At 50.3% G+C, this 127,361-nt stretch overlaps 2 protein-coding genes across 6 annotated transcripts; one reads left to right on the top strand and one right to left on the bottom strand.

The window, feature by feature from the left end:
• Positions 1–12,077: 12,077 nt before the first annotated feature.
• Positions 12,078–64,939, top strand: ATP6V1C2 (ATPase H+ transporting V1 subunit C2). 5 transcript variants are annotated; one of them, XM_044262072.1, is made up of 15 exons: positions 12,078–12,141; positions 13,365–13,519; positions 15,770–15,837; positions 39,670–39,755; positions 40,650–40,679; positions 46,511–46,605; positions 50,981–51,072; positions 53,352–53,450; positions 54,011–54,079; positions 56,254–56,346; positions 56,459–56,552; positions 58,854–58,991; positions 59,797–59,894; positions 64,288–64,420; positions 64,682–64,939. In XM_044262072.1, the coding sequence occupies exons 2-15, from the start codon at positions 13,391–13,393 to the stop codon at positions 64,769–64,771; spliced, it is 1,314 nt and encodes a 437-aa protein (XP_044118007.1). In that variant the 5' UTR covers positions 12,078–12,141; positions 13,365–13,390; the 3' UTR covers positions 64,772–64,939. The 5 variants fall into 5 exon arrangements, with proteins under 5 accessions (XP_044118007.1, XP_044118008.1, XP_044118009.1 ...); XM_044262073.1 differs by lacking the exon at positions 40,650–40,679; XM_044262074.1 differs by lacking the exon at positions 58,854–58,991.
• PDIA6 (protein disulfide isomerase family A member 6) lies at positions 64,880–84,896 on the bottom strand. The gene is made up of 13 exons (XM_044262077.1): positions 84,812–84,896; positions 79,140–79,281; positions 75,360–75,417; positions 74,789–74,915; positions 73,209–73,315; positions 71,415–71,545; positions 70,923–71,037; positions 70,092–70,232; positions 69,224–69,308; positions 69,023–69,095; positions 67,914–68,072; positions 66,466–66,562; positions 64,880–65,865 (listed from the first exon to the last, which is right to left on the bottom strand). The coding sequence occupies exons 1-13, from the start codon at positions 84,828–84,830 to the stop codon at positions 65,797–65,799; spliced, it is 1,323 nt and encodes a 440-aa protein (XP_044118012.1). The 5' UTR covers positions 84,831–84,896; the 3' UTR covers positions 64,880–65,796.
• Positions 84,897–127,361: the final 42,465 nt, after the last annotated feature.

Raw genomic sequence — 127,361 nt, 5'->3', positions numbered from 1 at the left:
GCGGGCACGTGTGTGCGTGTGCTGTGTGCCCTGCAGAGGGAGTTAGGCAGCGGCAGGGAGGACAGCAGGCTGTGCTCGGGGGCTGGGGACAGCTGAGCTCTCAGAGGTGCAGCGGTTTCAGGTGATGACGAGGCGCGGGGAGTGGCCACAGGAGCGGAGCCGCAACGCAAGACGGGAAGCTTCTCGGAGTAGAGGACCTGGGGACCGTAGAGGCAGGCGCTGGACGTTGTCCATGCGGACACTCAAGCCATGCCGTCTTCGGCTGGAGAGATATTTTCACTGAGGAAGGACCAGATGGTGATATTTGCATCACTCATCACATTTCATTCATTCATTCATCCATCCATTCATTCATTCATTCAGGAAGTACTGCTGATTAGTTTTCCCTGCAGCCAAGCAGCCAGCCACAGGTCTTTTCCTGGTGGGTCTTGTAGTGTCTGGGGACCTACCATCATGGACACATGTCCCTCCTTTCTCTCCTCCGTTCCTAGGAAGGGCTGAAGGTGGCGGACAGCTGGATGTCAGGAGCCTCGAGGGGGAGGGGCTTCTCCCCAGTCACCCTCTTGGAGGCATCTGGGGCAGCAGCACGAGTCTCCCCAAAGGTGTCCTTATGGGAGGGTCCCGGTGGGAGGCAGAGGAAGGCTGACATGCAACTGGGCAGCTTGCCCTGGAAGATGGTTCCCAGGCTCCCCGAGGCTTCAGGACAAGAGGGAGGACACAGAGTCCTCTGGAAAGAACAGAGAGAGGAGAACGGGGGTTGGGGGGGGGAGTTGGGATGACCAGGAAGTTTGCAGGGTAGGACGGGCTAGTCATAGAAAAATGAGGGTCCCCAAGGGCCTCTTCAAACCCATGGACATAGGACATAAGGCTCAGGCTCGTACCCAGCTGGACCGCAAGGACTCTGCCTAGAGATCTCACCCCTGGTTTTACTAACACCTCGAAAGCCCCGCTTTGAAAGTCGGTGTGAACTACTTCACTTAGTGCACAGGTTCAGCCGACTGCCATAGAGAGGGGACCAGGGGCACGGAGATGGTTCAGACAAAGAGGACATGGGTCATCCCCAGAGCTGACCACAGCAGGGTTCCGGGCAAGGCTTGCCACTCCAGCCACCTACACAGTGGCTTGCTCCCCAAAAATGCTGGCTGTGCAGGGTTGAGGTCAAGGTGGAGGTCAAGTGTTAAGAGACTGGCATTCCTGACCTCTGAAGTTACTGGGAGCAGCAAGGGGCTTACGCTCACGGCTTCGGCAAGGTTTATCCACAGTTTATGAATCAAGGATACGTTATTCACAGCAATGAACAGTATATGTTTCTTGAATAATCAAATACCTGATTGGTATCCTTATTAAATGTAATATTTTTCAAGATAATTATGAGAAGCCACTTATTAAACCAACATTTCCCGGCAACCGGCTTTGTTCCAGGCGCTGTGCGGGGTGTCGGCAACACAGGGAAGAGTGAGGTGGGATTCGTGGCCTCCGCTGGTTCACAGCCCAGTCGTGTGGACACCTTGTTGGGTCACCAAGACCAAGGACCACAGCCTCACACACTGCATGCCGTGCAGAGAGGAATGGGAGACATCCGGTGTAGAAATCCAGTCAAGGACCTGGAAGGGTGTCACAGGCGGGTCATGCTTGAGCGGACTTGCTTGTTTTTAGGCGACCTTTTTTGTTTTTAGGCGACCTTTTTTAAGTACATGGTCTTTGCAGGTGCTTTCCTTTTTTAAGAACTTTATTGAAATGTAATTCACATTCCATATGCTTTTCAGTATGTTCATAGATTGTGTTGTCATCACCTCAACTGGTTTACCTTTTTGCGACCCCAGAAAGAAACTCCACATCCATGAAGAGTCACATTCCATTTTTCCCGCAACCCTTCCCTCTCCTTCCCTTCCCTCCCCTCCCCCAACTCTAGGCAACTACTCATCTACTTTCTGCCTCAGTGACTGGACTATTCTAGATATTTTATATAGAGGAATCTTATAATAACACGGTCTTTTGTGACGAGCCCGTCACCTAGCCCCTTCACCTAGCACCATGTTTGCAAGGATCGTCCACGGCAAAGCCTGCGTCAACACCCCATTCCTTGTCATTGCCCAGTAATAGTCCCCCATATGGACATATCACGGGTTCTTTACCTCTTCGCTGGCTGATGAACATTTGGGTGGTTTCCAGTCTTTGGCTATTGTGAGTAATACTGTTATTAACACATGAGCGCAGGTTTTCATGTGGACATTGTTTTCATTTCTTTGGTGTGTACCTAGGAGTAGAATTGCTGAGCCATCTGGTCACTGGATAACATTTAAGGAATTGCCAAATTGTTTTCCAAAGTGGCTGCACCATTTTGTATTCCTGCCAGCCGTGTATGAGGGTTCCAACACACCCATGTCTTTGTCAACACTTGCCTTGCCTTCCCTTGCCTTCCCTTCCCTTCTGTCCCCTTCCCCTTCCTTCTTTTTTTTTTTTTTAATAATAGCCATCTTAGTATGTATGAAGTGGTGTCTCATAGTGTTTTTTTAAATTTCCTTAAAGATGGATGATATTGAGTACATTTTCATATGCTTACTGGCCTTCTATATATCATCTTTGGAGACTGTCTATTCAGATCCATTGTCCATTTTTAACTGAGATGTCTATCTATTATTCAGTTCATCAGAGTTCTTTATAAATTCTAGATACATGTTCCTCATTGGGCATACGATTTGCAAATATCTTCTGCCCTTCTGTGGTTTGTCTTTCCATTTTCTAACGCAGTCTTTTTGAAGCACAGAAGTTATTTATTTATTTATTTGTTTGTTTATTTTTGAAGACTTTATTTATTTATTTGACAGACAGAGATCACAGGTAAGCAGAGAAGCAGGCAGAGAGAGGAGGAAACAGGCTCCCTGTGAAGCAGAGAGCCCGATGCAGGGCTCGATCCCAGTACCTTGGAATCATGACCTGAGCCGAAGGCAGAGGCTTAACCCACTGAGCCACCCAGGCGCCCCAGAAGTCATTTATTTTTTATTTTTGTTTTTATTTATTCAATTTTGTTTTCTTTTGCTATTTGTGATCTTGGTGTCACACCTAAGAAAGTTTTTCTCAGCCCAAGATCGCAAAGACTGCTCTGCTTTCTTCTAAGGACTTTATAGCTTCCACTTGTTCACTGAGGTCTGTGATCCATTATGACTTAATCTTTGTAGATGGTGTTGGGCGTCTCTTTTGATTGTTTTCCTTTTCTCAGAGAATTACCGAAGTTCTCTGCCGAGGACAGAGCTGGGAGAAGAGAAATTGAACATACGAGGGGAGAGGAGAGTTTGGAAATACTTGTCCGGAAGAGTGGGAGGTAAAATGGAACAGGGAAACAGAGGACATCACTGGACTGTATCAAAGGCGCGATGTAGGGTCCCAGTCATGAGTGCCAAGGGAAACTGGAGGGGAGTGTAAAGTCAAGAAATCTGTACAAACAAGCCTACTTATACTAGCCTTTATCTTCCTAGTTACTTCTTCTCTACCTCCTACACCTAGTCCAAACCTCTCTGTCTGATCAATTCACAAATTGATTATTCTATGCCTAAGAGAATAAAAGCTTCCTGCTCTGCTCTGGTCTTCTGGTCTTTGTTGTCTTGTGAAGGCTCCCATGTAAACATTTAATAAAATTTCTGTGCTTTTCTCCCATTAATCTGTTTTATGCCCTTCTGATTATTGGGTCCAGCTGGAGATTGAACCAGGCTGGAGGAGAATTTTCCTTCCTACACTTTCACTTGACGGGATTCACCAGCTGCGCATCTCAGCCTGACACATTCTCTGTTTCCTTCAAGACCATCAGTGTGGTCCTGTGTTTCCTCCGACTACACACAACTGCGTGACACAGGCACATCACAGGCCGACAGGTGGGTTTTCCCAGGACTGGGTTTTTCTGGCCATCAAGGAAAGCAAAACAAATAAGGGTCAAGAGAGCTGAAAGGGCGGGCAAAGCGGTAGAAACAGTATGGATCGTAAAGTTTACGGAGGGAAATGAGGGCATGGCAGGGTGATGGACAATGATGAGACGATGGATGTTGGTCCCAGGGGATGCACAGGGAGGGTACTAGGAAAATAAGGGGGTGTTGTTGGGGGGAAAAGAATCCATCCCTGGTTACTGAGGTAGCCATCTGTGTTGGCTAACTGCCTTTATCTAAAGAAAAAAAGAAAACTTGGGCACCTGGGTGGCTCAGTGGGTTAAGCCTCTGCCTTTGGCTCAGGTCATGATCTCAGGGTCCTGGGATCGAGTCCCACATCAGGCTCTCTGCTCAGCAAGGAGCCTGCTTCCCTATCTCTCTCTCTCTGCCTGCCTCTCTCTGTCAAATTAATAAATAAAATCTTAAAAAAAAAAGTAAAAAAGAAAGCTTTTCGTATTTCTATGACAAGCAGTAACAGGAAGGTTTGGTCCTTGATGTTTACATTTCAAAGGGGTGGTTCCTGGAGCCTTAAGGAAGACCTCTCTGGGTTGTAATATCAGCCAGAGGCTTCTGTGGTTTTAAAAAAGATTTATAGACATGTCAAAAGCATACAGGTAGGATTTACAAACATTCTTTTCTCCAGCAAATGTTCTACTAAAAGGAAAGGGAGGCAGGGAAGATCTCGTTCTTTTTGGGCAATAGGAGAAGATCAGTCCCTTTATTTATGGATGTGGCAGTAGTCAGAGAGCAGACTCCGGGTACCGAGACCAGTGAGGGGTCCCAGTCAGTGGTAATATTGAAGGCTAAGACCGTAGGAGTAAAAGACAGCTGGACACCATCACTGAAGGAGAACAGTTCAAAGAAGTAAGGGACCAGGGTATGGCTGGAATCATTTCAGTATATGGTGCCATCACCAAGTGTTAAGAGAAAGTATGTGTGGGGAACTAAACTCTTTGAGCTTTGGAGGTCTGTGGAGCACCATACGAAGCGGAAGCAGATGGTATGCCTAAGCTGTGCTGTCCAATATGGTGGCCACCCTCCGTGTGTGACTAGTCAAATTTAAATTAATACAAATTAAATAAAATGTAAAATTCCACTCCTTAGGGTCACTAGCCATAAGTGCCCAATAGACACAAGGCCAGTGTCTGCCACATAGGGAAGACAGCACAGTTAGAACATGTTTCCTTTCCACTGGATGCAGCGGAGTTCCACTGGACGAGACAGCAGAGATTTAAATCTGGGGAGAGGTGTTAGGGGGTTGGAGGAAGAAGAACCTGGAAGCGGCAAGAAGGAGCAAGGAGGGTATTTCCCATTGGAGCCCCAGTGCTAGTAGGTGTGGGGTTGAAAAGCAGCCTCCACTTGAGAGAGAGCTGGGAGCAAAGTGGCGGCCTCAGGGAAAGCCAGGTTGAGGTCAGCGCAAAAAGGTGAGGGAGAGTGAAAGAAGTTGGAACGCCAGGCATTTGCTGTTGAGGGTTGTGAGTTGCAGAGGGCACAGGTACAGGGGTTGAGGGCTTGAGGAGGGATAGGAAGATGGACAGAAGAAGGAGTGAGGTGGGACCGGTGACCTGGGGACTGCTATGGTTTCCCGGGGTGACCGAGTGAACAGGGATAGAATTATATCGGCCTCGAGGCCCAGAGTGGGGCCAGGCTGTGAGCGGAGGTGGGGAATAGGACCTCTCTCTTCACTGCCACTTCTGGCAGGCCTGTGAAGGGAGATTGTCTTTTTATTTAAATATAATTTAAAAATGACAGAAAAGTAACGAGAATAGCACAAGGAATTTCCATAGAGACAGACAGATGGTGAGACCGTATGTAAAAAGTGAGAAATACATAGATCTATAAATGTAATATACACGTTATTATTATTATTTTGAACAGTTCAAGAGTAATTTGAAGACATTATATCTCTTTACCCGACCCCCAATTCCAGCTCTGGAACTACCTATTTCTCCCATTTCTCCGTCTCCCCTTGACTATTTGAGATTAAGAGTTGGGCAGAGCAGGACGAGTGGAAGATGATTTCAGAGCTTGGAATGGGAGGTGGAATGTGTAGCGCATTATCGCATTTTAGTGGCTGCCACCTGGTGGTCTAGATGGCTGTGGATTTTACTAGCGCTCAGTACTTTTCTTGAGTTTAAGAATTAATTATTATAGGGGCACCCGGGGGGCTCAGTCACTTAGGCAACTGATTCTTGATTTTGGCTCAGGTCCTGATCTCAGGGTCGTGACATCCAGCCCGGCGTCGGGCCCCGTGATCAGCAGAGAATCTGCTTGAGATTCCCTCTTCCCCTCCCCACACGTGTGTGTGCACACGTGCTGTCTCTCTGTCTCTCTCTAAATAAATAAATACAATCTTTTAAAAAATGACTTGTTTCTTATTTAAAAAGTTGAAAACAAAAAGATCAAACAAAGGAAAAGACACACCTATCATGCCACTTTCCAGCAATAACCTCTTTTTTTTTTTTCAAAGATTTTATTTATTTATTTGACAGACAGAGATCACAAGCAGGCAGATAGGCAGGCAGAGAGAGGGAGAGGAGGAAGCAGGCTCCCTGCAGAGCAGAGAGCCCGATGCGGGACTCGATCCCAGGACCCTGAGATCATGACCTGAGCCGAAGGCAGCGGCTTAACCCACTGAGCCACCCAGGCACCCCAGCAATAACCTCTTCTAACATCTTAATTTATATCCTTTTAAGAGGGATATAGACGCATGTATTGTATTGTTACATTTACATATTATTTCTTACACAGTTGGAATCCTAACAATGTCACTTAATATTCCTCTAAAACTTTTTCTTTCTTTTTTTTTTTTTTAAAGATTTTATTTATTTGTCAGAGAGAGAGAGAGAGCACAGGCAGACAGAATGGCAGGCAGAGGCAGAGGGAGAAGCAGGCTCCCCTCTGAGCAAGGAGCCCCCACGTGGGACTTGATCCCAGGATCCTGGAATCATGCCCTGAGCTGAAAGCAGCTGCTTAAATAACTGAGCCACCCAGGCATCCCTCCTCTAAAACATTTTCAGTGGCAGTATGATTATACCATTATTAGTTTGCCCAACTCCCCTTTGTTGCTCATGTATGGTATCTCTAATTTTCAGTCTCATAAATATAATTAAATGACTGTGGATGTCACCAATGTTTAACATACAAAGCCGCTATTCACACACAGAGGTCTATCTTCATGACCTTGTCAAGCCATGTAAAATTTCTAAAACAGAGTCGATTTAAGAAGAGCAAAAAAATTCTCACTTAGCTTCTCCTGATTCTCCAAGAAGTCTCGGCATTTAAGCTCCTTGCTTTAGGTGATCCAAAAATATTCCCTGAGCAGGAACTCAACACCAAGAACGTGACAGTGAGTAGGGCAGAAACCTCTGATCTAGAGTAAAAACACAAGCACACTGGGGTTGAGCACATTGGAATATTTGCACACATCCTCTCTTTCCATTTTTTTTAAAGATTTTATTTATTTGAGAGAGAGAGAGAGAGACAGAAAGAGAGCATGAGCTGGGGGAAGAAGCAGATGGGGAGGGAGAAGCAGACTCCCAGCTAAGCAGGGAGCCCAATGTGGGGCTCAATCCCAGGACCCTGGATCACAACCTGAGCTGAAGGCAGATGCCCAACTGACTGAGCCACCGAGGTGCCCCTCCCCTCTCTTTCCATTTTTATTGTAATTCTCTAAGTAGACCTCAACGTCCCCATTTTCCAGGCGAGGAAAGTGGAGTCCAAGGAGTTTGGGTACGTGGCAAGTCAATAAACGCCAGAAATGGGACGGGAGGTCAAGTTAATAAACGCCAGAAACGGATAGGAGGTCAGATCCTCTTCGTTCCAAAGCCAGAACCCAAAACCCCGTGTGGCTCTTCTCTACAGCTTCTCCCCGAGGCACTTGCTGTGCTCTCCTTTGTCCAGGGCTAAGTACATCAAAGACGCGTTTGAAGTGACTGAATGCGTGAGTGACAAATGAGCCCCAGCCCCGTGTTAACAACAGGGCGGAATCAGAGTCTTCCAAAAGAACCCTCTGAGGAGAAAAAGGCACCTGGAACAGAGAGACAAAGGGAGGAAAAGAAGCAAAGAGTATCCAAGGAAGCTCATTCTCAGAGCACACCTGGACCAGGTACTTAATAGGGGCGGGTCACTGTGCCGTATCAAGGAATCCCCAGAAAAATCGTAGAAGACAGGTACATTTTACATTCTCTTTTAGAGCCCCCCAAAAGTCAGGTCACTTGTTCAGTTTCACTCGGTGAATGAATATAAGAGCCAGGAAGGGAGTCACGGATGGAGGGCTAGTAACTCGTTCTTTGGACAGGGCAGTGGAGAGGAGCTTAGATCTGGTTGAGCAATACGCACACGGAGGTAGAAGAATGAAGTTCCAGTTCCAGGTCTACCATTAACGGCGCTCCCGATTCGATCACTTAATCTCCTCGGGCTGCTTCTTCATCTGTGAAACAAGGACCAGGGCATTCTTGATCATTTACACCTCATTTTATGCATCTCCTATCCTGCTCCCGGGTCTGTGTTCATACCTTAGTGAGCTAGGACACCTTAAAATTCTGTTGACCACACTCGCTTTCCTCTATCACTAGATTGAAAATGGATTTATTTTTGCGTCCCCTCCCCCACCACCCCCACTGCCTTGCAGATACTGAAAAAAAAACAAAACAAAACCAACAACCACTCCTTAAATGAGCCTTCTCCTTAACTTGATCAAAAAAATCATGAGACTTTACGGCCTTGGTTTGTCCAACCAGAGGAGGAGCCATCATGATGGTTGTCCTTAAATCACAAGGGTATTGGCTGAAGGGGAAAACGTAGATCAAAGGACCTCAGGCCCATGGAGAAAGATGCTGGCATCAGGGTGGCATTATCACAATGGCGCACGGTTGGGGTATAAAACTTTTCTACGGAGCATCCAAGAGAAGGAAGTGAAGGGAACGCTGACAAGCTCGCCGCAGCTTCCAAGTACTGTCTTGGATGCCTCCAACGCTATTCTCTCTCACCTGCAAGACAAGCCTAAAAGATGGGCTTGATTGTCCCCCGTTTTCAGATGGGAACCCCCGGCTCAGCAAGGCAAAGTAGCTCAGCCAATCGCCCGATACCAAAGCCTACTCTGTTTCTCCAACACCCTGCTGACTCAGCGGACAACGCCGCTTACACTGATCTCCCCCGGAGAGCTGTCCTTATAGAGAAACTTCCCTGGGTTCTTCTCAGAAAAGCCTTGAAAAATGCACTTGAGCCGCTGACAGGTGGAATTCTGTGTCTGTGCTAAGTGTAAGGTGCATCCTCTGACGGTTCTTTCCACGAAGTAACAAAGAGATTCAAAGGGCACTATCTGGGAGAGGCTGGAGAACAGCAGACCAAGTAGGCCAGCCTGGTCCTTCTGGTTCCCAAACTTGATGGGACTGTTCGGTCTTGCACAGACTCCAGCTGGCTCCATACATAACCAGTGCCAACTGCAGAAACATTTCTGGACTCTGCAGTCAAAGCCAAATTCATAGTAAGCTGGAGATGATTCCAGGCCGATAGCATTTCCTCCCTCACCTTCAGTCCCAGGAAGAGATCGTATTCTCTATAACCCGGGTTGTGTCTATGAAGCACTTTCCATAACCTGCGGGTATTTTCAAAGCAGTGGTCAGGGCACGTAAACTTTTGGTCATCTAGGTGTAGATTTCAGACTTTCGCAGGATGGGAACAGTTGGAGGAACTGAACCTGGATTGTTAAATGCTGCTTCGGGCTGGTATATGAAAAGGAACCACTTCCCCTACAGGGTGGGAATGATGTTTTGTATTCTCCAGATCTACCAATGGATGAGGCTCCATGACGTTTGGTGGATTTCTCATTTCTCTGTGTTAAAGGCTGATTGATTATAGGGAAAGTTGAAAGAATAACACAAGCCCGTTCCAAACTGATGAGTACAGATGTTGCCTTTGAACGCTGCAAATCGAAAGACCCTCGGGGCAAGACAGTGCTGTTTTCATCTTCCTCTCTCTCCCTGGGTGTATTTTTTTTTTCCTTTTCTTTAAGATGTAAGTTGTCCAACAAGATCTCTTTATTTGCCTTTGAAATCAAATGTATCTGATTCTGGTTCTGAGCTGCAGGAAATTGCTGATGACTTTGGATTATCCTTCACTTATAAGATAGGCTTGATAATTTTTTGATCTTGAAAAAACAGGCAACAGAAGGATGCCAAACCTTATGAATAGTTTCTAATCTCAGGCCTGCCCCAAAGCCTAAGTCTGTGTATGTATATATGAATATGCATTAAAAAGTAACAAAGAGAGTTATTAATTGTGGTTATTTTCAGATTGTGGAAATACAGGTGATTTTTTGACTTGCTCCTTTACACTTTTCTGTGTTTTCCAAATTCTCTATAGGCAGCATAGAACTACATTTATAAGCAGAAAAATGTTAGTTGGAAACAGCCAAGTTACCTCTACAGCAGTAGCCATCAACGATCACACATTCCAACAGGTAACAAGAAGCTCACGATGTACAATAATCAGAAAGATTTTAGATTCGGAGTGGGAAGATTTTAAGTAAGACAAGGAACAGTGTAGGTCCTCAATAACTTCTAAATCGGATAGCCAGATGTTATTTTCTGTCGAACTCTTATTTCATGAAACAAGTTTGTTAGAGGAAGCCATATTTATGGAAAGAACGGGGCCATAAGCAAAGTTGGGGACACTTCTAAATGTGTTGCCCAACATCTGAGAAGCCAGGGTGATGGCTCAGAATATTGAAGGAAAATGTTGTCTGAAATGGAAAGCACCCATTCTCCCGCAGGCTGGCTGAGAGCAGGACAAAGGACCCTTGGATCCCACGTCATTCCCCAGAGAGACATGACACCCAGCAATTTGTGTAACTTCTGGGGGCATCCCTACCCTCGTTTGTAATTGAGTTTGTGCCCAGCTCTACAGTTCCGTTTTGCCTAGCTGGAAAGAAATGTCATTATTGGGTCAAGTACAAGATTGGACACCCTGGGTTGAAGGTCCAAGACGGCCACTCCTTCTCTGGAATTACCATTTTTACCTCCCTGTACACACCAAGTTTCCTCATCCCTTGGTTTCAGGTGTCCTCCCTCAGGAAGATGTTGCAAGGACTGACTAATGCACACGAGTGTCCCAATACCGATGAGGCACCGTGCAGGTGCTGGGAGTTCCAAACTGCTAATTCCGAACCCACAACAGGATTGTGGTGTGACATGTGACCTTTACAAGCCTCCCGTCTGCTCTGCGTCTGAGCCTTCTCATCCCAGCATCTAGAGTGCCGCCTTACCTTTCCTTCCAAAGATCTGAAAGCATTCTGGGCAGTAGGTTGATAGTCTCACTAGTTTTATCTAGTAAGGGGGAATCTCATTTCTCAAGGAATTCTTCAACACCCTCCACCAAAGATAATCCTGAGATTTTTATCTTTCCTAGAAACCACTGAAAACATTGTCCACAGGGAAGGATACGCTCGCGCTTCCTCCTCTTACTCCAGAGAAAATGAATTCTTAGAGCTTTTGGTTGTTTTTTTTTTTTTTTTTTTAACATTCCCAGGTTAATTTCTGGGGGTTCGTCCTCTTTTTTCAAACAGGACGGATCGCACACAGCGGTAGTGAGACCCTGCCTTTTAAATCCCTCCTACATCCAGGGCCGTTTCGCAGGGGGGTAAGGTGAGGTGGGCGCGTGGGACCAGGAGAGTTTCCTTGGCGACCCGGGCACGCTCACGCCCACACGGACAGGAAGGCTTGGTCCTCTGCCCAGGTGCATTCCAAAAACATAGGTGGACCTGTTGCGCTTCTTCCCACAGATCAGTGCTCTCGCCCAAAGATTCCCGAGCCCCCGTGCCGGGTCACCGCCGGGTGGGGGTGGAGAGCGAGGCGGTGGCCGCGGGGGGCCGGGCGTCCCCGGCCCGAGGACTTCGCCTCGCCCGCCCCTCTCGGTCGTGCCGGCCCCGTGCACTCTGCAACGTTGTGGGCTGGAGACTCACCCCGACCCCAGCCCCGCCCGATGGTCCTCAGAATCCCGCCGGGACCCACCTCCCCACCCCGCCGCCGGTGCACCCGGGGCTGGCGCGGCGGCCACAGCCCGGCCCCGTATGCAAATACCCGAGGGGCGGGCGGGGGCCGCCTCCCCGCTGCGGATAAAAGCCCGGGGCGGGGCGCCGCGCCGAAGCCGCTGCCTCCCGGGAGCCGGCCGAGCGTTCCGTCCCCGCGCCTGCCTGCTGCACGCCCGCGGCCGCCGGCGCCCGGTAAGGACGCGCGGCGGGGTCGGGGACGCGGGGCCACCGGAGCCGCCCCGCAGGCCCGGCTCCCCGGCTCGCCTCTGCCTACCTGCGCTGTCCCCGGCCGCGTTTTCTCCGTGGGGACCAGGGAACCCGCGCCTCCGCGGCGCCCTCCCGGGGCCGGGCAGGTGGCATCCCCGCAGCTTCTGCGCGTGGGGCCGGTTTGTCGCGAGGCCATCAGCAGGCGAGACCCAGAGGAGCTGCGCTGGCAGTGCGCGGGGTCAGGAGGGACTAAGGGGGTCTCGGCGTGGAGGGAGGTGGGAGGCAACCAGAGAGCTTCCAGAACGGGTCTCTGACCTGTTTTTGCCTGTTTTCCCCGTAGCCCTCGGTGGCGCCTTGCGAGGCGCTGGGACGGGAGGAGCGGGCCGAGGGGAGAGCGGTGCGGGCGTGTGCACGTTTGAATGAGCAGAATCAATCGCCTTTGGAAGCTGCACATACTGGACAGAAACTGCCAGGCCCCGCACCTAACGCACCTCTGCAGAGTGGACGCCTGTTCTTAGGGAAAAGCGCCTTCAGTAGTTCCCCCACCACCTCCCCCCCCCTTCTTATTTGGGAAAAAGAGGAGTATTTCTGAAGTGTTTTTAAAGCTAGCACCATTCTCAAGGTTGGTCAGTTAAGATCTGGGGTTTGTCCGAGCTGTTGTGAAATTCCCTCCTTGTCTCATTCCCGCCTTTACCCCATCCTTCTCTGCGTCCCGGAAAGTACAACGTGGAGAGGAGGAAAGTATTTTAGAGGGCCCCACGCAGGGGCTCGCTGTGCGGGCCCTCCCCCCTTTGCATTCTGGTGTGAGAAGAGGGGGAAACCAAGGAAGGGGTAGCCACCTTTCCCCATCTCTTCTCCCCATCCCCGTCCCCCAACCCTTAAAAACCAGTCAGAACCACCCTAGGGATGGAGCCCTGAGGGCTTTCAGAGTTGTGATAAGAAACTGCATGTTGCTTTGTGCCTTTGGTGTCCTTGGAACTGGAGAATCTAATTTGGAAGGTCGAAGGTGCCTCGTTAGCGCAGTAGGTAGCGCGTCAGTCTCATAATTTGGAAGGTCGAAGGGGCAAAGTATGGGAAAGAATGGGAAACTGGTAAACGCAGCACATCCTGGAGAGGATGAATTCTGATGGAAGGAAGTGGTGAAGGACTAGAGATAGTTGACGCTTGTCTCCTCCTGTTTCTGTGTGTGTTGCTGTGGTTCTGGTCAGTAACTGGATAAAAGAAGGCCCGAAGCATGTCGGAGTTTTGGTTAATTTCTGCCCCTGGCGACCAGGAAAATTTACAAGCTCTGGAGAGGATGAACACCGTAACCGCCAAGTCCAACCTGTCTTATAACACCAAATTCTCGATTCCTGACTTCAAGGTAAAATTCCTGGAGCGGAGGAAGGAGGTGATGGGTTGGGGTGGGTGGCTTCTGGGAAGCCGAGGAGACATCACAGGGTAAAGACAATGACGCTGATTCTCAACCTGGGGCTGAAGAGGAACCGGGCACGTCAGTGGTCTGGATAGGACTTCGTGCCACAGTCCGAAGTTGGTTGTGGCTCCTGTGGACTTCCGGACCCAGGACGCAAGGAGCAGGGAGAGGTGGGTGTGGTGGGGAGGAGCGCCAGTACCGTTTAAACGTGCAGGCTTGGAGAGCTTCCGCCTTGGTAGTGCTCCCGACCTGGAGCAGGGTGGGAAGCTTCAGGATCCTTCTGGTTCTGGTGGGGAGGCAGGAAGGGGATTTAATGATCGGTGGGCAGACGGCAGAGAGGTGTGACAGCACAGAGGTGGGAGGCAGGAGACTCTCAGGGCTCTTGCAGTGGGGAACAAAGTTACAATGAAACAAACAGGCAAGAGGAGCAAGAGGAGCACAGTCCTTTGGCTTCAGAAGACTGGAATTGTTGCCGTGCCTCCCAAGACTGTTAAGTTTCCAAAAGGAAGGTGCTTGAGGCATTTCTCGATGACACCTGTGCACATGTGCTGTGGCTGCTGGAGGGATGGCCCCAGCTGACCAGGGGCAGCTCTTCTCGAAAACTGCCATATAATCTTTCAGACCGCAGTCTGCCCTCTGCGCTGGGAGCTGCACCGTCAGCACCGTAGACATTGGGGATGCAGCTGTATTTGCTGGTGTTCACTGAGCACTATGGTTGGGGCCCAGCCACTTGAAACGCATCGTCTGGAATCTTCCAGTCCCAGGGATAGATCAGGAAGGGCGGAGAAAGGAGACCAGGGCTGCAGATCTGGTAATTGGCAGCACCTGTTTCTGAACCCATGTATCGCTGCCTGTGTCAAACCTGCCCTGTTTGTCCCGTGACCCCTGCTGTGAAGGTTAGGGAATCAGCAAACGCTCAGCACTTTGTGTAAGGCAGCGTGTCAGACGGGAGGGAGCAAAGAGAAGAGACAGGACCCTCCCCAAAGATGCTTAACGTCAGGTTGCTTGAAAAGAAGCAGCTTCATTTACGAGAGATGTCCGGGCCTTCTTATTTCCTAATTACCTTTCTTAAAGTATTTTTTTGTAAAAATATTCTTTTATGAAAGGATAGCTCCCACACAGCGTTAATCCTGATTGCTTTTTAATGTCTGACTGGTGGTTGAAGACATGAAAACAAAGCCTTTCCTTCTGGTTCTGTGGACTAGATCTTTAAATACAGTTTTGGACTCTAATAATTGTCACTTTAAGAAGCGGAGTGTTAGGGGCGCCTGGGTGGCTCAGTGGGTTAAGCCGCTGCCTTCGGCTCAGGTCATGATCCCGGGGTCCTGGGATCAAGCCCCGGGGCTCTCTGCTCAGCAGGGAGCCTGCTTCCTCCTTCCGCTCTCTCTGCCTGCCTCTCTGCCTACTTGTGATCTCTATCTGTCAGATAAAATAAATAAAATCTTTAAAAAAAAAAAAAGAAGCGGAGTGTTATGAGTAACGGGAAAAGAAAAGGACTTGCATGAATGAGGAGGTGGAGGGGGAGTTGGTTTTCTGCGCCCCCAAGATCTTCGTTAGTAATAGCAGAGAGGAACAGAGACGGGGGTTGGTTGGACATCTTGAAGAAGAAAGGCTTTAGAAACAGCAATTTCTTTCTTTTTTTTTTAAGAGTTTTATTTAGTTGAGAGAGAAAGAACATGCTGGGGTCGGAGGGCAGAGGAAAAGGGAGGCTTTTTGGCTTCTTACTGAGCAGGGAACCCGTGCAGGGCTCATCCCAGGACTGTAGAATCATGACCTGAGCCAAAGGCAGATACTTAACTGACTGAGCCCCCCAGGCGCCCCAGAAATGGCGGCAGCTTTAACTTGCTTTCTGGTCCATCTCCTCAACTATGGGGATGAATCCCATGACTAGCAGACGGCCATTCTAAGAAGGAAATGAGCTGGGGTCTCACAGTGACCTAGTGGTCACTCCTTCCTCTGGCAGAAATAGGATAGTTTATCCTATTGGCAGAAATAATAATAACAACAACAGTAATAATAATTTAAAAATTCCCCAATTCATTGCTTCTCTTAACAGCCCTTCCCAGTTTCCAGTTCGGCCACTGACCAAGAATAACTAAGGGGAGATGGAGGTTAGAGAACTCTTTGCTGTTGCTGAAAGTGACCTAACTCTCCCCTGCCTTAAAGCGTGAGCCTCTAACTTCTTTATGATCTTTTTAGGTGGGGACCTTGGATTCCCTTGTTGGCCTCTCCGACGAGCTGGGGAAACTCGATACCTTTGCTGAAAGGTAAACTATTTCTTATTTACTGCATACAAGTGAGAATTGGACAGTGTTGTCAAGGGACACAGTGCTCTTGCTTTGGCCGAGCCAATCTTGTCCACACCCGGTCCTAAAAGTCACATAAGGGCATCGGGTCAACAGCAGCACTTGGGGGCCCTTGAGTAGTTTTGTTTTTTGTGGTTTTTTTTTGGCTGGAGGCAGTGTTTTTTCGGGGGCCACCTTCAGAATGAAGAATACTGTGTGGCATAAGGTTCTGAAACTTTTAGAAAAATAATTGAGCCATTTCCCTCCAGACATTTGTATTTTAAGGTTCTTGGTTTGGTTTTGTGTTTGTAGTCATATAAGCACATCGCAAAAGATTCGAAGGACAGACGGAAGGCTATGGAATGACAAGAAGTTTCCCTCTCTTCTGGTTTCCTCTCTCCTGTTCCCCCACTTCCCCTCTTTGGTGGCAACATTGTTATCAACTTGGGGGGCACCTTCTGGAGACAGCCTGTACATGTACCACCAATATGAGTATATTCTGGAAAGCAGGTTGAGAACAAATGATAGCGTCTGTCCCCCACCTTGCTTTTCTCTCCTAATCACGTATCTTAGACATAGTCTGGTGTCAGTCCATAACTGGATTTTTCTGTTGGGCTGTATAAGCTGGACTGGAGGTGCCCTGATTTACTAGTATTTCCCTGTTGATGGACATTTAAGTTTTTGTCTTCTGCTGTTCCAAACAATGCTGCAGTGATGGTCCTTTTTTCTATTTCTTGGTACATGCCCTGGAGTGGGATAATTAGACACTGAAATGCTGGGTCAAAGAGTATTTGGATGCGAACTTGTGCAGATATGCCCGCATCACCTCTCCAAGGAATTACTCCCATTCCCAGTCCCACAAAAAGTGTGCGTATGAGGATCGTTTAAAGTCTTAAAATCATTTTTTTAAAATTGTTACCAATCTGGTGCATAATCAGTGGAAAATACAGATGGATCTTAGAAAATCATGAGAAAGAAAATACAAAACCCCAGTAATTATACCATTTAGAGAATGCTACTGCAAGCGATGTTGTGTTGTATTTGCAGTAGATAAATCAAATTTTTTCTACAGATATGCTTACGTACATTAATAATGGTGACACCATGTTATACATATTTTATAACTTGCTTTCTCTTCATATCTTTTTTTTTAAGAATACGTATTTATTTGAGAGAGAGCGAGAACGCTCACATGAGCAGGGTAGGGGGAAAGGGGGAGAGAGAATCCTAAGCAAGGTCCATGCTCAGGAAAAGCTGTAGTAGAGGAGGTCCCAAGAAATCTTCAAACACACAAAGATAGAAACAGCACTTACTTCACACTGAAAATGCACATGTTCGGGTCCCACTCAGCTGGAAGGGAAGCCCAGGAATCTATTTTTTTTTAATGGGGGAGAGAGGCAGAGAGAGAACGTTAAGCAGGCTCCATGCCCAGTGTAGAGCCCAACATGGGGCTTGATCTCACGACCCTGAGATCATGACCTGAGCTGAAATCAAGAATTGGATGCTCTCTCAGTCATCTGAGCCACTCAGGTGCCCCCTCTCTTCACATCTTTGGATCTCACCATTGACTGTTCCACTAGTGTTATACCACAGGGATTTGCCATCATTTGTTTATTTGGGTGTTTAAAAAAAAATAATAATAACTCGTAGTTTTGATGGATCCAGAAATGCGGTGTTTAACCAATGTTCCCATTTGATTGAAACAGAATGCAGAGTGGGGGGTAGATGAGGAAAACAGTCCAAGCAGGCCAGGTCATGACCAGGACACAGACCCCGGGCCGACGGATTGATCTCGCTACCTCTGTAGAAGGTTTCAGATTCGCGGGGCCTGTGGACGATCAGGGCAGTGGTGATGTGATGGGTCAATTGCCTTTTTCACGCATTTCCTGGGAGCCCTCGAGGTCACAGTGGGAGGACCCTTCATCTGCAGATTGGGGCTGTGAGCTAGAAATGTATTTTGTGTTCTATTGCTGTTCACCTGCCCCCTTCCCTGGGCATGAAAGGAATGCTTTGTTAGTGACATTTTGCTACCTGTGGGAAGTTTGCTCTGACCACATTAAGGCAGTCCTGGTCACCAGGTCCTGGGCAGCACACCGTCTTTGAAAAAGAAAACTAACCTTTGGCTTTCTTATCTGTAAAATGGGATAATAGTGAACATCTCTGTGCTTTCCCAGAAGAATGAAGGGGAGTAAAATCGTGTTACCTCAAGTGTTACCAAATCTGAGGCCACATTCTATGAAAAATTAACGTCCAAGAAAAAGTGGCCTGATCCCTGAATGTCAGCTCCTTTCTTAGGCTGATCTGCTCCATGGGGAATTGGGTCTGACAGCTGCTCTGGAGGCTAGCCCCGCTGCCCTCGGCAGGAGACTGCTTTCCCGGCCTGTTGCAGAAAGGACAGCTAGTCAGCATTTTCTCTTCCTAGACTTTTCTAGACCCTTCTAGATCTTTCTTTGCTACCGATTGTCTGCCCTAATGCAGGTCCGAGAGCCTGTTTCTTATTCCCCAAACACTCCTCTAGCTCTAAAATTCTGTGATCCTGCATTATTATTTCCACCTTTATTTTTTCCTTTGTGTTTCATTTTGCCTTGTTTTGATGCGTGTCCTGTTCCTTCCCTAGCGGTTGCACAGTTTGCTTGCACTGGTGGCATGGCATGTGTTTAAGGAGTAATATAAAAATGTGTGCGCTGGCCAGGTTTAGGCTATCATTGTGAAACAGACAGAACCCATAGGAATGGAGAATGGAGGTGTTTTCCAAAAGCCGGGCTAGGTGTGGTGAGAATGGCTGTTGCTGTGCATTGTTTTATTTTTCCTTGTGGGCAGATAGTCTCAAGAACCTTCCACGGTGGGGGGTGGGGAGGAAAATGGTGTGATCTGAGCTCCCCTTATTTCTAGCATTTCTTTACTTCCAGGGGCCAGGGTACTTTGTCTTAGAGTTAATGCTGGGGCTTGGAGTGAGGTAATGAGATACACTAACCCAGGGGCTTCATGCCTTTGAAATGCCCTACGTGATTCTTTAAAGGGGACTCCAGTGTTGTTAGATAAATAAATGCTGGCCGGTTCTGTAGCCCAGGCAGCACAAACCTGTCAGCACTGCCTCTGGCCAGGAGAACAGAGGAGGGACAAGAGTTTTCAAGGTGTATTGTTTCCATATCCTTTTATTATTTATTTACTGGGGCACTGGAGTGTTTTTCCATGTAGCTGGAAGGCAGGTTTTGCTTACTGCCTTTTTTTTTTTTTAATTCCCCCATGCTCCCTTTGTTAATTTACTTTGTATTTACCCTGTAATTCATGAACATGGGAGAAAACAAATGATTTTATCTTGGGAAAAAGCACCCCCCCACACACCATTATCAGTGTTTGAGTTCTTCTCAGTATCTTCGATTCTTTTGCCATACAGGTTGAAATACTACATTTCAACTACATTTCACTCAGATACACCCCACGGGTTCCTGGGGTACACTGGTGACTGTCGCTTGCCCCCAGCTTGTGGAACAGCGGGTGGCTTTTCTTTATCCTGTGGTTCCATGAATTTGACTGAGGGTTAGCTCAAAGATGTGGATCACAGATTATGTATCTGAGTGTGGATGCCTGATTAATGGTGGGTTCTTCCAAGGGCATTCCGAAAAGATGCAAAATACGATTTAACAACTTCCCCTAGCTACGTGACATTTCTCCAGTTCATTAGACAGGTATTTGTTGAATGCCTCTTAATGCTGTGTGCCTTTCTAGACTCCTCAAAGCTTCTGGGAGGTCCTGCTGTAGGTGTTTGCTGTTTTCCTGCTCTCCACGGTGTTTCCAACCTCCCCCTCCCTGTCAGGCCCCATTAACACCTGCTCATGCTTCTCCGCTCCACCAGACTCTTCTCCTAACCCTCCCGCCTTCAGACCTGTTCATCTCCCCCGTCCTGGTTTGTTTCTCCTTCATTGCACTTTCCACAGTGCCCTTGTGCATTTCCTTGCCGGATCATCTGCTTAAATACCAGCCTGTCACCTAGACTGTCAGTTCCCTGAGGTTAGCCACTGGCACACTTTGATCCCTTGCACCTGTACTATTGTAGGCCCTCCAAAACCAGCTGAACGAATGAATGGAAGAAAGAATCCTGAAATAGTAGGGCTGCACAGACCCTTAGAGATCAAATCTAACCCCTTCGTGTTCTAGATGAGAAAGCAAACATGCCCGGAGAGACCCTCCCAGAGGGAGATAGATGGGCTCAGGGCAGCAGAGGAAGAATAGAGCCTTGACCCAGATCCACCAATCAATCATTATTGTTTTCTTTCTTTCTTTCTTTCTTTTTTTTTTTTAAATACAGACGTTTTAATATGTTTTAATCCTGTCTTATTCATTGCTCAGATAATTAACATTGGCATTTTACAAAGTATTTGTAAATATTTAAAGATTTAAATGGTATAACAATCAAATGGTATGCAGCGGTAAAAAAAAGAAATAGTTCCAGTTGATTCCAGAAGCTCTCCCCATAGGCAGTCCTTAGGAGGGTTTTGTATATCTCTTTCCTTGGTAAAACAAAACAAAAATACACGTACATTCCTGCTCTGATATTTACAAACCTGGAAAGACCTTCTTGTGAAGTATCTAAAAGCACAGATTTTTTTTTTTTAATTTAGATATATCCCAAACACTTAGGACAGAACCTATCACATGGTTGGTGCAAAGATCCTATTGATAATTCATCGGAGATTACAGTGAAGTTAGGGGGGATTAAATCCTTATCGTTTTGAGTATTGCCGTGAGCACGGTGACTCTTCCAATTGGCTTATTTATTTTTCTTGTTCCTCTGGAAAGAGCGCTTTCATGTTTCAGTCAGCAAAGGTCTAGCACGGTATCTCATTGACTCTTTCCCCCCAAATTTTATTTTTTATGTAGTTGCTATTAGAAATGAGATCTTTTCTTGAAATGTTTACTATTTATAAATGGGGATTTCCATGTCTTAATTCCGTGACCCACAAACTTAACTGAGTTTCCTTATTGAAGTTAAGGTGAAAGGTCAGGGAGTCTGATTCCAGCGTCTAGAATTAGGGTTAGGGTCAGGATTAAGGGTTAAGGTTAAGATTAGAGAGAGTCTGGCTCCAGAGTCCTCTTTTTTTTTTTTTTTTAAGAATTTATTTATTTATTTGACAGAGACGCAGCGAAAGAGGGAACACAAGCAGGGGAATGGGAGAGGGAGAGGCAGGCTTCCCACCGAGCAGAGAGCCCTATGCAGGGCTCGATCCCAGGACTCTGGGATCATGACCTGAGCTGAAAGCAGATGCTTAACTGAGCCACCCACATGCCCCCAGAGTCCTCATTTTTTTTTTTTTTTAAGATTATTTATTTATTTGACAGACAGAGATCACAAGTAGGTGGAGAGGCAGGTAGAGAGAGTGGAGGAAGCAGGCTCCCTGCTGAGCAGAGGGGGGGGGGGATCCCAGGACCCTGAGATCACGACCTCAGCCGAAGGCAGTGTCCTTAATCCACTGAGCCACCCAGGTGCCCCCAGAGTCCTCATTTTTAACCACAATATTAAGTCGGGTCAGTTGTGTGACAGCACAAAATTAGAAAGACATACTAGTTTAAGAATGACAGCTTTGTAAGAAGAATTTGGAAGTTTCACTCTGTTCTCCGTCTTCTCCACATTGTTCACACGGCGTCCACTGGCCACCTGGGGCTTGAGCACTTGATTGGTGGCTCGTTTGAAGTGAGCTGGTAATGTAGGAAACCTCGAAAACTTAGTACCCAAAAAAAAAAAAAAAAAAACTACAAAAAACAAAAATAAAGGGAAATCCTAATAGCTGTTGAAACAGTAATGCTTTTGATATTGAGTTACATAAAATATATTATTGAAATTAATTTACTGTTATTTTTTCTATTGTGGCTACTAGAAATTTTTAAGTGACATGTGGCTCGGTTACATTAATGTTAGCGCTGGGCTGGAGCTCTAGACAGTGCTTCTCAAACACAGATGAATGGCCTGGGGATCTCGGCAAAATGCGGGTTCTGACTCAGTGGGTCTGGGCTGAGCCTGGGACTCTGCGTTTCTTACAAGCTCCACGCTTATCCTGTGCTGCGGGTCCACAGACCACACTTGGCATTCTACGTTCAGCCTACTTAAATCAGTGGCTCTTAACCCGCACTGTGCCCCAGAATCATCTGGAAGACTTGTTAAGAAATAGATGACGGGTGGGGCGCCTGGGTGGCTCAATCAGTTAATCGCCTGACACTTTTTTTTTTTTTTTAAGAGTTTACTTATTTATTTGACAGAGAGATCACAAGTCGGCAGAGAGGCAGGCAGAGAGAGGAGGAAGCAGGCTCCCCGCCGAGCAGAGAGCCCGATGCAGGGCTCGATTCCAGGACCCTGAGATCATGACCTGAGCCGAAGGCAGAAGCTTAACCCACTGAGCCTGGACCCAGGTGCCCCAAGGGCCTGACTCTTGATTTCAGCTTAGGTCATGATCTCAGGATCGTGAGATTGAGCCCCGCATGGGGCTCCTCGCTGGGCACAGAGCCTGTTTAACATTTTCTCTCTGCCTCTCTCCCCCCATTAAAAATAAAATAGATTCCTGGGCTTCCCCTCCAGCTGAGTGGGGGCCTGAACATGTGCATTTTCAGTGTGAAGTAAGTGCTGTTTCTGTCTTTGGGTGTTTGAAGATTTCTTGGGACCTCCTCTACTGCGGCTTTTCCTGAGGGTCCCATGGGGGCCTCCGATGAGTGTTTTCTCCTGTTCCCGTTGTCTAGAGCTGGTAGGTGTCTGTAGGAACCACAGTTATAATGATTTTCGTATCTGCTCTACCCATGCTTTCGTACGTGATGGTATTTTCCACTCTGGCTGGAGGCACAAAGGCGATGACAGTTGTCCCTCTGTGGGGGATTGTCACTTGATGGTGTGTGTGCCTGTTTGTCTCGTTTTCTGTCCAGAGTGCCACACTGGCGACGGCCTTTCACCCATTCCTCGTTGTGTGCCAGGCACTGTATTAGGTGCTTCTCATTTCTCTGTTTTCTCACAAAATCTCTGCCACCATCCTGTGAACCGTGTGAGTATCTGCTCTTTACAGATGAGAATATCGCTGTTCCCCGAGAGAAGCTGCTTTGGCAAAGTCGTGTAGATGATGCGTGTGTCAGGCCTTAACCTGGTCCGCCTGCTTCTCTCCCTGCCTCAGCCAGAGGCCGGGGGCAGATGGCAGTTGGCTTCCCCCTCTGCCGACCCTGCTGTGACACTCTTTGCTTTGCCTGATGTGACACAGGCCCTGACAGTCCCCCTTCCCCCCACCGCCCAGCTCTGGCAACTAGAAGTTGGGCCAGGAGGGAAGGAATGTGGGCCGGCTGCTTTATATGCATCAGGCCTGGGTCAGGGGCAGCCGGAGGCAACATTGTGAAATCCAGGAAATAATCTTTTGGAGGCCAAATTTAGGAGAAGGCACTGACTTCCATCCGAGATCTTGAGCAGCTCCTGGGACCCATGGCTCTACTCGCGTCCGGACCTCAGCCCGACCACGGCCACTCGGCCCTCGCTGACTCTTCACACCTCAGCTGGACGGCAGCCCCTTCGACTTTTCTCGTTCTCAAGAGCTTAAGGGGCAGCTTTAAATGGCTCTTTTTTAGAATTGGCTTCATGTCCTAAGTGAATGTCATTCTCAGTAGACCGAGTACATATATGGAGTCTCTATGGGGCCCTTCGATGGCTCGTGGGCCCACAGACCCGCTGCCCAGGCATTCTGGTGTCCCTCCAGGTCCACGGTCCACTTGCCACTCCAGTAGGGACAGAGTCCTGTGGGTGCCACCTTCCAAACTTGGCCCGTGTCCATCAGTTCTTGGCATGTCCCGTGCCACATCTGCATGCAAGCCACCTTCTGCCCTTGCTTGTGTTCCTGCAACACACTCTTCCCGTCTCGCACCTCCCCCGGCCCTGCTCCCCGCTCCACGCCACTCTCCCCATGGCAGCCAGAGTGGTCTTTTTCAAAATGCCCTGTCACATGACTTTGGTGCTTAAAACCTTTCTGTGGCTTTCCAGTACCTTCAGTATAGAATCCATGCTCTTGACTGTGGCTTCCAGAACCCTAATGAGTCAGGCCTTCCTTTATGCGCCCCCCTCCCAACCACCACCCTGGCTCCATCCTGCTCTGGGTCACGCTCGACCTTCCCTTGACCTGGAAGGCCCCCCACCCTCGCAGGGCGGGTTCCTCCTTGTCATCCCCATCTCAGGTTAAATGTCACCTCCTTCAGAGGCCTTCTCCGGCCCAGCTGTCAGCCTCGTCCTGCCCGGTCGCCCTGTTCTGATACCTGCATTCCATATGCCACTATTTAATACTTTTCTTGTTTGTCTTTGTCTGTTTCCTGTAGAATATAAGCCCCAAGAAAGCAGGTTCTGGAACCGTGCCTGACTCATAGTGGGAGTTGAATAAATACATACTGAACACATGGGCCTCATCTGCCCCGTCAGGAGGTCATGGACTGCCTCCTTCAGCCCATATGATCCCCTGGGAACTAGGAAAAAAATACAGAATCCCCGGGGACTCTGACTGGGTACATCTAGGGTGGGGTCCCAGAACCTGCATTTTATTTTGTTGTATTTTATTTTATTTATTTTATTTTTTTCCTAAAGATTTTATTTATTTATTTATTTATTTATTTATTTCAGAGGGAGAGCGAGTGAGAGAGTGAGCACGGGGAGGGGGCAGAGGGGGAGAGAAACTTACGCAGACTCTGTGCTGAACGTGGAGCCTGATGTGGGGCTCCATCCCATGACCCCGAGATCATGACCTTTAGCTGAAATCAAGAGTCAGAAGCTTAACCAACTGACCCACCGAGGCACCCCTCAGAACCTGCATTTTGGGGGGCTCAGGGTGATTCTGGGAAGGCAGGCTGGAGATGCTGAGGAATCTGGCTACTGTTACCAGCCATGACCCCATTTAATCTTGACGCGCTTCAGGGCACTTGATCTTCAGGCCGGGGTCTCTAAATGTATATTAAAAAGTTGATAATAGGGGCGCCTGGGTGGCTCAATGGGTTAAAGCCTCTACCTTTGGCTCGGGTCATGGTTCCGGGGTCCTGGGATCGAGCCCCACATCGGACTCTCTGCTCAGCAGGGAGCCTGCTTCCCTTCCTCTCTCTGTGCCTGCCTCTCTGCCTACTTGTGATCTCTCTCTCTGTCAAATAAATAAATAAAATCTTTTTAAAAAAGTAGATAATAATTTTTTTCCCAAACAGGTAATACATTCACATGCATCCCAGATAAAAACAATTAGAAATCTCCCTTACATCGTCCATGCCGCCCCCCTCCCCTGCCTTGCCTGACCTCTTCCTTGCTTCTCTGGTCCCAGTTTAAGAAAACCAGGTTTACAAATTGCTTGGATACATTTTTGGTGCTTCCTGATGCCAACACAAGGCAATTTCAGCATCTACTTTTCTCTCCCCTTTCTAAACACAAAGTGGTCATCTACACATGCTGTTACGGATCTTGCTTATCCCTCACTTAGCAATATGTCCTGGGAGATTTCTCCTGTTGGTTCATCCAGAGCTGTCTCTCTTTCTGGGCTCCCTCGCATTTTACTTGGGGGACGTACCCTAGTTTATGAAGCGGCCCCAGAGGTGGACCCTGGCTTCTCGGCGTTTACAGGGCAGGGAGCTGTTACCAACTGTGTCGTGTATATAATCTTGATGCCTGTATAATTTTTTCGCGTGGAAGGGTGTCAGGTGTGCCTGTGGGGCGAATTTTCAGAAGCAGACTGCGGAGCTGAGGGTCATAGGCTTTTGTAATTTTGACGGACGTTGCCAGATTTCTGTGCATTGGCCATTTCGCATTTCCACCCTCAATGAAGAAGAGTTTGCATTTCCCTACACCTTTCTCATAAAATGTGTTGTCAAATATTGGGTTTTTATGAACTTGACAGTTCAGAAATGCTCCTAGAATATAGTAGCTTTTTTTGTTTGTTTTTCTTAATGGCTCTGTTGAGACATGAATGACAAGCAGTGGAGAGCAAGTTTTCAAAGTGTGCAGTTTGCTGAGTTTTGAAATAGACACATCAGTGAAACTATTGCCACAGTCAAGATGATGAACATATCTCTTCCCCCCAAAAGGTTCTTTGTGCCCTTTTGTAATCAATTTCTTTCTTACAGCTCCGCCAACGCTTGTAAGCTTTCTGTCACTATAAGCCTGTTTGCGTCTTTTGGAACATTGATACAAATTGAATGATACAGGAGATACCCCTTTCTTTGGTCTGAGTTTTCCATTCCACATCATCATGTGATTGTGTCTATTAACAGTCATTTCTTTTTTGTTTTGTTTTGTTTTGAAGATTTTATTTACTTATATGACAGAGATCTGCCAGAGAGGCAGGCAGAGAGAGAGAGGGGGAAGCAGGCTCCCCGCTGAGCAGAGAGCCCGAAGTGGGGCTTGATCCCAGGACCCTGGGATCATGACCTGAGCCGAAGGCAGAGGCTTAACCCACTGAGCCACCCAGGCGCCCCTTAGCAGTCATTTCTTACTGCTGAGTTGTGTTCTGTTTTAGGGGTGAGCCCCTATTTATTTATTTATCTATCCAGCTGTTGGGGGACATATAGACACCTTCCAGTTTGGGACAGTTATTTATTTATTTATTTATTAGAGAGAGGGCGAGTGTGTGCGCACGCATGCGGGTGGGGGTGGGCAGAGGGCAAAGGCGAGAGAGAATCTCAAGCAGACCCCGTGGAACCTGTTGTGGGGCTCATTTGCATGACACTGGGAGTGTGACTTGCGCCACAACCAAGGGTCACACGCTCAACCAGCTGTGACAGCCGGACACCCCAGTTTTGGACTATTAAAAAGAAGGGTATTGTGAACATCCATATGTACGGTCTTAGTATTGACATATATTTTAATTTTTCTTAGGTAAGCATCTACCCATTGAGGCAGCTAGAGTCAGGGACACATGAAGTGCGGGTACACACATACCCTTTGACCCTCAAATCTTTGGATTGCTTCCTGACCCCATGGGATGGACATGGCTTGGAGGAAGGCCACACTGGAACCTTCTAAAGCATGGGGTCCCATGTGGTCCCAGAACCTGGCCCCCTTCTCACGGACTAGGCCTGCTGTTTAATTGCAGTGAGTACTTAGTGTTTTCTAGACATAGGGAATACTGAGTTGTCGTCGTCGTCGTCCTTATTTTTAAGGAAATGGCCGTTCTTTGGAAAGTTCACGTTCTGGGAGATGCAGCAGATGAGTGAAGAGATCATTTCCATCCCATGTGACGCGTCAACAAAACAAAAATGGTGGACCGTGTTGGCTCTGAGGAGCCCTGGTCTAACACCCACTTCACGTTGTCAGCACAAGTCCCCCCAGGCAGCATTTGCCGGGCATCTGTGTATTTGCCAGGAACCACTGTATTTTTGCTGGAGCTGGTGGTAGTACAATTAATAATTTTTCAGAGATCTGTTTGTTTTGATGGAGTTCCCAGATGAGGAAACCAGCACTACAATAGTATAGTAAGTGATGTGGTGGAGGGAAGTTTCTAGTAAGCCCTACGAGGGAAGTGATTATGGTTTGTTCACGACTATCTCCCAGTGATTCTGCCTGGTACGTCATGGACACAATATGTTTTTTATTGCATGCAAGAAGCAACATGTGTTGGGTGCAGTGTTACCCAACTCTGTGTTTGTTAGGGTGACTTGGCTCAAGGAGGGGTGCTTGGCCTGTTCCAATGGTGAGCGGCACCAGGTGGGTCTGGAAAGCTGATGCGGGAAGGGCTGTGGCAGGCGGGTAGACAAGAAGGCTGGACAGGCAGATGTGCTCCTTGTAGACTCTGCCAAGGAGCCTGACCGTCAATATTTGAACTTCTTGGGAAACCGCTGACCTGGTTTAAACACAACGACTTGCTAAGCTGTGTAGTGTCGGAGATTTGCCTGGATGCTGTGGGCGGGATGGAGAGGAGGGGGCCAGATTAAGAGAGGCAAGACAAGCAGAGAGGAGGCTATTGAAGGAAACGTGGAGAAAGATGGTACGGCCTGGCTGGGACCGTGACCCAGGGCAGGGCTCGGACAGATTTGCGGTAACTAGAAAATAAGGCGGAGATGGAAAAAAAGGGAGTGGATCCAGGGAACTTTGGAGAAGGTGATGACATCCAGTGGGAAGGGCCATATCCGTCCTTGGCATTCTCCTCTAGGCTGGGTCTTCATCTTCAAAGCTGGGTCTTCACCTTCAAAGCCAGGAGAAAGGCAGGGGCATGTTTTTAAAAATTAAGATAGAATTCACACACTGGAATAGTCACCCTTTGGTGTGCACTGTTCATCGGTCTCCATTACATTTACATCACTACCACCTGGTTCCAGAACAAGGCCGTCATCTCAGAAGGAAACGCCGTGCCTATCAGTCACTACTCACTCCTTCCTCCAGCCCCCCACCACTCGACCCCTCCACTCCCCCTGCCTCTGGTCATTGGCCACTCAAGTCTGTAGATTCACCTGTTGTCGGCCTTTCATGCAAATAGAAAGCTTGGATATTTTCAGATAAACCAAGAGAGGAAACTCCCCTTCCCTGCAGATTTGCCCTGAAATGTGTGTATTGACGGGGGCCCCTAGAGGGTGGGTGACTACGTGTCCTGTAGGGTCTGTTGCTTTCTTCTTCTTGTTCTTCTTCTTCTCCCCCTCCTCCTCCCCCTCTCCCCCTCCCCTTCCCCCTTCTCCCCCTCCTCGTCCTCCTCTTCCTCCTTCTCCTCCTTCTCCTCCTCCTCCTCCATTTGAGAGAGAGAGTGAATGAGAGAGAGGGCTCAAGCCAGGAGGGGGAAAGGCAGAGGGAGAAACACACTCTCCATTCTGTGGGGAGTCTGACATGGGGCTCGATCCCAGGACTCTGGGATCATGACCTGAACTAAAGGCAGATGCCTAACCCACTGAGCCACCCAGGTGCTCCTAGCTTTCTTCTTATTTAAAAAAAAGATCTCTTAGTACAAACAGACAAGGGATTTAAATGAGAGGTTTTAAAAAAAAAGTTTTAAAATTCAATTTATTACTCTAAAGTTGAGGTCTTGTTTTGGCCCTGGTCTGCTGCCTAAGGGCTGTGTGACCTCCTGTCCTTCCCCCCCTTTCCTGGGTCTCTAAAGGCCCTTCCCACCCGTGATCCTGGGTAAGTGGCTTATATTCTAGTCACCCTTCCCAGGCATGACTCTAATGTCAAGGACTTTCCACGCGAGAGGGCTTCTTTCATTTGATTTCTCATAGTAATGAAACTCTCACTCCATTCTCTTATAGAAATACCTTCACTGAAATCTTTAGCTGGTTTAAGTTGGCCATGTCCTACAGCGGCATTTCCCAAAGTGGAACGGCCGGTTCGGAGGATGCGGGCACATTTCAACTGTTTGTACATATCGCTAAGTTGTTTTCCAACGAGGTTGGGAGGCCGCGCTGTTTCATCATCCCCTTGTCAGTGTGGTGCCCTTAGAAACTCCTGCGGGCTTACCTGGCTGAATGCAAATGACGTGTGCTGTTTTAATGTGGATTTCCTGGTTCAGCAGCAAGAGGAAGCATGTTTTCAGGGGCTCACCAGCCATTTGTCGTTCTGTTTCTGTGGTCTGCCTGCTCTGGCCTTTGCCTGTCCATCCTCTGGTTTGGGGGTGGGGGCGGGCTGCAGGTTGACAACTCTGGGGGGCGCTCTTCACTTGGATGCCCTGGGCCCTGCTCGGTGCCAGTGGGGCCCCTGCTGTGGGGCCCGGTGCCCAGGCTGCTTGGTGGATTGACTTTTCTGGAAAACGCTCTAGAACTTAAATTCCAGTCTCCCTTCTAAATCAGATGCTCAGAGGACTGCCCCGTTACCCAGAAAAGCCTGCAGGACCCCAGCGCATGTCAGTAACACTTAAGAACCAGGGGCCTTCCTTGTCCCTAGCCTTTCCAGGGGCAAATTTTCCCTGAGGATAGATGGGCTTTTGATGAGGACCAAGGATGACCCTCCGAGGTATGGGTAGGTCGAGCTACAGGAGGCCAACTTGGCCAAAGTGAATTCTGTTTTGAGTGACAGACGATTTTACTAAATGGCTTTGCACACAGTATGCAGGGGCTTTCCCCTGAAGACGGAAGTATCAGTCCATTCCTGCCACTTCCAAAGCTTCTAAGTCAAGGCCAGAATTCCAAGCATGACATCTCTGAGGCCAGAGTTCCCCAGTCATCCCAGGCTGTTCCAGAACCCTCCAGAGCCTTCCAGAGAAGGCAACCTTCTCAGAGGCCTCACGGGATCTTTATTTATTTATTTATTTTTAAATATTTTTATTTATTTGACAGAGAGAAATCCCAACTAGGCAGAGAGGCAGGCAGAGAAAGAGGAGGAAGCAGGCTCCCTGCGGAGCAGAGAGCCCTACATGGGGCTCCATCCCAGGACCCCGGGACCATGACCTGAGCCGAAGGCAGAGGCTTTAACCCACTGAGCCACCCAGGCACCCCGGGACCTTTATTTTTATTAAAAGAAAGTCACAGAGTCACAGTCCAGTCCCATGTTCCTGCCGGTTGCTGCAAGGCATGTTGATTCCTTTTTCCTTTGGCTGAAGAGGAAGCAGGGACCATGGAGCTGGGTGAGGTGCCCAGGGGCTCGGTGAGTCAGGTGGAGGCTGCTGGGCCTCGCTCCTCTGGGCTCCTGTGTGGCCGCAGAGGAAGACAGGGCGGTCAGAGCCCCTCCATCTGTGGGGTATGCTTGGGGTTTGGTTAGGCAGAGAGAGACACACTGGTCACTGGAGTGCTGAGAACGGTTGGCGCGGTGGACAGAAGCTTGCACCGGGGCGAGGCATGGGGATGGTACTAATTAATGTCAAGGTCACCAGCAAAGGGATCTCAGGCAAGGGTCTTGGTCTCTCTGAACCTCAGTTTCCTGAGCTCACTGTGGCCTCGCCTTGTTTATCATTCATTTATAGACACGTATGTACACAAGGTGCCCAAGGTCTGGTGACAACGCACTAGATAAAAGCTGTTGCTACTCTTGCTTCCAGACGCTACAGAAGCCCTCTGCCCCCCACCCCCCGCCTCCTGTGGGTCCTCTCCTCCCCAGCTTGGAGTCATCTCTGGAAACCAGACCAACATTCGTCTGCTTTGGTCTGAATCATCCAAAAAACCAGGGGAAGGCGGGAGCCCCGTGTTTCCCTTCCTGGGGATGCCCTTGGGGCCTGGGAACCTGACAGCCACGCTCCCTTCATGGAGAACTGGGTGTGTGAGACTCAGTCCTTCTTCGCCCAAAGCAAGGGGTCGGGCAGGTGGGGTACCCTGAGGAAAGCTGGGTCCACAGGGGTGCTCTGGAGGGAGGAGACATGAAGCTTCACTGTGCGTGGTTGCAGTGGGGCCGCCCTTCAGGAAGAACTGTCTGTGCTTGGGGCCCTGGGACAGGGGCGCTGCCATGAGATGGGCCCATGGAGGTGAGCCCTCTGCCGTGTACCCGTCGTCCATCCGGGCTGGGCCTAGAAGAGCCCCGGGGCCCTGCACGACAGGTGGCCTGCTGAGTGTGGGATTGCGGGAGGACAAGAGGGACACAGAGATCTCAGGCGTCCCTGTCCCACTAGGCTCTCAACTCTTGAGCCATCCTATGTCCCAAGGGCCCCAGGGAATGGCCCCCGTGGAGCGCAGGGTCCGAAAACCAGCAGTGCTGAGAGGTACCCCGTGGGGCTCTCAGGAAGAACGAACAGCATTGTCATTGCACACCTGGCCAGAGGCAGCCCTTCTTCCCTGACCCCTTTCCCGCAGGTTCCTAGCATCTGGATTCAGCCTGCCCAGCTCCTGAAGGCCTGCCCTGCCCTCCGATCAGTTCCCTACCTGCCCTGCCTCACACCTAGGTGGGGCCTCCATCTTTCTCCTTTTCTCCCCCTGACTCCCCGTTTGACGGGCAAAGTTAATTTGAAAGAAAGCCTAAGCAGCTGAGCCCAGGTAGCATGCTCTTGACTTTATTTACTTATAGCTCTCTTTTATGTGTAATGCCATTCTTCTTCTTTTTTTTTTATGAATACATGCTGTTAATTTTAAAATCCAGATTCTCCCTCTGCAAATCTACTGCCCAAAGAAATCCATTTCAGCACCATGGTGCCAATCTTTCTAGACTTTTCCATGCATAATGCATGTATTTTTATGTCTTCTGTTTTTACAAAAATGTGACCATAACTGCAGATACTACTTACAATTTTCTTTTCCCCCTTTACTCCAAGAGGTACGGCCTCTCGTGGCCATCCGTAAGAGACACATCTTTGCGTAGGAGTTTTGTGCACGGGAGCAAGGATTATCAGAAGAACCAGTTCCTGAAAGTGAAATTGTGGGTGGAAATACCTTACATGTTAAAAACTTTGGATAGTTGTTCTGAAAATACTCTCTAGTAACGAGGCTATACCAGTAGACACGGCATCAACAGGGCACTGGTGTTTCAATTTTCCAGGGTGCTTGCCAGTGCTGAAGTCATAAAGCTTTGTAAGATGCCAATCTGATAAGTGAAATATTTCATAGCGAGTGAGTTTGAGCTTTTATCCTAAGTGTTTATGAGCCATTTGTTGTTTCCCTTCCAAGCATTTTTACCAGTCTCCCTCTCCCCCCCATTAGTGCTAAAAAGTGATTTTTGAGCATTTCTTCAGGTGGTTGTTGGTCTTTTGTTTATTTTCTTTGGAGAAATGTCTGTTTGAGCCCTATGCCCACTTTTGAGTGGAGTTGTTTGGTTTTGTGTCATTGAATTTTAGGAGTTCTCTGTATACACTGGATGTTAATCCCTTATCAGGTATGTAACAAACATTCGCTCCCATTCTGTGCACCTTTGTATATTCTGCTGATATTTTTGATGCACAGAATTTTAAAACTTCCGTCAGGTCCAGTTTCTTTTCTTCCTTGCCCGTGTTCTTGGTGTCATATCCAAGAAATCATTGCCTAATCCAGGGGCGGAAGTTTTGACCCTATGTTTTATTCTATAGTTTTATACTTTTAGGTCTTTCATTTAGGTCTTTGATCCATTGTGAGTTCATTTTTATATATGGCGTGAGGTGGGGGGCCAGCTTCATTCTTTCATGTGTGGATATCCAGCTTTTCCAGCACCATGGGTTGAAGGAGCCGTCCTTTCCCCCACTGAACCGCGTTGGCACCTTTGTCAAAAATCACTTGATGTATATGAGTATTTATTTTTGGGATCTCTATTCTGTTCCATTGGTCCATATGTCTATCTTTATGCCAGTACCATGCTATTTTCATTATTCTAGTTTTATATTAAGTTTTGAAATCAGGAAATATGAGTCCTTTTTGGCTTTTGGTTTGTTTTTATCTTTTCACAAATATTCTCCTGTCCCTTTCTTTTCTTTTGGGACTCCCACAATGCATATATTGGTGCATTTTCTGTGTCCCATGGGTCCTTTAGGCTCTGTTCACTTTTTTTCAGTTTTTTCTCTTTCTGTTCCTCAGACTTGATCGTTTCCAAGGCCTGATTTCAAGTTTGCTGGGTCTTTCTGCTCAAATCTGCATTGGAAACCCTTTAGTGAATTTTTCATTTCAGTTATTATACTTCTCAGAATTTTGAGGGGAGGGATATTTTTTCAAGGCTTTCTCTTTATAGATATTTTCATTTTGTTCATAGTTTATTTTCACAACTTTCTCTTCATTTTCTTAGTTCTTTGAGCACCTTTAAAACAGTCATTTTAGGGGCGCCTGGGTGGCTCAGTGGTTTAAGCCTCTGCCTTCGGCTCGGGTCATGATCTCGGGATCCTGGGATCGAGCCCTACATCGGGCTCTCTGCTCAGAGGGGAGCCTGCTTCCTTCTCTCTCTCTCTGCCTGCCTCTCTGCCTACTTGTGATCTCTCTCTCTGTCAAATAAATACATTAAAAAAAAACAATCATTTTAAAGTCTTTGGGAGTTCTGCCATTATCTCTTTTTCAGGGACAGTTTATATTCCTTTATTTCTTTCCTCTGAATGGGCCATACTCTCTTGTTTTCTTGTATGCCTTGTGAGTTTTTTGTTGAACATTGGACTTTGAATCTAATAATGTGTTAATTCTGGAAATCCTATCCTCCTCCTTCTCTGGGTTTGCTGGGTTTTGGTTATTAGTGTTGCTTATTATTATTATTTTGAATTGTTGTAGGCAGTCTCTGTGCCAAGGATCAGCCTGAGGTATAAAGTTACAGTCTCCTCAGGTCTTTTCCTAGCCCTTCCCTGGATCTGAACGCTCACTTTCTTTTTTTTTTTTTTTTCCCAATTTATTTATTTTCAGAAAAACAGTATTCATTATTTTTTCACCACACCCAGTGCTCCATGCAAGCTGTGCCCTCTATAATACCCACCACCTGGTACCCCAACCTCCCACCCCCCCGCCACTTCAAACCCCTCAGATTGTTTTTCAGAGTCCATAGTCTCTCATGGTTCATCTCCCCTTCCAATTTACCCAAAAGCACATACCCTCCCCAATGTCCATAACCCTACCCCCCTTCTCCCAACCCCCCTCCCCCCAGCAACCCACAGTTTGTTTCGTGAGATTAAGAGTCACTTATGGTTTCTCTCCCTCCCTATCCCATCTTGTTTCATGGATTCTTCTCCTACCCACTTAAGCCCCCATGTTGCATCACCACTCCCTCATATCAGGGAGATCATATGATAGTTGTCTTTCTCCGCTTGACTTATTTCGCTAAGCATGATACGCTCTAGTTCCATCCATGTTGTCGCAAATGGCAAGATTTCGTTTCTTTTGATGGCTGCATAGTATTCCATTGTGTATATATACCACATCTTCTTGATCCATTCATCTGTTGATGGACAAACTATGGAAAGAACCTAGATGTCCATCAACAGATGAACGCTCACTTTCTGACGTGTCCCCGTATGTGCAGTTGTTTTGGAATATTAATCTTCATGTCTGGCTCCCGAAGTGGAAAAAGAAAAATGAAGGGGGGAGAAAGACACAGGCTCTTTAAATGCCTTGGAGGTCAGCATAGCTAAGGGGGTGGGGGGAGGCATAACAACACTGACCACCCGGCTCTGTACCCCCGTGTTCAGAAGCAGCCGTTGGAACACAGATTCCCCGTGTCTCGAGGGCAGCATCCTTTAGACCCACCTCGGCTCCTGCAGATCGTGTCCAGGAGCACACAGCTGCCATCATGCGTCTGAGGGTTGTGAAAGGGGTCGCTGCTACCATGCTGAGAACTGAAATTGGCCCAGATTAACCCCAGTGAATGGTTCGAGCCTTCCGCTGGCATTTGCAAGCCTTCAGCAGGTTCCAGGGTTCCTCTCCTTACATCAGCGAGACAGGCACCGATGGACCCAAGGCCTCGATCAAAATACATGGTGTTTGCGGTTTGCTTTTTTAACTCAAAATACGATCTGTACATTCTCCCTTATGGATCAGTATACATCTTCACTGAGTACTTCAGAGGAAGGGGCCGCGTGTCATTTAAACCAGCACTGAGGAGTGTGGACTTTGGAGTCATGTAGATTTGGATCAGTCTCTGCTTTGACACTTGTCCCCCTGCACAGGGTGACTTTCAGCAACGTAACTCTTCATGTTTTCACCTTTCAAATGGGGATATGAGCCAGCTCAAAGCACCATCTCAAGAGTTGTGTTCCTGAGATCCTTAAAAGCCCTTACAAGTCAATAATTTTTTTTAAAAAAAGGAACAATACCAGCAGAAAAACCAGCAGGGAAGGGCATGAGCATGCTATTTGCAGAGGAAGAAAACAGACCATTTATGGAGTCAATGAGCCTGTGAAAGATGTCCAGCCTTTGTGAGGATCAAAGAGATGCAAATCAGAGCAGCGGTGCGGTGGCGTTTTTCAGCTCTCAGATCGGCAGAGATGAAACATTCGTGGCACCTGATGCTGGCGACGTTTTCGGGAAGCAGGCCCTCTTGCCCAGTGCCGGTGGGGCTGTACGCCGGCTCTGTGTGTTTGGAGAGTTGCTTGGCCTGTTTGTTAAAAGTCATCAGCGTTTGTTCCCTTTATTCCACTGGTTATCCTTTAACAGCTGACCCTGCCTGCGTAAGTGGGCCAAACACATGCACCGTTGCAACATCCCATCATGGGGGAAACAACCCACATGTCCATGAGTAGGGCAACAGAGCCCAGGAACCAGGAAGCTCCGTTCACGGAAGTGTGTTCCCAGTGAACTGTGGAGTCACGTGGTCCCTGAGGTTCCTTCCGGTGAGGAGAATATCCTGACTTGGTAAGACCACAGTTGGCCTATGACTGTCGTTGGTCATCACAGCTACGTCGGGCCCCTTTTGTTATGTGAAGTAAGTGAGCTTTCCAGTGGTTAAACTTCATCAGACCGTGTTATGTTACTCTGCGCTGTTCCACGGTGGTGGACACGCCTGAGGCCGGATGCGCGGCCATCTTATTGGGGCTAAAAGCTCCATATGGGCTGGAATCGGGAGCAGCAGAGAGTCGTTCACAAGACGATGAGTACGTTCTGCTTGGCAGTGGACAAGGAAGCAAGCATGGGTGGCATTTAGGTGCTGGGGAGTGCCGGGATTCGTGTATTCACTCAACAAACATTTCCTGAGCTGTGCATCAGGCACTGGGGTGGGGGTGAGAGTCACTGCTACCTCCAGGTAAACAGGTAATTTTCTCAGAGCAAGCACCACAGAGGATATGGAGGTGCACCACTGGACCAGGGATAAAGAGGAGTTGCCGACGGTGTCGGAATAGAAGTTTCCCGAGAGCCGGGACTTTGTTTAGTTCACAACACTGTGAACCGTGCTGGGTACCCAGTTGCTTAACATAGAGAATTTTGGTGACTGAATGAGCAAACAAATGAATAAATAAAGTTAGTGAGTCAGGGTCTTAACAACTAACAGAAGACCTATTCAGACGAGGAGAATCTGTTTATAAAGGGACAGACAGTTGTGTGTGAGCGGTAGGTGACCCACAGTAGGGATGGTGTGCAAACCCAGGCAGATGCAGAAGCGTCGTCACACCTGCAGGTTGGAGGGGAAGAGCGGAGAAAGCTTCTGGGAACTGAGAAGGAACCAGAGTCAGGGTCCCCCACCCTCCCTGGTCTCCCATTAAGTCTCCCCATGAGCGAGGCGAGCACTGGATGCGATCCACCGGGATGCCTGGAGCACATCAGAGGCGTGCCTAGAACTCCGTGCCTGGAACCGCAGGCGCATGGCATCAGACTCCACCGAGAACCCCAGGAGACGAGCAGGACCGTCTCCGTTTGAGAGTGGAGGAAACAGAATGAGATCAGTTGGGTCACTAATTAGGATAATTATAACTCATTATAATTAGTGTGATGCAGAGCTACTGTTCCAAGAGATGACAGGACATTTGTCGAGATTTAAGTCCAGGCTGGGTCTTAGCGACTGTAGACAGCAGCGTGGCCTTGGAATCCTCAGACGGACCGGGTGGATGGGGTCCAGTTCCCTCACTGGGCCTCATCCGTCAAATGGGCGAATACTTGTTTTTAAGTTGTCTGTGAGGATTCCGTGGGGTAATGTTTACAGATGTTGTACCTGGTAGACTCCGCTAAAGTGGTAGGTGTTACCAAAAGAAAACTCACATAAGCTATGGACGTGTTAAGGCTTTGCAAATATTCCAGAATGCAAAGTGTGTGTTCTTTTGGGCAGAGGAGTATGGTTTTCATTTTTGGGTATTTTTAAAATTTTGATCATGAATGCATTTTACTCTGATGGGAAAACTGATTCTTCCCTCTCTCCCTCCCTCCTCCTTTCTTCCTCTGCTCATCATTCTCTGCCTTCCTCTGTCCTATTCTCCCTCTCTTTCTTTAATCTGGGACCTTTCAGTACCCTTCTGCCTCAGTTTCCTGTGTTGGTCCCCAGCCCTCTGGCCTCATGCTCTGAGTGGCCAGTATGGCTGGTCCCTACAACAGCAGAAGACCATGTTCCCATCTGGAATTCGGTGACCTGATTCAGGCTTCCTGCAAACACTGCCTCCTTCCTGGGGGCCGGGGTTAGGTCGAGAGAGGGCCTAAGGCAAAGATTTGGATCTTGAGAGCTTTCCGACTTTGGTCCTGGTTTGACGTGTTTTCCAGCCGGACTTCTCAGTGCTCACCCTCCAGGAGCGGACAGTCTGCTGCTAGGCCCTTGGAGTCTGATCAGTTACATATATATTTTTTAAATGATTTTATTTATTTATTTGACAGAGAGAGACACAGTGAGAGAGGGAACATTAGCAGGGGGAGCGGGAGAGGGAGAGGCCGGCTTCCCGCTGAGCAGGGAGCCTGATACAGGGCTTGATCCCAGGACCCTGGGATCATGACCTGAGCTGAAGACAGATGCTTAACTGACCGAGCCACCCAGGTACCCTGATCAGTTCTATTAATATTTATAATAATCCTGCAGAACGGACATAATCTGTGCCTTACAGATAAAAGAACTGAGGCACAAAGAGGTTTAATGGATTTGACGGAAATCATACATTTGGGGGCGCCTAGCTGGCTCAGTGGGAAGAGTCTGGCTCTTGATCTCGGGATTATCAGTATGAGCCCCACCTTGGGTGTGAGATTACTTTAAAAAAAAAAGGAAAAGGGCGGGACACCTGGGTGCCTCATTTGGTCAAGCATCTGCCTTTGGCTCAGGTTAGGACTCCAGGGTCCTGGGATCAAGTCATGCATGAGACTCCCTGCTTCTCCTCCTCCCTCTGCCCCTGCCCCTGCCCCTGCCCGCGCTGTGCTCTTTTCCTCTCTCTCTCTTTCTGACAAATAAATAAATAAATAAAATCTTAAAAAAGAAAAAGAAAAGAAAATGCTGCAATGGTGCCTGGTTGGCTCTGTTGGTAGAACTTGCCACTCTTGATCTTAGGGTGGTGAGTTCAAGCCCTGGGTTGGGTGTGGAGCCCACTTAAAAATTAAAAGCAAAATAAACAAAAATGATACATTTGGTAATTGGCGGAGCTGTGTGAATTTGAGTCCTTCTACCTTGAAATCCTACCCTTCCCGTTCTTTTCTCATACTTCATTTTTTGGGGGGGAGGATCTTCTGGTTTATTTGTTTTATTCTTTTTTGGATCTTCCAATGTCACATCAGTCTCAGGTGTACAACATCGTGATTTGACGGCTCTGTATGCTCGTCAGCTCACTGTTCTTTCTCATACTTTCTGAAGCCCTCAGGATCCTTTCTGGAGACTTAAATGTTTGATTTTCTGATAATAAAAACAATACTGAATTATTATATTCCATATTAATTCAATACTGAATCATCATTATGGATTTAAAAAAATATTTTATTTACTTATTTGACAGAGAGAGATCACAAGTAGTCAGAGAGGCAGGCAGAGAGAGAGGGGGAAGCAGGCTCCCTGCTGAGCAGAGAGCCCGATGTGGGGCTCGATCCCAGGACCCTGAGATCATGACCTGAGCTGAAGGCAGAGGCTTAGCCCACTGAGCCACCCAGGCGCCCCATCATTATGGATTATAATCGAAAAAACAAAGAGTGGGAAGAACCTTTCCCTATAGTTATAGCCGTGCTCTCTCTGTAAATCTGTATCTTGGGTTTTTTCCATGGAACACGATAATACATGCCTTGTTCCACAGTATCAGGAATTCTTTGGAGACCTTCCTTCCAGGGGCGTGTGCAGCAGTTCCTCAGTCGGATATCCCATTTGCTTCCAACAATCCCCTATTGTTGAACCTTTCCATGGATTCCAGTGTGTTGCTCTCAGCAAGAGTGCTACGAAGAACATCTTTTGATTCAGAGAGGTTTTCGTGTCCACCCTATTTCCTTAAGACAGTTTCCCAGAAGTGGAAATACTGGTTTGAAGGGTCTGCACATTTGAAGTCTGTGCCTCCACATTGCCAGAGTCCCCAAAGGGCAGTGCCCATCTCTCCCCACCCCCACCCCGGATGAAATGTCACAGATGATTTGGAGGGCACATTCCCAGTCTGACTGCCTTGTGTTCTTTTCCCAAAGCCTCATAAAGAAGATGGCCCAGAGTGTGGTAGAAGTCATGGAAGATGCCAAGGGGAAGGTTCCGGAGAACCTCCTAGCCAATGGAGGTAGGTCACTGGCGTGTTCTTACCCAGGCCTCTCTCAGCCGGTTCTAGCCCATTGCTCGCCCGGTCAAGGCTGCAGGCACAGGCCCCATAGAGCGTCTGGATGGGCACATTGGGCAGAGCTATACCCCCCATTTTGAGCTCAGTAGGACCTCTAGTTTGAAGACCTGCCCCTTGGCCTGTGGAGGGTCCTGCTGTGGCATTTCTAGAGCTGACGTTTTTACCCTATAGAAACCTGCAGGGAGAATGGGGTCAGTGGGGTCTCGGGGTTGTTGGATCTGCCCGCCTTCCCCATGAGCTTCTGCTCTGTCCTGCTTGGAAAATTCCACCTGTTCCCCTCCCCCATCCCCACCCCACCCAGCCCCATTCATTCCTTTCTCTCTCCCAGAAGAAGATGGAAAATGCCTTCAGGGGCTGAGAAAAGCTTCAGACTTACGTCTCAAGTTGTGCCCAGTCAATCCAGAGAGACCAAAAATGCTCTCTGTGTTGTGTGTTCGCATTTAGAATTTGTCTCTCCTGGGCGGTAGGGGAGACCCCAGATTCCAGAGACATTCAGGCCCCTTAACTGCAGACATAGAATCTGAGTGTGCTGGAAATGTGCAAGGTGCAAACTTGGAGACTTGGGAAACTTCACATCAGGTGTTTGAACCCCGCAAAAATCGCAGAACGTGTGACCGTCCGCATGTACACAAGACCAAAAATGAGAATGTAAATTCTGTATCTGACATTTCTGTCGCTCGTTACGTGTCAGTTCATAGTTTTTCCCTCTTGGGAACCACAGAAGGTTTTTTTTTATTAGCTTGTTTAAATGGAAAAAGGGTATTGCTCATGCTCCCAGATCTGAACTTGGCTTTGTGGGTTCGTGCAATGGAATAACTCTTCCTTATTATATTGCAGGTTTGAAGGAAAAAATGAAATATTTAAAGAGTAGGTTGTATGTTGTTTGCCGTGAGTGTGCTTGGCGTGATGCCTGCGTGTCCCTGGGAAGGGGGACTCTCAGTCTGGTCATTGGGGTGTGGTGATTGGGTCCTGGTGGATTTCTCGAGGAACAGCCTGGGACCTGGGTCACTGTAGCCATATGACCTATCACCTGTTGTATTCCTTTCCCCTCTTTCCCATGTCTGCCCTGCTTCCCGCCCCACCTCCCCGCTCCCAGCACTGCATGCCTCCGGAAGTGGGGTGATCCTCTGGTTCTGGAGTTCAAGGTGGACTTTCTGTACCTTTTGGCTGTGGTCTGCTCCTTGCTCTTTGATGTTTGTCCTCAGTGCCCACTCTCCTGCCTGCACTGGGAGTCTGGCTCTTGTGGACCCTGGTAGCTTGCGTATCAGGCTTAGCATCGCGTGGCTCTGCTGGGGTCCACTCACACAAGGGCTCTTCTCGCAGGAGCCTCGGGGAGGAGGGGGCATCCCTGGGCCTCAACAGGCTGTTGCTGGCTCAGAGGAACCATTTGCTTTGGTTTTCTCCAACCTGCTCAAACTGGTGGAATTTAGGCCAGCCGATCCTTCTAGGACAAACAGTTAAGCCCAGCAAATCCTTTCAGGAGGAACATGGGTCTTTACAGATTGGAACTTAACCAAAATTCCTTTCCAAAAGCAGTCTGTTAGTGGCACTGACATTTCTTGCTGTGCTAGTAAAAAAATTATTTTGTTAAATTGATCAACTGATCTTCCTTTCCAGCAGGTAATTAGTAAGGGCCCTAGACGGAAGGGTTGGCTTAAGGTAGAGAGCTACTTTGCCATATTAAAAACCTGGTCCTTAAGGCTCGAGGATTCGAGCTCATGTTAAAATAGCGAACAGGATTGCTTGCTTTTACTCAAAATTCCCATTACTTAAAGCTAGACTTATCTTATCATCCCATGGTCTCTATCCATAGAGCAGATGGCTGCTGTTCTGAAGCCTGGCTTCCTCTTGGGAGGAGGAGATTCAGCTGTATTTATCTATGTAATATGCTTCATGACATCCAGGTCCCCTGTGAATCGGGTCCCCATGACTTTGGCGAGACTAGAGCTTCAAAGGCTTGTTCTGTAACCAGCTTTGTGCACACAGAGGTCAAGGGCTGTGGCCACTGACTCCTGACATTCACAATGCATGTTAGCATAATAAAGGCTCTGAAAAGTACTGCAGTCCAGAGATCTGGTCAGACTGACTTTGGCTGGGGCTTCCCTGGTAGGATTGGGCTTGGGAAATCTTTTTCTTTTTCTTCTGCAGAGCATCCATGGAACTAGTGAGCTAGCAATGGGCAGAATGAACTGGAGGGCTCCGGGTTGGCCTCAGTAGGCGGGATTTAATCCATCTCCCCCAGGGCCATGTCATGGGGACAGCCAGTGGTGGCAACTGCCTTAGAGAGGTCAGACCTGATCCGGGACCTTGGCGGGTCACCTCTCTTGGTCCTGGTTTTCTCCCCTGTCTGTGGACTTCATTTCTCCCCTGTCCATGGACTTCATTCTTTTTAGGCTCCTTGCCTTGCTGAGGCATCTCTTGTTTTGGCTTGTTCTTTGCCCCCAGCTGAGCTTTGAGTCTAGAAGGAAGGCTGTGGATGCTTTGGATTGTAGCAGAAACCCGGCAGACATACCGCTGTTTGGAGTGGGCCCTAGATCGTGTACAGAAGTCATAAACACCTGGAGATCCGTTCAGTGGAGCGGGAGATGGGCCGTGGCCCATGTGTGTTTGCAGGTCCCTTGTCCTGCTCCCATATAAGGCCAGGAAGGCCTTGTTGTGGTTCTCAGACAAGGTTCCTGTTACTCCAGGGCAGCTGCCTGTTCATTGCATGTTTTGATTCTGAGTGAGCCTGCCTGGGTCATGGTCTGACCTCCCGGGCCAGGTGTCCAAGGCTCCTCTGACTTCAGCCGGGGGAGGGGAGGGGAGGCCTGTCCTTTCCGGGGCAGGCAGAGAGAAGGCGGCAGGGCTGGAAGGACAGGCAGGCCCAAGGGAATGGCTTGCTGCTTTCTAAGATGGAGAACTGTCCTCAGGCCATGTTGTCACCAAAGGTGATGGGCGCGGGCAGGGCCATGCTGCCCTTGGATGTGTGCTGAGGGTGAGCGTCGGGGTCAGGAGCTGGGGTGGGAGGGTCACTCAGCAGAGGCCTCAGGAAGCTTCTGTGCTGGGTGCTGAACACGCAGAGGGGCTGCTCTCCAAGAGCTCCTGGCCAGGGGGACAGCCCTGCAGTCCCGCACGTGCCGTGATGCCAGAGGAGCCTGGGGAGTCTCCCCAAGGAGATGAGCAGAGTCTGCCAGGAAAGACAGGAGCCCTTCTAGAGGAAAGGGCCAGCTCATTCTCTCTGATCTAAGTGCCACAGAGACCCTAGCATCTGTGACAATGCCTGGGGACGAGCTCAGTGTACAGCGTATCTCTCTTCTAAGCGACCCATGTCCTGCGAGTTATTTCAGTCCCCGGAGTTATAGGGACGTTCTTATATGGGACCCTTGCTCTGTCCTGGGCACTGTGACAGGCTCTGGGGACACAGAAAGAGACATCTGCCCTCTGGGAGCCTGAAAGTGCCAAGAGAATGGGGGAGGGGTGATCAGGCAGCATTGGAAGAGCAGGGAACAGGGGAACATCCAAGACCGTGGGACGGGCAGTCAGTTGGCAGGCTTTTAGGTGGTGGCTCCTCTCCTGATGCTGAAGGACAACAGCAGCAGGAGAGTAAGGGGTGGGAGGCAGCAGGCTTGGAAGTGGCAGGGTGGGGAGGAGGAGGAGGGGCTTCTGGCCAGCATCTCCTGCCTGGGGCCAGGCAGCAGGGGTGAGGGGGTGGGGGGGAGATGGGGGGCTCCCATGAGTGGGATCAGTTACCATAGGAGGGCTCCTTCTCCGCCTTCTGGATCTGCCTCTGGCTCTACCCCCACCCACACCCCCATTATCCGCACATTCCTTCTGTTCCTCCCTGGTCTGCAGTCTCCCCCTGCAGGGGTGGCCATACAAAAACCCATCGTAACCCCAGATTTATACCTAAGTCTGTATTGGCTCGAGGTGCCTTAACGAAACACCAGCCTGGGGGGCCGACGTAAGAGACACAGATCTCCCACAGTTCTGGACGCTGGATGCCCGCAGGCTGGTTCCTACGTTGGGTCCTCAAAGGGGCTTTCCTTGGAGGGAGCACGCGGGGAGGGGGAGAGCGAGCTCCGTGGTGTCTCCCCTTACAAGGACGCTTATCCTAACGGGTCAGCTCCCTTCCCTTGCGACTCTTGTCAATTGCAGCCCCACTGGAACCCGAGGGACCTCTTCTAAGGGCAGGTGAGCCAGACGTGTCAGCACGTGGTTCTTGGGCAGAGACGGGCCACCATGCACACCGTAGCCATGACCGTCCATGGGCGGACAGGGAAGGGGCGTGGCAATCCGTATACCCCACCACTGCGTGCCGGTCCCACCTCTAAAATGGAGATGATGATAGCACTTAGTAGGGTTGAAATGCAATAATTCCCGGGTCCTGGCCAAGGGGAACAGTCAGTGTCACCTGCCTGATCGGTTGTGAGGCCCTTCCCGCTTGTTGCACGCCCGCCTCTCTAGCAGGCTGCTTTCCTCCTCTGAGCCCCATTTCATCTCCATCTGCGTCCTGGGGACTCGGCTGCCCTCCTGTCGGGCTCCAGCTTGCCCTGAGCTGAGCTCATCTCCTCTCCCCTCTGCCCCCTCCTGCTGCCGTCGCAGCTGCCCAGCTTAGTGCGTGTCCCCTCCCTCTACCCTCTCACCCCACCTGGGAATCCAGGTGTGCCTTGGGCCGCCTCCGTGGGCAGTCGTGTGGGCCTGCCCTCCCCCTTCTGTTTCCAGAGCTTGGGCCCCTCTCTGCTGCTCCTTCTCTCCCACACTCCCCTGCCAGCTTCTTTCCTGCAAAGCCCCCGTTGGCACCCAAGAAATCTCCGTGCATGAATGTCCTTGACTGACCACACAGCCCCCAGAGGCTTGGTATCCTAACCCGCTTGGTGACCTTCCCAGCCCTGCTGTTGGAGTTGGAGCGATGTATGGCCACTTACTGGCAGATAATGGGGGGCGGGGTTCCATATGTGCGCCTAGTGTCTTTATCACCCCAGGAGAAAGTGTAGACACGGCCTTCCACGACCCTGCCACAGCCCTCCTGTTCCATCGGCTTGTCCCAGAGACTCCTGGGCCCCCCGCACACCTCCTCTGAGTGTCCTCAGCTCACACCCACTGCCCTCCCCCTCCAGCCATGTGGCAGACTCCTGTTCCCTCCAGCCCCTGCCGGGAGCCCTCCCGCCTTCCCTGGGAGTCAGGCACCGGCTCTTCCAGCCCTCGCGCCAGGCCATGCTTCTGTGGCTGCTCGCCGGGGTGTGAGGTTTGCCGGGTTGTCTCCCTAGGCGACTGAGCACCTTGAAATCCAGGCGCTGTGGTCTCCGCTCCCCTCATGGTGGCAAGCTGGGGTTCAGTGGACGTGCCTGACTGTTGAGTGAGCAGCCACCAGTGCCCTTTCCGTGCACAAGGACATGCTGGGAAGGGCAGGCGTGCACGTGTTGTGGCGTGAGAACCCAGTGGAGGAGGGCTGGTCTGGCTCGGGTTCACGGCGGGGGCCACCCCAGCATCGCGTGCACAGACCTGACTTAGTACAGGGAGCGAGGGGCAGGGTGTAAGAAGCAGCGGGCTCCAGGGGGCATGGAAGAGGGGGCACTCCGACGTGTGTGGCCTGCTTTCCCACCCATTTCTCAGGTAAGGAGACTGAGGTGCGGAGGGGCCAGTTACTAACATGCTGGAGACCCAAGGTCCTGAATCGGCCCCAGTTCAGTCGTGTGGCACGTTTGCCTTCACTCCAGGGCTTCTTCCTCGGCAGGCAGCCAACAGGGAACCAGAAACAACTCAAGGGGAGCGGGTTTTGGTTTGTATTTGGAGAAAGCAAGGAGAAAAGGGAAATTCTGTTGAGAAAACTCTGGTTTGGTCTACTCATTATAGACTTCCATATAAAGGACTGAAAAATGCATCTCCTCGCCACGTGCCAAAAACCACAGTCGCAGAGTCTAGTATTTTGCCAAGATTTAAAATGCCGCCACTGTCCTCGTCGTTGTCGTCGTCGTCGTCTTCTTCTTCTTTTAAGATTTATTTCTTTGAGAGAGAGTAGGGGGAGGAGCCGAGGAGAGGGAGAGAAAGACTCTTTGTAGAGCATAGAGCCCAGTGGGGAGCCCGATCCGAGGCCCCCGAGATCACGACCCACGCAGAAATCAAGAGGCGCCCACTCAACGGCCTGAGCCACCCCGGCGCCCCTAAAATGCCTTTTTGAAATCGCCCCCGCCCACTGCTTGGGTGAGGACGGTAGAAAGACAGCTCAGCTCCTCTTGCGAGCAGGTGGCACCCGTACCTGGCTCTGTGGTCTTTGGGGTTGGCTTGAGGCCATCGGGTATGTCTCTGAGATCCCTTAGAACAGAACAATAACCCAACAGGGGAGTGCGGTCAACACAACCAGAAAAGGTGGGGAAAGAGCCTGGCTCTCGGAATCTCTCCCAGTCCTGCTTCTGCCTCATGGGGAAGTAGGATCTCCCCAAGGCAGACCTTGGGGGCAGCCGTCTGAGCACATTCGGGGCACAGGTGTGGCCACTGGTGGGTTCTTCCGAGGGGCTTTGGGTGCTGCTGGCGGTCCTGGCCGAGTGCTCCGCCGGGGGTGGGGGGCAGCATGTGCTTTCCCGGAGCCCCAACTCTGTCCCCCTGTTTCTCTGATTGCTTCCTTGGGTTCAGTGGGGCTGCTTGGCTCGGGGTTTGGCAACCTTGTTGGTCTCCTGAGGCGGGGAGAACCCCACTCACTTGCTGAAATGTGTTCCTTCCAGTTGACTTACCATCCTTTGTGACCCACTTTGAGTGGGACATGGCGAAGTACCCCGCGAAGCAGCCGCTGGTGAGCGTGGTGGACACTCTGGCAAAGGTGAGAAGACGGCCTTCTCTCGGGGGACAGTTAACCTCGGCGCCCGGGCGCTGCTGACCACCAGGGTGTTGGGGGCCCACGCGGGGGTGCCAAGAGGGACTTTCTGGAAGGCCAGAGTCGGGAGGCTGGGTGGGGTTCCAGCTCTGCCGAGTGACCCTGGGCGGAGTCCGCTTCCCCTCTGCTTCCTGCCAGCCCTGACCAGGCCTGGTGCCTTTCTCAGGTGTGGCCTTCTGTGCCCTGGGCAAGGCCAGGGACTTTGGGGTTTCGAGGCGGGCACCTGCCCTCCCTCCACCTCTTCCGGCCCTGTCCCCCGCCAGGCGGTGCCTCCACAGGACGCTCCCCGGTGCTCCTTCCGTGGGTTCCCTCCAGCTCATTACTTTCTGGAAGGTGCTAATGGAGCAGCTCAGCCCCATCCTGACCTCCTCACGAGAGCCGCAAGCCCCCACACATCCCTCAGGGATTGGTTGCTTGACAAGAACGATCTGCTTCCACGGAGAGTCCGGCTTAGGAGCCCTGACTCCTGGGAGGCGTTTACGGAAGGTATCACAGCGGGTCCTGTGCCTGCTTTGAGGCGCCTGTGACGATAGTGAGGCCAGGAAGGGGCAGCTGGGTGGCACGGTCGGTTAAGCCTCTGGCTTGGTTTTGACTCAGGTCGTGTGTGATCTCAGGGTCCTGGGATCGAGCCCCGCATCAGGCTCTGCGCTACCATCTCGGTAAGCGACGGCCTCCAGCTTTTACTTCATAAGTAACAGGACTGTGGCCCAAGTCTCTGGGGACATTGTGGGGTCTTGTGGCCTTGTTGACTCCTGTTTGTTTCACTGAGGGTGAGCGCCCGTGGCCTAGGACTGCCCCCCTCTCTCCACCATCTACTGAGCCCCTCACAGGCTGTGTCTCCTCCTGGCCAGGGTGGCTGGGGAGAGTCTCAGCCAGGCCAGGAACAAAGCCTTCCTGTTGTCTCCTCAGACCACAGAGCCACCCAGGTGTGTCTGGGCGGGTCAGGGGCAGGAGATGGGCCCCTGGGACCCGTCCGAGTGCAGCCCTGTGTGCTCGCCATGGCGGGCTGGTGCCCGGCCCGTGTCTGTGGAAACTCGGGTGGGGCCAGAAGGCTCCGGAATCTGGGTGCGGCTCCTCCGGCACTGCTTACGCCACAGAGGTCCCGGCCCCTCCTGGGACAATTGGGCAGTGATTCCGGAAAGCCCTCTGAGGAGGGGCTGCCCAGCACACCTGGGCCAGGTGTGGCTTCCTGGAGGTCCCGTGTGCCTCTGCCACCCACCCGGGGTCGCGCCGTCGCTGCTGGGGCCGTTCGCACCCCGCGGGGCTCTCTGAGGCCAGGCCGAGCCGGGCAGGCGGTCAGGCTGTGATCTGCGTCCTCTCAGGACGGGGCTCACTGGCGTGGCTGTCCCGGGGGCGTCGGCTAGCAGGGAGGACTCCGGGACGCGACAGGATGTCAACGGAGAGGGGAGCAGAGCAGTTGTAGAGGACAGAAGTTGGCTTCTCTCTAGTTCAGAGACCCAGAGAGTGACTTAGGCAGGCAAGCAGGGACGGGGAGGAGGGCACCGGGGTTGACCGCATTCCGTGTGTGCCCAGAACCACACTGGGCTCTTGTTTCCCGTGTCACCCCCGCGGGGTAGGGTCCCCTTCCCGAGTCACCCCCGTGAGGTGGAACCCCTTCCTCTGGTCTCAGAGGAGGAGGCTGGCGGAGAGGTTCAGCGGCTGGCTCCGGGACCTGGGATGGGAATGCAGGTCTTGGTTGTGCTGTGTGCGTGTGTGTGTGTGTGTGTGTGTGTGTGTGTGTGAGAGAGAGAGAGAGAGAGAGAGAGGGAGAGATTGGGGGGTGGGGCACAGAGAGAGAGACAGGGCTTCCCAAGGAGGCCCCGGGCCAGCTCCGCTGCAGGGAACCAGCTCTTTGAGGCTCTGAGTATTGGCCCTGGAGGCTGACCTGCATGAGGGCCCCGTGTGTGACGCCCCCAGCCCTGGTTCAGATCTGTTCCTCCAACGGGAGGTCCTTCATGGGGAGAGCCTTGGGGACACAAAGGTCGCTGTGTCGAGTTGTATTTGCCAGGTGTCCGGGGAGGTCTTCCAGCCTGGAGGAGCCCTGTGCTGAGGTGGTCAGGGCCGGGCCCCCAGACCCTCCCGACTGCTGGGAACTGAGCCCAACGTGTCCCTTAAAGAAGATGCTCAAGGGTGAGGAGGGCTTTGCCCCCTCCCCGCCCTGCATGTGGCAGCACGTGTGGTCACCTGGTGCCAGCCCACCGTGGTGTCCGTCTCCACGGGCCGGGTGATGCTGCAGGTTCAGAAGAGCCCCCAGACCTCACTGGAGTGACCGGCATAAGGTTTTCTCCTGAGCACGCACACGTGCTGCTGAGGGTGGGGGGCCCATGCCGACCCCCTCGGGGCACTGGCGGCTGATGTCTCCACCACCGGAAGCATCTCCGGGTGCTGCGGGAGGGTCCACGAGGCTTTTGGGGCTTCGGCCAGCTGGCCCCCCTCGGAGCCCAACTGAACACATGCCCTCAGCACGGCCAGTGCCAGCTTCCCTTTCAGGGGTCACAGACACTGGGCGGGGCACCCGGCTCCCTGGAAGAGCTCTGGCTGGGGCAGGTGGACCTCACCTTGCTGAACGGGGACTTTTTTGTGTGATTTTTTAAAAATATATTATCTATCTATCTATCTATCTATATATGATTTTAAAAGTTAAGACTGTGGATTGTACCTGAGTTAGTTTCTTGGTTATGATTGCACACTGTTGTTATGTAAGATGGGTATATGGGATCTCTGTCCAATTTTTAAAAGTATTTTATTTACTCATTTTTTAAAATTTTATTTATTTGTGTGAGAGAGAGAGAGCACACAAGCAGGGGGAGCAGCAGGCAGAGGGAGAAGCAGGCTCCCCACTGAGCAGGGAGCCCGATGCGGGACTCAATCCCAGGACCCTGAGATCATGACCCAAGCCGAAGGCAGACACTCAACTGACTGAACCACCCAGGCGTCTCTATTTATTCATTTTTTAAAGTAATCTCTGCACCAGACATGGGACTTGAACCCACGAACCTGGGGTCAAGAACCGTACACTGTACCAACAGCCATCAGGGTGTCCCCCGTGTCATCTTTTTGTAATTTCCCATGAAATCTGTCATCATTTTAAAGGAAAATATTTTTTTTAATGGTAAAAAAAATTACATATCTTATTTTAAAAATCAGACGTATCAAGGTATAACGATAAAAACGGGAAAAGCTTCCCATGACTAGACCACTCTCTTTCCTCTTCCCCCAAAAGGTGAGCGACGTGTTAACCTTGAGAAGTCGATCCTTCTGTGTCTATATGTGTCTATACGTATAGTGGACCGTGTCTATACGAACGAAATCTGTAAATTTCAGCTCGGGGTTGTTCGGGCCCTCAGGCGGCCTCCGTGCTGTCGCGTGCCGACGCAGGGGTATCCGTGTCAGCAGCGTTTGTTGGCATGGAGCGGGGGTCCCACGGGGTGCGACTGCGAACCCCCGGGGAGCTGGCTCAGGACGTGAGGCTCTGAGTTGGGAGGAGGGGTGCAGTCCCTCAGGAGCCGGGGGGTCGGCCTTCGTGTGCAGGAGTCTCCCGCGACCTTCTGGAAGGCCGCGCCGTGTCCCGTAACGTGGGGCGCCCACCTTTGTTGAAGCAGTTCTGTGATGATGGGACTCGGCTGTCCACGCATGAGTTTGGACAAGCCCTCTGTGTTTTGAGGGCTTCCTGGTGAGCCTTTGCCTTTCCTGTTTCCAGCCATTGGGAGGACATCATCCCTCTGGCCGAGCAGGTGGGCCTCTGAGGTCAGGCAGCCAGAAAGCAGGAGAGCTAGGCCGTGGGTCTTGGGCTCTGCCTGTATTCCCTCCTCCCATGACGTGTCCGCCTGGGCCTGCTGCGGGTGGGGGTCTGGGACGCCCTCCCTGAAATTGGACAACGGGATCTCCTGCGTGCCAGACCCGTGACCTGCACGCAAGCTGGAAGGAGCCTTCCTGCCGACCTAGCCCTTCCCGTGGGAGGGGGCCACGGGTCAGCGGGGCTAAGCCATCGCGGGCCCCCCAGAAGCCAGGATGGGGTCAGCCTGGGCTGGCCTGGCAGGGTGAGGAGGGCTTGCAATCAGAAGAGTCACCTCACTGAGGGGTTCTGGAACAGCCGTGCCCGTGTGGGGTCTTGCAGAGTGGGGACGTGAATCTGTCCCCTGCTCCCCACGGGCTACACAGGGCCAAATGCTGGCATGTGTGCGGGAGCGGTGGGGAGGGAAACGCGAGCGTTCCGGACAAGCGGGCGGCATTGATTACTTACTGCTTACTCCGAAGTGTGCTGTGCTCACTTTATGGCCATTTTGAGAAGTTGGGCCCTGACTTTTGCTTTTCTGAATAGCAATTGGCCCAAATCGAGACTGATCTGAAATCCCGAACAGCCGCCTACAATACTCTGAAGACAAACCTGGAGAACCTGGAGAAGAAATCCATGTGAGTCTGAGTTTCTGCACTGAGGGGCAGGGCGGGGGCAGGGGCCAGGCTGGGCGGGGGCCGGGCGGGCCAGGAGTGTGCCTTTCAGGTCTCTGGGTAAACCAGGGTCTATGCTGTGTCAGAGAGGGGGGGGGGGCACTAGTCAGACAGACAGGCAGACGCCGCAGCCCTCCTGCCTCTCTGGGAGCTGCAGACTGGGAGGGGGGCCTTGGTGCACGTGGTGAGAAGGCCCAAGCCAGGGTGATGGCCCCCTGCCTGAGCCCAGAGAGGAACACCATGCTGCCCCTCACCCCCTTCCCTCCCTCTCCCAACCTCCCCAGGTTACGGAGAACACCTGGGGGGCCCTAAGACCTTTCCCCTGGAGGAAACTTAACAGAGGACCCTCTCTGCAAAGGCGGTGGGGGTGCCTGACTAGCCGAGCCTGGCCCTTTGGGAGGGCCCCCAGGGTAGCGGGGGCTGAAGCCCAGAGCAGACCATCCGCAGGGACTCTGGAGCCTTCTGCACTCAAGTGACGGACCCCCCACAAGAGAAAGAGAGCAGACGGTGTGGCCTGCGGACCGCGGTCACCAGTCACCCAGATGGTGGGAGGTTTCTGGAGAAAAGCAGAAACCCAGTGTCATGCCGGCTGCAACTCTCTGGTAAGGGAGTAAGTGCCTTGTCGTGGGAGGCATGTCAGGAAAGGCCAGATGAGCTCCTGCCGCGGAGTCTGGAAAAAGGTGCTCCTGAGTCGGGCTGAGCTGGCATGCAGGACCCTCCCAGGCTCCCCATCTGATCCCGTTGGCAGTCGTCTGAAGAGCCTCCAAAGAAGGGCAGTGCCCAGGGGAGGTCAGAACCAGCCGCTCCTCTGAGCAGCTCACCGTCCCATTCCTACCTCTCCCTCTGGATGGTCCCCGGGCCGGGTGTCCTCTTGTGAAAGAAGCATATGGTACGTTAGCGGAGAATTTAAAACCAAAAAGGGAGAGATGCACTTCAACTAGAAATGGTCACCGTTGGTTGCGTGACTTTGCATCAGAATTAAATGGGCATCCCCTGAGTTTCGCCTCGTTCTTGGCCCTGCGAAGGCGTGAGATGGGAGAAGGGCAGCGCGCCGATGGCAGAGAGCGCCCTAAATGGTGACCTTGGCTTAGAGCCGTCACGGCATTGACCATTTGCCTGCTGGGCCATCTACTCTTCGCATCATGGGTTTGTGGACTCCTTGAGAATCATTTGGGACTTGAGCAGACATCTGGGCCAGCCTTGTCATTCAGCTGATTCACCGCCGCGCTGATCTGTTGAGAGCACTTGGAGGGGGAGGGGGTAAAGCTGTTCTGCCGCCTTCGCCCATTCTTCTTCCAACAAATGTGCAGTAAGCACCTGCTATCCTCTCAGGCTTTATGCCAGCCCCTAAAGATAACAAAGCAGAAGAAAATTGGATTTCTGCCCTCGGGGAGCTCCCAGCGACTCGCCCAACAAGTGTCTGCGGAAAATCAGCTCTGTGCTCGGAGCGCAGGCATCGATGAGCCAGAGCAGACCTGATAGCAGAATGGGGCTGTGGTAGGGGGCACGTGCCCTGTGCCTCTGGAGAGGGTCCTAAGGGACTTAGCAGTGAAGGCGCAGGTGGGAGAGGTGAGGCTGGAGGTGGCATGTTACCTAAGAACTTGGCCTTGGTGGAGTGCTTGACACCCACTGGCCAGGGAAGTAATACATTAGCTAATATATTAGCTGACATGGCCAGGGTGCCCAGGCTACAGTCTCTGTAGCCGTCCTTGGCCTACTTGCTGCTACAATACCCTTGAACCATGTGCTAAAAATACCATGATCTCGATGGAGCCCGGGTTCTGCTGGGCATGAAGCAAGCAATGGCAGGTGATGTTCCCTGGCAGCTGGACCTGGGAGGTGTGAAAAGTGACCCGGGCCTCTCTCTGGACCCGTCTCAGCTCGGGACAGCCCAAGTGTTAACACCGGTGTAACTCAAGCTGCCTGACACCCACGGTCCCCTCCCGGCAGCCCCAGGGGCAGCGCAGGTGATGGTGGTGTTGGGTTCTGCTGCCCCTCGGGGGACTGGTGAGGGGGCCTCTGGCCCCGGCAGCCCCAGCAGCTCTGGCCACCCTCAGCTGGTGGACCAAGGGGCACACTCAGCCCAGGGACCTCTGAGCTTTCATGTTTCCTGCCTGCCCTCCTGACCCAGGGCCTGTGTGTTGAGGGTGTGCGGGGGTCCATGCGTCCCAGAAGCCCGGGGCCCACGCGACCTCCCTCTGCCTTTCTGCTAATCCCGCCCCCTTTGTCCCACCCGGATTCAGGGGAAACCTCTTAACCCGGACATTGAGCGATATCGTGAGCAAAGAAGACTTCGTGTTGGGTTCTGAGTATCTCGTCACACTTCTGGTCATTGTCCCCAAGTAAGTGGCCTGGGAAGGGGGGTACTGGGGGCCTCAGCCCATGTTGGTGATCCTAGAAGGAAACCGGCCCTGCCCAATGGAGAGAAAGGGGGGCCCTCCATGGCCAGGGCCCCAGCGGCAGGAATGGGAGCAGGGTGGGTGTCCACAGGTAAAGCAGTGAGCAGCTTCCGTGTGCCACGAGCCTTAGACAGGAGCCCATTTTGCTCACAATAAACCGGGGAGGGGAGCGGGGGCACCTGTGACCCCCTTGTCCAGAAGCCAGAGAGGTCAGTTGGCTTCTCCGAGGCTACACAGGGTCAGGACTGGAAAGCTTCCCCACATATCTAGCTGAACTCTTCACCTGAACCGTCCGTGGCATCTGGCGCCCTTGGGAGGCTGGGTCCAGGACCAGGCTGGGGAGGGGGTCCCCAGTGCCCATGGCAGGACCTTGGGGTGCTTGGGGCTCTCTGGCCCAGGCCTGCTGATCTCAGTCCCTTGGGAAAAGTGGTGTACAGTGTCCTAAACACTTGAACACCCCCAGCCTTTCTGCAGAAATCACTGAATGATTCGTATTCTTGCAGACCAAGCTACGCACAATGGCAAAAAACCTATGAATCCCTCTCGGACATGGTGGTCCCTCGGTCGACTAAGTGAGTGAAACCCCACCTTGGCACCTAGGCACCAAGTATGCTGTGAGGGTACAGGGACCCTCAGCCCTCCCCGCTTGAGCTTATCAGAGTCCCTCAGCCTGGAGTTCTTTGCAGCCGCTCCCCCAGCCACGCGCCAAGCTCCCTGTATCCTTCAGAATGCCGCTTCCCTGCCCCCTCTTCCAGGAAGCCCCCTCTGGCTGTATGCCGGTAAAGATCCCCCTCACTGCGCTCTGATCCGTGATGGCCACAGGGGTGGGGTGGGGTGGGGACAGTTGGAGCAGCGTCTGGCCTGCTGGAGTCCGAGCAGGAGTGGCCGGTGAGAGCTGGGAAAGTGGCAGGTGAAGAGATACAGGAATATATTCAAACCGTGATGACCACCACACCGGTGTTAGCCCAGCAGGGGGCTGCCCGCAGCAGCAGGCGTGGGTCTCACCGTCCTGGGTGGAGCAGGACAGGCCAGTGGCTGAGAAGCACACCCAGCGTGAAGCCAGTTACTCAAGGCCTGGAAATGGACGGAACGAAACCATACGTGATCTGGGCACGGGCAGGTGCACAGGAGAATTGAGGGGGTGTTCGGGGGATTGGAAACGCCAGGCTCAGCGCAGTAGTGACCTCAGAGAAGAGAGTGACATGTGGCTAGAGTGTGGCCTGGGGCTTCTGCCACGTGAGAGTTGTGTTAAGTGGGGCCTGCCTTTATGTAGTATTTGTTATTCTTTATGCCTTTCTTTTAAAAAAAGATTTTACTTACTCATTTGAGACAGAGAGACAGAGAGAGCGCGTGCATGAGCAGGGGGAGAGGCAGAGAGGGAGAAGCAGACTCCCGCTGAGCCGGGCGCTGGATGTGGGGCTCCATCCCAGGACCCGGAGATCATGACCTGAGCCCACAGCAGACCAACAGCCACCCAGGGCCCGTCTCTATTCCTTTTCGTATGTCTGAAGTAGTTTGTAATTTAAAAAGATTTGGCGGTGGGTCTCGGCCAGCCACACCAACTCACCTGCTTCTGGGCGCACAGCGTAGGGTGAGGACAGCTCTGCCCGTGCTCCTCTCCGCTCTGAGGCCCCCTCCGGTCGGGGTGGCTCTCCCGGGGTCACAGCTCACAGGAGACGGTGATCAGGAGCTACACTGAGGGGTGCAGGGAACAGGACAGCCGTAGCCTGAGGTCACGAGGGGCAGCCAGAGGAGGAAGCCAGGGCCGTCCACAGGGAGGGGAGGGCAGACAGCCGGATGGAGGGGCTGGTCCTTGAGGCCCGCCAGCTTGGCAGAGGCCGCCAGTGCTCTGCGACTCTGGCTTTCCGTGGCCACGAGCTGGGGGACCCCTCCGGCTACCTCGGTAGGTGATTTGGCTGCTCAGACCGGAACCCCCAGCCCTGCATTGTCAGGAGCCACTGGAGGGTCTGCAGAGGTGATTCTGGAAGTTTCTGGAGCCTGGGGTGGCCCAGAGACAGGAAAGGTGACCTGGCCAGCATGCCTGTGAGTCCTGCCCGGGCTTGGCAGAGGGCTTCCCTGAGGTCTGGTGGCCACCAGGGCCGGCTCAAAGGAGCTGACCGCTGGCTGCTGTGACCCCTGTGTTTGGGACGGTGCCCACTGTGGCCCTGTGTTGAGGCGTGCCTCAGAGGCTGGCCGATTGGAACATGGGGACACTGAATGTGAGGTGGACACGGTGGGACAGACACCGACTGGAGTCTGTCTGTCCTACTTCGTTCTGAGCGGAGCACGTCCGAGCCTGGGCGCGTCCCCCCCAACACGCGCACACAGGTGACTGAGACCCGGGAAGAGCTCCATGGCTCAGCACATCACACACTGGAGCCAAACTGGGGGTCTCTGCAGCTAGTCCCCTGCCCCTCCCTCCCCTCAAGGGTCTGCGTTTAGATCATCCAGAGGCCCCAGAGGCTTCAGCCCGGTGTGGGGGTGGAAGGAGCAGGCGTGGGCGGGTGTCTCTCTAGCAGGTGGTGGAGCCCCGCACCCCCCCGGCCGGGAGTCAGGAAGTCATAAGGGGTGTCTGGTTCCCTGCCCTCAGCTGGTGGGGGTGGGGTGGGGGGCCCTGCCTGCCCACAAGCCAGCCGCCCCTTGGCAGGAACCCACCTCCCCTGGGAGAGGGAACAGGCTGCTCCTAGCCCAGCTCCGACCTCAGCTGTGGTGAGGCGTCCAGTGACCAGATGCTTCTCTCCACCAGACTGATTGCTGAGGACAACGAGGGCGGCCTCTTCACGGTGACCCTGTTTCGAAAAGTGATCGAGGATTTCAAAACCAAAGCCAAAGAGAACAAGTAAGGGCTGGCCTCAATGGGCTTCTCTGGGTTTGGGCTGTTTCCACTGGACGGGTCTCTCTGCTCCGTCCGGAAGCTTCCTGGTGAAAGCCTCTCATTTGCTTGTTTTAAGGTTCACTGTCCGTGAATTTTACTATGATGAGAAAGAAATTAAAAGGGAAAGGGAAGAGATGAGCAGGTTGCTGTCTGATAAGAAGCAACAGTATGTGAGTAGACTACATGGGCAGGCGGGCGTCTTTCTGGAGCGTCCCCCTCCCTTGGGGGCACGTGGCCTGGGACATGTGTCCCCTGAGACTGCCAGGGCGGGGCACCCAGGGGACACCTGAGCTGTGAGCTAGGGCGCTGGGCGCCGTCCCTAGGAGAGCTCCTGAGTCCTGCCCCTGCCCCTCCGGGAAGGGACTCTGAGCTCCAATGTGCCCCTAAGAAACTGAGGCTCTGGGAGGTCACAGAGCGTTTCCCCCAAGAGGAGAACCCCCTCTCACCTTCCTGTGCTCCAGATCCGGGCAGGGCAGGCGGGGATCCAGGCAGGGGTCCTTGTGCCAAGCACAGGCAGGCCTGTCCCCTTAGTCTCCTTGTTGGCCTCCTCAGTGTGGTTCTTATGCGTGATGAGACACCCCTGTCGTCAGCCCCTGGGTTTGTTACCCCGATGCTTTCAGCGAAGAGTAGGGGCTTCTCCTTGAGGTTTCTGATGACAGCCTGGCAGAAACCTTCCCCGTGCAAGCACCGCTGAGCTGGTTGGGGAGCAAACCAGGCTTGGAGTTTGGGAATGTGACAGTGTCGCCTTGGGAAGGTCACTCAGCTGCTCTGTGTGAGGGGCTCATTCCACACGTGGCATCCTCCTGCTGTGGAGACACCTAAGCTGGGTGGCTTTGGGGGTCCCCCTGGCGGAATGTCTTCAGGGCCCCTCTCCCCGCCATCCCCACTGGGTGCTGTTCTCAGAAACTTCCAGTTTGGCCTCTGGTGTAGGGAGGAGGGAAGAAGGAGGAGAATGTACTTCAGGTTCTGGAAGAAAGCTGTTAAAGAGCAGGAAGTCCCTCCCTTGAGGCCCCGTGTTGACCCTGGGCCTTCTCTGACTTCGGGCTGGCGGAATCGGCACGTCTGGTTTGACGTCTCTGGTCAGTGGCCTTTTCACAGCGACTCCAGACAAGCCGCCCCCTCGGGAGTGAGCAGCAGCATGGGGGTCCACAAACTGGGCTTCTCAAAGCCTCACTGGACGGGCCCATCCCCTTTGAGGACGAGGCAGGAGCTCGTCCTATAGTGGTGCCTGTGGGGGGGCTTTAGCCCGCCCCCAAGCAGACGCGCATGTGAACGGACGTGCGTGTGCACACCAAGTGAACGCACGCGTCACAGATCCCAGATCTGCCGGGCTTTGGGTTAGGGCTGTTCCCGTGAGGAGGTGCTGGGCCCCGAGGCCCCAGACCCCACACACCCAGGTGGGGACTTTTGCTCCTTGGCCTTAGCTCGCCCCAAACCCTGATCGCCCAGGAGCTCCCGGTGGTCTCTCTCTAGCGTCATCCCTGCTGGCTTGGGTCCTAGCCCTGGGTCCCCTACCCAGTGTCTCTGGGGTGGGGGGGGCGAGACAGTGGCAGATTTGACCAACGTCCAGGCAGGAGGCCCTGCCCACAGGACAGGTGGTCACATCGTGCCTTTGGCACCAGCCTCGGTGCTGGCACAGACCCCCTGAGGAGCAAGGTGACACACCGGAGCTTGTCGCCTGCCGTCTGGGGCTCAGGTTGCCAGCTGGCGCTTCCTCGCAGGTGTAAGGCAGCAAGTGGAGGCCTTTGCACACCCAGGCTGCCCCGGGAGCCCTGCCAGGGTCTCGGAGGAGGGGAAATGGAGCTCCAGAGGAGACACGCGAACTCGGAAACATTTAGCTCCATGCGAGGCTCCGGCTGTGGGCCGCTGAGCAGGGGGCAGCCAGGGGCAGCCCTGCCCTGGCTTCTGAGGCACCTCTTTCCCCTTTAGCTTGTCGGGAGGTGGGTCTCACCAGCATCCCGCGCTGTCTTTGGTACTTGTCAGCCAGAGGGGACAGGCTAGGTCCCGGGGTTCCGGCTCCCTTGGAGAGCACACGGTGGGATTTTCCAGGGCTTTCTCCTTGTCTGCAGAGAAAAGAGGATAAAGGATGGTAGGTCCCAACAGCGTGCCTGGCTCATTTTCTGCATGTAGCCTCCATGAGTGCCATGGAGCCGCCGTGGCTGGACAGGGCGGAGGGGCGCTCCGTGGTCCCCTGTCCTGGCTGCCCGTGGAGGGGTGGTCCCGGCCAAGGCCAGGCAGGGGTGAGGATGTGGGAGCTCGCCCCGCTGCTGGCACTGTGGCTCTGTCCCTGCGGTAGGGGCCCCGAAGATTTGAGCCCCCCTCCCCCGCCGCCCCGCCCCATCTCCAGTCCCTGGGGCTGCGAGTCTGGAGGGCGGGCCGGCGTTCCCATGCGCTTTCCCGGCGATGCGGATTTTGTGTTTGTCGTGATGCGTGTTTGCTGAAAGATTAATAAATGATTTCTGTGCCTTTAGCAAACTTCCTGTGTTGCTCTTAAAAAGGGATCCTCCACCTTCCCGGACCACAAGGTTAAGGTAACCCCGCTAGGTAACCCCGCTAGGCCCGCGGCGGGGCAGACGGACAGAGAGAGAGAGAGTGAGGGCGAGGGCGAGGTAAGCCGCACCCCTGCAGCCCTGGGGGTCCCCCGCTCGCATGTCCCCGCCGGTGCAGGCTTCTTCAGAGGAAACGGCGCCTTGCGTTTTCTGTTCCCCAGTGTGGCTTGGGAGGGCTTCCATCAAGGAGCCCAGAACGCTGCCTGCCTCCTCGTGTGGAGGGCGTCTTCGGAGCTGCCCCCAGCCCCCCGGCTTGGTGGCCAGGGGTCCTCTGCCCTGCCTGGAGGTGGCGGCCGCTGGTGACGGGGGCAGGCCCTGCTGGCTGGTGGGGGTCAGGCCCCTCAGCTCTCCTCCCCTGGCTGCGCTGGCTGGACCCACCCTTGACCTTTGTGAGCAGTGGAGGCATCAGTGGGGGCTTGGAGCCCAGGCGCTCGGGCTCCCCTGGAGGACCGGCCACGCCAGCCTCGGTGACTGGGATTGTGGCCTTGGAGGTGGGCTCTGCGGAGCCCCCGGAAGCGGCAGCTGGTAGCTGATGCCAGGACGGGGCTGGGGGCGGGGAGATGCGATGCGTTCCTCAGAGGTGGGCTCCCTGGTGGCCCGGTGTCCAGGGAAGCCCGTCCGCTGCTGCCCGGCCCCCCGCAGCCCGGTCTCTGGTGGCCCCACGCATGTGCCAGGTGGCGGCCCGCTGAGCTTACCGGGCACCCGGCGCCCCGGGAACGTGGGCCGGGGCTGGCTGACTCGCTGCTTCTGCTGGTCGCCAGGCGTCTCTCCACGCGAGGCTTCGCTCTGCCGGGACCTGTGTCGCCCTTGGCCTGGTGTCTGGTGCCGCTGCCCGCGGGCATCACAGGCTGTCCTGTCTTCGCAGGGCCCGCTGCTGCGCTGGCTCAAAGTGAACTTCAGCGAAGCCTTCATTGCCTGGATCCACATCAAGGCGCTGAGGGTGTTTGTGGAGTCCGTGCTCAGGTGCGTGGAGGGGGCGCCCAGCCCGGGCTGTCCTGCTGGGGGCGGGGGGAGCAGCCAGCTCGGGGGGCCGCTGGGGCTGCCGCCTCTCCCATCCAGCACCACCGCCACCCCCTGCCCTCTCCCTGTGCTGCTCCTGGCTCTTGGCGACATGCGTAGGATTTCCCAAGTCCCTGGGGTCCTGTGCTCCGCGTCCGTTTCCTGCCGGCCCCGGGGCGGGGGTCGTGCCCCCTCTCCAGCAGGTTCTGTGCTGGTCTGCGCACCTGCCGGGGCCTGGCCACTCCTGGAAGAGACGCTACACCGCCTCCGTCCTTGACTCTGAGGCCCAAGGCAACCCAAAAACTAAAACCTAAAGCAGAGCGAATTAACGACGACAAAAATTTTGTCTTGTTTTTAACAAAAGCGAAGTGGGTTCGCTGTGGAGAATGAGGCAACCATAGAGAAGCGCAGTGAGCGAGAGTGACCTCTGCCTCTGACCCCGAGAGCGCGCGCTGCTGGCTCCGGTGCGGGCGTGAACCGCTTTAGGAGTTTTTGTCCTTGTTTTGCTCTTTTTTCCCCTAGTTTACAGATCCATTTTTTACTTAATTTTTACAAAAATGGAATTATATAGGAAATATTTTTGGAGAGCTGGTTTGGAGGTTCTAGAAGCGGAGCACAGCTGCTCGTATACCCTTGACCGAAGGGTGGTCCTCCCCTACCGAGACGGTCGTCCCCTTGGACGGAGGGTGCGGCTTTGGGAGGGACACACGTGGAGCCGTGAGGGGGGACGAGGACACCCGCCTAGCCAGCCACATCAACCAAATCAACCCTGGTGATCCGTGGGGTGACAGATGTCGCAGCTGGATTGCGCTCACATCCAGGAAATTTTCCGAAGCCTGCTTTTCTCCTGTGTTTTGAAGATGCTCCATGTCATCAGCTCGGGGGCCAGATCTTGGCAGCGCCACACACGGCTGGCTGGACACTCTTTTTCCAGAAGCTCCCGCCCCTGCTGCTTGGCCTCCCCTGGCCTTCCGAGCCTCTGGAGAGCTGTCCCCAGCCCCTTCACCTGCCTGCCGGGCAGCCACCCACCCGGAGGCCTGTTCCCTGCTTCTCCTTTCCCTGCCTGTGCTTTCTTGCGTCTCCTGGTCTTGCTGCTCAACGGACACCAGCTTCTCTGCACATCTGGCTCCTCTTCCCTTCCAACCCCTTCCTCTGGCTGCCCTGTCAATGCCAGTGGCCTCACATCCTCCCTGTCCCCAGGCCCCAAACCTGAGGGCTCAGCTCCCTTCCCCCACTCCCAGGGCCCCCCAGCGCCCTTAACAGTTCATCCTCCTGCCTCTGCTTTCTCTTCCCTCTGCCTCTGGCCTCCCCGGCCCAGCTGTTGCCACGGGCTCACACTTGGTTCTCTGCCTCTGGTTCATGCTCCACACGGCTGCCAGTGTGGTTTCGTTCAAACAAACTGGTGGCTGCCAGGCACGGGTTTGCCCAAACACAATAGGGTGGCTTCCAGGTGTGGTTTTGTCCAAATACAGATAGGTCCTCGCCCGCCTGTCTCCGAAACCTGGAATGGCCTGGATGGTGGCGCTGGGTCGCAGGGTGTACGCAGGCTAACCCGCAGTGTTCCAGCCGTCTGGGGCCCCACACTGACCTACCTGCCTCCAAAGTCAGTGGTTCTCAGGCCCCATAGTGCAGATGCCCGTTTGCTCGAGCAGAGGTAGAGGTCTTCAGTATCTTAAGCTGGATCAAATGGTTTCCCCTAAAAGTATATGTAGAAATAATCCTTTTAAAAAAAAAGATTTTATGGGACGCCTGGGTGGCTCAGTTGGTTAAGCAGCTGCCTTTGGCTCAGGTCATGATCCTGGGATCGAGTCCCACATCGGGCTCCTTGCTCGGCAGGGAGCCTGCTTCTCCCTCTGCCTCTAGCCTGCCACTCTGTTTGCCTGTGCTTACTCTCTCTCTCTCTCTCTAACAAATAAATAAAATCTTTAAAAAAAGATAAAAAAAATATTTTATTTATTTGGCAGACAGCACAAGGAGTGGGGAGTGGCAGTCAGAGGCCGAGGGAGAAGCAGGCTCCTTACTGAGCAGGGAGCCCAACACGGGGCTCAGTCCCTGTGTCCTGAGATCATGACCTGAATCAAAGGCAGACACTTAACACTTCACACTTAGCTGTAGGAATGATTCTTTACGAGACTATCAGCGTAGAACTTTTTCTTACTGTATCTGTATTTTTCCTGAATACAGTTGTAATACATGAACGCTGTTAAAAAAAAATTCAAGTTTAGAAATCTATACTGTGGAGAAAGTTCCTCACAGTCCCCCGGCCCAGAGATAATCACGGCTCGTGGTTTCAAGACTCTTCTCAGCCCCCAGATGGGGTCATCCGCCCTCACTGTGCTGCAGCTACTTTGACCTGCTTCCAGTTCTTACCCGTGTGTGTGGTGCTGCTTGATCCTTTTAAATGGCTTTTCCATATTCTATTCTGTGGAGAGATCATAGTCCAAGAAAACAGATGTTGGAACCAAGTTTGTTAGAGCAAAGACGGTGGGACTCCCCTGCTGGCCTGTTCCTTCGACTCCCCACTTGGCACGTGGTGCTGTCTTCCTCCTCGCCCTCCACCTCTGTCACTCAGCCCAGAGCTGGACAAGGACTAGATGCTGACTGTTCGTGGACTCAGTAAAACCAAAGTGAAGTGGACCCAGCCCTCACCGAGGAAGTGCTAGCTCCCCCTCAGGGTGGAGGGGACCGGGGCCCGCAGTCATCCGGGATGAAAGCGGAGATGGGCCAGCGGGCGGGAGGAGCCGGCCAGGGAGCTCGCCGGTCAGTCTGGCTCCTGGGAGGGGTGCTGGTGGGGAATGTTAGGGAACCCTAATGGTGGCTATGCGGGTGCATTCATTTAGGGAGAGTTGTATAGAGGGAACATGAAAGGGCACGTTGGGGGAACCCCACCATTTAAGGGGTGGAGGCAGAAAAGCCCATGAGGAAGTCAGAGGCAGGAGGAGGGAGAGGAAGCATAAGGATCTACGTGTCCCTGCAAAGGCTATGTGAGGCCATTGGTGGGACCAGCTAGAGTGGTGGCCGAAGGATGATTGGGTGACACAGGACACTGGATACTCTCTGGTTTGGAATGAGAGCCGTAGGGAGCCGAGGAAGTTTATTTTACGCAGGGCAAGGTGGTGACGTTACAGGGAAGGGGGCAGCAGGTGAGAAAGGCCGACGCCCCTTGCAGCCAGGTGAGGGGGTGTGGGGTGGCTACAGTGGTCTTGGTATGGAGGGTACCGGTGAGGGCTCCCCACCAAGTGGCCTCAGTGATCAGGGAGGAGGGTCGTCTACTGAGCGATCCAGGAGGGAGCAGTGTGGGGGGCGGCCCTGAGCAGGAGCAGAGCAGACCCAGCTGTTCCTGGAAGGCACATTCCGAGAACAGAAGGCGTTCCTTTAAACTGATCCACCACGGGGTTCGCAGGGAAAGGACTGGAAGGGTCTGGCAAGAATGTGAAAAGCCCTGAAGTTAAGAGTGGGCTGAGAAAGGGGCCAAGGTCTCGGAGGCTTGGTGAGGGGAGCAAAGAGCATTCCGCCAGCATCCACGAAGCACTGGAGGGCCTGTTGCTCTCCAGGACCGGGGACAGAATGGACCCGTGCCTCTGCCCTGCAGCAGCTCCCAGGCTGGGAAAGGCAGGAGAGCTCTCAGCACCGCGGTCCTCGTGAGGGAGGATGAACCATCTCCCAGAGCAGCGGGGCAGTGACTGTGTAGTCCGACGGGGGCGGCAGTGACGGCCAGCGCGGGGAGAGGACGGTCTCAGTGAAGTCCGGGGCGTGGAGCAGGTTTCTGAAGCACACTGGCCGTTGGGGTAGGGAGTGTGAAGGGCAAATGCTCATTCAGGTAAGAAGGCGGCAGCCCCTCTGCTCATTTTCCCCGAAATGCCAGAGCTTTGGAGGGAAGAGGGAGCAGAGGAGGGACAAGGCCATCGGCTGGGCCAGCCAGCTTCCCCGGCACTTGCCTCCTGGAAAGACCTCGGCGGGCCTCTGAAACCGGGGTTCAGCTCGCCCAGAGTCCATCGAAGGCACAGGACTCAGTAGGTCGTAGGCCTGACTTATAGTGAAAGCAGCGCACGCGTGGTTACACGCAGCCTCCTTCACGGGTCCTCCTGCGGGTCCAGGTGACCTCGCTGTCAGCAGACACCACGCCGTGAACAGGCAGAAATGGCTGGGGAGCGTGTTCTACTAGCGACGTTCCTATCCAGAAAAACCCAAGTAGTGTCACCTCTGACCCTAGATGTTTCATTCAGCTGAGATTTATTTTCTTAAGCTATGTTGACTGAGGCCTTTTTCTTAGTAGAACTTCCTGTTTCTTGTCGGGAGTATTTGACCCACACTTGCTTCTGAGGTAACTTAACGCATGTCTTGTCTGTCTGGGAAGGTACGGACTTCCGGTGAATTTCCAGGCGGTGCTCCTCCAGCCTCACAAGAAGTCCTCCACCAAACGTTTACGGGAGGTGCTGAACTCCGTCTTCAGACATCTGGATCAAGTAGCAGCCGCAAGCATACTGGATGTAGGTAGAGAATCCAGAAAGCGCCGGCTTTCTGCACAGACGTCCATCTCTCCACGTGGGAGGCACTTTGCAAAGATGGAAATTACCCTTTTGCTAAGATCTACGTTTCACAAGTGTGCAAGTCTAACAGGGAAGAGGCCGTGTGTGTGTGTGTGTGTGTGTGTGTCAGAGCTCGAGAGCCGCCTCGAAACGGGCAGACGAGGCGGGACAGCAGAGTGCTGTCTGCATCTAGATAGAGCGCCAACGTGCCGTCTTTTGCAGGCGTCCGTGGAGATCCCAGGGCTGCAGCTCAGCACCCAGGACTACTTTCCCTACGTCTACTTCCACATCGACCTCAGTCTCCTCGACTAGAGCCGCGCGGCCCCAGCACGCTTTCCTGTCTCCAGACGCCTGCAGACACCTTTCCCTTCGCCGGAGGACCCTACGGAATTCACCTTTTAGAGAAATTGCTCACAAAAGTTAGTTACAGTTGTATTTATTTTTTTTAAGTTACAATAAAGAAATGCTCAGTCCTTTGAATGGTCTCTTATCTTCTAACATTACTGGAACTGCACTTTACAGAAACGGGCCCGCCTCGGTCGGTCAGCGGCTGCCGTGTTGGGCCTTCACGGCCACCTCGTGCGGCTGGAGGAAGGAAGCACGTCCGATCCCGAGCTGTGTCCTCGGCCGTATTTCCTAATGGTCACTGGGGACGGGCTGAAGACAAAATCCTGGGCACGAAGGGCAGTTCTCAACTGACCGCCCACTGCTTTTCACCCTTCTTTCTACAAACTCGCTGTACAGCTCACAATTCGCAGCTGGAACTTGGCCTCGCAGGACATGTAAGAAATCTGTGTTGCGGCTGGCCTCCAGATGGTGTCCTCTGGGTCACAGGTTTATAGGGAGGTAAGACATCAGGGTCTTCCCTTTGTTATGTTAATTTACTGGCTAAACATCGGACTCTGATTTTATGATGTGGACACTAATTTCATACATTTATTGGCATTGTCCAAAATATTATTTTATTTTTTAATGGAAAAAAGCCATTAATATTCAAACGAAAGAATCACATTAAAAAAACTTAATATGTAAGAAACAGCCTCCAAGAACATTCAAGCAGCAGTCAGAGGGAGGGAAAATATGTCAACAGCCCATCAGTTTTCCTCAAAGTATTACTGGACAGAATACAACCCAATTCACTGGCTACAACAATTCATAGAATTTTTCACTGTTCTCTTGAGATGCAAAGTTCACTGGTGCAGTGTTTTCACATGACCAATCAAGTGCTACTTCTTGGTTAAAAAGGCCACTGGTAGACTCATCTGATCGTGAAGAACGTTCCTTCACTGCTGGGGAACTCTCCCAAGGAAAGCGAACTGAAGTCTGTGCCAAGCCTCTCACAGCTCATCTCTTTCCAAATCATCCAGCTCCACGTCACTGAGGTCGATGTCGTCTTCCACGGGAAGCTGGAAAACAAAGCCAACGTGAGGCCCTGCAGGGACTTGGCGGGGGAGGGGCGGCAGAGGGAGGGGCTCCGAGCGCCTGGGCTCACCATGGAGCGGTCATTTCTAGGGATGCCCCAGATCGGAGAGCCCGCTCCTCCCTCACCCAGCTCCTGCGTGAACACTGCCCATTATGTCAGCTGGAAAAGCTGAGAACTTAGGTGGAGCATGAATTTAACAAATTCCCACCTCCTTAACACCGACAGCCATTTAGCTGGTCCTTCGGAGGAGGAAGGGGCAGAAGTGAACTAGGATAAACACTCATCCCGAAGCTGTAACTGTTTCTCAGACACCGAGTAAATGAATTCCAGGCTAAATGCTCAGTTTTGGGGTGATACGCAGGAAGGAAACCTCGATCTTTGTCAAGAATATCCAGTGCCATGCGGCCCTGAAAGGCTGCGGAAGGCAGGACGTCTGTGACCCCATGCCAAGGCTTCCTCCCGGTGGAAAGGACTCGGCTGACAAACAGCAGAGAGGCACACGGACAGGGAGAGTTAGAAGCGGCTGGACAAGCAGCCCAACGACAAGTCCCGCGGGCACATGGCCCCCTGGCAGGGGACTCACCTCGCCATCCTTGCCGTCCCAAGGCTCTCTGGCGCTGATGGGGGGGAAGGCCCCGCCTCCGACAGGTGCGGTCGAGCCCCGCCCGAAGGAGAGCTCCCTGCCGGGGAAGGACCAAAGCGAGTGCATGTGCATGAACAACGCTTTCAGTATCTGTGGCTTTCAGTATCTGTGCTGCCGAAGCAAGCACATCAATGCTTTTAAAACGGCTACTTGCCTACCAGGTGCCTGCGGAGGCATTTCTCACCTCTCGCTCCTGAATATGGTGTTATCTTTGCAAGCAAGGACAGCAATGCGACCAGGCGTGAAATTGCTCAGGTCTTGGCATCAGGTAAAACCAGTTATCACCAGTAATTAAGAAAAACTTATTTTGCTTAAATACAAATTAAGTACACAAAAGCTATCCCAGGTGGTGTAGAACGTGGGCGCAATCCTGACAGTTCCAGACTAGTTACCTCCTCTGTACTCAACAAACAACAACAAACCAGAAAAGAAAAACTAGTTGAAAAGAAGTACGAATAAAGTCAAAGCTGGGGTTAGAACCGGTCATTGCCAGTCAGTGAGTCCGAGGGCTCAATCTTGTTATTTATTGCCCTCATGCATTTCCTAAGGTTCTTGACCCTGGAATCCGCTGCTGAAAATGGATGACATTTTTCTAAGTAGCTGATCTCGGAACAATACGGGCTAAACTATGCGAGTCCATTTACACAGATTTCTCACACTACAGTAACAAACCATTTTCTCTGATTTTCTTAATTGTTTCTTCTTCTGGGGTTTACTTCAGTGTAAGAATACGGTACACAATACATAAAGCCTACAAGATACGTGTTCATCAGCTCTTTACCCGGAGCTTAGTACCAGCTCTGCACGAGTGGAGAGAGACAAGGTCCGGGCTGACGAGGTTCACCGTTGTGAAAGGCACAGTTATAAGGAGAAGCATTCACCCAAACAGTGCAGCGCCGCTGCCTTCTATTTGCTGGAAGGCGATGAAGTCAACTTTGGGATGAGCTGAGGAGCAGGGCCGACAGAGAGCTCCAAACTGTCTGAAGTCACTGCAGAAGTAAGCTCGTTTCCACAGAATGACCTTCTAGAGCTAATGGCCAGAAATGGAAGCCATCCTACCTGAGGTCAGGGGCACAGAGCATGCTAGGGTGGGAATGGGTGAGAAAGGGCTCCTTCCAGCCCATGTGAGACTTTTATGAGGATCAGGAAGAGTTCAATGCCAGCGGCACAAAACGGCAAGGTGGCCATCGCTCTGTAGAATCCTTCCACGGGAAGGAGAACACAGCTCTTACAGGAAGATGACTTAGCACGCAAACATGTAATTCGACGGAATGCCAGATGCCAAACAATTCCAGCTACTGGCTGGTCTGTGCAAACCCAGTTGTGAACCCACACCACCACAGAATGAAGCCACGAAATAAAAACAACTCGAGAGAGCAAGAAATTACCTGAGAAACTCATTAATGCCTTGCTCGCTGAAAGACCCTTTTAGAAGAGCAAATTTCATCTTGCGTGCATTGATGGCTGCCATGGCAGGGTACCCAAACCCTCCGATCCCCAACGCATTTTCAAGTTCCGACTGGGCTCCAGCTTCAGTCCACAGCCACCTAGAAAGACAGGCGGGTTTCAGGGTAAAGATCCCTTTCAAATTAGTTGAAATATAATTAGCAGGTATTGAAAAAATGATTACACTCCAACTATTTTATGGAATGAAAGGGATGTAGAAATAAAAAAGTTTACCAAAATAATGTATTCTAGACACGCTCTTAACTCCAGTCCCCTCTTAGAAGCCCTACCCTGTACCTCCAGAAGTCCCTCAAATCTACAAAATATTCCTCCCAGCCTCTGAAATATCCACTAAACCTGGTAAATTTTCTGTCTGTGTTACCTGAACTCCTACTGATCACTGGGAGGATTACACATGCTCTCCAGGAGTGTGACTTTGTAAAATTTACTGACATGTCATTATTCCAGACCTATGAACATGCTCGACTGCGTTTCTTTACTCAACTGCTACAGCAGTGAAGACTAAGGGGCACCGGAAGTGCTTTTCTGTAGGGCCACAATCCTGGGAACTTGGCACCTGAGCGGGGCAGCAGGGGCAGGAGGCAGGGGGGACGGCAAGAGGTATTGAGGACGAGAAGCAAAAATGTTCAACAGGAGGCAGACATACTGTACCTTGAAATCTGCCTGTATCTGCCCCCTCACCTGGAAAAGGGTAAGAAAACAACCTTCTACTTCTGCCTTATCTAGCCCTCAAAGCTGTACCAGAGTGCAGTTAGGGGACTCGGTTTTTGCTTGCAAGCTGGGACCCCAACCACCATTTAAAATGACTGCTCTGAGCAAGAGTACACCGTGGCACAGATGAGTGTCTTTTATACAAAGAAGAGTCCTGATTGCTTTTCCTTCTAGAGGATAATTGTTATTTACCTATTTAAAAAAAAAAAAAAAGCCAGAGAGAAAGAGGACACATCTGACAGAGAACACAGTGGAAACCCAAAATTCCGGAGCAATGAAGGTCTTCCAGCCAAATCCTACTGAGATAATGACAACTTACCCCCACATTTTCTTTTTGTATTTGTCTGCCAACTTTAGAAGAACTTCTAAGTACGAGTTTCTTCCAGCAGCTCCTGATTGAAACAGACAGAATTTTTTCAGGGGAAAGAGAAAGGAGTCCGTCACATTCATCAACCGAGCACGCGTTCTCGGAGCCGGGAGCGCAGAGCGGAGACGGCGAGGGAGCCTCTGCTCATCGTACCGGTATCCAGAATGTGGGGCAGCACGGCCACGACACAGAGCTGATGCTCCTCACACGTCTTCTTGGCGATGTCCTCACTGATGATCTGTGGGCCCAGAAGACAAGGGCTAGTTGGAAGGCCGCTGACACGAAACCCAGAGGTCAGTGTGACAACAAAGACTTGTCACATCCCCTGTCACATTCACTGAAGAGCAAAGCAGTTCACGGGACCGAGTGGCTCCTCCTGAATATGACAGCCTCGTTAAGTACTGTGGCACCAGCGACCGTTCTGCTCTGTGACGGGCTCCTGTGATCTGTCCCTTAGCCCGCCCTCTGCGGTGCCAGCGGACATCACGCACACACAGTCTCTGGAGTGACAACGCCTGGCTGCAGCCGGGCTCCGACAACCACTAGCCAGACAGACAGACAGATACGTGTATTATATATGCACAAGCCCTTGAGGCTCTCTGTGCCTCTGTTTAAAAATGTAAAATGGAGGTAAAAGCATATTTACCTCTAAGCATTCGTGTGGGAACTGAGAGGAACAGACGTACACGTACCCGCACGATGCCCGCTCCATGCTTAGCTGCACAGAACAGCTATTACTTGAAGAACAGGGACAGCGGGACTGGAGGCGTTCTGTGTATGAGCAGCCTGGGACATCTAGCGCTGCAGTGTAACTATTTTAGTGCTAAAAGTTATGAAAACGCAACAATTTATCAGACAGATCTTCGCCACTTGGAAGTACAGTATCACTTCCAAGAGAGCGCTTTAGGAGAGAAGGGAAAGAGCTCATCTGAAAAGACAAAATGAGAGTCATCACTGAGGCAGAGCCCCCGCCATCAGACTGGACAAGTGCTTCCTGTCTCGAGTGAAGGAAGTGGTTTACCTCAAGCAGCTCAGGAGGTGGCGCATTCTCAGAAAACAAATCCAGAGCCCGGGAGACGATGTCGGATCGCGTTCGCCCTCCATCATAATCCACAGGAGACTCTCCCTTCTGAAATATCTTGATTGTAGGAAATCCCCTAATCTATGAAAAAGACAAGACAAGACAATCAAATTGACATTTAGTAAGAAATAAAATAATCTCTATGGATTCTAAACTTACCTTCTAGGTCATTTAACAAAACAATGTCCCAGCCTACATCAGTGATCGGGGATGAGACACAAAGGTCTGTTAACCAGGTGGTTTTAACAGTCTGCCCACCAGGCTTAGCCAAGGCTCATTCAAAACTCACCTATATACTTCATACAACACATCTGTTCTAGAACAAATGGACCGACTTTGAAAGCAATGTTAGTGACTTGTAAAAGCCTGGGCAAGCTGAATATTTGCACTAAGCACACAGCAGAAATAGTGAGATACTGGATTAAAAAAAATGATAGTCTTTGGACTCTGAAAAACAGTCTGAGGGGTTTGAAGGGGCGGGGGGGGGGGTGGGAGGTCGGGGTACCAGGTGGTGGGTATTATAGAGGGCACGGACTGCATGGAGCACTGGGTGTGGTGAAAAAATAATGAATACTGTTATGCTGAAAATAAATTAATTAATTAAAAAAATGATAGTCTTGAGTTGAAGATTTAATAGTTTTAACAATCAAGTCATTTAGTTTCATTACAAATGCCCTCCTACCACACAGGGAGGCTTGGAACGCTGGCTGAAGTAAGAGTTGAAAACACGGGTGTATTTCTGAGAGAAACGAGCCTTACAGACACACTCACCCCGTATCGGCTGGCGAGGAACTGGTTCGCGGTGGCATCCACAGCGGCGAGCTTCACTTTTCCCTGTGTTTGCTCTTTGACCTCCGTAGCAGCAGCAGCCCACTCTGGCTCAAGGCTACAGAAAAATATTTGCACCTTAAAGCGTTTTAACTCTTGGCACAGATACTTTAGCTGAGGTGTGCATGTCTGTCCAGGCCTGTGAAAGCACACCTGGACACACCTGTGCGCGTGTGTGGCACGAAGCAACACCGCCCTTCCACGTTTCCCTCCCGGGCCTTTTGTCACTGCCCTCCCCAAATCGGGACGTTGGCTCCCTGCTCATCTCTGAAAACACAAGAGAAGATTCTAATGCCAACGTGTAACCATCACTTAGAGTCCAGAGTTTTTCTGGAGATCCTGGGGATTACCTAGGTCTGGGCCCGCTTCCTCGAAGCAATCGAGGTGACCGTACTGAAAGCACCCGACGCACAGAACTCGGTAGAGAGCGCTTACTTTTTGCAGTGTCCACACCAAGGAGCATAGAATTCAACCATCCAAACATCATCACTATCAAGGACGTTCTTATCGAAGCTGTCGTCCGTCAGCTCAATCACATCCTTCTTGCCTGAACTTTCACTCCTACCCTGTCACAGGGGACACTGAACATTAAACTAGGCGTGGCCAGAAAGCACATTATTCCTGTTCCAAACAGATTTAACAGTCTCACCCACATCTTAATGAGGTTTGGAGCTTTTCTTTCAAGTGAAAACTTACTCAGTTTGGGGGCATTCCTTAACAGTATTTTCGCGTGTTAAGAGGTGTTTACTGTCAATTACCAGCACCTACAGTGTAAGCTATCGCACGCACCTGAGTTTCGTCCTTGCTGTTTTGTTAAGGGAAACCCCACACTGCTCACAGACGCGCCCCATAACACTACTCTAATTCAGACCGGGCACAGCTGCTCCTTCATCCCAGGATGTTAAATGCACCACAGTTGCCACCTTTCCATAGATAGAATCCCTATCCCTCAAGAAAGCTTAATATAACATTTAATCCCTTTTGTCGAAGAATTTTCTTTTTTTAAAGTTTTACTTATTTAAGTCCTCTCTACACCCAATGTGGGGCTCAAACTCACAACCCCGAGATCAAGAGTTACCCGCTCCTCCAACTGAACCAGCCAGGTGCCTCCGAAGAACTTTCTTGAGTACCAAGGCTCAGAAGTAGTCAGTTCTGTTTACTGCTTACTGGTGCTTGGGCCAAAAGCCATGGAAGTAGGGAGACAACTATGCCCATTAAATGTTGGGAGTTTGACTTTAAAAAAAAAAAAAAAAAAAAAAAGGGACGCCTGGGTGGCTCAGTTGGTTGGACGACTGCCTTCGGCTCAGGGCGTGATCCTGGAGTCCCAGGATCGAGTCCCACATCAGGCTCCCAGCTCCATGGGGAGTCTGCTTCGCTCTCTGACCTTCTCCTCACTCATGCTCTCTCTCACTGTCTCTCTCTCTCAAATAAATAAAATCTTTAAAAAAAAAAAATGTTGGGAGTTTGAAATAAAGGATAAGAGCTTGGAATCTCTGGGTAACTTCTTCATCTGTGTAAGGAGCTAGTTTTACTGGTCTCTTTAGGAGTCAAGGGCCATTTTATCTCTATTTGTAAGAATTATGTCTTCGCGAAAACATAAGTACATCATGGTTAAACACCCCATCTCCTACACGGACATCTAAAATACCAATCCACGGAACAAGAACTCCTTTGTCTTCTTCCTGTCCATTCATATGAGTTTTCTAGGATTTCACGCTGATTGCCAGATACAGGCCAAGAGTGGGGGTAGAGCTCAGTGGTAGAGCATTTGACTGCAGATACAGGCCAAGAGATCATTCAAATTTCACCCCTCTTTGCCCAAAGTCCATCTGGTCTCTTTTCTTTCCACTTTAGAACTACAAAGGCCACAGGATCCCAGAGCCTGGCTCCCCTGGCCTGGAGCTCTTTCTCTGTCTACAGCTCAAACTCTTCCATTTTAGCACGGGGACACAGAAGCCCATCTGTGGCCTGGTTCTTGGCCTACAGTTGTGGCAAGCGGCCCTGGGACTGCCTCTGAGGAGGTCAAACGAACAGGATGGTTGGTTGACTCCCTCTGGCATTAGCTGATCTAACCTGTTTTTAACCGAAAGTTCTACTATCTACAACAGTAGTAGTGACTTAAAAAAAGTAAAACAACAACAAAAAAACCTAACCTATCCTCTACAAGGAATCCATACTCTGGCATCAGAATCATTACACACATCAAAAACTAACACTATACAGCCTTACTTGCTTTCCAGAACTGTATCCGCCGCCCCTTCCCCCAAGGCGATCCTTGACGAGCTGGCGGAGAGCACCCAGAGCAGCATCTACGATGGCTTCACCAGTTCTGCCACCTACAGGAAGACACAGGACAATCAGACAGACAGGTGGCAGTGAGCTGTGTGACTGGAGGACACTACCTCAATCTGTCAGCTTTATCCGATGTTTGAACACACCCAACAGTATGAACGTGTATTTAACACAGGGCCAAGTTCTCCCTCTAATGCCTTTTGCACTAGACTTTTCACTGGGAAAACCAAATCCCCTTCTTCAGCTTTAGATTACTAGTGTGAATAAGAACACCTTCCTGTTCACCTATCAATATCATCTACAAAGGAAAGTAACTCACAAATGTTTACATAATGTGCAACATGGACACAGATGAGTAAGAAACTTATTATCTAGTTGCGACAGCAGAGAGCAAATTACCAATTGAGAAAAATAGAAAAAACTAGTTCTATGATAACAGAGAGAAAAAAAAATGTGGACAAAGTAGGATATGAAATATGTGAAGCCAAGAAACTAGAAAGCAGTCCAGGCCTCTTTGTTCTACCCTGCATATGACAGTTATCTTGGGCCTTTTTTTAGGTTCTCTAGCTGAATTTAATCCTAATCTAAGAAGTATTAAACCCTGTAACTGAAACTCAATAATGACAACAGCCCTTAGAAATTTCATCAAAAACTATATTACTCAGGGCGCCTGGGTGGCTCAGTGGGTTAAGCCTCTGCCTTCAGCTCAGGTCATGATCCCAGAGTCCTGGGATAGAGCCCCGCATCGGGGTCTCTGCTCATTGGGGAGCCTGCTTCCTCCTCTCTCTGCCTGCCTCTCTGCCTACTTGTGATCTCTATCAAATAAATAAATAAAATCTTTAAAAAGATAACAAAAAACTAACAAACAAGAAACTACATTACTCAAGAAAAAGTCAGGGGGCTCGTAATGGACTCGGAAGTGCGTGGTTGATATAGGCCGTGAGGTTATCTTCACAGTTTAAAGGCAAAACTCTAACAAAATCTCCGGAAATTTTCATTTTTTTAAAAAAATAGTTTCTTATCAAACTCCCAAGGAAGAGAGAAAAACATCTAAGAACACGTTCCAAGTGTGTCCTTCCATGGCCCTGGCTGACAGGTCCTCACACCGAAGGGCAAGCTGTGAACAGACCACAGCCTTCTGTTCCCTCTCTATCTCCAGAGGCCTCCACCCTCTGAACCAGCACCCCTTCCTCCAATCTACCTGGGAATATACCAAATTAAGAAAGGTACTACCAACAAAGAGAGGGTTTTCTCATTCTAGACCAAGAGCTGGTGAACTCTTCGTGAAGGGCCAAACAAGAACTTATTTTCAGCTGGGCAGGCCTCCCTGTCAGCAGCAGCTACTGGATGCCGCCATCTGAGCGTGAAAGCAACTATAGACAATACGTTAACAAGTGTGACTGTGTTTTAAAATACTTTATTTACAAAAACAAATGTGCCCTTGCTCCTAATTTTGACCTACCTGTTCAAATTAGAATTCCAACCAGGGGAATGGAGTCGTTAGGAAAAGTCCTTACCCTGATAATCTTCTGGTCTGTTTTTGTTGGAGCCAAAAATCTTAATGGTAGGAAAGCCCTGAACGCCGTACTGGCCTCCGAGAGACTGATGCTTATCCGCGTCAACTGCGCCAACTTTTACAACATCCTGTGAAAACAGAAAAGCGTTAGCTACTTTTCTTTCAACTGGAGCAGATTCCACAACACCCACCATTCGATTCTTGTAGACTCAGGGACAAGATGGTAAAGGGCAGGGTTAGGCTGACAAACAGAATTAATGAGGGCTTTAGCCTGGACAATCCTTTCTGCATGGAATGATGGGTGAGACAGAAGCCAGCCCTGGAGGGAACTCGGCAGCTCCCAGAATCACTATGATGAAGAATCATCATGTCACTCATCTGGAAGACTGAGTTAACAAAAATAGACAACATAAAAATTAAATGTATGCTATCCCTTTGCTCCCTACATGATTCTGGCACCAGAACAAAGGCTCTGAGCTTCAATATGCAAATGACCTTCCAATCCTACATCAAGCCCAGCTGCATACTGATTTACACATTCACAGGGGAACGTGGATGTCTCAGAAACTTACTTTTAATGCAGTTGCTGCTTTCTTCCATTCCGGTGTCAACCTCTGGCAGTGGCCACACCTTTTAGGAGATGAAAACACACGGCAACAATTAATGTCTTTAATCCCCAATTCAAAAATACTCCACCAGGGCATCTGGGTGGCTCAGTCCATTGAGTGTCTATCTGCCTTCGGCTCAGGTCATGATCTCAGTGTCCTGGGATCAAGTGCTGCATCAGGCTCCCTCCTCAGCGGGGGCCTGCTTCTCGCTTTCCCTCTGCCAGCCATTCCCCCTGCTTGTGCTTGTTGTCAAATAAATAAATAAAATCTTAAAAAAAAAACAAAACTCCACCAGCAGTCTACTGAGTGGCTTGCACGGGGCGGGTGCTTGCCGGGAGTACATGTACTAATAAAACCTGACCAGTGACGAGAAGGAACTAGCCATTTTAAGTGGCTTTACAATAATCCTTTTTTATATATTAACTTAAAAAGTTTTCAAATTACTAAAAAAAAAAAAAAAAAGTTTTCAAATTACTGTTTAATCAAATTATATTTAAAGAGTTTAAACTGTTCCCTGTAACTCTATCCCTGGGTAGGAACTTTAGCATTTTTCTGGTTAAGTGTACCTCAGTGTGTGGTCTGAGTTCTGTAAGGCCAGGCGAAATGCAGATTCTTAGGCACCATAAAATTAGAATGCCTACAGAAGGGGTTCAGGAACCCACATTTCAGTAAGCTAAGCTAGTGATCCTTAAGCCCACTGGGTTTGATATTCCCTGATCTAATCCAACCTCTTCATTTTATAGATGAGGCCATCAATATTAGAGCCTAAATCTCAATGCTCTTTGGCTCCCACAGCAGCATGTGGAGCTAAAAATGTACATGTAATCCCAAATTTATAAGCCTCGCAAGCTGAAAAGTCCTCGATATCACAAGGTGGGGTTAAAAGGGCAAGAGAGAGCAAGAGAGAGGCAGACGAGAACACAAGAAAAAACAACTTTAATCTTGTAGGGAACAATATCTGAAATAAATTATTGTAAAACATAACACATACAGATGAGTGCTTTTAAAAAGTTATACATATACAAACCTGTTATGTTTATACCCTTTATCGAACCTGCAGACATTATATTGTTTTTACGGCTGAGTAACATCCATTGTATGAAGATACCATAACCAGTTTACGCATAGGTGATTATTTTTTGTTTTCTTTTTGAAAAAACAAAGTCAAGTCTCCTATCTAGGTTTCTAAAGACCAAATGAGCAAATACAATGTGCCAGCACCATGAGGAGCCCTTCACACAGAACTTCATTTCATCGGCATGACACTGAAGATAGGCCTTGTTATCTTCATCTTCCAGATGAGGAGACAGAGATGGAGAAATTAACAAACCTGTCCACTATCACACAGTGGACCGGTGACAGACCTGCTGGATAGGTCTCTGACTCCAGGTCCCACGTTCTTAATCACTATGTACTATCAGCTTCCACAGGGGCTAAGCTTAATCCAATATTTTAGAAGTCAGGACCTTGGGGCACCTGCATGGCTTGGTCATTAAGCATCTGTCTTTGGCCTCAGGTCATGATCCAGGGGTCCTGGGATCCAGCCCCATGTCAGGCCTCCTGCTCAGCAGGAAGCCTGCTTCTCCCTCCCCTGCTTCCCTGGCTTGTGTTCCCTCTCTGTCTGTCAAATAAATAAATAAAATCTATAAATAAATAAATAAATAAATGTCAGGATCTTCTGGGAAATGTCCTGGAATGCTGCTTCTACATACTTCTATCTAATATCCTGCTGTCCACGTGCTCCTGCTTAGAAGTCCAGGAGTCAAAGTTTTATAGGACTTTGCGCCTCTTTAATTTCAGCTTATACTATGAAAGGACTCAAATCAGAGTCTGTCAAGAGCATATGTTACCTTCAGTTTTGCTATGAAGCACAGTAAATTCAGATCAAAATGCCACATAAATCGAAACAGAGCGTATCTCTAACACAAGGGTTCCTCGCTTGTGGTCCACAGACCCTGGAGGTGTTGGTAGACAAAAATGCAGGGGCTTCAAGAACTTCTGATGGGGGGGGAGACACCTCTATTTTGCTAACTTGTAATGGAAATGAAGGCTTCCCTTCAACGATGGACATTACACACGCCTACTCTTAGATCCCTGCCACAGCACTACATTTCTCTTCCAGCCTTGCCTATGCTCATCACTACTTCAGAATGATGGTGTCTAGGCGTTAGAGCTGCTGCCAGATCTTGGTATTTACTGTCCCAGTGAACGAGTACCACATAACCACATCAAGATTTATTTTAATATTTTGATGTTATTTAGATATTTTAGGTTCCCTACACAGTCCTATATGCTTTATTTTACACGCAAAAGAGGAAAATCTTTATTCTGGAAGGAATTCAAAGCCTTCACCAACCTGCCAAGTTCGAATACAAGAAGAGGGGAAAAAATACCTGCTCTAATGAGACCTCCTGTTCCCCAGAACATTAGGAAGCAAAACTGCCACTAACAGTTAACCATTAACTACAAGGTCCAGATCCGGCTTTCTCAATGATGCTCTTTGGTTTAGTTTTGGAATGAGGTATATTATCTTTATATAGTACCTCCCCAAAACAATGTCAGTTACTCATGCCATAAATGATAGAAGAAAAAAAAATCTAACATAAAAACTGCATACAAAAGCATTCAACAACAGAACAGTTTGTACAATTACTATCTGTACATTTACTAATACAAATGAATTAACCCATACAGAATGCTCATTTGGATTTAATAAAAAAAGAGAGGCTTTAAAAAAAAATAATAAAGGCACTCAGATAAGTAGTATTCACAATGTGGCAACATAAAAGTAGAGGGTTTTACCTTAATTTGCTACACTGGACATTAACTGAAATAGTCCATGAGGACTGGTAATGAGTTTCCAAAAGTCAGTTTCATGGTCTTGCAAAGGAAAAAATTACAGCAATAAAGGAAAACCTTCCATCAGGTATTCCTCAAATGTACCCTCTCAAGCAAGTAAGAAGAATCTGTAAGAATTTCACTGACTACATCTATGTGAGCATAGGGGGCGCAGCTCACATCTAAAAGGACTTCCTGAGATCATCTGCAGGACACAGCTGGCTGGGACCCAGGTCTCCTAAGGGTACTCACGGTCTGCTAGATTACAGAAGTAACAACCTTGAGCACATTTTGCAGTTTCCATTCATTTGTCTCTACACTTGTCTATTTGTTGGGTTTCTGTTTTGTTTGCATTATAGACTGAACTACATAAATAATTGTGCAATACTGCATTTTGACTACGTATAATCATGCACCATTAATTTCAACAATAACTGCATCTTTACCCCACAAGGGTCCTCGTCGCCAGCAATGCATGTAAGGAAAAAGAAGAATTTTAAAATTAAACCAGTTTTTAATGACCTATTTCTGGAAGCAACACTCTTCAAGAAACAGAATGTAATCAATCTTCCCTTTCCTGTGCCCAGTATTTTTCAGCATAAACGCGTTTCCCTTCCATCAAGATCCCATTTGCCTCATCATTGAAATATACCTTCTTAAAATCAGAAGAAGGATTTTATTTCTTCTTTTTTGCAACAGTTAGCTGCTTCAACCGTATTTTTTCAGTGGACTCAATCTCCACGGCCTTTAACTCACACCACTCTAGGGAGTCTCCCACTTCCCTACTTCTTTTAAACAAGCAGTAAGCTAGATAAACTAGATGACTGAATAAAACCACACTTTCAAATAATATTTTCTCTAACTTTATGAAGTACCCTATATAACCCACAACAGCTTTCTACTTACCAGGGAGCATAGAATTCTACAAGCCACAAGCTATCACTCTGAATAACTTCTCGGTTGAAATTTGATGGAGTCAGCTCGATCACATCGTCGCTGGAGGAATAGAGACCATTCGCTGCCAGGAAGAAGGTGCAGCTCATCAGACCTGCGGCGACACAAAGCAAACATTGAGTGAAAGGGTTCGTGCTCTGGCAGCAAACTCAGCAACGGGAGTCAATAGCCCAAGGTGCTCCTGGGGCAGGGCCCTTCTGACCCCCAGCCCCGCCCCCTGCTTGCTGCCCTTGCAGCCCCTGGGATCTCCCTCTCCCTGGCGCAGGACACAACAAGGACACAGAGGCCACACTTTCACCTCTCAAGCTGCAACTGACAAAACGTTTCTTACTTCATGATTATACATGAACATCTTCATTCTTCACAATCACCCTGGGAGGTAATACTACTACGGCCATTTCATGGGCGAGGACACTGAGAAGTTGGGAGGCCACCCTGTGAGCCTGGGCAGTGCACATAGCACTTATTTCTTGTGACACACAGCTGCGATATTAGCACGCTACCTTTACTACTTTCGGAGGAAAAATCACTTGCTTCCTCCACTAAACTGGGACTCATCAAGGGCAATAACCGCTTTTATAAACAGTTTTACTTCTGCTAACACTATCATGGCAATCTGTAGGCACTTAAAATGTTGTTGGATGCGCTTACAAAGAATTTTCTCGTCCATGTTATAAAGCGAGCATGGAGTCCTGCATTATTAACAGCACAGTTTAGCCAAATTGTGGACCTTGTGCATTTTGCTAGCTACTCTAGGACTTGAAATGTAATTTTTAACAATTATATAGGAAAACAAGTTCTGAACTGACTTACAAATATCTTAAGAACTCAAAAGTTCTGAATTGGTAGTACTACCCAGTTCCACCTCCTCCTTTTAAATATATATAGGACTTCCTTGTTTTCCAACTGCTTTGCATCTAATACAATATGCTTAATAATGAACTATTCTTTTTTTTTTTTTAAAGATTTTATTTGTTTATTTGACAGACAGAGATCACCAGTAGACAGAGAGGCAGGCAGAGAGAGAGAGGGAAGCAGGCTCCCTGCTGAGCAGAGAGCCGGATGCGGGACTTGAGCCCAGGACGCTGAGATCATGACCTGAGCCGAAGGCAGCGGCTTAACCCACTGAGCCACCCAGGCGCCCGATAATGAACTATTCTTGACTTTAATATTTTCTCATTTGCTGGCTTTGGGTTGAAAAATAAACTTGATGATATTAGAGAAATTCCTGTTACCTTTTCTTAGGATCTATGAAGATGATCATATAATTTCTTTCTTTTAATCTACTGATGTACCAAACTGTGAAACTGACCTGTCCTCCGAGGCAGCGTGGGCGCGCACCATCTTAGTCACATTTTCCTAAGCCTTGTGGACAGAATTTGGAAGACTTCAAACGGAGCTTTGCTGAATAACCCAACGGAGAGTTTCTCCAGGAAGGCGTGTACACCAGTGCTAACTGCTCCGCTGCTAAATCTTCCATCTTCTACTTACACAGCACTTTGAATCTTCAAATCACTCTCAAACACAGTAGGTCACTGGGTTTTTCACAGCATCACTAACTAAAGAGCAGGAATCGTCCCTCTTTGATAAATACGGAAACAAAGGCACATCCAGTGGCCCATCTGTGGCCTCTGACTTCTTTTTCCAAGTTCTTCCCATTAAACCACTGTTGTCTTTTTACTGCTCAGGTGAAAATGGTTCACTAGGTCGTGGGCATGAAGGAACAATGTAATCATACTGTTCAAGAAGACTGCGTCCCAGGGGTGCCTGGCTGCCTCAGTCAGCAGAGCAAAGCATGCCGCTCTCAATGCCAGGGATGGGAGTTCAAGCCCCACATGACCTGGAGACTACTTTAGTTATTTATTTATTAAGATTTTATTTATTTATTTGACACAGAGAGAGAGAGAGCGCAAGCACATGCGTACACAAGCAGGGAGGAGTGGCAAGTGGGGGAGAAGCAGGCTTCCTGCTCAGCAAGGAGCCTGATGTGGGACTCGATCCCAGGGCTCTGGGATCACGACCTGAGCCAAAGGCAGACCCTTAACTGACTGAGCCACCCAGGTGCCCCTGGAGACTACTTAAAAAAAAAAAAAAAAAAAAGAATATTGCAACCGTGTACTTTACTACGTGACATAAAAGGTTATCATGCAGAGGGGTATGACCAGATTTGTTTTCTAGAGAGTTTTCTGGCTGCAATGTGGGAGAGTGGTATCACCCAAACCCAGGGAAAGTTGAAATGAACAACAGTAAGACACGCTAGTGGGAGGTCAAGTAGGAGACTGAAAACTAACTGCGGGACTTGTCCTCCGCCGCAGGACAGCTATGGCGGAGTAGTGAAAATACGCAGCAGCCAATCTGCAGAAGACTGGAGCGTAGGAAGGAACAAGTTGATGGAAACAACAGGTAAGTCTTTAAAACAAGACTTATTATGAAGAGCACAAGAAGGCAAGCAAATGTGGGGTGGAAGGAAGGTTTCTCTTTTAAGAGGAGTGATCTGAGCGTGAAGGGAAAAAATATGGGGAGTGAGAGAGACTAAGAAAAAGTGGAGGAATCATGAAACAAAATGCCTGGAATCAGGAAGGGAGGGAACCAGAGCCAGTGATGGGGGTAGCCTGGGACAGGATGACCTCCTTTCCCACTTCCCAAGATGGGAAAGGGTGCATGTGGATGGAGATCAGGCCATCCAAAGTGGGGTTCTCTTGGTAACTGCTGCTGCCCAATACAGCAGCCACCCGCCACATGTGGCTGCCCCAACAGGCACTGATGGTATAAAAAACCCACTAAATTTTGAAGACTGGGTAGGGGGAAAAAAGCATCTTCTTAGTATTTTTGATATAACATGCTAAAATGATATTTTATATACACTGGGGAAATATATATTAAAATTAATTTCACCTGTTTCCTCTTACCTTTTTAAATGAGGCTATTAGAGTAGTTAAAATCAGATATAAAGTTTGCATTATTATCTCTACTGGACTGCATTGCTCACTAATCTTTCTGTTGCTGCAGGAAAGGTTAAGAGGAGTTTGACGTATTTAACAAAGCAAGTAAATTAAGAACCTAAGCAGAGAGAATCTTAATTCTGAACAAGCTTAGAACTTAAGACTGGTCCTGGAAAATCTTCCACTACTTTCTAAAGTTTATCATTTTTTGTAAAATCAACACGAACTGACACTTGTTCATTACGTTGAGCTCACTGAGGAATTTTCAAAAATGCAAAAGAAACCCATCAACAGTTCCACTAGGATGAGCGATATTTTGGTGACTATTTTTACCGACATCTCCATGTAATTTAGAGGTCTAAAACTTTTATTTATATGCATGTGATCTTACTACACATTCTTTTCCATAATTTTTTTTCACTCAAAATAAGTTAAAGACATTTCCTATGTAGTTACAGATCACCTTCACCCCCTACATAGCCATTCTTAATGGCTCTATCATGCTGCCAGTCTACCCCCACAGAATTTATTTCCAACTTGTCACAATTAACACACTAATGCTGAAAATTCTTATACTTGCCTTCTCCCCCAAATAAATATAAATATTTCCTTAAGAGAGAATCTTACAGGAGGGATGGGGGAATAGCTAATATTTTGATGTATGTATCTGTCCAACTACTCTCCAGACACTGACATGTTAACTATGAATAATGCTTAAATGACATTACACACCAGAACTGTCTAAACAACTAAGATATATTAACTCACTTTGAGAAATCTATGTGGTATGTATCATCATGCCCATTTTTAGACCAGAAAACGGAGCCACAGAAAGGATAACCTGCCTAAGGCCACCTCATTAGAAAGATGGTTACGCAATCCAGATTTTTAACCAAAGGACTGGAGACTGCATTCGTATAATCCCAGGGAGGGTCATTAGGTAGATTGTGGCAGGAGAATTGGTTTCTTTCCCTTCTCCATCAATCAGGGACAGCAGGCTGGAGTCACCTAAGGGATGGGCCACGATTTTTACCTCAGGAATGTGCTTCCTTTCCATACAAAAATGGTCATGACATCAGTATAACACGGACTTGGGCTTTTTTTTTTCTTCTAAACATGTTGTTGGAGTTTTTATTTTCTTTAAATTTTGCCTGATTCTCACAAGGGACTCCCCTTTCTTTTAAATGGCTCTCCAGTGGAAATGTCTGGATAACAGAGATTTGAAACCCAAATTCCTTAAAAGGCAGTATAACCTAGTAGGGTTAGAAAGAAATGAAATACTCAGAAAAACAAAAACAAAAACAGTTCAAAAGATGCATAAATTCCAACAGCAGAAAGAAGGGAGTCACGATCCCCTATGAAAACCCTCAAGAAAACCAACAAAAAACCCCAGACCACTTAAGATGATAAAGTAGGTCAACCTCCACTCATGAACGTTCTGTTTCTGAAATTCGCATCGCATTTCCACTCACTGATAATGAGCACCAGTGGGAAACTGGCATATCCGAGTGTCTAGAATCTATGTGAGCAGATGGTTCTGCCATCTGTGGCTCCCCATTATTCCTCCACAGTAGTTAAGGATGTTACAAACCCACATCAGCAACATCTCTGCCCTACACCTGCTAGCAAGAGTACACGATCCCAAAGCGGTCATCTAGAAACCAGCAGGGCTCCCCAAAAGGTTGACTAGCATTATTCGAATCATGAGGTAACTGCCAGAATCACAGACTCTTCGGGAGCGGACTCTGAACTCACCCGAGAGCAACTAAACAGAGACTGGGATCCTCCCCCCTCCTCTATGTTCTCTCCGCAGCCCTACGGCAAATATTTATATCTCGCTTACCCTCCAGAGACCTGAGCGAACTCATTCATCCTGACAACGGCCCAGAGTGGCAGCACCGGCCCAGAGTGGCCAAGCGGCCCGCTCGCGGTCACAGCCAGCACAAGCGGGGGCGGGCGGGGGTCTGGTCTGCGCCCAGGGCGTCCCGGTAACGCCGCTGAGAGCGCCTGGGCTGGGCTGGGACCAAGGGGCGCCAGGAAAGGGACGGGATCATCCTCAACCTCCCTCGCCGTCGTTTCTAAAACGGACATTTACAGAATTCGTGGAAGTCCGCGTTCCACCGAGTTTCTGAAAGTTCCACCGCACTTAAAGGGCTTCTGGAAGGCTCCGTTCCCTCTCGCAGGCAACTCTTCGGTCTGATCCCAGGGCTGGGTTTTGATATTTCGATCCTCATCAGTGGGAATTCCACAGAACAGGTGGTGACCCCGCGGCCGAGCCGCACGCAGGCCGGCGTGAGGACAGCCGGCCCGGATCGAGGGAGCCCTGACCCTGACCCTCTCAGGTCGCCCCCGGCCGGAACCTCCGCCAGGGATCAAGGTGCTCCGCGCCGCTCCCACGCAGCTCTCGGCCTCGGCTCCCGCCCGGCCCGCCGCCGCCCCTCCGCCCCGGGTTCGCGCCCAGCCCCGGGGCTCCGCGTCCCCGCCGCGCCACGCTCCCCTGGGTGGGCTTCGGGAGCCCCCGCCGACGTGCCTCCCCTCCGCACGCGCCGCGAGTCCGGCAGGGCCCCGCACCCTCGCGCCGGCCGGGCCCGCCATCCCCCACCCCTGCTCCGGCTGAGACCGCACGCCCGCCCCGCCGGGACCTCCCAGGCGGCCTCCCGACACCAGGAAGCCGGCGCCTACCCAGCACCAGGCGAGCCATGCCGAGCGCCCCGGCCGTCGTGTAGTCCCGCCGTCGCCTGAGCTCCGCGCGCCGCGCCCCCGCCGCCCCACGTCCCGCCCTCGGCCGGTGAGGCAGGCGCCGGGCGGCACGGCGGGGACGGGCCGGAAGGCGTTCGCCAAGCCGTGGCCACGGCTCATTGGTCCTCGCGGGCTTCGCTCATTCGCATAGCCAATGGGAGGCGGCCGGGTAGAGGTTCCCGGTTTGATTTTTTTATTGGGGGCGGAGCGAGCGGCGGAAGGAGGGACTTGCTGGGGGCGGGGCGGATCAGCCTCTCTTTTCTCCGTGGCCCCCTGGTCCTCCGCACCCCGAATTGGGTTTTCAGGGCTTCCTGTCCCTCCTGTAGAGTCTGGGGTTTGGTCCTTGTTATCTTAAGGGTCTTTATTCTCCCTTTCCCTCCCTGGCCTCTAGCGACCCTCTTTTCCACCCGTCACTCATCCCTTGCCCCTCACTCCCCACCCCTTGTTCTCTTTGTCTGGGGGTGGGGAGTAACTTTTTTTTTAGCCCTCAGTACATCTGGGAGCCAATTAAATAACATGTTAATTATATTTTTCTAATCTTTCTCGTCTACCGGACGAGTATTCAGTCAAACGCTTGCAAAGCACGTACTGTATACACCACAAGTGAACATGTACTTATTTTGTGGAATTACTTTAGAAGTTCCCATCTCGGGGACACCTGAGTACAAAACCTTGTCGCTGATAGAACAGGTTCTCTGTGGAAGCCCGCGGGCCTTCAGTCTCAGAGCTCCGCAGTACGGGGTGGGGGGGGGGGTGGTTCCTTCCTTGCCCTGTGGCCTTAGCAATGCCATCAGTTGCAAAATTTGCAAAAGTTAAGTATTTTAAGCGTAGCAGGCTAAGATGCTGTATCTTTCCCCTCTGATTTCTCGTCCTGTGTTTGGAGTGGACTTGAGCATTTCGGTTTTGTATTAGTAATGGTTTGTTTCTCTGTAGTGCTGAGTGCCTAAGGTAGCTCTGATTCTGGCCAAAGGATTTAGCATTAAGTGGAGTCCAGGAGTGGTGAGGGCCTGTAGGGCTTCCTGGAGGAAGTGGAGCTACAGCTGAGTCTGAAAGATTTCCCAGGCGAAGAGAAAGTCATCCAGGCATAGGAAGCTAAGGGAGTGAAGAAGGCCCAGCAGGGGGAACTGACACCAAGGGAAATACAATGTCAGCCACAACCATAGACGAAATTTAAACATTTCTAACAGCCAGGATGCCTGGGTGGCTCAGTGGGTCCTGGGATCGAGTCTCACGGCAGGCTCTCTGCTCAGCCTCTGCCTGCCTGCTCCCCCTGCTTGTGCTCTCTCTCTCTGATAAATTAGAAAGATCTTTAAAAAAAACTCTCTAGTAGCTGCATGGGAAAAGTAAAAAGAACAGCTGAAACCAATACAACACTATATGTTAACCACACTGGAATTAAAAATTAGAAAAAAGAAAAACAGATTAAATTTAATAATAGAGTTTAACCCCCAATGGCCCCAATGTTATCATTTCAACATATGATCATATAAAAATGATGAATGAGCTATTTTACTTGTTTTTTCATGCCAAGTCTTTGAAACCCAGAGTACATTTGATACTTAGAGCACGTCTCAGGTTAGACTGGCCACATTTCAAGTGGTCAATAACAACCGCTAGCTAATGGCTACTGTATTGGACAGCACAGTTCTAGAACCTCCTTCGAGTGCTTGACTGGTTCTTCTCCAGTTGAGTAACTGAAGAGCAAAACGGGAAAAAGCTAGCTAGGCACCGAAGGCCTCGTGTATCCTGGAGGCTATGGGGAGAACAGAAGAATTTAGAGAACACAGATTCAGCCGTCAAAAGGTGGATTTATCTAGAACATTCTGTCTCTTTTTTTTTTAAAGATTTTATTTATTTATTTGACAGAGAGAGATCACAAGTAGGCAGAGAGGCAGGCAGAGAGAGAGAGAGGAGGAAGCAGGCTCCCCGCTGAGCAGAGAGCCCGATGTGGGACTCGATCCCAGGACCCTGAGATCATGACCTGAGCCGAAGGCAATGGCTTAACCCACCAAGCCACCCAGGCGCCCCCATTCTGTCTCTTCTTAAACAAAGGCTTAGATCTGTTCACTGTTCACTCACTCATTCACTAATCCTGTCCCTCACTCATTCCACTCATTCACTTGACGAGTATTTCCTGAATGTCCATTTATTGCATGGTCCCTGGTTCTGGGGGTTACTCCAGTGATTAACAGATGTTCCTGGCGGTGTAGACACTCACAGTCCAATGAAGGAAGCAGGTCAGTAAAAAGCTACAGTGAAGGAATATCCAGAAAGTTCCATGGGATCACATAGTAAGCAAGCAGTTTGTTCTCTTTGAGGGAGTCTGATGTGGAAGAGATTTCCTGCCATGGCAGGAAGGCCGGAGGGGGTGATCCAGGCAAGGGCGGGCTCGTGAACAAAGGCACAGAAGTAGAAGAGTACCGAGTGTGCAGTCAGTCGCGGGCAGCGGTCCGTAGCGGGGCTGTTGAGACTAGTCTCAAAAGCTATACTAAGCCACAGAGACAGTGAACACAGCAGGTCAGTTTTGGGTTCTTTTTTTTTTTTTTTAGCAACACTGGGTTTTAAGAACAAAAATGTCAGAAACATTTTACATGATTAGCTTTCTTGAATTCTAGAACTTTGGGTGCATATTCAGCATTGTTCTTTAGGTGCTCAGTCAATAAGAACGGAGTGTTCCAGAGTTGGGTGACCAAGATTTGAGGCAGTTGCAGAAAGTCCCATTGGCCTTGGTCGGAAGCTGAGCCTGTCAAGCCCCAGCTCCGGGCTATGGTTCCCGAAAAGACTCATGGGACAACCATAATATTTTCTGAAGGCTCCTCTGCAATGTCTTGATCACCAACCAGAAGTGAAGAAACCAGAGGATTTAAGGAGGAGGAAAGGACAGTCCAGGACCTTGACTTTTGTCCCCTCCAAGGGCAATGAACAGAATTAGTAACTCAGATTTCCACTACCTTTCATATAATTAATAATAATAATAATAAATAACATATGATAGCTTTGCACGTCCTTCCCCAGATTTTTTAAAGCAGGGTCGGGAGTGGAGATGTTGGTGAATAAAGTGGAAATTCTATTTCCCTATCATTTCTGCTCTCCACCAGCTGGGTTACTGTGGCTGCTGCCTGTCTCCCCTTGTCCCTCACCCTGACTTCCAAAAACACCCCTTCCACCCAGAAAGGAGAGGAGACAAAGGCAGATGGGGCTGGGTTAGAATGAACATGTTGGGGGCACTGTCATGATCGTTATATGTGCTCAGAAGTGAATGCAATGAAATGAAAGCCCGAAGGAAAGAACTGGATTATCAGCCGACCCCGCCTCCCCTGACAGTCAGGGAAGGAGAAGTCCGTACTGCACCTCTGGCCCCCCCAGTTTTCTATTGCACGCCCCTGGATTTTCCCCTTCTCAGCAATTGTGTTACTTTCCCATGGCCATTGTGACAAGTTAGCTCTAGCTTAGTGGCTTCAGTGATGCAAATTTATTATCTCGTGGTTCTGTAGGTCAGAAGTGCAGCCCGGATCTGTCCGGGCTGCCCTCAGGGGTTCGTCTGGGCTGGGCTCCTTCCTGGAGGCCAGGAGAGAGCACCTGTTTCCTTAGCTTCCTACATCCCTTGCTTCTTGACCCCCGCTCCATCTGCAAAGCCACGGATTATGTCCGGCTGAGTCTTCTTCATGTCCCATCTCTCTGTTTTCTCTCTCCTGCTTCCCTCCCCCACTTTTAAGGACCCCTGGGACTACACGGACCCATCCAAATAATTCAGGATAATCTCCCTATTTTAAGATCACTTGATCAGCAACCCTTCCTTCTGTCTGCAAACAGGATTCCCCTTGGATATGTAATGTAGCGTGTTCACCAGTTCTAGGGGTTGGGACATGAACGAATTCTGGGGCCCGTTATCCAGTGGTGACTTCCCCAGGGCACTCGGTGAGTACCGTCCAGTGAAGGAATGAAGGCTCCTCCACGGCAGGCATTCCAGGACTCTTCTCTGTGGCAGACAGGCCTCAGAGAGGTGAACCAACTCACCCAAGCTCACAGAGCCTCGGCTCTTGGAATTTGTGATCATCAGAATGGACGAGTCTATCCTGTAGTAACACACGACCCCTCATCTGAGCGGCTCACAACAATAAAGGAATGAAGGAAAATACCGGAGACCGGGTCACTTAAACCACAGAAATTTCTTGTCCCCCAGTTCTGGAGGCTGGAACTTCCAGATCACCGGGCTAGCGGGGTTGCTTTCTCCTGAGGCCTCTCTCAGATCCGTAGGCGGCCATCTTCTCACAGGTTCTTACTTGGCCTTTGGTCTGTGTGAGCCTCACTGCTGTCTCTCCCTTTCCTTGTGAGGACAATAGTTGTATTGGATTAGGGCCCCACCTTATGACCTTGTTTGACCTTAATTATCTCCAAAAAGGCCCTCTATCTAAATTCAGTCACACTGGAGGTCAGGGCTTTACCGAGTGACTTTTGAGGGAATACTAGTTGGTAATATCGACGTGTCCCTTCCTCTTGTGGAAGAATATCTTGGGGATGGGAAGTGGAGCATTTTGCAGAAATATATATACTCGCCCCCTCCCCTGATTCTAACCCAGCCTCTCCACACCAGAGTCCCAACAAGAAGCCCTTCCTCAGGGCTCTCCTGCAACAGATCACGTGCTCACTGAGGAGAGAGTCTCGCCTCCTTCCTCTTGGAACCTTCCATGCTGCCTGCTTGGTGGCCTACACCTTGTCACACTCAGCGTCTTCCTCAGATGTGTGTACGTTATTATTTCATTAGCACCCCTTGCCCATCATGGCCGCCACCCAGGGAACGTCAGCCTCAGGTCGGAGGCTGTGAGGAGAGCTCACCTGGATCATTCTAGTGAAGCCTGGCAGCAGTCTTGTGCTGAAGAGCGGCGGGGTCCCAGTTCTCAGTCATAGGACCGAATCCGGAAGGTTGAGTGACTTGCCTTGAGGACACACAGGTGAGAAGCAGAGTAGAGATTTCCCCGCAGTCCTGTCTGCCTCCAGGCCACACTCCATGCTACCCTGCCTCTCCCCCAGGCCACCTGCTGGTCTAGGAGAGTCTGGTCCCCTGGACACCGCCTCCATGGCCCACCCCGTCTGGCCTCATCCCTGGCTCCCCGACTCTTCCACTCTCCTTGGCATTCCAGAACTCTCACACCTTCCTGACATTGTAGGTACGGCTGGCTCTGCTGGGGCTTCCTTCTCCTCCTGTTGCTTGGCCATTCTATGCCTTCCTCCAGACTAGCTCAGCTCAGAAATTATTCTTCACTGCAGACCCATTAGGATGGCAACAATTTAAAGAATGGAAAATACCCGGAGTTGGCAAGGATGGGGAGAAACTGGAATCCTCGTGCTCTGCAGGTGGGAGCAGTGGGAGGTTCCAAAGACCGTCTACACATATACCACATGACCCGGCAATGCTCTTCCTAAGTAGACACCCTGAAGAACTGAAAACTGGGGAGGAGTGTGCCGGGGTGGCTCAGTCAGGGAAGTGTCTGACTCTTGATTGGGGCTCAGCTCATGATCTCAGGGTCGTGAGATCGAGCCCCATGCCAGGAGCCAGGCTGGGCATGGAGACTGCTTGAGAGTCTCTCCCTGTCCCTCTGCCCCTTCTCTGCACTCACTCTCTCTCTCTCAAAAAAAAAAAAAAAAAAAAAAAAGTTGGAAGCTGGGACTTACACAGATACGTTGATGTTCATTGCAACATTATTCTCGGGACTCAAAAGGTGGGAACTCCCCAGGTGTCCATGGGTGGATGAATGGTTACAGCAGATGTGGTATATCTGTACATGGGAGTAATTTTCAGCCTTACAAAGGGACGAATTCCTGACACATGCTATAATATGGCTGAATCTCAGAAGCATATATGCTAACATATATACGGCATATGTATTAAATACACCAGACACAAAAGGACAAATATTATATGCTTCCACTTCTATGAAACACCTAGATTAGTCAAATCTATAAAGACAAGAAGTAGAATAGAAGTTTCCAGAGGCTGGGGGAGGGAGCGATGGGGAACTGACGTTTAATGGGGACAGACTTTTTTTTGGGGGGAAGATGAGAAAGTTCTGGACGTGGCTGGTGGTTATGGCGGCACAACAGTGTGAATGTGCTTAATGCCACTGACTTGAACACGTGAAAATCGTTCGAGTGTAAATGTTATTTCATGTAAACGTTAGCAACATAATCACATGCAAGAAGAAGGTGTTCCTGCGGGCTGGCCCGGGTGTGTGTGGGTTCTCTGGATCAGTATAATGTACTGTTTTGTTCTCCGCTTCTCTGCTGGCGGAGAGTCCCGCCGGGTCAGTGATGGTGTGTGGCCCGGTACCTGACATCATTAGGCTCCTGATATGTGTTTTATTTTAGTGCAAAAAGAAGCGAGTGACCCTCATCCTGGTGTATTTCTGGAAGTGTCCACAGGCACAGTGTTTTCCCTAGGCGCCCCTCTGGGGAGCCTGCGTGCATCGGGGAGCCCGCGTGCTTTGGGCAGCCCGGGAGCACAGCAGGTGCTCGCAGGGAGTATCCATCTCGCCTCTGTTTCTCCAAGAGCATCAGGCAAATTGGGACAGAGAGCCACGGGTCCTGGAGGGCCGCCGTTCTGAGAAGAGCCTCTTCCCAAGGCCTGGAGAGGCTGGTCCGCATCCCAGCGGGAATGACCCAAACCCCGCTGTCCTTGCCTACAGGGGTCTGTGTGGCCGCCGGTGCCGCCTGGCGGAGAAGGGAGACATTGCCCCCAAACCTGGAGGGCAGGGACATGAGCGCGACCCCTGCAGGTGACGGGGGTCAAATCCGCAAAGGCCTCCTATTCTAGGCCAAATGTGTATGAAACACAGGGGTTGGTAAGCTTCAGTGTCGTGATTTTGGGTGGACGGCTTAACAGTTCCTCTTGTGCATGTCCCACCACTTATTTACCTGGTCCTCTTGGTGGCCCATTTTGTTGGCATCTCTTTTATTTCCCCTGCTGCAGGAGGGGCTGGCCTGACCTCGGTACTCGGTATTCCTACCTGCTTAGAATCACATCTAGCTTAAAAGAAGTAGGGCACTGAAGGGTGAGCGCAGGCGTTGCCCCAGTGGCCGGAGGGCGGGGATGTGCCTGCCTTCGGGACAGCCTGGAGGAAGAGAACCATGGGTCACCCCCGATCCCTTGGCGCCCCTGCCTTGTTCTTCCTTCTGCTCAGTTCTCCCGGTGGAGGATGGCCCCCGCAGTGGTCGCTAGGGCTACCCCACAGAAGGCAGCAGAAACGCATCGTCTCACAGTCCTGGGGACCAGAGGTCTGAAATCAAGGCCGCTGAGCGTAGTGGTCCCTCTGAGACCCGCAGGCACATCCTCCCTTGCCTCTTCCGGCTTCTGGAGGCTTCCTGGGGCTCCTACACGGTCCATGCATCACTCCCACCTCTGCCTCCCCGCTCACACAGCCTTCTCCCCAAGTCTGTGCATCTCCTCTTCCTTTGTTTCTTAAATATTTTATTTATTATTTATTTGAGAAAGAGGGCATGAGCTGGGGAGGAGAGGGGAGCAGAGGAATAGGGAGAAGCAGACTTCCTGGTGAACAGGGAGCTCGATCCCAGGACCCCAAGATCATGACCTGAGCCGAAGGCAGACGCTGAACTGGCTGAGCCACCCAAACACCCTGTGTATCTCGTTTTCTTGAAAGGACTCCAGCTGTATTGCATTAAGGACGCACTGTACCCCAGTATGGTCTCATCTGAGCTAATCATATCTGCAAAGACCCTATTCCCAAATAAGTTCATGTTCTGAGGCAGCTGAGGGTTAGGACTGCAACATATCTTTCTTGGGGACAAGATTTGAATAAACTCAAATTTATATGTCAAATCCCAACTTTGCGGGGACAGAATCTTGATAGGTGCAGGTCATGTGCCCAGTCCCATCCCTGACGCCTATGGGAAGGAACTGGGTTGCCGACACATGGCTGAAGAGACCACCCCCCCACCCTGGGATGGAGAGAGACAGGCTGTGTCCAGACAAAGAGGAGAGGCCATTGGTGTCCACTGCAGACATCCTGGAATATCCATTTATTTTATTAAAAAATTTATTTTGTTAATTTTTATTTTTTTAATTTATTTTTAAGTTTTAATTTTTATTCTGATATAGTTAACATAGAGTGTTATATTAGTATCAGGAGCATAATATCGTGATTCCGCATTTCCGTGCATCCCCCGGTGCCCATCGTACAAGGGCGCTCCTTCATCCCTGTCCGGTTCCCCCCTTCCCCACCCACCTCCCCTTGGTGGGGGGGACCGTCTGTTTGTTCTCAGCAGTTAAGAGTCTGTTTCTTGGCTTGTCTTTCTGCTTTATTCCCTTGGGTTGTTTGTTTTGTTTCTTCAGTTCCACATATGGGTGTAATCATACAGGATTTGTCTCTTTCTGGTTGATTTATTCTGTTTCGCACAGTACTCTCTAGCACCTTCCATGTTGTTGCAAGTGGTAAGACTTTGTTCTTTTTATGGCTGAGTAATATTCCATTGAATATATATATCACGCCTTCTTTCTTTTTAGAATTTTTAAAAAAAGATTTTATTGGGCGCCTGGGTGGCTCAGTGGGTTAAGCCGCTGCCTTCGGCTCAGGTCATGATCTCAGGGTCCTGGGATCCAGTCCCGCATCGGGCTCTCTGCTCAGCAGGGAGCCTGCTTCCTCCTCTCTCTCTCTCTGCCTGCCTCTCTGCCTACTTGTGATCTCTCTCTGTCAAATAAATAAATAAAATCTTTAAAAAAATAAAAAAATATAAAAGATTTTATTTACTTATATGACAGAGAGAGATCACTAGTAGCAGAGAGGCGGGCAGAGAGAGAGAGAGAGGAGGAAGCCAGCTCCCCGCCAAGCAGAGAGCCCGATGTGGAGCTCGATCTCAGGACCCTGGGACCACCACTGGCCAAAGGCAGAGGCTTTAACCCACTGGGCCACCCAGGCGCCCCTATATCATACCTTCTTTAGTCACTCATCTGTCCATGGACACTTGGGTTGCTTCTATAATGTGGCTATTGTAATAATGTAATAATGTGGCTGTTATCAACATCGGGGTGCATGTATCCCTTTGCATTTGTGGGTTTTTTTTTTTGTATTTTTTGGGTAAAAAACCTCGTAGTGCAATTACTGGATCATAGGGCAGCTCTCTTTTCAACTTTTTGAGGAACCTCCACACTCTTTTCCACAGTGGCTGGACCAGTTTGCATTCCCACCAATAGTGCAAGGGCATATCGGTTTTTAAAAATCACATCTCTTGACTATTTCCTTAGGCTTCCCTTTTAGTGACTCACAAGCCCCTCACCCTCCCCATGTGTTATTATTAAAAATGTCAAACACCTAGAAATATCGGAAGACTTTTTCAGTAAACATTCACAACCCCCCCCCCACGTCCGCCCCCAGTTCTACAATCACGGTTTACTGATTTGCCATTTCTTACAACTATTCACCTGCCCAGGATCATTTTTAGAGATCTTGATTTCTATTTCCCAGTTTTCTCCTAGCTATTCTTAGTCAATTTACAGTTTTATCAGCAGCATTTGAAAGTGCTCGCAACAATTCTCTTCTAAGGTTCCTGAAGGAATACCTTTCCAGGCCTGCGGCTTTCTGACACTGGCCACAGTCTGGGTAGCTTCTGCGAGCTCGCTCACGCACGTCGGGAAGTGGATGGGACTTGGCTAGGACCTCAGCTGGGATTGTTGGTGACAACACCTACTCTGTCCCGTGGGCTCTTTACACAGGCTTTTGTGTGTGTGTATGTTGCCAGGGGTGGTGGAGGCTCCCTTCTGCTCTGTAAGCTGGGTTCAAGAGTGAGCACTCCATGATTCAGGAAGAGACGGAAACTCTCATTAGCTGAACAGCAATAGAACCCAGACTCAAGGCGAAGGGACACAGACCCACGTCTCCGCGACAAGAGTACCAAAGAATTTTAAGACCAAGTTTTTAAAAGCGCCTGCAGGGGTTTATGTTATTAAAGAGTTGGAAGTCGATTCGCAGATTGGAATGCTCTTTTCTCCCTTTGGTGCTGTTGAATACTTCTCATCCCTGCAGGAATCTGCCTTACGCCCCACCCCCACCTGTTTCCTGAAGGTTGAAATTCTCTTGCTTCCTGTCTCTACCGTCGCCCTGCAAGCAGGTGGAAGGCAAGACTGGTTTCATGGATATTCACTGCTCCTGTGGCCAGACGGAATGCCCCTTACAAGGCAGGCACCCCGATAAATGAGTGCTGGACAAGCAAATATAAGTGAGAGGTTGAAGAGGGTAGAGAGAAGAGGAGGAGGGCTCAGGGCAGGCCAGGTCTCTAACGGAGAGGGGCGGGGAGGGCTTCTGGCTGTGCAGGTGGGTGTCACCTCTTATTCAGCAATATCTGAATCAATGTTCCCCCAACGACCAGAAAATGCAAGGGCTTTTCCCTCTGCAGGGTCATAAGCATTTCTGTGGCTTAAAGATCCGAGCTGAGGGCAATAATAAGTGATCTTTAGTGTCGTTCAGCAAACACAGATAACTGGGTGTATGTTCCTCCTCCAGGAAGCCTTCCTAAACAGGCATTTCAGAGACCAATGTGATCTCCACCCAATATGCCACCCGACAAGTCAGACAGGCAGCTCAGCGGCTGACCCAGTGGCCTCTGGTTATATGTTTGGGCCTGGCTTTCCCTTGGTAAATGATTTGTGAGGCTTCTAGACAAAGCTAAAGCCAAAGAGTGAGGGGCTTTACGAGACCAGGCCCAGCCCCTTGAGCTATAGGGCCTCACGGCCACTGTTCAATCGAGACATGGCCTAAGCCTTCCTTGTTAGACCTTGCTGTCTTTTTTTGTTGTTGTTGTAGTTAAGATTTTTATTTATTTATTTATTTTTGTCTTTGTGAGAGAGAGAGATGGAGATAGAGGACGAGCAGGGGGGAGGGGAGCAGAGGGAGAAGCAGGCTCCCCACTGAACAAGGAGCCCGATACAGGACTCGATCCCAGGACTCTGAGATCATGACCTGAGCTGAAGGCGGACACTTAAGGAACTGAGCCACCCAGGCGCCCTACATGTTGCTCTTGCAGCAAATCTCGGGAGACTGACGGTGAGCAGAGCTTGGTGGGCACCGATGAGGGCTCTCCTTCTGCAGCCTGCCCAGGTGGCTGGTCTCTAGCTGGAGCTGCTCTGTAGGCAATGGGCGGGTTTTACGCCCTGCCTCCCACGACCCGTCGGGGCTGATCTTGGAATACCCCAGGGTCTCGGCATGGCTTGTGTCCACCCCGTCTGTGGTTAGACTGTGATGGGTAGCATGCTGTGAAGCGCTTCTCCAGAGCAGAGATGGTCTGAACAGGTCACCTTGCTCAGTTTTTCTTGGGTTTCAGAGGTTAAAGGTTTGATGCTAAAAAAAGCAAAGGGGCTTCTTGGCTGCCCAATCCAAATGTCTTCCAGGTCCCTTCTGAGCCATGAAGTCCCCGGACCCCTGTCTGTTGGAGACCCTCCGTGGTGGCCCCCAGGACCGCTGGCTCCTGCAGCCTCAGGAATGTCCCACATCCCTTGTCCCCTCCGGATTGAGTAGTTTGGTCCCTCCTACTTCTGCAAATTCTCAGTGCCTTGCCTCCCACGCCAGAGACTGCCTGTGATTTGGCCAAAAGCCAGCAGACCAAGGATGTTGACTTTCTGCTCTCCAAACAAAAGGTCCTCTAGTTACCAGGATCTGCCCTCATTAGCAGGCACAAGGGATTATTAACATTTTTTTTTCTTTTCACAGAATCATCAGCAAATCCTGCCAGATTTGAAGCCTCAGTAGTATTCCTCCTCTCCTTCCGCATGGACCCAGACAGGGCCAGGTTTCAGCAGCTAAGGTCTCAACTACCACAGCAGCCCCCGGCTTCTGCCTTCTTTTGGTTCTCTTCCATTCCTTCCTTCCCCAGAACTTTCTAGATCTTTCCATAAGTTGAGAGAGGCCCAGGCCCCTTCCTTAGTTTATTTTTTGACGTACTAAAAACCAAAGACATTTCAAGGTCGGGTTACAAGGTTATAATGCATTGTACATGTTTGCTTTTCACAGTATTAATGCTTTATTTTTTAAAAAATGATGATTTTGAAAAATGATTTTATTTATTATTTGAGAGAAAGAGAGAGAGAGCATGAGCAGAGGGGAGAAGCAGAGGGAGAGGGAGAAGCAGAGGGAGAGGGAGAAGCAGACCCCTGCTGAGCAGGGAGCCAGACACGGGGCTCGATCCCAGGACCCAGGAATCATGACCTGAGCTGAAGGCAGATGCTTAATCCACTGTAGCCACCCAGGCACCCAGTATTACTGCTATAAATGTGAAAAATGTAATGCTTTCCAGTTGTGCTAGTTATAACTATAGAATTAAAAAATAATACAGTATATTCCAAATGGTCTGACCCGGTGATAGGACACAGGTCCAAAGTAGTTTCATGACTATCCCCCGTTTTTTTACAGTACAACATGCATTTCTTTCTTTCCTTTTTTAAAATTAACATATATTATTTTCTTCAGCTGCCCTCCCCCTTTTTTTCCCTTGCCAGTATGTCCTTTGAATGTTGACTCCTATTTGAAGATAGCCTTGAACGTCCGACTGTGGATTCCTTCAAGAACTAGAAGCTGGGCTTTCCGGCCACCCGCCAAGGCACAAAACAAGTTTCAGTGGCTGAGGTGGCAGCTGTGAGGTCCAGAAGCCTTCCTCAGGCCTCCTGCCCCACCCTGTGTGTGCCTGCCCGCCCTGGGGAGCCTCAGGTCTTAAGGGAACACTTTGCTCTCTGGCTGTCTATGCCTAGAATGCCCGACCGCCATCCTGCCCTTGACCGGATCCCATTCAGCCTCTAAGGTCTAAGACCATGTGTTTTCCCTTCCAGGAGTGTCCCCACGTGTGCCCCTCAGAAGGTTGAGGGACCCTCCTCCTGCTGCCTGTATCCTGTGCCGCTGACTTCTTACCACGACCTGCAGCACGGTGAGTCTGTGTCTGACCCCCGCCAGGGCTCTGTGAGCAGCTGGAAGACAAGGGCCATGACTTGGTCAGGGCTGCGTCCCGGCTTCTAGAGGGGCCTTAGGGAAATGGATGAATGAGTGAAGGTTCCAGTGAATACATGTAAAAAGTGAATGAAATGCCACAGGGCTCTGTGCCTTATCAGTTCTCCGTTTGTTCTGGCCTAGATGATTTTGTTGGAGTTGGTGGAGCGTGCTGAACTTGGGAGGAGGCCATAGTTCCGGCCCAAGGCCAAAGTCCTCTTCCTCTTTCCTGCCGGCCTGGGACTACGCTCACCTGCGTGTGACCAGAAGGACCACCAGGTGGCGCTAAGTGCCCATGGGGGACCGTCACAATCCGCCTCTTCTGCAGGGCCCGGAGAGTCCGTTCCAACGTTCCAAGAGACTGAAGATTCTTCTAGGTTGTTTTCTTGGAGTACCCATGAGCTCACTCTAACATCCCAAATCTAGCCCATGGAGGAAAAGAAATTTTGTTAAAGATGTCTAAATTCAGCAGAAGGCAGAAACTAGTCCAACATTAGTCCACGTGTGCAGAGCACAGCCCGAGCTCAGGGCTGTATCAGCTGCACTGCTCCTGAACGGGTCCTCGGTCACCCCTGCTGCAGCCGCGAGGCCCCCCGAGAGGGCGTGGCCGTGCCCCTGGGCACACAGGAAGTCTGCCTTCACAGAACCCACTAGAACCCAGGGCTACGACCCAGCGTTACCTTGCTGGCTGGGTGTCAGGAGGCGAGCAGGTATGGATGGTGGCCTGGTCTTCTCAGGGCGGGGAGGGGCCTGGATCACTCGGAGCAGCTCCCTAGGAGAACATCTTGTTGCTCCGGACCTGAGCTCGTGGCCCCATTTCTTCTAGTCAGTAACAACTCCTTCCCCGCAGACACTAGCCTCTCGCTGTCCCTGAGCTATGGCGGGCGGGGGGGGGCTCCTTCCCAACTTGCTTCACCCTGGGGTCCTTCCGGAAGTGAAGGGGACACCACCGTGCTTCCCGTCCTTGTTGAAACCATCCCGCACACCGATTTCTTTCTTTCTGGGACTCCTTGCACTTGCGATAGCCGGGGTAGGTTTTGTGCTTGATCCTGGCTGCCCGTAGATGAACTCACTGCGACAGAGGATGACGATGAGAATTAGACTTGCAGCTGGACAGACAGGCTTCCCATTGATTAGCTCTGTGATCCCCCACCCCGTGCCCACCTGAACCTTCCCCCGCCCCTTCCACCTGGCCAGGCCCACAGCTTTGCCCTGCCCCAGAGACCCTGCTTGTATTGTAGTCCGTGGGAATGGCACCCACTTGGCTTGTGGGGGTCCTTGGACTGGGCTTTCCCCCACTGCAGAGCTACTCAGTTTGCTAAGAAGACACTGCTCAGTCCTGCTGCCCGCAGAGAGGGTGCCAGCTCCTCCTGGATGGGAAGCCTCCTGGGGCATGGTGGCCACAGCCTCTCAGCTTCCAGCTGCAGAGTCCGTGCTTTTATCTGACAGCTGTATACACAGGGCATGGAGGGATCCTCAGCAGGCCTCTCCTTGGCCTGGATGGGATGTGTCACCAGCGGCTGATCCAGGTTGCTAAGTGGGCTTCTGGTCACACCCAGCCCAGTGCCCATGGTCAGGCCACTGCAGAAGGGACTGATGCCAGCTTGGCCTCCAGACTTAATCTGGCCCCAGGGTTAACTCGTGCCTGAGGGCAGGCCCCCTGAGATTCAGGGTCCCCTCCCCACTGCCACCTACTCTCTTCTCCTTTGTGCCCACGGCTGGCCACAGCTGCCACCACCTTCTCTCGTTCTGGAATTCCTGGGGCCAGGATGGCCTGGAGGCAATTTCTCAGGGCTCTTTCTCTGTTATTTCTCTGCCCTTAGATGTACCACCTCCCCCACCCTCCACCACCACTGGGGGGTTTCAATCAGTCCTACAGGGTGAGCAAGGAACCTCACAGACCAGGGGAGTGGTCCTCAGAGGGCCCTGACTTTGGCCTGGCCAGCAATCTACTCAGAACTTTTCTGAGCCCCTTCCCAGAAGTTTCCCAAATGCCAGTATACTTGGTACAGGCCTTTTAAGCCCCTTAAATTAGGACACATTGTTCTCACTCTGATAACAGATTGGAGCTTCTACATGGCCAGCCTAGGGGCTCCAGCCCAAATGTGTTCCCTGGGAAAAGCTTCTGTACACAGCAGCCTCGCCAGTGGTATTTGTGAAGTGAGTGGATACGGGACTCAAGGCAGGACGGTTTGAGCATGTCCCCAGCCTAGAAGCCACGAAGTGTCTTGAAGCACAACTCAAGGGGTACCAGGGTCCCCGAGCGGGAGCCAGGGACTCTTATTAGAGGTTGTGGGTTCTCATTACAGACAGTGTCTCCTTTTCCTGATCCTTGCCGCTGCTTCTCTCTCTATTTCGCTTATCATTTGTTGATGCCACAAGGAAACAGAATTCTAAAATAAATTCCTCTCCCTTCCCCAACCCCCAAACTTCTGAAGAAGTTTTAAGCCTGGCATTACAAATTTTCTAAATACTGTTGCAAAATCCCAACAGCTTACACAGCGAGCGAAGTGCGGATCTGAAGAAAAATCTCCAATGAATTTTTATGTTTTCTGTGCCAGCGGCTGCATGATTCAAAGGGAGGTAGCAACTCGGTGTCCATTCAGGCTGTACCTTTGGGGAGAGATTAGAAAGGTGGAAATCTTGAGCTGGATCAAAGGGAAGCTCTATTTCTATGTGGGCCACGGATGTTGCCCACAGCAGTGAGTTTTGGAGAGAAACAGATGCTCAGTGGCAAGGGAACATTTTGGAACCTTCTAGATGTCTGTGCCTCTTCCCTTCTCTTTGGACATTGGTGTCTGGCATACAGTGGACATTCAGCACGTGTTTGTTGGATGAACTAATTTGATAGCGCAGGTTTGTGAGTGTCTTGGCCTGGGGCAACAAGAATACCGATAATTTTGTGCTGATTATCTCATGTAAGCCTCATCTGCAGTGTGTGACCCGAGCAGGGTTATTTTTATTGTAGGCTTGAGATGGCTGGGATGTTCAGGAACCCCTCAGGGTCACAGGGCTGGCAGGGGAGTGAAGCTGATGTCATACCCGAGCCATCAGACTCCAGGGCGTGTGTTGCTGACCTGCTGACCCATGGTGAATGGATGGGACTCTGTTTCCTGACATATCACTGTCTGGCCTCGTTCTTGGGTGTATTTCTTTTTCTTTCTTTCTTTTTTTTTTTTTAAGATTTTATTTATTTGACAGACAGCAATCACAAGTAGGCAGAGGCAGACAGAGAGAGAGAGGGGGAAGCAGGCTCTCCGCGGAGCAGAAAGCCTCATGTGGGGCTCGATTCCAGGACTCTGGGATCATGACCTGAGCCGAAGGCAGAGGCTTTAACCCACTGAGCCACCCAGGCGCCCCTCTTGGGTGTATTTTTTATAGCACATTTTCTCAGCCCTCCTTCTAGAAGCCCCTTGCTGGGTCTGGCTGCCAGAAACTACCAGCAATGCCAGAAACGTCCTCCAGGTGTCGCTGCAGGGAGCCCAGGAGGCCGCGGTGGGGGCCTTGAGGCTGGGAAGGAGAGGGGAACAGGGAGCAGGGCGCCTACACGCGCTGAAAGCCATCCCTGTGCAATCAAGAACATGTTTTCATCAATGAAAAGCAGAGCTCTTGGGACCAGGAGGGAACTGGAGTGGAGCGCTGGCTGGGCTCCCTTCGGAAGTTTGCCTTTGCTTGGTGGCCAGATGGGATGGATGGGGGGCTCAGCCCTCAAACAAGTCATGTCCGCAGTGGCCTGGAAGCCGTCAATCCTGCTCCTGCCTGAGATGACCCCATTCCCCCAGGTGCCAACTGAGAGAAATGTGTCACTTGAGCCCAGGCCGGGGGTGGGGTGGATGGGGGTAGGGGAGCTGACTCCTCCCATTTTAGGGAACTTCTTAGAGTTCTGTATTAAATGACCATGGGTGTTTGTCAGTCAGTCCTTGGGGACAATAACAACCCAGTCTGGCTTTCCACGGTACCTTGTCTAATATTTACCCCGATATAGGGCAGAATCAAAGAAGCGGCATCCTCAGATCTGGGTTTGGAGAGGGAACGCCCCATTTTTTAAAAAGTTGATTTAGTTAAGTAATCTCTGTATCCACCATGGGGCTTGAACTCTGGACTGGGCTCAAGAGTCACATGCTCCACGGTCTGCACCGGCCACGCGACATGCGAGCTCCTCATCTTACAAGGAATCCTGAGACTTTTCCTCACGATGGGAGCGGGGTGTCTTTTTTGGCCCTGGCTTCCACAGGGAGGCGAGGCTGGCTTCAGGCACCCCTCACTGATGGCAGAGGGGGCCTCCGGGGCGGGGCCCTGCTAGCTGGCCTGCGCATTTTGGGCCTGAAAATAACTCACAAGCAGGGTGTTGTGCTTTGAATTGGGGTTGAATTGCCTTCCCCTCGGACTCACATGCTGAAGTTTCAACCCCCAGGCGTGTGTGGACAGGACCCTGTCTGGAAACAGGGTCATTCACTGCCGATGTAATTAGTGAAGATGAGGCCCTACCGGAGGAGGTGGGCCCCTAACCCAGCAGGACTGGTGTCCTTGTGAAAAGGGACCGTCTGAAGGAGCCGAGTCTGCTGACGCCACGATCTCAGACATCTAGCCTCCCGAGCTGGGAGACCATCAATCTGTTGTTCAAACCACTCACTCTGTGGCACCTCGCTGCACTGGCCCCAGGAACCAACCCTCAGGGAGAGCATCTGGAGGACAAATGGACACCAGCTGTCCCTGGGATGAGTCCACAGCTCTCGTCCCTGTTGGCCTAACCTTGCCCTCTGGGCTCAGAGATAGAAGAGAAACACCTGCCACTTTTAGGAAGTTTCCATTGAGGACTGTCGTGCCTGTATGAGAAGTTAGCCTAGACGGAGGGGGAGTTCTCAGATTCTCGAACCCAAACGTTTCTGTATTTGGCAGTAGAGCAATCATCTTTTTTTTTCCCCTACAAAAGGAAACTTCAAGGCCCAAACTTTTTATCTTATAGGAAAAGGGTGCTCAGGGGAGCCCTGGATGTGCACCCCTTCTCCCAAGGTTGTGCTTTTATAAAGGGCAAACCCCACGTCAGAGTCGAGTGCTCCTGACCCTGGAGCCGGGCTGGAATGTAGGGCAGTACTTTTCTCTTCTTTTTCAAACAGGATGGGTTCTGGACCCCAAGGATAGGCAGTGGTACAGAAGGGGTTTACGGTGTGCCTGAGGCCCTGGGCTCTGGGCAGGCTCTGTCCCAGAGCAGCCAGGCGATGGGATGGGGGCGCCCACGGCTGAGTCTTGAAGGATGGATTGACGGGCTCTGCCCCGATTGGGTGGGGGCATGCGGGGCTCTCCCAGCGGAGGGCGCAGCATGAGCAAAGGCCCTGGGTCTAACCATAGTTCCTGTGCAGGGGAGCTGTAAGAAATTCAGTGTTTCTGGAGTTCCGGGAGCCGGCTAGGGTGGGGGCGGGGACACGGGCTGGATGAGGGGTGCTCACCAGCCATGCTAGGGAGGGTGGACCGCGTCTTTGGGGTCACGGATAGAGGGAGGGTGTCATTGATTGTTCACCCCAGGACACGTTGGAGAGTGAAGAGGGGCTTAAAGATAATGATCAGGAGTTCATTGCTCGGAGGCAAGCGTGAACCACGATCGGGGCAGACCCCCCCTCACGGCGAGCCCCTGAAGCGTTCGAAGCCGGGAGTGACGCAGTCCCGTCTGCACTTTGGAAAGGTCGCTGGCTGTGAAGCCAGACGGCTCAGCGTCGTTCATCGGCAAAGGCAAGACGTGCGCAACATAAAGAACTCAGGCGGCAAAAAAGAGAACATCGCGGCGAGGGAGTCTCCCCTGGCCCTGTCAGAAGCAATCCCTGGCCTGGGCAGGAGTGTCTCGTTCCAGAGGGAAGGTGACTGTAAGAGCGGATGGGTCCGTGTCTCCCCTTTGGCACAGTGGTCGCCCTTGGTCCTGTTCTACCCTTGGCTTTTGATCAATAGGCCATGGAAGTCATTCTGCCTCAGGGCCAACAGAGCTGCTTCCGTCTCTTTAAAATGCTCCGTGGATCCGGCATATCGCATTCGACCTGTGCCCTGTGGATGGACGTGGAGGAGGTTTCCGATTTTGTGCTGCTGTAAACGATGCTGGGACTCGCGTCCTCGTACAGAGCAACGTGCGCCGAGAACGAACCGCCCGTGATGGGATCCCTGAGCCCGAGGCCGCAGATGCACTTATGATTTTAATAGATGTTGCCAAATCGTCCCTCACCGGAGGGGAGCTCATCCCGTGCCCCCCATCCCTGGGCCCGAGGACGCCAACTGCAGCGAGAACGGGCTGAGTCCCCGGCGGCTGGGCGCGGTGGGTCGTCTGAAGGGAGGTGGGGAGTGTGACCGGATGATTGTCGCAAGTGCGAGGGTCTCATGTGCGGCCGTCATGGTGGGGGCGGCGGGAAGCAGTGATTTGGGGAAACACATGAGGAGGTAGAGTCCCCCGACCCAGGTGATAGAGATGTGACGACAACTTCTGCTTCTCTACCTTGCGTGACTGGGAGGTGCAGGGGAGGGAGGTCGCATCAGAGCAGCTGAGGGCATCCAGGTGGAAATGTCCAGAAGTTGGATGCATGGGCCGGCGGCTAGGGAGGAGCCCTAGGGCAAGCCCCAGTAGGGCTGATGGGACAGTCTGGGCCAGCGTGCCCGGGGAGCCAGCATCTGAGGGAAGAGCGTGCCAGGGGCCCGGAGGCAGTGGCTGCGGGAGGGCCTCCCTCTGGGCCCCCGCTCGGCACTCGGAGGTCTTGAGAAGAAAGGCCTCCCTGACTGTTGCTGTCTGGGTCCCTCCCTGTCTCACCTTATGCAGGCCCTGGTGGGGGAGCCGGGGGCTCTGCCCTATTTAAGGGGTGGGCTGCAGGAGAGGCACATGGCTGGAGGAAAGGGGCACAAGGAGTATTCCGGAGGCCCAAGAGATCAACTCCCGAATCTGGAGGCAACAGGTCTGGCAAGGCAGGGACTCGAAAGTGTCCATTAGAGCAATTAGGAGCTCACGAGTGCCCTTAGTGGAGCTGGTTTCAAGCAGAGGCTGGGATTCTTTGAACCCATAATAGAAAGTCAGCGTGTTTACTCATGGGTTGTATCCTAGCAACAGCGTGTTCTCAACCGGGCTAAGTGTTCTAGAAAGCAAGACCAAATTATACAAGAACACAGCGTTCTAGAATGTCTGCATGGGTTTGTCAGCCAATTTCCTCCTTAGAGGGACGCAGGAGGTGGGTAAAAACTACCCTCCTTCCCTCCGAATTTTCAGGTAGTCCATGGCCGGCATTTAGTACACGGATAGACGTTAAGGGCTTTGCCTGGGTCATCTCCCGGAATTCCAAGTTAACCTGAGGGGGAACGGAAGAGCGGGGTCCCAACCAGGGAAATGAGCTGTGACTTGGTCTCTGCCACCTTTAAGATCAAATGTCACTTCAGCCTTTGCTGAGGGGTCACTGCTGTCCCCGACAAGACTGACGATGCCTTCCTTCCCTCTCCCTGCGGATCCTCCCATACGGGGGCGTCGGATTTGACCCATAGCTCACTTCCAGCAGCTTTGAGGGATGCACGGAAAATACAGATGGCCACGTGACCTCCAAGGCTGCCATTTCCCCATTGGGCACCACCTCCCAGCCCCTCGCATGGCTCAGGGAGAGCACTTTGCTTACCTAATGTAGGCTATCTGTTCTCTTCACACCTGTCTCCCCACAGATGGATGGGAGCGGGTCTGGGAGGCAGAAGCTGGTCTCAGGTATGTCTTTGTGTAATTCCCTGCCATGGGTAAGGACCCAGGGACTGCTGTGGGCCAGGCTCAGGAGATGAGCAAGGTCTGGTCTCTTCCTCTGAGGTCCCGTGGTTGAGTGCAGGACAAAACCTAGTACACAGATTCCTTGGAGGAAATTTTCAACAAACCGAAGAGAAGAAATGAGCATGAGGGGCACCTAACCCAGCACTGAACAATCTGCAGAGACTTCCTGGAGGAGGCAACACCTGAGCTGGGTCTCATCAACGTGAGGAAGAGTCAGCCTGGTGGAACGTGTGGAAGGATGCTTTGACCTTTGAGGCAGCCTCTGTGAAACCCACAGGCATTGTTTGCCTGGCATTGCTGGGGCCCAGAGGCGAGACAGGTAGTTCCTGGCATTGTGTCCACCCCAGGGCGGCCCTGGCAATGCTGTGGAATCAAGAACAACTTGATGGGGACAAGGTCTTTCTTCAGGCAAAGCGGGGTGAAGTGCAATGTCACTGTCGCTCTTCTCTTCCCTGTGATCACAGAACGTAGCCCCCGAGCCTGGGTATGGGGTGAGCACTGAGGGGGTGGAGTCCGCCCGGCCCTGCAGGACCTCGTTCTCGCAGATCCTGTCCCACGTGCGAGGGGGGAGGGATGACAGCTGCCCCTCTGGCTCTCTTGAGTGATGCACAAAATAACACGAAATGGTCTTAGGTGGGGTCAAGCCTCAGGTCTTTCTCACTCGTTCCTTTGTTTTTATGGTTACGCCTTTGGTTTGTCCAACTTGCTGTTGAGACTGGGAAGCCTGTGGTCATGGAGGTCCTTGTTTCTGAGTGCCCCGGGGGAGGCATTTGGCCCAGGAAAAACCATCTGAGTGGCTGGCTTGGTTTTCCGGTTCGGGATGTGGTATGGTTTTTTACTGCAGTGATTTGTGAAGTTAGGAATAGTTATTGTATACACTTAACGAGACAGACGAGTACAAAGGAGAATGTAACTCTCGTGTTCCTGATACCCCAAATGAACAGATATTAACAAGTTTTTGTGTTTACTTCAGACCTTTCGGTTTGATTGTTTTACGGAAATAAAACAAGGCAGATGAAACTGAAGACCTTTCCGCTTCGTCTCTCCTTGGAGGAAGCCGCCGTCGTGAGTTTGAGAGGCCGCCATGCCACGGTTTCCTGATTTGTAGGGTCTGCTTCCTTGAGCAATGTGCAGTATCGTGGAGTGTGTCTAGAAATTTTACGTGTAATTCGTTGACCATGTTTGCAACTTGCTTTTGCGCTCAAACCTTCCATATCTTTGAGGTCTGTGGATGCAGTTGCATATAGGAGCAGTTGGTTTATTTTACCTGCTGTCAATGTGTTAGCTGATGTTTCTCTATTTTTGGTCCTAGGAATCTCTGTCCTGATTTCATAACCGAGTACTTGCCCATTAGCTTTCCCTCAGGCATTATCTTTCTACTTTACCTATATATTTTTTTTGCTCCGATTTCAAAGAAAAATAGATTTTCAACATTAGAACAGTTCTAAGCTCATAGCAAAGTTGAGGGGATGGTACAGAGATTTTTCATACACAGCCCCGCGCCCACACGTGCACACCCTCCCCTCTTACCAACACCCCCCCAACCAGAGGGGACATTTGACACAATCGAGGAATCTGTGTTGACATACCGTCCTCACCCAATGTCCATAGTTTGTTTTCTTTTAAGATATTATTTATTTATTTGACAGACAGAGATCACAAGTAGGCAGAGAGGCAGGCAGAGAGAGGGGGAAGCAGGCTCCCTGCCGAGCAGACAGCCCCATGCGGGGCTCAATCCCAGGACCCTGAGATCACCCACTGAGCCACCTAGGCGTCCCCCCAGTGTCCGTCGTTTACAGTTAACTCTCGGCGGTGTACATCTGTGGGTCTGGACAAATGTATAATAGCACATCTCTGACCTTAGAGCATCATACAGAATAATTTTTACTCCCCTAAAAATCCTCCATGCTCTGCCTGTTCACCCCTTCATCCCCCTAATCCCTGGCCATCGCTGATCTTTATGCCGTCTCCATTGTTTTGCCTTTTCCAGAACGTCACATGGTGGGAATCATGTAATGTGTTATCTGCTCAGATTGGCTTCTTTAAGTAACATGCATTTAAGTTTCCAGCACAGCTGTTAATGACTTGATTGCTTATTTGCTTTTTGTGCTGAATAATATCCTCTTGTCTGAACGTACTGCAGTTCATTCATTTCGAGAGAGGACATTTTGGCTGCCTCCAACCCTGGGCGATTAGGAATAAAACTGCTGTAAATATCTGTGTGCCGGGTTTTGTGTGGACATGTTTTCAACTCATTTGGGTAAATACCAAGGAATGCAGTTGGGTCACATGGTAAGACTATGTCAGGGGGCACCGGGCTGGCTCCGATGGGGGCGCGTGTGACTCTTAATCTCAGGGTTATGAGTTCAAGCCTCATATTGATAAAATAACAATAATAATGATAATGATAATAATAATGATAAGTAACAATAATAATAAAAAGAATGTGTTTAGTTGGTAAGAAACTGCCAAACCGTCTTCCAACGCCCTGATTTTTACATCTATCCACTCTTCACTTTTTTTGGATGCTAGAAGGTTATCTCAGATCTTTTCTGGAATGAGGCAGGGGAGAGATGTGAGGAAGCAAGTACATGAAATCTTGTTTCTATCCAGGCTTGGCCGCCGGGGACTCAGGCCAGACCTCTGAGAGGGGGACTGAAAGAGAAGGTCGGTTTTGAGGTGGGTGTGCATCCTGCTCAGACTGCCAGAAAGTGGGTCCCGTCTGTGGACTCCTGGAGTGTCCCTGGCTGAGCCCCGAGGACGCAGGGCTAGAGGGAGGCCGCAGACGGGAGGGTTCGACCAGCGGACACAGGTGTCAGCTGCTCTGTGCCCTGATGCACAGACCCTACTTCTGTTGTCCGTGGGGCTCAGACAGCAGCTCACTGCTGGCTGGGAGGGCACACCGCCTTCTCTCGCTCCTGGTCAGGCCCCCCAGGTCCAGCGAGGCTCAGGCGCCAGTGCTGGAACTCAAAGCCGAGACAGAGCACCGGCCGACCCCTCAGTTGATGAGAAGCCTGTTGTTCCCTGGGACGGCCGCAGCCCTTGGGTCCTGCCTCTTTCCAAGTCCTCCAGGTCAGCCCCACCAACGGGTCTCCCCAGAAGTGGTCCTGAAGCGAGTTCCACAGCACCCTGACGTCCTCTCTCCTGCCATCTTGCTGATGGAACTCCCTGTTCCTTCTCCAGTCCCTTCTCTGCCCACCCCTCAGAGGAGGGCCCGAGGGCATGGCAGCGTTCTGACCCTGACCCCCAGCTGGGACCCCTTTCCCTACAGCTTGTGGCCACCCTCTCTGTTCCCTCACTAGAGGGCGCTCTCCTTAGCACCTGGCAGGGGCCACCAAAGGGTGGGGACACTTAGGAGGGCCTCAGGGCCTGGAGCAGGCCCATGGTAGGCACTTGGAAGGGAGGATGAATTGAAATAATGGCAGCATGCAAACGTCTGGCCTGTTTTAATATGCAGCTTAAAAAAAATCTTTTATTTGCTGTGCTAGAAGGATGGGACGTAATTACCCCCTGCTTCTTAACCTAGGAGATGAAGCGCTCTCTGTCCCGGAGGAAAGAGGAGCCGATACTTCCGTTGCTCTGGGCTTTTAAGGGCCACTAAGAGCTGCTGGGAAAGAGCAAGGTTTTCTTTGCGGGGAGGAGGTGCAGGCTGGCGTCGAGGCCAATGGGAGGTGAGAGGTCTGGTGGTTAGGGGACAAGCCAGACGCACTGGCAGGACCCTCTGAGCTGGTCCCGGGCAGTCACCCAAGACTGGAGACACACTGAGTGGGCCAGGGAAGCCCCACGTCGAGGGGCCTTGTTGCATTCCTACAGGGGCCTCCAGGGATGAGAAAGCCTTCCCTGGCCCGCACCTGGGCCCCCCAGCAGCCCCTCCGTTTGGTGCTGGATGGTCTGTATGCCCTGGTATGCAGTGCCCCTGGGAGCCGCACTCTGGATGGGGGACCAGGCTGGCTCTGTCTGTCTGGTTCTCGGTCAGGGACCTCCTGATGGCCGGGACGCCGCTGTGTCTGTGAGCGTGTGTGCACCTGTGCCTCACTGAGCGCGCTCCGGTCCCTTGATATGGGCCAAACACCATCGCCCCCGTGACGCACGGTGTATCAGACGCGACGCTGTGCCTGGGGGCAGCTCACCCCTTCATGGGCACCAGCGGAGGCTTCTAGGGCCGTGCTCACCTGCCTCACCTGTCACGCAGCCAACAGCAAAGCAATAGATCTCGCTCTCGGCAGAATGTGGAGATTAAAAGTTTAACGGCAACTTCCTGATAGCTTTTGGGGACCTCCACGGCCTTGGGCTTAGGATTCTTCTCCTCCATCCTCTGGATGAGCAAGTTCTGGAACCAAGATAAGACAGCTGCCAGAAAGTTCGATTTGAAACGAGAAATTTAAACACTTTTAATATATTCCGTGAAGGTATTTGAAATGGTAATAGTAATTAAAATACGGGGGGTTCACCGTGTGGCAGCTATGGTTTTAAGCACGATACCAGAGTTGGCTCATTCCGTCTCCCAGCCGCTGCAGGCCGTGGGGACTGGACAGGGCCAGCGAGCTGTTGGTTTTCTTCCTTAAACAGCGACACCTCCACACTCACAGCCTATGGCTTAGGATGTCCGGAAATGGCATTCCTCGTGCACATTTGCGATCCTGTCTGCATAAAGTCATTCTCAGAACCCAGAGAACGTTGACGTGTTCTGCAAACAGCCAGGGAGCATTTCTGACCCCGCCTGAGAAGCTTCCCCACCCCTGTATTAGCTTCTTCTTTCGGGCTCCCTGGGGGCTGAGTAGGACATAACTCACAGGCAGTCACCTCCAACTCCGGTGGCTAATCTGGGTGAGAATTGCCCTGCCGGAAGCTCTTGGCACATTGTCAGGAGAGCCTGCAAAGGAGCTGGGAGAGGCCCAAGTCCCACAGGGTGGGGGGCCATGGCCCTGGGATGGGCAGAAACCCCTGCCTGCCCTGGGCTCAGACCCCAGCCTGGCCGCCACGCTGGTGTGGTCCCCACGTGAGAGCGACACGGTAATTTATGGCCGTCCCGGATTCTCGGAGAATAATAAGAGTTAAACTTATGAATCATATTTTGTAAATAAAGTGCCAATGTCAGGTGTGTTACTGCCTTTACTTTCAGTCCCGTGGCGGTGCCTCTGGGGTGGTGGAGTCAGGGACTTTGGATGACGCCTATTTTGATTTTCTAAAACTTTTTGTTATGGTAATTTTCAGTACAAATGAAAGTAGATGGAATAGATTACCAGCATCAACGATTAACAGCATCCGGCTGGGCTAGTCTTGTTTCATTCATTCCCTAAAAAAAAAAAAAAAAAATCTTTATGGAGCTATAATTTATATACAATTAATATACTAAAAAGTGCCTTTCCGGGAATTTAGACGCCCCTGTACCCATCACCATGCTGAGATACTTAACATTTCATCACTTTCCAAAGTTGTCCTGGGCCCCTTACAAGCCAACTGCCCCTCCCCCCGTAGCTCCGGGTCTACAGCAGACCCTCCGCGGGACACACGCATCTTCCTATGGAGGCAGGGACTGCAGGCAGAGTAAGGTCTTGTTCTCAGCGGGAATACAATGATGGAAGCATTTTTATCCATAGACATAACATACATATAAATATATATAACATAAAATTTGCCGTTATAACCATTAAAAAAAAAACATTCTTTTTTTTTTTTTTTTTTTTGAGAGAGAGCGAGAGCAAGCTAGCCGGGGGAGGAGCAGAGGGAGAGGGACAAACACACAAGCGGACTCCACGCTGAGTGCAGAGCCCGACGTGGAGCGCGATGTGGGCTCGATCTCACGACCCTGGGATCATGATCAGAGCTGACATCAAGAGTCGAACACTTAACCGACTGAGCCACCCAGGCGCCTATGTTATAACCATTTCTAAGTGTACAGTTCAGGGCATTAAGGCCACTGACATTATTGCACAGCCATGACCACCATCTATTCCTAGAACTGTTCAATCATCCCAACTGGAATAGTAACTCCCCATTTCCCCTCCACACAGGCCACCATCTTGTAGCAGGTGCCAGAGTTGCCTTCCTTTGTAAGTCCGGTGATACTCAATATTTTGTGTATCCCGCCATCTGTCAATGGACACTTGGGTTGCTTTGGATATTGTGAAGAATGCTCCTATGAACGTGGGCATCCCAATATATTTTGGGGTCCTGGATTTCCATACTTCTGGGTGTGAACTCAAAAGCAGACTTGCTGGATTAAACTGGTAGTTCTATGACTTATTCAATTCTATGATTCTATATTTCATTTCATTTATTCACCATAGTCTTGTCCAGAGCCGCTGTAGCATTTCACATTTCCACTAGCAAGTCACAGGAGTTCCAGTTGCTCCCTACCCTTGCCAGCACTTGCTCTTTCCTGGACCCACACTCCCACTCTGATAGCCGTCCTGATGAGTATGAAGTGGTACCTCATAGTGGCTTTGATTTGCATTTTTCTGATGAGTAAGGACGCTGAGCATCCCTTCATGGGCTTATTGGTCATTTGTATACTTTCTTCGGAGAGCTGTCTCCTTCCTCTTCTTTTTAAAGAACGGTTTCTTATTATTGCAAGTAATTTTGACCAATTCTTTATTTTAAGTATATTTATTATTATGCTCTTTTACATTTTTCATCCCCTTCTTCCAGATAATTCTGCTTCAGGAGGTACATAATGTTTGGCTGTCTTTATTTTGGAGCAGGTGTCTTCTTTGGGAATCTGGTTACTTCAGGACCCCATAACAATGTCAAACAAAGGTCAGGCTGGCATCGATCCCAGAGTCTCATGGGGGAGGAGGATGGAACAGAAGGGATCAGGACATGCCACCCCAAATTTGCTACTTTGACATAAGAATTATTTTGAGCTGAAGGCATTTGGGTTCCTGAAATCCCTAATCTGCCTAAAAGAGTCTCACCAAAGAAGTCAGTTGTCATGAAGCCCCTTCCAGGAGCATCTCCAGTCAACTCTTGGAGTCGACACCAGGCCCAGACAGACTGTCACAAACTGTCCTATCTTCATCTCTTTTCCTGAGGGCCCATTTATCTTTCCCCAAAGTCATGCACTTTCTCTAAAAAAGGAGAGATTTCTTTCTCCCCGTCCCTTTCCCCTAAATTAGGTATACAGACCCCAAGTTCTAATCCCCACTTTGAGTTACTTGTCTCTGGGTAAGTGTGATGCCCAAGCTTGCAAACTTCTGTTGCTTTTCCTCTTATTAATCTGCCTTTTGTCTGATGCATGGGCCCAGTCAGGGAGAAGGAAAAGAAGATTCCCTTCTCCATGCAACTCAGGGCATCTGAGGCCCAGATCCCAGAGAATCCCTCCTGGTTGTGGTCTCCCTCCCTGAAACTATTCTGGTAAGGGATGTTTCTCTGGTTCTCAGTGTCTTGGAAGGAGCCAGACTCTCCAGGTCCCTGTGCTGTGGGTTGTTGGGGGTGATGAGGGAGGTTGAGTGGTCTGCCTTCCCTGGTTGGTCTCAAATCCTCCCCACAGCAGGGATCATGCAGTGCCTAGTGCCCTGACTGTTCCACAGACACCAGCAGCAGTGGTCTGGCCTGACGCTCCAACAGTGACTGTGCTAGGTTCAAGATGGCACCCAGAGCAGAACTCCAAGTGCCCTACCCACCCTCTCTACTGTCTTCTACCATCCCAGGCCAGTCTTACTCTGAACTTAATGTAACTGTGTGATTCTTCTCTATTCATTAACATGACTTCATTTTTCTAGGAGTCTTTAGCCCAGCCTGATTATTGTTACAGAAGTTTCCATAAAGGGGCACCTGGGTGGCTCAGTGGATTAAGCCACTGCCTTCGGCTCAGGTCATGATCTCAGTGTCCTGGGATCAAGCCCTACATCAGGCTCTTTGCTCAGCAGGGAGCCTGCTTCTCTCTCTCTCTCTCTCTCTCTCTCTCTGCCCGACTCTCTGCCTACTTGTGATCTCTCTCTCTGTCAAATAAATAAATAAAATCTTTTAAAAAAAAAAAAAGAAGTTTCCATAAAGACTCATCAGCTTCTCTGGAGCACCTGGGTGGCTCAGTGGGTTAAAGCCTCTGCCTTTGGCTCAGGTCATGATCCCAGGGTCCTGGGACCGAGCCCCACATTTTACTGTCTGCTCCGCAGGGAACCTGCTTCCTCTTCTCTCTCTCTCTGCCTGCCTCCTGCCTACTTGTGATCTTTGTCTGTCAAATAAATAAAATCTTTAAAAAAAAAAAAGACTCATCAGCTTTTCAATGGAAAGCATCAAGAAACCATTTGCGCCCTAAGGTTCTTTGAGTTCATTGCTCAGAATCCTTTCTTTCTGTTTCCATCAAACCCGACTGTCCAGCCATGGCCCCACCCAATCCTGATGAAGCTTTCCCGCATCGGAACGACTGCCTTAAATCAAACTTCCAATTCTCAGTGAATTCTGATGGGGGTGTCTCCTGTCTGAGCCATTGCCAGACATCTGGGAGGTTATGTTCCTGTTTACCATAGGAAGCAAGGAACTCCGCCGAGCTTTCTCAGCAGGTCGTGTGAGTCCTGCTCGGGAGGCACCGGGCACTGCTTAAGCCAGTCTTTGGTTTTTCCAGATCTTTTTCATCTCCTCGTTCTTCTTCATTCCTCTGATCCATGTTTCTCTCGCTCTGTCATTTCTCCAGGTTGATTTTAGGGGAGGACGCATCAGGCCACTGGGCGTGATTTCCCGTCCAATCGCATTAAAGGGAACTCGCATTGTTACCTTGTAGACTCTTGGGGACAGCATGCCAATTTCAGAGGCTGTCCGCTGCCAGGATCCAGGTTTGTTTAACCCAGCCCCCTAGTTACAGTTTATATTTTCCCATGATTGACCCTGAAATCCAACTGATCTTGATTGGCATTTCAGCTTCCATCCGGAGGGAAGTTTGCTAGTTGTGTGATTAAAACACAATGGTGATCTAATAATGGAGTCATAACGCCAGCTTAATTATTCCTGCCTTTTTGTGACTATTTTAAACATGTAAAGTCTGTAGGCAGAGAATAATTATATACCCATAGATGTTTCAGTGCTTTAAAAATTTCTTATTTTCTAATGCTAGGTATCTGGTTAGTGTAATGGGCATTTTTATTCATATACAATAAAAAAGTTAAGTGTTTATAAAAATTAAATATGGTATCGAAGTCAGGACTGTTTCAACTTATAATTATTGACTGCGACAGCGTTAGCAGCTCCAGCCCTGCTAACCCTCCCGTCTTCACGTGGTTGCCCCGGTACTAGGAAAAAGACAACAGGGTAAAAAGATGACACTCGGGATCTGAAGTCACCCGGACCCAAATTCAAGTCCCAGCTGTGTCACTTACTAGGTCTGATATCGATCAAGACCGTGACCTTCCTGATTCCTGATCTCCTCAGATGTAAATGAAAATATTTGTGTCTGATAAGATAGTCAGGAGGATGCTTGCTCTTGTTGTTTGCTTGGCTGGAATGGATGTCCTGTGACATTGTCGAGGATGATTTACCAAACTCCACGCCACCGAGGGCTTGGATGTCATTCCTTATGGAGTTTATCTCATAATGCGTTTGGCTGAACAGATCCTACAAAACAGGAGGGGCATTTGCTCATGAAAAATTACCACGATGGGGAGAGGTTGGTGGAAACTGAGTATGAAGAAGATCAGCTCCTGCTGATGTCCCTAAAAACAGAGAATGTGTCCTTAGCCCAGAAGGAAGGGCACAGCCTGACTGCAGGCTGGGTGTTAACATGGGAAGGGTCCATGTGTGTCTGGCTAAAGGAGAAGCTTGACAGACAAGCCTAGAACAGCAGGGGTGAGGGAGGCAGGTCTGGTTGGAGGAAGGGAGGTTTGGCCTAGGGCTTCCTCCGCATAGTCCCGTCCCATGGAAGAGATGGGGGGCCAAGCAGCCACCTCCTTAGTACTGGTGTGTCTCCCTCCTTGGCTCTGGGTTTGCCCACACCATCCAACCCCCTTGCCCTTGGGCTTTTTGTGCAGTGCCATCCTTTGCGGTGACACGGTTTGCAGGGGGCCACATTCACAGCCTCCGAAGTGGGTGTGCGCAAGATGACTCACTGAGGAGTGGGGACAAATATTAGAACTCCCATTTATATTTATATTTCATCTTGTTCTAACATGCTATTTTCAGTTCACTTGTTAGAGCACATAATGTGGTAGTTTAATCATAGTCACCATTTATAAAATCTATAAAAGAAAAAAATCTATATAAAAGAAATACGTACATTTACCGAGGATACACATTTATCGCTGGGCGGCCCATTAGAAAAATTGGGTGATCGCTGCTCTTGATGGCCTGATCCCTGTCATTCTATTTTGAGCGGCAGAGTCACGCTCTGAAATGCTTTCTCATCTTCCCAATCAGCCTCACAAGGACTTGGGGGTCAGCTGTTGGGTGATGAGTAAGATGGAGCTTCTGAGTCTACGAAGTTGAGAACTGGTCTTTCTCTCCCTGGTAAGCCTTGGGCTCTCTGAGCCTTAGCTTTCAAATCCATCAAGTGTCAGAACAGTTGCCATCTTGTCGGCCTCCTGGAGTGTTGTAAAGACAGCTAGTATCCCATCATCTTGAATCTGCAGAATGCCAAAGCCAGGAACACTGAAAGTTGTAAGAGAAGAGTCAGATTACTCTCAAAGGAATGACAATTTCTATGAAGAGATGTCTTCTCCTTTTCTATCTTTTCTCCTTTTCTTTCTTCTTCTCCTTCCTTCCTTTTACAGATGGTTTATTTAGAATTCACCAGCTATGCTCTGTTGAGATGATCCCCCCCAGCCTTGTTGGCCACACCCAGAGCTACAGCCCAGGGAACAATTCCAGTCCCTTCTTCTCTCCATTGGGCCACATGAGGGTATGGTCTTGGCCACATGAGCATCGAAGAGCTTCTTTATAGCTAATCTGATCTGCTTTTTATTGGCCTTGACATCCATCCACCTGTCAGGGCACTGCTGTTCTTCATCTTCATGGCTGATGATGAGCTCAGGGGAAAGGTGACGATGGCACAGGGGTCAAGTGGATTATTTGGGTGCCTTCCTCTGAGGATATCTGGGTTGCTTTCAGAGTTGCAGTGTCTTGGGCTGTGGGAATGTGGAACGTGAGGGACATGAGACAAGTTCTCTCCCTCATCCTTCATCTTTGTTTGTGGCTGTGGACACCTTTTCTGTACTGCCTATTTGCCTCCAAAGCCTTTGCACTGACCTCAGTTTTGGGAAGTGTAAGGGGGTTTCATGATTTGCTTTTGGCACTATTTATAAGAAGGCAATATAGCAAACTTCTTAATAATAACGATGGAAGTCAGGAAGTGATGTACGTTCCATGTCCTGGGAGGTATAATTGACAGTCTAGAATTTTACCTGCAGAAAAATTGTTTTACAAGAATAAGGGTAACAAAGATATGTCAAGACAGCAGAGTTTATCCCAAATACAACCTCACTGAAGGAAGCTTTAAAGGCAGAAGGACCAACCTAATGGAAGGATGAAGAAGCTGACAAACATATGATTAATCTAACAAGCTGCGATTATGCTGAAACATCAACAAGAATAATAATTGCTAATCTGTGAAATTAAACAAATAAGATAGAATGAATATACCAGAAATTTTAGCACTTAAATTGTAAAGTTCTTCTTTGTTGGGAAGGAAGATAAAATTTATTAAGTATGCATGTAGGTTACCTACTGAAAGAAGAGAGAGCATCTATTTCCAAACCGGTAAAGGGACTAAGTGGGGTAAGGATAAAACACCACCTCAACTAATCCATATAAAGGCAAGGAAGAAGGAAAATAAAAAATGCAGAAAAAAGCATGGACAGATTATGGTAAGGAAAGAAATCCAAATATATCAGAGATCACAATACATGTAAATGGACTAACATTCCATTCAAAAGATAAAATTTAGACTGGACGGAAAAACAAAGATGGCTTTCTGCTGTTTATAAGACACATCTAAAACATAAGGGCTGGGATTTGCTTCAGAATAGGGAGATGAGTGGTTAGGTGTAGATAAATGGGTGGCAGTGTGGGCAGCGCGAGAGTGGACATTTATCGTTGCTGGGGCTATAACGAGTATGAGATATATTATACGATTCTATCTATTCTTGTACAGGTATGGACTCTCTAATAAAAAGCAAATGCAAATATCAAACAAAACAGACAAACCATAAGCAAATGCAAATGCAAATATCAAACAAAACAGACAAACCATAAGCATACAGAATTGTTAGAAGTCAAGTATAGAAAAATATAAGGCAAATACTAATCAAAAGTAGATGTAGTTATAAACTTGGGCACCTGGGTGGCTCAGTTGATAAGCATCTGACTTTTGCTCAGGTCATGATCTCAGGGTCTTGGGTTGGAGCCCTGTGTGGGGCTCCCTGCTGAGTGGGGATTCTGGCTTGTCCCGCCCTCTCTGCTCACCCCCTTCCCCGCCCGTGCTCATGCTCACTCTCTCTCTCAAATACATAAAATATTTTTTAAAAAGTAGGTCTGCATGATAATGAAAACACTCAATTCATTATAAAGTTATAAGAATTCTAAACTTGGGGGCGCCTGGGTGGCTCAGTGGGTTAAGCCGCTGCCTTCGGCTCAGGTCATGATCTCAGGGTCGTGGGATCGAGTCCCACATCGGGTTCTCTGCTCAGCAGGGGGCCTGCTTCCCTCTCTCTCTCTCTGCCTGCCTCTCTGCCTACTTGTGATCCCTCTCTGTCAAATAAATAAATAAAATCTTAAAAAAAAAAAAAAGAATTCTAAACTTGCATTTACCTAGTAATACAGAAATATATAAATATATATATTTCTATATATAAATATATAAATATATATAAATACGTACAAATATATAAATATATATATATTTCTATATAAATATATATAGAAATATATAAAGCAAAAGTTCATTTAAGAAAATAACTATAAGAGGAAATTGACAAATCCCATCAAATTGGGAGATTTAAATACAATTTTTCACTAATCGATAGGGAAAACAAAAAATTCAGTTTGGATACAGAAAATTTGAAAAATATATTTAATAAGCGTTGATGAGGTACATATATCAATATATAGAACATCTTAACCCATGAATGAATGACATTCTTTCCTTTTAGTCTAAAATTTAAAAAAAAGGTTTTATACTATGGGAAATCTCTAATGTATGGAAGTGGAGAGAATAGTCGGATAAAGTCCCAGGTGTACATCAGCAACTTAAATGATTTATTAGCGCGTGAAACAAGGCACGCCTGTTTCACCCACTCCCACCCCTCCTCTATCCTGGATTATCTTTTAAGCAAATTCCAGACATTACACAGTTTTACCCATAAGCATCTCAGTATGTATCTTTAAAAGATAGAGACATTCCTGCGTCTCCCTTTCCCACTCCCCCTGCTTTTGCTCTCTCTTTCTCTGTCAAATTAAAAAGAAAAGATACATTCTAAAAACAGAATCATAATACCACGCTCACACCTAAAAACAGATGTTAACAATGAATCCTTAATATGCATTCAGACTTCATATTTCTCCAATTCTTATCTATACCCTTTGAATCATGCGCTGGCTTGTTAGCATGTCTCCTGTGTCTCTTGTAATCTGCAGATTCTTCTCCATGCTTTTTAAATTTTCATTTTCCTTTGCAATTTATTTGTTGAAAAAAAACTGGGTTGTTTGTTGTTGACTGTGTCCATTATGTGTCCATGGTGTCATTTAATGTGTCCTGTTCTCTGTTCTTCCTGTAAATTTTGGATTCAATCTAAAGACTTGATCGATTTTAGATTGCGTTTTTTTTGTTTTTTGGTTTTTTTAGGGGAGTCTGCTTCAGAGGGTGTTTGTAAGTTCTTTAACCAAGAGGAGTGAAGTAACTGGTTCTTTATCTTTTGGGAATGTCAGCAAGTGTTAGCGATTATTGATGATAACCATGAATCCCTCAGGCATTGTAATAGGGTGACAGTCTAATTCTTCAACTCCTTCATTTAAGCTAGACTATTAAAGATCTTTTTTAAAAGATTTTATTTACTTGTCAGAGAGAGAGCATAAGCAGGGGGAGCTGCAGGCAGAGGCAGAGGGAGAAGCAGGCTCCCTGCTGAGCAAGGAGCCCAACACAGGACTCCATCCCAGGGCCCCAGGATCATGACCTGAGTCAAAGGCAGATGCTTAACTGACTGAGCCACCCAGGCATCCCTAAGCTAGATTATTGATGCCAAAATAATCATGTCCTTATCAACTGGTGTGTTACCCAGAGATATAGTTTGTAGAGAAAGAAGGGACAAAGTCAAATGCACTTTAATATTCAAACAGCCAATTAAAATATTATAAATATCACTTACAATATCATAAATAAAATTAAGTTCATAGAAATAAATTTAGAAGTATGTAATACCAAGGTTGAGAAAATGATACAATTTTTACAGAGAAACATTAAAAAATAAATGGCAAAATATGTCAGGTTCATGGATACAAAATTTCCAGAATCGTACAGGCGTTAATTCTTTCTAAGCCATTGCACACATTCAGTTCTATGGGACTCTAAGCACCAATGTTTTTGTATGTAGAATTTGACAAGTTGGTCCCAAAAATGTAGCGAGAAGAGCAATTTGCCAAGTTTAATTAAAATACTCCAGAAGAAGAAGGTGGGGACTAGCCCTGAAAGAGAATGGTAATTAGGGAAAAGTTGCGGTGATGGTGTAGCACTGGGGCAGGGATGTGAAAACAAACCAATGGAATAAAATGATAGAAATTAACCAGGCATACATAGAAGCTTGATTTATGACAATACAAAGCAGTATAAGCTAGTGGGGGAAATGTACTTATCATTAATATTGCTGAGATAAGAGTAACCACATAGAAAGAAAAACACTAACTAGGATCCTTCCTTATGCCATTTATGAATATCAATCCCAGGCCAATTAAAGACCAGGCTCCAAACGTCAAAATTATAAAACTTTAAGAAGATAATATTGTGTTCATCTTTACGACCTAAAGTTAAGGAAGAAGCTCTTGGATGAGGTAGAAAGGATTATGGGTCACAAAGGTAAAGATGGAGAAATATGATAATATTAAAATTAAGAATTCTTGTTCGTTAATGAGATATGAAGAGAATTCATGAATCTGTTTACTGCTGATGTAAATGGACACATTACTTGAAAAACACAATGTGGCCTGACCTGGCAAAGCTTGGGGGGGGGGGTGCTGCACAGCCGCCCTGAACTCCTGGGAGTCTATTCTAATGGAAATCTTACCAAGGATGCTCAGAGCCACGCTGTTCCTGCTGGCATCAAATTGGAAACAACCAAAGGGTTCACTGGCGGGAGAAGGGATGAGAGAGGTTTTGGGGTATTCACACAATGGAATGCTAAATAAAAGAGAGGGAGTAGGGGCACCAGGGTGGCTCCGTGGGTTAAAGCCTCTGCCTTCGGTTCAGGTCATGGTCTCAGGGTCCTGGGATCGAGCCCCACATCGGGCTCTCTGCTCAGCGGGGAGCCTGCTTCCCTTCCTGTCTCTGCCTGCCTCTCTGCCTACTTGTGATCTCTATCTTCAAATAATAAATAAAATCTTAAAAAAAAAAAAAAAGAGAGAGGGAGTAGAAGAATGAGTTGGTACCATTTCTTTTATGTGAAGTTCAAAAACATGCAAAACTAAATACCTTTCCAGGGATGCAAACACAGTGAGACTATGAAGCACAGCAAGGAAACGTAGGCACAATTCATGAGAGCGGTGCTGGGACGTGGGGGGGTGGGGAGGGCGGAGGGCGGGGCGGGTGCGTGGGGATGCTGCCATGTTCTGGTCCACACCTGGGCTGTGGGTATAAGGGCGCCTGGAGCAAGTGGTGGTCTTTGCACCCTACATGCTGGTTATAAAGATCTGTACCTATTGATATCCACTTATATTTCTACATCTACCCAGTAGACACCCTGCTTCAAACCCTTTGGGTTTACAGGGGAGCATAATTGTTGCACCTCCTTGGGAGCCCTGCGTGCACCTGAGAGCTGCTCCATGTGTTTGTGATCGTTAACCAGGTGTCCTATATACAATCCCGACTCCAGCACTCCGTGTCTGTGGACGCTGGTCAGCTGGAGCGGGGCTGGGATGGCGCAAAGGACCACGAGAAAGAGGGAAGCAGAAAGCGAGCTCCTTGGAGGGCACCCCGCTCCTTCCAGGGTGACCTCAGAAGGAGGGCGTCATCTGCGTCCTTTAAGAGCTCATCTGGACCATTCCGTCTAGGGGTCGTTTGGGCAGACCAGCACCAGGTTCTGCCCAGCCCTGGGAGGACGCCTCATCTGACAAAGAGATCACTAGATACAAGCTTTGTCGGGAGGGAGCTAGGAATGGAACACAGAAAGTCGATGCGCCACTATCCTGCCTTACCTATGGTTGTCAAGGTTACCAGAGCCTCGGGTTTCTTAGTAACCACTCCTCCCAAAATAGCCTCCATTGGTGCCAGCCGGCGAACTGCATCCTGTCTCCCAGTCATATTTTACACGGTTCTGAGGAGACAAGGAGGCCCCTTGGCACAGAGTAAGGTTAGAGATAAGGTTACACGGAGCCTACACAGCTGTTGCCCATCCGATCTTTACCGTGGTGGAGCGAAGCCTTATGATCCCCAGTTTTCAGAGGAGAAAACAGGCTCGGATGACTCACAAGTCTCAGAACGGAACAGAAAAATCTAGATTTTTCTGAGGCCGTTGACGCTGCCTCTCGTGAGATGTTCGGTCACACCACAGGAAGGGTCGTGTTGGACCAGCAGCCCACTCTGAAGGTTGAGTAGGTCAGGCTGAGGTTCTGCCTTAGTGACTGATATGGCCACTGTCCCCCACCTTTCTTCCTTGTCAACAAAACCCCTATTTTGTTCCCATGTGAGGGGCTCTATGCCCTGGGGAACCCCCCCTGCTCCAGGGAGTGAAGCTTGACTCTTTGTGACGACAATTCTATTCCCCTTGTTGGGATTGTTTAAATGTGAAATGTGGCCCCATCTTGGCCAGTGGAGGTGGGTTGCATCTGTCTCGGGAAGTGATTCTGGGCAAGGGGTTTCTCTCAAAGAAAAATTCCCAGGAGGAAGTGCCCCTCCTCGAGGACTGGAGCCCATTTGCATGTGGAAGAGCCTCTTTGTGGCCACAGGGAAGGACGTTGCTGATGGTGGCCAAGCAGGAGAGTGGAAAGCCCTTGGGTCCCGCTCTGAGCTCCCTCTATCTCGTCGCGTCTTGCTGGCTCCCCTTGGACTGCACTGAGGCTTTTGGCTCCCAGGCAGAGCTCTCTGCGGGTGGGGGTTCCAGTTGTACCCGGCTGTGTGCTCCCCGGGGGGTTGGGCATTTGTCCCGTAAATGCCCCCTCCCCCACTCCAGTCTTTACCTGGTAGAAGATGTTGGGGGGGGGTTCGAGGTCTCTGTACCTCGTGTGGGGGGCTCCTTGGTGACTCTACAGTAGGTCCTTGGCTTGGGTCCCCCTTACGGTTAAGGCACAAGTATTGTCCTTACTCAACATTCTAGCAGGTAGGTTTTATTGGAAACTCCTTCCATAAAAAATCCTTCACAGTCTAGGCAAGGACCACCGTGGCAATTTGGAGGAAGTTTAGTTAATCTGCAGAGAATGCGAATTCTCAACAAGGACTACCGCCTCACTCACCCATTCTACCTTTATGGGTTACTGGATTGTTGAACGTCTGGTGTGTGCTAAGCATTGAGCCCCAGAGGAAAGTTACACAAAAAAGAGTTCAGATGTGGCTCTCCGGCCCCACCCCTATCCCCCGAGCGCCCAGCCCCGCAGAGGGAGCTCTGCCAGGTAGCTCAAGGCCATGCGTGCCGAGAGAGGGTCCCTGGCACTGTGCTCTAGCAGCGTGTGGAGGGCGGGGAGAGGCTGGCGGGCGGGTTGAGTTGGAAGGGAATGAGACTGGAAGAGGTGGAGAGCAGATGGGCTTGCGGGGTTTTTGTCGGAAGTAGTGGGAAGGGGAGGGTGAGTATGTCCTCCAATGCCAGGCGGAAGCTTTGGGACCTTGTTTGGAAGACACTGAGGGGTGGAGTTGGGAGAGAGATGTTACTGTGGAGACTGTGGTTCGATGGGGGGATTGAGGGAGGCAGGCAGGAGGCGGTGGTCATCCCTGGGACAGCTCCTGGAAGTCAAGCAGGTGCCACTTGGAGGGAAGGGAGGACCCATCCATCACCCAGGGGAGGCAGAGGTGGGGGCACCGAGCTGGGAAACATGGATCTTAGACCTGGTTTGGCCTCTCGATTGATGTCACCTTGGTCAAGTCATGCGTCCTCTTTGGGTTCCTGTTTTCTCAATGCAAACAAAGGGGGACCCACCCCCTGGGATCTCTGTGGTTCTTGGGCTCTCTATGCGTGATGCACCCGTGTAGGAATCTGAGCTGCTCATGGTTGCAGACCGGATGTAGGGGCAGGAGGAGGAAGGTCTTCTGGCTCCCGTCCTTCACTATTCAGGAGGGTGGTGGCCCTTTCCTTCACTGTAGGAAGAAAGCAGGAGAGAAGGGTCACAGGACAGCTGCATCTCTGTAAGGAAGGGCAGGGGCGGCTTGGGAGGAGCAGGCATTAGACCCCACAGGGGTTTAGAACTCAAGCATACACCTGTCCATCATTGCTTGTTTTTCTAGCTCTCCTTTAATTTTTTTTTGCTTGATTCCCAAGCATGTATCAGAGTTAATGAAGCAATTCTATTATTAAACCACATAGAAATTTAGAAGACAATGTACTTGGGTTTGAATGGAATAATTAGATGTCGGGGGAAAACATCAGTAAGAGAATTACTTGTAAATCTCACATATTACCCCTTTGTACCACATCCATGAAAAAAATAGGATCACTTAAAAAACTCAGAAATAAGCTATTTTGTGAGTTTTGGTAAAAAGCAAAAGCATTTCTATTTCCGGTGAAATGCTTTACAAAGCACTTCAAAATGTAGATCTGAAACTCCATTTCTGGTTTGACATCTATGGAGAAGGCTAGAATCACTTTTCACTTTTGAAGAAGCATGTGATGCTGTTGAAAGCCATCAGGATTTTCTCTGGCAGAACCCGTACCTGCTAAGATGCCAGAGCACCATTCTTCTTTGCTGTGAATCATCAGACATAGTTTAAATTATATTTTTGTTGATGGAGAGGTGGAGGCTTTAGGATATGGGGGGATGTGGCAGGGACTGTGTAGGGGGGTGTCAGCCAGGCAGTCTAGAGAGAGCCTGAGGAGCCTGTGCAGCGTGAACTTGGGCTCCCTGTCCTATTTCCTGCTGGGGACAAGCAAGCAACCTTGACCTTGGCGTTGACCCACATTGGCGGAGTTCAGCGATTGACAGAGCTCATTCTCAGGCATCACTTCCCTGGTTTCAGATTCCTCTCAGAAACAGGTGCAAATAGTTTCCTTCAAAGGGCACACTTAGCTCACACTCTCGGAATGCGGGCAAATTTGTGTGCAGCCCCAAGCTTGTATGGACCCTGCCAAGTTAGACATACGTGTGTGTAAATGGGGTGTCGGCTGTGGCACGGGGAGCAGTTTGAAAGGTGGAAAGAGCACCGGATGTGGAGCCGGGAAGGTCTGAGTTCAAAGCATGGCTTGGTCTCTTACTGGTTACTTGACCTTGGGCAAGTTAATCAGCCTCTCTGAAGCTTATTTTTCTCTTCTGTAGAAAGGAGCTGGTCACAGCACCTTCCTCTCAAGGGTTTTGTGAGGCCTACATAGGATGAGCATCGGGGAGGCATTTTGTGAGTGATGAAGCATCCCCAAAACCCTCAGACTTGGGGTTCATCAGCAAACCTGGCATGTCCCCAGAAGGGTGTGATCAGAGCATCAGAGGACCCGGAAATCATGTCACACGTTTAGGGTGACAGAGCCTGACATCATGCCTTCCACTCTCAGGGCCTGCTTTGCTGAGCACAACTTAGCGGTGATGTGACAAGGGTCAGGTACCCTCCAGGGGACTTGCACGAGCCATCCCTGGGACTTAGCCCTGACCTGCGCCTGGCCCATGGCCTCCATCAGTGACACCCGGACCATGGAACTGGGTGGCAGTCTCTAGGAGCCGAGGTCAGCAAGAGAGAGGGAAAATGCCCGTCTCCTCCCTCTCCCTCCTCCTCCTCCTCATTTTTGTGTTATTTCTCTCTGGCTGGCAAAGTATTCAAAGAGCTCTAATTATTTAGTTGTCAGCTTGCGTGTAATTGTTTGCCCATAAATTGATTCACTTAACAAAATTTATTCAAATGTACTTCTTTGCATTGTACTTAAATGAGAACATTTAGCAAAGGGCAGCTGAGGCGTCGACGTGGGGACTGTGGTTTTCCTGTCGGAATTCTGGGGGTGGAGTTCAAGGACGGCTGTCATCAGCAAGTCAGGGCCCCCCCACCCTAACCCCAGTTTCCTTTGCGGGAAATTGGGGTGGTGGCAACTCCTTCCTCAGTGCTCTGGCTCAGATCCCGTGGGGTGCATGTGGCTATGAGGGATCCCTGGCAGAGCAGATGCCCTCTAGGGAGAACAGCCCACTCCGGAGCGGTGACAAGGGCCAGGCCTTTATAAGACGGGATCTTCCAACTGGGAAGAATTGCTTTAGGGGATTCTGGAAGTTTCTTGGGGAGTCTTGGCTGACCACAAATTCTTTATAAGGAAATTAAGCCAGCAGGTCCTGGCCCTAAGACAACTCTCAGTTCCTCTAGAAAATCTATGATGGCCCCAGGGCGATATGAAACCAATTTTCTCCCTAAAATACAGAACAGTGGGGAAAGGAGTCCTTAAGAGTTCCTTGGTGTTTGAAGAATCTTTTTTTGCTCCGCTTGGGTGGCCATAAAAAATACCGTAGACACAGACAGAGGGACTTAAGCAATGCAGGTGAGCTTTTTCGCAGATGCAGATCTGAGCTCAGGAGGCCGTCGTGGCCGGGTTCTGGTGAGGGCCCCCAGCTGGCGGGTGGCCGGCCACCTTCTTGCTGTGTTCTCACCCGGTCTGGCCGCCCCTCCTCTTTCTGTGAGGGCGCGGGTCCCGTCCCCTCAGGCGCCGCCCCCATGACCTCATTTACCTTAATCACCTCCTTGGAGGCCCCGATTCTAATACCGTCATGTTGGGGGGAGGGCGGTGACATGTGAATTTTGAGGGACACAAGTGGGTCCACAGCAAAACTCAGGTGTGGAACGGGCAGAAGTTGCCGGGGGGCGGGGAGGGTAGCAGTCAGGCCGACCTGGGTTCGAATCCTGCCGCAGAGGGATGAGGGCAAGTGATCACCTCTCCCAGCCTACATTCTCTTCTGTGAGGTGGGACGGCGCGGCCACAGGGCCCAGGGCCTGTGTAAGGCTCAGTCCAGGGGGCGAGTGGGAAGCACTGGCAACAGCAGCTGGCGCCCCACCATCTCCAGGGACCTCCAACTCCTTCCTGTTCTGCCCTCTCGTGAGATTCCAGCCCTCGGTGCCTTGTGCTTTCAATGATGAAGAGGTTGAGCTGCCTTTAGGGTCTGCTTTAGCTCCTTGGTCCTGGAAGTGTGTCATCTTGAGACTAGAGCACCGTGCAGAGGAGGGGCTCTGTGTGCCCCAGGGAGGGTAATAACACCTAGCTCTCGAGGTTCTTCCCGTGAACCGGGATCCCCTATGGGGAAAGACCTAATTCAGCCCTTGGCCGGTGGCAGATGATAAACCTCGCACTGTGGCTCCAGGTGAGGCCCGAGTCGGGAGGACTCACTGAGCACTTACTATGTGCCAGGCCCTAGGGGTACAGCCTGGTCCCTGCTCTTACGGTCCTTGGAGTCTCCGGGGAGAAGACCAGCATTAACCAGGTTACAAAGGCTCCTGGCTGCGGTCTTG

This window comes from Neovison vison, chromosome 8, assembly GCF_020171115.1.
Source record: "Neovison vison isolate M4711 chromosome 8, ASM_NN_V1, whole genome shotgun sequence".
Taxonomy (NCBI): Eukaryota; Metazoa; Chordata; class Mammalia; order Carnivora; family Mustelidae; genus Neogale; species Neogale vison.
The sequence above is the reverse complement of the archived record's forward strand: the minus strand, read 5'-3'. Positions and strand labels throughout refer to the sequence as shown.

What these genes read in the sequence shown, in the direction of transcription:
- ATP6V1C2 (XM_044262072.1), top strand. Translation starts at nt 13,391, where the DNA reads ATGTCGGAGTTTTGGTTAATTTCTGCCCCTGGCGACCAGGAAAATTTA. An exon ending in CTTCTGGTCATTGTCCCCAA is followed by an intron (nt 53,451 to 54,010) that starts GTAAGTGGCCTG and finishes GTATTCTTGCAG; the next exon opens with ACCAAGCTACGCACAATGGC. An exon ending in ACCAAAGCCAAAGAGAACAA is followed by an intron (nt 56,347 to 56,458) that starts GTAAGGGCTGGC and finishes GCTTGTTTTAAG; the next exon opens with GTTCACTGTCCGTGAATTTT.
- PDIA6 (XM_044262077.1), bottom strand. An exon ending in GATACAGTTCTGGAAAGCAA is followed by an intron (nt 71,546 to 73,208) that starts GTAAGGCTGTAT and finishes CCCCTGTGACAG; the next exon opens with GGTAGGAGTGAAAGTTCAGG. An exon ending in GGGACGGCAAGGATGGCGAG is followed by an intron (nt 65,866 to 66,465) that starts GTGAGTCCCCTG and finishes TTTGTTTTCCAG; the next exon opens with CTTCCCGTGGAAGACGACAT.